We start from the raw sequence: 144,179 nt of genomic DNA on the forward strand, positions 1-144,179 counted from the left end.
AGGGCTACGAAGAAATGCCCGGAGCATAATATGAGCTAACAGTGGAAAACAACGAATGTAGCACTGAGAAAGGGCCATGAAGAGCCACCAGAGTATAGCCATGAATGGCTTAAAAGATAGGTGCGAGGTATCACTCAAGTCTTACGGCCATAAAACAAAGGGGGCCACCAAAAATACCAACACTCCGAAGGGTCCACAAGTAGAGTAATGTATGTTAAAAAGCCACGAAGGGCACCGAATTAATGAAAGTTTGAAACGGCCACGCAGGGCCAAGAACTTGTTTCATCTACCACGCAGGGTAGGAATGAGAGAGAGATGGGTTAAAAATTACGAAGTTAGGCAACCGGGGCAATCCAGAGCCATGTAGGGCTAGGAACTTGTTTCATCATCACTGATCTTGGTTTCAGTGATGGTTAGGTCTAGACTCTCCGGGACCTAATCCAGAGCCCAAAGGGGCGAGTCCTACACACGGGCGTTCACCCAGCACTTGGCCCAAATCTTTCTGATGACGCCCGGTACCTGGTCCTCAAACTGCTTGGATGTGTTGTCAAACCCATTATTGAAAGCCTCGATATGTTCTCCTAAAAAATTCTTACATTTTCGTCTGCCTTCCTGAGCTCCTCCATCACCTTCATAAAGTTAGCATCAGCCTCCTTTCTCTTCTCCTGCTCCAACTCCAACTATCGACCAAGCTGCACGGCTGTGTCCCTGAGCTTGAAGTTTTCTTGTCACTGGGCGTTCTCGGTTGTTAGCCTGGTCACCTTTGCGTCCACCTAATGGGCCCTTGCGCACACTTTAACCATCTTCTGGATAGGTTGAGATAAGGAAGCAACAGTTAAGAATGGACTAGCAAAAATAATAAAGGATGGAGAGAAGAGAAGTATTTTACCCTGATGCCATGAGAAATGGCTGTCCTTTCAAGCCTATCCAGCGATGAATCTTTTTCCATGACCATGTGGGGTGGAGCAGAAGGCATTGGGCCAAAGCAATGGCAATCTCAAGAGAGCCAGTAGAATCTTCAACCAAGACTGGGCGATCACCTAGGAGGAATGCCGGGGCCCAAATAGTGGGAGAGGAAGAGTTGCTTGGGGCCAATTGGGAAGCTGGCAGAGGGGTAGGAGTCCTAGCAGAGGGAGCATTAAGCTCTTAAAATTCACGGAGAGACAATTGATCCTCGTTGTCCTTTCCTCCGAAAGCGTCTTGATGAGATCGCTTGCGACGAGCATCGGTGAAAAGGCCCGAAGGGGGAGAGTTCAAGGTTGTAGCTCGAACGGCAGGCGTAGAGCTCGGAGAAGCAAAGGAAACACGGGATCTGGAATGACCAACCATGGCCTCGAGGTTGAGGCGGCGGGACATGTCTTGGTCGGCGAAGTAGTCGGAGGGAGAGATGTGAGTAACGTGAGGAAAAGGCACCACTATCTTTGATCTGGACTTGGGGGATACCATTGGGAAGGTTGATTTCCCCCTCCTATGCAGCAACCGTGACGACATGGTTACGGCAGTTGCGACGATGATTGTTGGGATGAGAAGGGCTGACCAACTATTGGGTGTAGAGTTCAAGGGTTGGAAAGGGGCGCTGAGTTTGGGCCTCGGGGTGAAGGCTGATTCCCCATGTGTACGTAGGATGGTAGTCGAGCAGGATGTGGGTAGCTTAGCCAAGACTAGTGCCAATCACGCCAGGGATATCGTCGTAATCGAGTGCACGGCGTATATCCAACTGGTGGACCAAAGAACTGGTGGTACTATGATTGTCGTTTATTTTTGGGGGCTGCACGAAAAAGCAAGGTAAAAAACATAAGCAAAACTGTTCAAAATGCAATACAAATGAAAGGAAAATCTGCTCAGGGAACGGCAAAAAAGGGACTCACGAGGATGGCCAAAGGCATGGGGTACGTGCATCCAGAAGGCCTGCCCTCCTCATCCCTCTCCTCTTAGTTGCTAGTAACGATGAGAAAATTATCATTGTCACCCCGGGCAGAATCGGGCGTGTGGGTTACAAGCTTCCTATTCTTGTTACGGGCCTTGAGATATTAAGAGCCCTAGTCAAAACAACATTGTAAATGTGTTGAATGTCCCAGAACGCTAGGTTGGTGCCCAACACATCATTTAGGGCAACAACGTCCATAACGAGACAAAGAAAGTTGATCGTACACTGTAGGGGGGCGAGACAGTATGTGTTTAGGGTTTCGAAAAGCAAAGGATGAAAGGAAGACGAACTCCCACTTCAACTATAGACATGATCGAGAGATGAAGGACTTGGTCATCATGACAGTCCCTGTTAGCATCAACTGGGGCGAGTTAAAAATGAATGTCATCGGGAATGTCGTAGTGTTCCCTGAATTGACGCAACCTTTCAAGAGTATCACAAAGCCTTCTAAAACGACTAGTTTTAATCACCATTGTTTGGGGATTTAGATGCAAACTAGGGCAAAAAAAACCTAGAAGAGACAAAACAAAACCTCAAAAGGCGAATGAAAATACAAAGAGAAGGGACTTACATGAGAAAACTAGGCTCTGGTGAGGCGTTTCCAACAAAAAACCAAACGATCGGACTAAGGAAGGACAGGTTGCAGTCGCAGAAGAGAAAGATGAACAATAATAGTGGTGAGAGAGCTTTTTTGTCTGGGTGTGGAGAGAGAAAGTGAAAAGTTGGCAGTAAGTTTTGAAATGATTATAAGCCAAAAAAGTTGGGTGACGTACTCAGGACGTCCTCCAATAGGCGTTGTTTGGGCTTATTTTGAAAAGGCGAACGTCGTCTCACATTTAATGCAAGACGGGCGTGATGTGCCACGTGGCAAAAGGGGAATCAGTATGTGAATTGAGTCCAAAAGTTTGAATGTTGGAAGCGGCAAAAGCATTCGTATATAAGCCCGACCAAAGTGGTGACCGCGGGGAAGCTTTTAACATTTACTCACTGCCGAGCAGAAGTAATGAGCAAAGCTAGAGAGTAATTGTAGTAGGGTTTTCCCTGGACTAGGGAAAATACACTAGAACAAGTGCGAAGAAAGATACCATGTAGGGGTGCACCACAGAGGATAGAAGCCGACCATGTGGTTAGCACGGGAGCATCGCAAAAGGAGCATTTGAGACAGTGTATATGGCAGCATGGCAGCACCATGTGAGGGTCATAAGGCCGAGCAAGATTGTTAGTGGACTATACTGGGCAATAATGCTCAACATGATTGCCGTGCAAAAGAGCACGATCACATAGTATTAGCCGAGCTAAGCCGACCAACGAGATGGGTGGCAAGATTGGTCCAGAATGTTTTGGAATGAGCTCCTTGCGTGATAAGGACGGGTCCTGCGAGTAAGGGAATAATATACTCTGCCATGAATGGTGCAGATAAAGTTACTATATGGAATGAATTCCATATTTGTGGAGTTTCCTAATGAAAGTAGGACTTCAGCTGGTAAGGGGAAAGAATCCCATAAAGCTAAGTTTCCTATATGGGATAGGAAACTTAGGGCAACGAGGGTGCTTGGAAAGCAAGTCACGAAAAAAAAAAACTATAAATACGGGGTAAACCTAATCGGAAAAGGTACGTTTTGAGCTATAATTCTACTTACTGTCTTCCTTACGAAATTAGGGTTTTAGTACTAATACATACTTTGGCATCGGAGGGCCTTTGCCGACGAGAGGTATAGGTGCGCTCATTGTGTTTGTGCCGCAAGTTTTAGGGTTCCGGCGAAGCTGTCACGTGCGTTGGATCTCAAAGAGTGTAGTTTTACATAAAGCGGATTTTCCCTTTACACTCGGTATGGGCCCAAACTCGATGGATGACTTTATGTCACACTTCGATCAATACTCACCAATCTAAGGTTGTGACGCATGGTAGAGTTTAGGGGTGTCAAACAAGCCGGGACGGCACGACACCTTTAAATGTGGCACAACACGTTTAAATGTGGCACGGCACAGGCACGGTCGTGCCCTGGCACGACAAGACACGGTCTGAGTGAGCATGTGGACGGGCAAGGGCACGGTCTTGGCCGGGCACGGCACGACACGACACGATTTTAATGGGCACGTGGACTGGCATGGGGCACAAAAATGGGCGGGCATAGCACGACATAGCATGGTTTACTCGGGCATGGGCATGACACGGTATTTAAACGGGCACGACATGGCACGACACGGTTCTAGGCCTAGCCAGGCACGGCACGGGTTGACGAGCACGACACGGGCACGGCACGGCACGACACGGTTCTAGCCGGGCACGGGATGGGTTGACGGGGCATGGACACGACACGACATGGTTCTAGCCGGGCACGACACAAGGCACAAGAAAAAAAATATTAAATAATTTGACTTGTGACTCATAAATTTAATGTGATTAATTAACAATAATTTTAATTACAAAACAAGGCATTTTAGTTTCATAATTTATTAAAAATAAGCTTTTAAATTGGAACAACTGACAATAAATAAGGAAAAAAAACAAATTTTAAAGAAAAACCTCTATATGATTCGAACCCAAGTCCTATGGAACTTGTCACACATCACAAACCACTAAGGCTATTACAGAAGTAATGTTTTTACTTGGAACAACTAATAATAAATAAGAAACAAAATTGGTTTTAAGAAAATAATCTTTATGGGGTCCGAACCCAAGTCCTTAGGGACTTGACACACATCTCAAACCACCAAGCCCAACAATTTTGGTATGCTTATAATTGGAACAACTAATATATATTATATAATTCTATTCTAAAAAAACGAGCCTCTTGTACGGTAGCCACACAATTGCAACACAATTACGAGTCTATGACGATCCATACTGTTCATTTTTTTTGTTCTTGGTGTTTTAATCACTCTTGCAAAATTTTGGGTCTATCTGGTTTTGGAAGCCCTTTCATCGGGACGTATATTCATTAATAGGAAATTTTTTATTATGTACGATTAAGTATATAACAATAACCAATTTACTTTATTTTTTGCACGAATGATACAAATCATTCCCACATAAAAGGTAGACGGTTCCGATTTTTAAAAAACTGCTCGGGCGGCCCTCAAGCGGTGCATTTTACGACTTTAATGCCTTTGGAAGCACTGAATGTGTTACGATCACGTGGTTTTCGACATCTGATTATCACCAATTAAAAGGAGAATGATAAATTTGATAAGATCTTAAATCGTAACGGCTTAGATCGAACATTCGAAAAAATGAGTCTGCAGCTATCTTTCAAATCTATACATCCAACTTATCTGGTTCTAAACTAATGTATTCCGCTATAGTCCAATGTACGCTAGCCACACGATTGCGATACAATTATGACGATCCATACCGTTCATTTTGTTGTTCATGGTGTTATAATCACTCTCGCAAACTTTCAAGTCTATCGGGTTTTGAAAGCCCTTTCATCGGGGCGTAGATTCATTAACAGGAAATTTTTTGTTATGTGCAATTAAGTATATAACAATAACCAATTTACTTTATTTTTTGTACGAATGATATAATCACTCCCACATAAAAAGATAGACGGTTCCTATTTTCAAAAAACAACTCGGGCGGCCTTCAAGTGATGCATTACAGGACTTTACGAGAATTTTTCGCTATTTGGTGGCATGGTGCACATAGATTGTGGTGTGACATATGCACACAATCACACCCACATCTGGTATATATAGAAACCGATATGCTACCCTAGCAGCCCACAAGCACAACTCTCTCGTTTCTCTCTCTCTCTCAACATCTCTTTGACTCTCTCATTCTCTCTCACAACATCTCTTTGAGATTGAGTCTTTCTCCACTCTCACTCTCTCTCAAGTCTCAACGGCTCTTTCTCTCTCTCTCTCCCTCTCTCTCTCTCCCAAGTCTCAAACGAAACTAGACGCCTGAGTCTACGCCAGATCTTAGAGTATCTCCAAGACTCCAACAAACACACGTAAGCTCCGGCGAGGTTAAAGACGAGAGTTGATCTACCATTTTTTGGTTTTCAGAAGCCTTGTCGGAGGCTCGTCTGTTTATCCCTTCGCTTGAAGACCTCGCCACGCCCAGCGAGATACAACACCTCGCCAGTCCCAAAACCCTCGCTTGTCCTCTCCAACGATCGTTTATTCCGGCCAGTCACTTCGACGACTCAGATCTCATATACTCTGGTGTAGACACCTCCCAAACGGAGCATCGCCATACAGATGATCCTCTCATGTTCCGTTCCACTTCATAGACCAAGATCGTGGACATTCCCATGGCTAGGAATATCTCCACACGATAGCAGTCATCATCAAAATAGAGTCGCCACTTAGTTTATAAAAACTAGGAAAAACAGATAGAGATTCTGGGTACGAGAGTCAAAAGTACAATAAGAGAAAGGTGTTAGGTGGGTACCCCTCTTTGCCCAGCCGTGAGACTGGCCCATAATCATTGATATGTGATTAGTACTTACTTTATTTTATTCGAAACACGTAATCTGATTATTAGCCTTTAACAATTAATAAGGTGAGCCAGAACAGTATTTGAAACATGCATCAAAATAGAAAATAAGCTGTCCCAGAGAATGGATTCCACGACCAGTGACTAGATGTCACGGCCGAGGGATCCTTCTGGATTGATGGATCGGTCGTGGGAACGATGTCCCAACTAATGTTCTTCCTCACATCAGAATACAAACAATTAATCAGAAATTCAAAATACTTATGATTGAAGTGCAGAGACTAAAATTTAAATCAAACCATAGGCCCCTGGGCATCACCACCTTGATCCCTCAATGCACAATTGCTTCGGATTGAAAGTGATTGGCTGACTTCTTTCTTGAAATCCTAGGGTTTGGATTTGTACTTCGGGGGGTTTGATCGTTAAATCGCGGCTGCATACAAAAGTTTAGGGCTTTTGTAGATAGAGTATAAGAGATAGATTCTACAGAGTATTAGCTCGTGAGAGGGTGTATTGAGTTATTAATTTTGAAACCCTAAGGCCTCTTTATATAGGCATGGGACGACTCACTCCGACCAATCAAATGGCGTGAATCAATAAGGTAGTATAGGGTTAGAAGATCTCTGCTCGAATCTCTTTTCGTAGCCTTGAAGAATCGGAAAAGGCTGCTAGGGTTTTGGTGCGTCGATCAAACGAATGACAGAACATTCCAGAATTCTGGAAAAAGACGATCTGGCGGCCGAGGAATGGATCTAGCGGCCGAGGAATGGATCTCTCAAGGAGATTTTTCAAACATGTTTCACAGGTGAAACAATGAAGTGGAGTTCATGAGATCAATCTTGCGGCCGACAGATATATTTTTCTAGGATGCTGTATTTCTACTTGAAAGGCTATATGGCTCTGAATTGGGTCCTCTAAGTGGCTAAACGTACTCACTAAAAGTCCTAAGGTTTACGAGAAGTCAATCCACAATCACATTATCCATTCATTATCGGGATGGTCCCCAAGGTGGGACTTGAAATAATCGTTAGGTCAAATTGGGGTGTCTACAGCTGCCCCTCTCTGACTGAACTTAGACGGATCGTGAGATATGTCAAGTAAGAGTCAAAGCCGTAAAAACAACTCAATTTGGTCGAACCACTATTCCAAGGGTTTTTGAAAAAGGTTTTAGTTATGGTCGGGCTGAGAGGCTGCCTACGTATTTCACAAAGGAAATTCAGACCAATCATAGTTTAGGGCAATAAAGAAAAGTTCAAAGGGTTGAGGACTGAAGACATACCTTCGTGCTTTAAAAGCCGTAATGCAACGTACCGGGGCTATGCCAGGATCTTGGCGGAGAGTACTTGAAGGAGCACTGAGCTACCGGGGGAGTTTGGCGGAGAGCATCTTCACTATTTTGGGGTAGACCAGTACACAACGGGCGTGTCGATTGCTTTCATGATCATCCTTACTTTGACTGAGGGGAGCTCGGTTGGGTAGCCTATCCTTGTGAATGAGCTAGATCAAATTGATGTAATTGGGGTGGAATCCAAACCATCTTTTGGAGACAATTGGACGCCGGTTTTTGAGATATGGCGGCATGGGACTAGTGACTGGAGAATGGAGCTTGTGGAGCCGGTTGCAAACATAAGGCAAGAGCCTGAGGGTCAGAGCTTGGAGCTTGAAGTGATGGAACCGAGGCGTAGAGTCGGTTGTATGCAGGAATGATCTGTTTCATGAGTGAGAGAGAGATGCAAAACATATATGATGATGGTTAAACATAGTGATAATGGTGATGCAGACTCGATGATGACAAACCATCCTAGATGCCTCCAAGAATAGGGAGGGCGGGATGGCCACAGGGTCCACACAGAGGAGTAAATCTCACCTTGATGGGGAGTTAGTCGCACACTCAAAAAGCGTGCACAACAGTGAAGATATTCTTGATAAAAAGAGGCAAAAAATCGAGGAATTCGCTCATTTGATCAAGAAGCGAGAGGACGAGATTCGAGAGTTAGAATAGATCCGAGAGCACCTTGAGGACTTTGGACTTTCATGAAGAAATTCCAAAGAAGATAGGCGGGCCATGGTGGAGTACAAGAAGGCTCCTTCACGAAGAAGGAGGAGCAGGAGCAGGAGCCCCAGACGCGAGCCGAAGATTTGGTGCCATTAATAAGCCCTTGGCTGTTTGCACAATGGGGGATGGACATCGTGGGTCCACTCCACAAGGCAACAGGAAATCAAAAATTCATGTTGGTAGCAACAGATTATTTCATGAAGTGGATTGAGGCAGAGCCCCTGGCCAAAATCACATAGCCTTTGATAGAAAGGTTCGTCTAAAAGAGTATTATTACTTGGTTTAAGGTCCCCTACTCGTTGATTACAGATAATGGGGAACAATTCTAGAAGAAATTCAAAGTTTTCTGTTACCAGTGTGGGATGAGAAACTATTACTCCACCCCAGCTTACCCTCAAAGCAATGGGCAGACAGAGGCATCTAACAAGACTATCCTTGATAAGATCAAGAAGAGGTTAGATAAGGCAAAGGGGAGTGGCCCGACGAGTTACCGCTGGTCCTATGAGCAAACCGAACAACACCTAGGAGGTCTATGGGAGAGACCCCCTATTCGTTGGCGTATGAGAAAGAGGTTGTTATACCACTGGAGGTTGGTTTGCCGACCAATAGGACCACTTTGGTTAAGAGTGGGGGCAATGACAGAGCCCTAGAGATCGAGTTGGATCTTGCCGAGGAATACAGAGAGAGGGCTCTGGTGCATTTGGCCTCTAATCAAGAGCAACTCATGAAGAGTTACAACAAACATGTGCACCCACGGGCCAGGAGTTTGGTGTTGGGGATCTGGTACTACGAAAGGTGCTCGGTAACACCAAGGTGTAAAACGAGGGCAAGTTAGGGGCAAACTGGGAAGGCCCATATCAAGTGATTAAGATTGTGGGCATAGGGGCTTGTAGATTGGCAGACGTAGACGGGAACCCGGTGCTAAGACCTTGGAATGTCCACAATTTGAGGAAGTTCTTTGTTTAAAAGACTTCAGTTTATTTTCATTTTGTTTTAGGATACATAACGTGATTGTGTGGGGGTTATGAATAAAATTCCCTTATTTTTTATTATTTGTTAGTTGCAAGGGGTATGGGTAACGCCCCCTTGAGTTCAAAGATTATGAATAAAGTTCTTATATGAGTTTTTTTTCCAACTTTTTGATCTTTTCTGTTTCTGAACTTTTTATTTTGGTTTGAATACGGAGCTAGAAACTCGTAGCTGCTTTTTCTTGCTTCGTATTGGGGAGCAAAGAATGGGTATGTGTGAATAGGTATGTTTACCATACCGTATACGAATGTCTACGTACGAGCAAACTTAGTATGCATTTATCCAAGTATGAAAAATCTTGGTACGAGATGCTTCGATTTGCCCAAGAATGACAAATCTTGGGAGCATACGTGAACATGCAAAGTTATCTAAGTATGAATAAACTTGGAGTGCATACATGAACATGCAAATATAGCTAAGTATGAAAACACTTGGGCTTTTGTCTAAGTATCAGAGACTTAGTGGCATATGAGCAAATATTTCCTAATTACGAAACTCTTAGGTGCATACGTGAACATGCAATGTAGTTTAAGTATGATAAAACTTAGGCGTCTATTTTAGTACGGCAACACTTACTGCCAAAAGTTAACCTGGAAGTAAACCTATAGAGAGCAATGACAGGGCCACCAACAGTATTAAAAGCCACGAAGGGCCAAGCAAACAACATCCAGGCCTTGCAAGGCCATGCATTCAAAACCAAGTGTTGTGCCACGAAGGGCCACATACTTGTGTTAACGAAAGTTATGAAAGTACTTGTGCCACGCGGGGCTGAGACCACGGCCACGCAGGGCCTGCAAACAGTTTCAGGAAATGAAATTGTCTTTAGGAACTAGTATCAAACTTACTCATCTACAGTTAGAATAAGAGGAGGAGTAGTCTGAACGAGGGTGTCTTCCACGACAGTGCTCTCGTCATTTGGACCACCACTGGCTTCCTTCTGGACAGGGTTGGTTGCTTTATCATTCCGTTCGACATCAGCACTGTGCTGCTCAGAGACATTGGCATTCAGCTCCTTGTCAAGACTATGCTCCTCCTCCTCAGCAAACTCGTCCGGTGCAGCAATGGTGCTTGGAAGATCATTCTTGGTCCAAAGAGGAGACGACTCCACAATACCAGCTTTTTTAAGGCATGCTGCCTAAGCAACAACCCAGACTTCGTCTTGAATCATGGGCATCTGAATCTTGTAGCTCTCTGTAGCTACATTAATCCCTTCAATGTAGCCCAGTTGCTCTGCAGTCTTGGATTCATTTTTGCTTACCTCGAGTTCCGTGAGGGTTTTGTTGAGACTGTCCTCGGCATCGTCCAACTTGACCTTCAACTCCTCCACAGTACCACTCACCTAGTCTCTCTCTCTTTCAAGCCTAGCAATAGTGCGCAGCATCTTGGCATTCTCACTGGCAAGCTTGGCACGCTGAGGCTCCACTTGGCTCAGTTTTTGGGCCATTGCCACCATTGTTTGCATCGACTGACCAAGCATACAGGTATTAATAAAAGGTATTGGATTCTAAGATAAGAACAACAGAGTGAGGAGACAAACCTTAGCAATGTTAACCATGAAGGAGCTAAGTAACTTGTCAGGGGAGCTTTCAACCTACTTCTGCATATCCTCGGGCAGGAGGAAGGCCTGAGACAGGGCCATAGCAGTGTCCTTGGAGTCCACGTTGTCCCACACACTAACTGGATGGTTTCCTTGTGAGAGTCAAGGAGCCCAGATGGGAATTAAAGCAGAGGATCTACGGGTGTTTAAATTCCCTTCGGATATGACAGCCCCCGTTGAGGTATAATCCAGGCGTGGACGCTTGTCACAGTGACCCTCCGCAACCTCATCTGGAGAGAAGCCTGGAGGAATGTTAGAATGAACATTGGCCCGACGACCATGACCCTAAGAATCCTCGTGGCCACGAACAGTGCCACGTCCCCGGCCGCGTCCGGGAAGGGTAAGTAAGTTGCCGAGGTTGATCAGTTCGTTCATTTCCTTTTCCGGTGATGGAGGAGAGGGAGAATAACCTCTAGAAGATGAGGTGGAAACTTCGTCGGCAAGGCGAATAGGCTTATCAGGAATTGGAAGGGTGCGTGATCGACTGTTTCTTCCTTGAATGGGATTTGGGAGGAAGGGGTTAGGAGCTCTGGATTGTCTATTGCACGGGTACGATGGTCAATGAATCCACAGTATGAGGCCCTATAGCTAAGGAGCACTTGAGCTGCCCTTGCTCGGCCAACAAAATGAGTACCTTTTCCGTTGAAGGCCAATGCTTGGTTGATGTCTATCACATGGACTTATGGGGTTATAATGTCATGGCTCTGGTTGACATTCGTGGCTGCAAAGAGGTGTGCAACAGAATAGGTAGCAAAGCACGAGGACAATTTGGACAAAAAAAGTACGAAACAGATGAAAGGAACTAACGTGGACGCCCAAATCTGTGAGGGGCATGGAAACCTATCACCTGGCCATCCTCATCTCTGGGCTCGAAGTTCCCTGTAATGATAAGGAAATCGTCATCATCCCCTCGACCAGAGTCAGGAAGCTCAAGGATAATTTTTCCCTAGAGTCCCTACTCTTTAGATAATATGTGAGGGCATATCCTTGGTTCTGGAAATACTGTATAAATGGTGGATATCGTGCAGACCTAAGGATGTACCTAGCATTTGATTAATGGCATTTATGCCCATAACAACCCGAAAGAAATTAGCTGAAACCTGCATTGTGGAAAGCCTGTAATGGGCCAGAACCTGGCAAAGCAAAGAAGCTAGAGAAAACCTAACCCCGCCTTCTACGATGGCGACGACGGGGATATTGAGGGTGTCGTTATCAAGACACTCATGGATGACATCCTCAGGAGCAAGTGTAGTGGCTACGTTATCAAAAATCTCATAACAAGATCTAAAATTGGCCATGACCTGAGGGGTATTGCAGTGCCGCCTAAACCTCCCCATTATTGGAAGGTAAGGTTTTTCAGATAAGAATGATGGGGGCGAAGAAACCCTAGAAGAAAGAAAAACCCTAAAATTGAAGAAAACAATAGGGCAAAATGGGCAATGGTGACTAACGGTATGACAATCGGAGTTCCTAAAATGCAAAAAGGAAGGGGCCTCGAGATGGTGAGCAGTGCTCCAATGGCGGGTGTATACAAACCTTCTTTCTGCAGATGGAGTCTAGAGAGAGAATGGAGTTTCAAAAATGGGACGAAATCCCACATATACCCTAAGGAAAGGGGGTGGCGTACGTGAAACGTCACCCCATACGCCATTAGGGCGTCCCGTTCCACGAATAATGTCTATTCGCATTTAATGTGGGCGGTATGAAGTATGCCATGTGTAAAGGTAAGAGCAAGGAAAGCTTGTCCAGCCCAAGCAATGGGATGTTTGGCATGGCTTAATGATGAAAGTTGCACCAATTCCGCGGAATAAAATGAAGGAGCAACATGGACTTGCTCAACTATTAGAAGCTTTGCTTGTCATTTATGATAAAGTAACGAGTAAAGCTTGGGAGCAATTATAGGGAGTTATTCCCGAACAAGCTCAAAGGAGCCCGAACACGTGGTACACGGGACCACGGGATAAGTAAGAAAGGTCAAAACACCGAGGAAGGCGGTGGTCGGCGATAAGGACCAGTGACAAGAGAGGTCACCAAAGGATGCAGCTTGTTCGGCAATGAGCTTGCTAAACAGGGAAAGAACTTGTGGGAAAGCAGCCTTAAATGCTAAGGCGATAGGAATGTTCTAGAAGGTTCCAATACAGTGGTACTATTGTAAAGAAAGAGATCCCGAGAATAATATACCCAATAGGAATGAGATGTTTGGCCAGCCATGGAAAATAGTCCTAAGAAGATTAAAAAAACAAATTCATAAGGAAATGAGAATCCAGAGGATCTAGGGTTTCCTATATGTGATAGGAAACCTAGGGCAAAAAGGATGCTTAGGCAGCTAGCAAACGCATGCCTATATAAACGAGATAAACCTAGAGGAAAAATGTACACAATACATTGTATTCATACTATTCTCCTACTAAAAATTAGGGTTTTCTCCAGTACGTGATACTAACTTAGGCATCAGAGGACCTTTGCCGTGAGAGGCAAAGGTGCGCTCATCCCTTGTATATTTTGCAGATTAGGGTTCTAACGACGAACTAGGGCTCTGGCAAGAGTAGCCGTTACATTTTACGTGCAATTGCAAGCACTATACGATTTTGTCCACTTACAGGCACGAAGCACGATACGATTGAAAAATGGCACGACACGATACGATCAAGTAAATGGGCCAGCACGGCACGACACGATTAAAAAACGGGTTGGCATGGCACGACAAGATTAAAAAATGGGCCAGCTCAGTACGACACGATTAACAAACGGGACAGCACGACATGACACGATTTAAGTAAATGGGCTTGGCTCGGTACGACACGATTGAAAAACGGCACAACACAATTTAAGTAAATGGGCATGGCACGGCACGACACGACTCGATTTAAGTAAACGGGCTGGCACGACACGGCACAAAACACAACTGGCACGAAGCTAAATGGGTCAGGCCGGCACGGCATGATCCGTTTGACACCCCTAGTGGAGTTCAACCTAATTCATTCAATTAGGCCTTCAATTGGAAGTTTTTGCCGTTTTAGGAAATATTTGTGTTGTTAATAACTCTTAGACCGCAATTCCTTATTAGTTGGTTCTTTTTGGCTGAGAGAGTCCTATTTTTCTTTCTTGTTTGCAATTTTAGTATTTTTCCCAATTTTTGGGATTATTCATTTTCTGCCTTTATTTTTAGGATTTTGGGGTTACCCCTTATAAAAGGGGTTGGAAACTACGTTTTATGTAACTTTTTCATCAATAATATTTCAGACTTTGTCTTTCTTTTTGTGGATTCAAGAACTGCTTATGGCTACGAGTATCTATCTCGTTTGAATTAGTATGCTAACTAATCTCTTTGTGAATTCCGATGCATTAGGAAAACTACAGGAAAGCCATCTCCTAATTCATAACTTGAACCACAAGACATCACAAATGGATAGGGGGAGGTGGCACGTGCCACTACCGGTTCAACAAATACAAAAAAAATAAAATTATTACACAAAATAAGATTAAATATAAAAACTTGAAGAATTCTACCCAAATAGCTAGCAACCTAGCATCTTTGGTAGAGTGGTAAAGTGCTTTGTTGTATGGTGCAAGGGACCAGGGTTTGAATTCATTGGCATGCTCTATTTTACACATAACTCTCTCTATTTTTCCTTTGTTCAATAACTCTCTTAAATCATGACAAAACAAGCGGCATTAAAGAAAAGATATTTCCTAATTAATTAAAATAAAATCCTAATTCTTTTAGACCAAGAATCCTAATAAAGGTAGAAATAAAAATCAAACTGAATACAGAAAGTTAATAATTCTAACGTAAATGAAAATATTCCGAGTCAAAATCTTATTCTAAAACAATAAAAATAAAATACAAAACTCTCCATTTTTGTTCTACATTAGTCTCATTTTCTTCAAAAGAGCTCGCCCTCGAGTTCTCATTAGAAACTTGCCACCTTCCCTTCCAAAGAAATAGATATTTGGAATATTTCAACCTCTCGCTTGTCTTCCAAAAATCATTCAAAGAAAAATGTTCATGTAATGATCTTTTCTCTTCATGCTTCAACTTGTTAACAAGATGTACTAGACAAATGTTGGGAATCCATTCAAACTGTTCCACTCCAAGAAAATCTATGAAATCAACATGACCTCTGTCAAACATGCAATCTTGCAATGAATCCATTCTTTGGATGTATGCTTCGTATAGATAGTTGGTCAATCCTCTTGAAGAAAAGAATAATTCTTTCAACACCAACTTACTTCCGCATGTATCACTAGCCAAACTATCTTGCATAACACTAATATTAGTATCAACCAAATCCAATGGACAATTATTTTGGTTCTCAACAACTTGATCACCAACATCGATATCAATTTTTTTATTATCAACCTCAATTTTAGCTTCCTCTTTTTAGCTAATACCAGGGTCAATTTTCTTTTTACAGTCAGCTTCAATGTGCCCATAATGACTACATTCGACATCGACCTCCACTGTTTCTTTGGTGTTCGACTCAACAAATATCACCTCCTCTAATTCAACTTGATCTCCTTCCTCTTCTGGAATCTCGTATCCATCGTAGTAGTTGGAACATGATGAATGTGAGATTGAAAGATCTTTATTGGTTTGTTGACCTTCAAAGCTTGATCAACTCGAACCCAACAGTCTCAGTGATGCATCCCTCGAGTTTTCAATAGCCGCAATGGTATAATTTTTATTACTCGGAAAAGAATAAGACAAGGCAAGATTATCTCGCGACAATCGCTTGGACTCAAGATTTCTTCGATACTCTTTATACAACATTTGACCATGATGCGGTTGAAGAAATCTATCATTCATCAATCGTCTCATCTTCAGCCAAGCCCTCACTGGCTATTTATACTGTCGCCTTCGATTAGATTGCAATTGCTCCCACCATCCAGAAGCACAGCCTTGTAATTTACGAGCCATATATCTAACTTCTTTTTCTCTCGGAATTCCCATATACTCAAGAAACTTGTCAACTTTACAAAACCAATCAATTAAATTCTCGGAAAGACAATACCCATTAAAACTATGAATTATTGGTTGTACCTGAAAGGTTGAAAAGTTGTCATCTGTGCGATAAAACCCTTCAAACCTTGAATGTTGCTTCTTCGACTGATATTCATAATAATCTTCAAATAACTCGTCTTCAGATTCATCCTCACTGTCAAGTTAATAATAAGAATATCCTCCAGAGACGTTTTGGTTAACAAGTTGGTTGTGGGCAAATCCCTCAACGCAGTTTCTATCAACTGTGTGTTTAACAGATTGATCATGGGCAAATCCCTTAATGCGAGTCCTGTTAAATTCTTCCCTATGATCATCATCAATAGGGTTTGTGTATCTTCCATGGACGAATGCCATTGAACCAGGAAAAAGTGTAGCTCTAATACCACTTGACGCAGCGGAATTCACAAAGAGATTAGTTGCTTACTAATCAAAACGAGATCGAACTCGAATCCACGAGCAAACCTTGTGCACAAGGAAAAATAGAGAAAAACTCTGAATATTGTTGATGTAAAAGTTATGTGGGCAGCGTGCCCGAAAAAAGAAGGGCGGATCGATGAGCGCGCTTTCTTTTAGCAGACGAGCGCTCAATTCAGAGTCGCCACTTGGGTTTGAAGGTCCGACACCCAAGGAACCGAACTTGAAACGCTCGCTGTGCTGTTTGATTTGAAAAAGGTGAAGGCACCAGTCCGTCATAACCATATCTAGGTTCGGGAGCTAGGTTACGAGAGGGGAAATGTTTTAAGGCACCCCTCTCGCCCAATCTGGAGATCGGTCTTTACTTAGGCATTTGCAAAAAATGTTTGCGATTTTGTTTGATTAATCAATTTTTTAGCCAATTAGGGCAGGGGAACAATTAAAGGGGATTAAAACTGTAACATGTTTGCAGGATGTGATAGAATAGCATGGATGGCAGTTAGTATAGGATGAGAACAGACTCCTGTGGGAGTTTATACAAACTGGGAGGCCCCTGTTTTGGAGTGACTTGCGCAGGAAGAAACCAGCATGCACTGAACAAGTCATTACACGTTGTTTACTCCTGCGCGCGCAACTCCAAGACACGCGCACGCCGGTGAGCTCAAACCTATAACTCTTATTCTCAAACCCTCTAGGCTCTGGAAGGACCAGTGCACACCTAGGACAAACCACACAGTTTATAAGCAACATAATATATAGTTTAAAGGCTGTAAAAGCCCTACAAATTAATAAAACACCCCATAAACAGCGTGGGGACAAAATAATGGCCTAAAGCCAAGCTACTCGTGCAAGGCCACTCACTGGTCAGAGGCGCTCTGGCGCGCGATGGTGCCACTTTGTCGCGCGAGGGTGCGGCCTGGCGTGCGATGCTCGCGCCTTGGCGCGTCTGAGCCTTTTAACCTGTGTGTGGTTTACACGTTTCTGGGTTCTGGTACATATTCAGAAAGGTCCCAGGGGTATTCCAAGACAGCAAAAATGCAAATTAACTACAAAGCTAACAGTTTTTACTAAGGAAAGCAGTAAACTAGTTTTTTACATGCTTGCAGAGTGATCTATACGTAAATAAATACACAAAACAGTAGGACACCAATCCCCACGCGGTCCATCGCGCGCAACCACGGAGTGTCGCGCGCGAGAGTGGGACCATCGCGCGCTGGTTCGTACCATGACGGTTTTCGAAACCTTGCCAGCTTTAGGACCAGGACTGATATTAATTACCAACCTTGGCCCTGCCAGCCCCCCTTAGGGATCAGAACAGAAACTAGTAGGTATGCTATACCTTTGGTTGAGTTTGAAAGAGATTGAGCGTTGAGGTTTGAAGCTTGTTTGAGGTGTTTGAGTGATTAAGGTGGAAGAACAAGCTATGTTCTTGGATGCTTGTTACTTGGCTATGTAACGAAAGGTGTATTGATTTTCTAACCTTTCAAATTTTGTAACCCTTTAAAAGATGAACAAAGGGAGGTATTTATAGGGAGAGAAGAGGGTGAATCTGGTTGGTGCAAGGAGAGGAGCTCAGCCAGTCCACGAGGTTGGCTGAAGTTTGCTTGGTGGCTAAGCTTCCCAGCTGATAAAGTTGATGGGGACATCTTGGACCATCGTGCGATGGAGTCAGTCTGGCGTGCGATGGTGCACCCTGGCGCGCAATGGTCAACGGTCAAGTTTTGACTATTGACTACCACCTGGCAGTTTGACCATCGCGTGATGGTTTCAGTCCGTCGCGCGATGGTTGCGCCCCGGCGCGCGATGGTTGCGCGTTGGCATGGGATGGTTGCGCCCTGGCGCGCGTGTACCACCTACTCATGCTTTGGTCAACGATCAAGCTTTGACCATTGACCAACACTTGTCAAGTTGATCTACGCACGCGGGCTCTCAACCAACGCGTGCCAATAGGGGTTTTTGGCTCTTTTGAAGTGGCTTAGGCTAGGTTAGGTTCAAGGGCTTTGCAAACACTCAAAGCTCAAACACGCTATCATTCCCGGGGTATTCTTGATCCATTTCATCTTTGGGAATCAAATACCGTAAGTAAACTAATCTGGAAGCCCATATTGGGGTGTCTACAAGTTATAAAAGTTGAATAATTGAATAGGTTATAGCTCTTTTTATAAGACCCTAACCCTAAAAATCCTACTGTAAAAGAAATCTTAAATCATGACAAAACAAGCGGCATTAAAGAAAAAATATTTCCTAATTAATTAAAATAAAATTTTAATTCTTGTAGACCAAGAATCCTAATAAAGGTAGAAATAAAAGTCAAACTGAATACAGAAAGTTAATAATTCTAACGTAAATGAAAATATTCCGAGTCAAAATCTTATTCTAAAATAATAAAAATAAAATACAAAAACTCTCCATTTTTGTTCTACATAAATTTTTTTTCAAAAACCATTTGAGCACATAATTTTGTTTGTAGACTAATGTGGTTCGACTAGGTATTTACGAATATAAAAAAAACTAATACTTTATACAAGTACTGTAAAAAAAGCCCACAACATAACCTAATATACGCTTTCACACTTAATTTTTTTTCATATTTTTTCGCATAACATGTAATTAGATTTTTATTGAACGGTGCCGCTCCTGCGTCAGAATCCTAACTCCGCACCTGCAAATGGACATATCACACTCTTTTCAAGAGTTGTTTATGAACACATTTTCCCACGACATGATAAATGCAGCATGAAACAACTACTTTTTTTTCACCGCATAATGTATCCACATTGTCGTCCTTGTGGAAGTGCAGTGGCCTCTGGCTATCTGTGTAATTCAAACTTCAAAGTAACTAAACCTTCCAAAATCTAAGCTGGGGATGTGGGCAATTAAGTTTAAGAAACAGCGCACCATATACCGTGGAGACAACGTTGCCGAGGCGACCGAGAATGCATGGCCTTAACCCGACACGCACAAAAACACACACGAGAACTGAAACCAACCCATTTATCCCCACAAGAGCTAGCCCTCAAATCCCAAGACCAACTCGGAAACCACTGTTGTCCCGCCGTCTCTGCTCCATACCCAACCCCAATTGAATTACCCACCGCGAAACAACTGGCTGCCAAGAATTCAAGCAACAGTAAAGAGACTCGAGAACGTTTCAATTAAGCTAGCAATGTTACGGATCCAGATGTGTTCGAAACTGTTCTATGCACGTGGAAACCATCCAATACACACTGAGATTCGCATCATCAGCGACAGTGTAGGAGTCAAGGAATTAAGTGTAGAGGGGGCACTTCTTGATCATAACCTTCAAAATATTTACCCAATTTAAGCGCAGTAGTGCTAGTTTCTTATGCCGATCAAAAATAAAAAATGTTAGTTTCTTAAATTATAGAGATGTGTTTCCTACTTTTAACACACAATCTCCACTAATTGAAGAAATTAAAAAGCATAATAAAAAGTCCTAACAACTAAATTATAAATCAAATTCCCAAGCTCTAAGAACACAACTTATATTTGGTAGAGATCATATATAAAAACTAAACAATCTGAAGCCTAATCTTATACTAGTATTAATCGTGTAACAAATAACTATAATTAAGAGAGATGAGGTTATAAAAACACATTAATTAATGGTGTTGCTTTCATTATTTGTAAACATATGAGTGGTTTGTTTGATAATTTTTAAACATAAAAGAGGAACTAGTGTAACTCCGCAGGGACACTACAACAAAAAACACCATTAGTGACACCCTTTGACACCTTTTAGTGACAAAAAATTAGTTTTGACACGGAATATACTCAACGGTGACAAACAATTTTACTTCTTGTCACCGAAAACCTTTGGGTGATTAGGGTAAATAATGAGGAGATTTGGTGACAAAATATTTGTCACTGAAGACAAATTTCGATGACAAGTATAAAGTTGTCACCGAAAGATCCCAATTTTCATGCTCCCGGGCTCTAGCTTATTTAGGCGGGCTGTCAAAAAGTGAAATGAAATTTTTTAGAAGCAAAACGACGTTGTTTTGCTGTCACCAAAACCCAGCTCTAACTTTCCTCTTCTTTTTCCTCTCTCCATGCCAGTCTCCACTTTACTCTTCGGCTTTGCCTCTTGATCTCCATTCCCCAAGCCACTCCCGCAATCCTGCTGAAGACTTCCATCAGCCCACAAACCGGCGGCCGTCGTTTCGATCTGCCCAGGTCTTTTTCTGTCCCTCTCAATATCTCACCCTATCATTCTCTCTCTCGATCACAGAACGCTTATGTATATGTTTGTTCGCGCACTCTCGATCTCTCTCTTGACTTCATCTAACTAAACATTATTTTTTTTATTCTATCTTCACTGAAAATGCAGCACACTTCATCTCTGCCCTCTTCCTTGCTGGCCGGAACTCGCCAGCACCACCACCACACTCTGTGATTTCTGGTATTCCTCCACTCTCCAATCTTCCGATTTCATGGATTTTTTATTTTGCATGTGAGTTTTTAATTTGATTTTGTAGATTTAAAGTTTGAATAGGAAGCTAAGGTATCCTCACGATGGTCAAAATCAAATGTATCTGTTTTATTTGAGATGTTCAATCTCGAAAGGGTTGAAGCTGCTAATTGTATACGATCAAGAATTAATGATAATTGCTCAAAATTCATATTGCTTCTGCTCCCAGATTGATCTGATTCCAACTTTGGTCGAACGGCTGCATGATTGGTTGAGGGCTTCATATGAGCCACATTCTGATGAATCTAATTCAATTATTTGCGCCCTTATTCTAAATGCAACTGAAATTTAATTGAAATTCCAAGTGAAATTTTTTTGTCTTTATTTGAAGTTGAAACTGCCTTCAAATTTTGAAATAGTATTTGTTTTGCGTTATCTAACACTCTAATAGGGGAACCCCCAAAATTTTCAATTTCTAGCTCTTAGCATGCAAAACTATCCTAAAGGTTTACTTGTTTGCACCCCCAAAATTCTCAGTTTCCAGCTAAGTATGGAAAACTATCCGGAAGGTTTATTTGTGTTGCTGTCACCACTTATCCTAAAAGGCTAAGTTATTTGGACGGGTCCAAACAATACATAGTAAGGTCTCCAATACCCTCCCTCACGTGCAATGCGCTGGGAGAAGCAGAGTGCCCAAGAGCCAAGACTAACATATGCAAGTACAGAAAGGGAAATATATGCAAATGTATAGAATTGAAAATAAGTTTTCCCCAACCTGAGCTATGATAGCAATTGTGGGCATGCGTGCCCTTTTCTTCTTTTTGGGAAAAGGATTCCGTTCCCTTCCCAATGAGAGAAAAATGCCAGTTCACGGGAGCGCTTTTTAGCTGGACGTCAAGCGCTCGCGAAAATACAGAGTCGCCACTCGGGTTTGAAGGTCTGACACCCAAGGAACCGTATTTCGAAGCACTTGCCGCGCTGATTTGAAAAAGGTGAAGGAACCAGTCCGTCATAACCATATCTGGGTTCGGGAGCCAAGTTACGAGAGGGGAAGGGTTTTATGGCACCCCTCTCGCCTAATCCAGAGATCGGTCTCTACTTAGGCATTTGTGAAAGATGTTTGTTTGCGATTCTGTTTGATTAATCAATTTTTAGCCATTTAGGGCGGGGAACAATTTAATGGGGATTAAAGCTATAACATGTTTGCAAAATGAGAAAGATAGCATGGATGAGCAATTAGTATAGGATGAAAACAGATTGCTGTGGGAGTTTAAACAAACTGGGAGGCCATTGTTTTGGAATGATGTGCGCAGGAAGAAACCAGTATGCACTAAACAAGTTACTGCATGATGTTCACTCCTGCGCGCACAACTCCAAGACACGCGGGCGCCGGGGAGCTCAAACCCACAGCTCTTATTCTCAAACCCTCTGGGCTCTGGAAGGACCAGTGCACACCCAGGACAAGCCACGTAGTTTATAGGCAGCATAATATACAGTTTAAAGTAGTTTAAAGCCTTACAAATTAATAAAACACCCCATAAACAGTGTGGGGACAAAATAATGGCCTAAAACTAAGCTACCCGTGCAAGGCCACTCACTGGTCAGAGGCAGGCTATCGCGCGACGGAGCCATTCTGGTGCTCGAGGGTGCGCCCTGGCGCTCTGCCGCGCGACGGAGCCAGTCTGGCAAGCGATGGTGCGCCCTGGCGCTGTGTCGTGCGATGGTGCGCCCTGGCACAACCAGACCAGTCTTGGTTTACACATTTCTGGGTTCTGGGACAGGTCCAGAATGATCCCAGGGGTACCTCAAAACAGCAGAAATACAAATTAACTACATACTAGCAGTTTCTAACAAAGGAAAGCAGTAAACTGGTTTTTAACATGCTTAACAGTGATCTATAACATAATAAAGCATAAAACAGTAGGAACCAATCCCCACGCGGACCAGCGAGCACAAACTAGGACAGTCGCACGCGTGAGTGGGTCCGTCGCGCGCTGGTTCATACCACAATGGTTTTGAAACCTTGCCAGCTTTAGGACCAGGACTAGTATTGATTACTAGCCTTGGCCCTGCCAGCCCCCCTCAGGGATCAGAACAGAAAACTGAACAAAGGTAAGCTATACCTTTAGTTTTGAGTTTGAAAGAGTATTTGAGCTTTTGATGTTTGTAGTTGATTGGGGTGTTAGAGGATTGTTGAGTGTGAGAAAATGGGGAAGAATAAGCTATGTTCTTGGATGAGGTGTGAGAATGAAGGATGGTGTGTTTTACCCTTCTTCAAATTTTTTGAACCCTTTAAATGGATGAACAAAGGGGTATTTAAAGGGAAGAATGGTGAATCTGGTTGGTGCCAGGAGAGGAGTTCAGCCAGTCCACGGGGCTGGCTGAAGTTGCATTGGTGGCCAACTGTCCTCCTTCAGAAAGGTTGGTGGTAGGTTGGACCATCGCCCTGGCGCTCTGTCGCGTGATGGAGTGAGTCGGGCACGCGATGGTGCGCCCCGGTGCGGGATGGTTGCGCCCTGGCGCGCATCAGTAGAGTTTTTGATTTTTTGAAGTGGCTTAGGCTAGGTTAGGTTCAAAGGTTTTGCAAACACTCAAAGCTCAAACACGCTATCATTCCCAAGGTGTTCTTGATCCATTTCATCATCGGGGAATCAAAAACAGTAAGTAAACTAATCTAGAAGCCCAGATTAAGGTGTCTACAGCAATGTTTGATCACCGCTTGTTCCAAATCTGTGTGTTTCATCAGGTGTATCCAAATTAAGGTCACCAGTTGTTACATGTCTTTGCCATTTGATTAAAATTAGGTGTTTCTTTTTTGGTACTTTATTTCTGCAATCAACAAAGTATGCTCTGTGATTCTTCAACAGTATGTTATTTGATCATCCCTTGACTAGAGTATGGCTACTTACTTGCTTTTTAACTTGTTTTATGTCTACTGGGATTTATCGAGTGTTTTGGTTTTTTTAATTGGAATGTTTCTGTGGAAGGTTGGAATCGCCAAGCTTTAAACTTTTGGGCATCATCTTTGTCAGATCCATTGGAATACTGTTCACATGTGTGTACCTTCATCCTTTGCATGACCTGCTACTCTAGAAATTTCTACAGAGTATTTCCTCTTTTTGCTTCACATATTCTCTTCAAAGGACACTGGCTACGATAAATCTTGTACTACTTTTGTTGCAAGTCAGTTTTGATGGTAATAGTTGCTCAATGAAAGCTTTCTTGCATTTCCTTATTTTTTTATTTTGGGAATCCTGAACTGATAGGATGTAGTGGGCTCTTGCCCATTGATGTAGAACAGAGTTGGAATAGGGCTAAGTATAATCAAACACAAGAGAAAGGGGTTGTTTTTGGGGCTGTGAACAGTAATACATGAATAGTAATATGTAAGAAGAATAAGAAGAGAAAGGGTTAGAGAAGGATAGGTCTAGGCATCACACCTAGAAAACCCAAGGCATCACACCTAGGGGCTCTGTAGCATCACACCAAAGAAATGATTGCATCACACAATCAAAGAGCTTGAAAACTACTCAAATTTCATTTATTCAATCATTCATGATTTTGCAGTATTTTGTAACTTGTCTACTGCTGGTTCTGTGTGCTGTGTCTGTATTGTTGTTTTATGTTTTTGCAATATTTTGTAACTTGTATACTCTTGGTTCTGAAATTTTTATGATTGCTATTGAGCTGCTTTGAATACTCTGCTACTTTGGATGTGTCTGCTACTGCTTTCAATGCTCTGTTGTTTTCTGTATTGCTGAGCTAACAATTGTTTTATGAAGTGTAACAGTCAATCACTTTTAATTCATTGTATTCACCCATCCTTGGGGGTTGTCCCTTGGAGTGTTTAGGCCTTTTCTAGTGGGTATGTCCTTAGTTCTTTTTGTTATTTGCTATGTGGCTGCTATGGCTGCTGCTGCTACATTACTGATGCAATCCGCTGCAATTTGTTGTTCTGCTGTTCTGTATTTTATGTTTTGGCAGCTGCGATCTGCCATCTGCTATAGCCTCTAATCAAAGTAGATTGGCAGCTTTGTGGTGCTAGTCCCTCTCAAATAGCTGAGTTCTTTTGAGTGAAGTTCCGTGTGTTTGCTACCATGACCCAATCGGTCCATTTGCCTTTTAGCCCTTGGCTTAGATCAATGTAGGAAAGTAGCCTCACAAGTAGGGAAGGAAACCAACCATTGAGAATTAGAGAACACCCTATCAATCCTACTCTTATTATCACCTGAGCCTACTCACTTGTTAGACCATGTAAACCAAAAACCTTTAGCAAGTTGGTCATCATGGAGAATATCAGATAAACATTGGCTTAGAAACAACTTGTTTATTGCATTGACTCTTTTTAGTGAAATTCTTCTTCTTTGTTTGACATCAAAGCTTCTTTTCGTTCTCCTCTTATGCTCACGTGCTATGATCTTTGCTAATAAATGTTTAATTTTAATTCAAGACACCTAATTGTTTCAGCATGTGTAGTGTAATTCTTGCACCTAATTGTTTCATTTTATCATCTTTAGGATTGATTTCAATGCTTTGAAAATCAAAATTTTGGCCTAAATGTTTTTATGAAGGGGAGGCTGAATTATTCTTGACTTTTTAGGTGAAAAAATATGGACAAGAGTTGGATGACAATGAAGAATAGACTGAGCAAAGAGTATCGAGATGGGGTAAATTCATTTGTTGACTTTGCAGTCACAAATTTAGGTTCCGATGATCAAATTCGTTGCCTGTGTTTAAAATACATGAATGTGGAATGCCATTTTAGTATTGTTGTTGCGTTTCACCTTATACAAAATGGGATAGCTCCTTCTTACAAGACTTGGGTCCACCATGGGGAAACTATACCTATGAATCAACAATTTGTGTCGAACGAAAGCTGTTAGCCTAGTGGAGAAAGTGTTGGGGGTGGAGTGGCAACAAATGAACATGAGAATCAAGACGACCTGGAACGCTTAGTTAATACTATGCAGCAGCAATCATGAATGATGAGGAACTAGATGAGTTGCCTGACAATGTTGAGACGGAGAATGTGCACAACTTTGATAAATTAATGAAGGATGCCCATCGAGAGTTATACCCCGGATGCAAGTTTACTGTACTATCATTTGTCATTAAGCTACTTCATGTTAAGGTGTTGAATAAATAGAGTAACAAGTCCTTTGATGCGCTGTTGGGGTTATTGAAGGAACTCCTACCTACAAGTGATCAAGACATTCCGGGCAACATTTATGAAGCAAAGAAGTTCTTACGTGACTTAGGCTTGGGCTATGTGCCCATTCATGAATGTAAGAATGATTGTGCACTTTTTTGGAAGGAGAATGTTGATCTTGAAAAGTGTCTTGTTTGTGAGGAGCCTAGATACAAGCTAAATGATGGCAAGGGAAAAAAGATTTCTCATAAGATCTTGCGATATTTTCCATTGACCCCTAGGTTGCAGAGGTTTTATATGTTGAGCAAATTACTACAACAAATTGTGTTCTTTGCGACCAACTTTTTTACGACTAACAAAATCTGGGTCTCGTTTGCTATGGTACTTGCGACTTAGAGCTTCCTTGGTCGCGAAAAGAAGAAAGTTGTTCTCATGAGTGACCCAATGTGTTGGTCGGTAAATACGAGTCACCTATTCTTTCGCGCCAAACTTTACCGCTGGTGGGAAAACTTTTAGCGACCGAACTCTTATTCATTTAACGACTAGAATGTATTTTGTCACGTAAAAGAGTTGAATGAATAAGTATTGCGACCCGCGTATGACTATTTTGCGACCAAGAAGAAATTGGTTACATTATATCTCTGTATTAAATGTTTGAGCGACTAGGGTGCTCTAGTCGCAAAATATCTCCTATTTAGTGACCAATTGTGAGTCACTAAATGCTATAGCAGAACTTTTTGAGGCTTAATTATTATTTTTGTTTTGTGACTTAAAGTGTGATCCATAACCCATATTTTAAGCACTTATTTTTTAAAAAGATAATTTTGAACTCAAAAATAATGTGTTTATGTAAATAATTTTTCTAGCAATATGGATTTTGTTTGATAGATCTCATTGAGATCTTTTGAGCGGTGCAAAAAAATTAAATTTTTATTTATATTATTTTTAAGTTTGAAAATATGAAATAAATATTTTTTTTAAAAAGGTGTTCTGAAACCGGGCCTTTGGTCTCAAAACATGATTTTCAGCATAGTTGAAGGTAGAAAAGAGTTGTGCAAATGAACAGTTTCGATAATCACATTAGATAAGGAGCCTAAAGACTTAAACAAAATGGTCTGTTTGCACTATGGGGATGAAGATAATCCCTTTTCTTGCAAATTTTTTGTCTCAATCCATATGTTATACTTAGGGCCTGTTCGGCTAAATAAGTCGAGTGGCTTATTTTTTTGTATTTGTTAGTTTTTCGTCAATTTTTTTGGAGATTATTGCATCGTCATGACAAAAGGAATCTAAAAAGTAAAAAATTATGATCGAAATTCAATTTTTTTTGAATGAAGACGAAAAAAATTTGGCTTATTGGCTTACACTACAAGAAATTCGGGATTTGCCAGCACTTTTTCTACCAGCGCTTGCTAAAAGCGCTACAATAGGAGGTATACACCAGCGCTTTTCTCTAGCCGCTATTATAATGAGGCTTTCCCAACGCCCAAAGCAAAAGCGCTGGAATAGGTCGACCAATTCCTAGCGCCCAAGCAAAAGCGTTGGAATAGACCCCCCATTTACTAGCGCCGACTAAAAGCGCTGAAATAAACACCCCCTTTCCTAGCAGCCCAAAAGAAGTGCTGGGATAGACCCTATAAACAAACAAAACTATATCTAATGATACTACTACACCAGATCAAAAAATAAAAATAATATTCCTACATGTTATACATTTTTAATATCATTCGATACGATGATTTAGCAGATCTCAATAAAACAAAACTATTTTAATAGTCGAGGCCGTTGATCATCGTTGTGCTTATTGATTAAATCATTATCATAAAAACTTGGTTTGATCGGGTTTAGAAAGCTCCTTGATTGGGACGCAATTTATTTTTTTGATGATAGTTATCGTCCAATTAAATGTGTAAAGATACCCGATCAACTTAATTCTTGGTACGAATGATAAATTCAAATATATGCAAAAGATAGATGGTTCAGATCAAAATATAAAGACTTTGGCGGGGTCGGGTCTTACAATCTAATACTTTAATGCCTCAGAATGCATCAAATGTTGTCAGATCAAGTGGTCGTCGATATCCAATGATCTTCGTTTTGGGTGACAACGATGAAATTCATGAGACATGAAATCTTAACGGTTTAGATCGCCCACGGTAAAAACTGAGTTGGTAATTGCCCTTTAAATTATATATGTTCAATGTAATTGTTAACGAATTAAATCTTGTGTTGTACTTGAATGTACGGTAGCCATTCGACTGCGACACAGTTACGACGATCCAGACCGTTGCTTTAATTTTCCTTGTTGATTATAGCGTTCTCGTAAAAATTTGACTCGATCGGGTTTGAATAGCTTCTTTATCGAGACACAATTTTGTTAACAAAATGAGTTTGTATGGGCCGATCAAATGTGTAGCGATACTCGATTGACTTCGTTTTTTCAAAGAGTGATGTACTCCATGATATGTAAAAGACGGTTCCGATCGAAAAAAAAGACTCAAGTGGGGGCTAGTATTGCAATGTAATACTTTTATGCCTTGGGATGTATCAAATGTTGTCCGATCGAGCGGTCACCGATATCTGATGATTTTCAATTTTGGTGACAATGATGAAATCAGTAAGACGTGAAATTCTAATGGCTCAGATCGACCGCTATTAAAATATAGTTGGCTCATTAAGTTTGGAATTTGTTTGTATTGCTCAATACAAGGGCACTTAATTATTTTTCCATAATTCTCCAAAAATACTTGAAAAAGTCCGTAGAGTTTGTACAGCCGCCACACCAAAATGCAGTGGCCGGCTACTGCACGCCGTGTGGGGCTCACTTTGGTCTCCGCACAGATGATCCGAGACGTTCAATAAATTTTAGAAAAAAAACCAAATGGGTGATGCAAAAAATCAGCTCTATCCGATATGTATAGGTACTCAAATTAAGCTTCTCATCTTTGGAAAATCGAAAAATGGATAGATTGATTTTCTAGTGTACAGAAAGATGAGAAGCTTGATCCGAGCATCTACAGATCGGACCGAGCTAATTTTTTATATTTTCCACTCAATTTTTTTAAAAAAATTATTGAATAATTCGGATCATCCGTACGAGGTCCGAAGTGGACTTCACACAGTGTGTGATGGCCAGCCACCGCATTTTGGTGCTGGCTGTAGGCTGTAGCGTTGCTGTCCCTAAAATCTATTCGCGCTTTCTCTCGAAAGGGCGCGCTGAAGAGAAATCTCAAATCCCTAAATCCCCAAATCTGTTCGCGCCTCTCTGGAAACAAATGGCTTGCTTCTCTCTCTCTCTCTCTCGCTCTCTTCTGCGGCTGCCTGCAGTTCTTCCTTCTTCCGTCTCCCTCAACGGCCTCCATAGTCCATCCCCACCGGTCCGTGCTCGTCCGTTCCCAACGAAGTTGAGCATGAAACGCTCTCTGGTATTCTCTCACAGGTACGGATCTATCTCTCTCTCTCTCTCTCTCTCTCTCATTTATAGCAGTTTTCCCTTGTCCCTCGTCCAAACCCCATTTGACCCCACCTTCGCAATCGAACCAAACCTCCAAATCCCGAGTCGAAGACCCTACCTCTGTGAATCTCGCCAGCCCAACGGTTTTATAAAAGATTCTGCTCTTCCTATTGCTATGATTGTCGTAGATAGGTGAAGGAAAATGCCCTTTTCTCCCTTCCCCCTTGAGGGTTTATTTATGTGTTATGTAGTATTGAGATGGGGTTTCAGTTGATATAATGGTAAGACTATACATCGTGACATTAAGGAGCTAATACCTGAGAATTCTTGCAACCTAAGAGATGGTGTGTGGTGTTTGTTTTCCTTGTCTGTTTTGTTTGGTTTTGTACTTGTGAATTGGTCTCTCTTGTTTTATTTTTTCATAGCTTTGTGTTTGTAATGGAGGTAGTTAGGGATTGATCTAATTTCCCTAAAAACCTTACTTCTAAGTTCTATCGAACAATTTGCTTGAGGGAACACCCATTCACTTGTTCGATTGTTATTCATTGAGTTTTCTCATAAGATTGTGTGTTAAACCTGTCATGCTGTTGAACTTCCATTTATGAAAGAAAAAAAGGTCTTATTATTTCACTTTCCTGCCTACAAGAGATAATTGTGCCTTAAAAAAGATCATTTCAGAGCAATTTTCTGGGATGATTGATCCTCTTGACGTATTTACGTTCCAAATAACTGTTGAATGTTGATACATACATACCACACATATTTGTTGGTAAAATATTTGCTTCGTAGCTTGGTTATATGCAAATTTAAACATGTTTTTTGTTTCTTGCAGCTGTTGGCTGTTGCAAGGAAAAGTGGTGTGGTGAGTACTTCCCATGGATTTTGATATAACTTTAGACTGCATCTTGATTGAGATTTACTTTTAGCTGTACCCCTTTTAAACTTCATTTGCTTGATTCTGTGGACAGTTGAGGTTCTTAGTCCTCTCACTGGGGATCTTCGAGTTTCCATTACCAACTCTTGCCATACTGATTTACAACATGAGGATGAGACAATCGTTGGATTGCATTTATTCAAAAAATAGATTCTGAAATCATCATTCAGGTAATGATCTTCTATTGGTTTTGCTTTGGCTTGTAAATCATGGAACAGAGACAAAATATTCCCAATTCTAAAAAGCGTGTCCGTAGATGCTATACAAGTCTTTTTTTTTTGTTTTTCTGTCCTCAGACTATGTCACTATGCCTCTGCTCTCTTCTGTATGAAAATGCAATTACTTTCCAATACTGCACAATAATTGTACCCCTTTGACCTCATCCTAGTGGTTGCAATCATACTCAATAAATCACTCATTTTTGCTATCTTATCAGATATAAGATGCCATTTATTGTAGTCATGCTCCTTACTAACATGCACAACAAAAGGACATGCAAGCACGAGGTCTGTTGAAGTTTTTAAATCACCACATGATTCTATCTCCAGTGACTCTCCAACGACATGTAATGTATGTGCTGCTGGAAATATTTTATGTTCAAAGGTGGATGGAAATGAAAACTATGCTTTATTTGGAGGGTGATTGTCCATATATTTAGTTGTTAACCCAAGCTTGATGTGTTTTTAATAAGTGGCAAGACAGATGATAGTTCTTTTGTATTATAACTCAGGAAGGGAGTTGAACTTAATGTGTGGGATGATCTTGACACATGCACTAAAATATGGAATGTGAAATCTGTGAGCTCTTTACACGATAATGGAGGTAGTTAGGGATTGATCTCTGTGGAGATCCCTGTTGTATAGCCAAAGCTATGCCTCTAAGTATAAGTTCTATGCGTGTTTGTGCTTTAATGAAAGTATAGTAATAACAAAAAGAAAAGTTTTGAAATAGAGTTTGAATATGCATTTTGGAAGTTCATGGTAATTAATCTAAAACCAGTGGCCCATTCACTGCCTGATTGTTTTTCCCCTTGAATGACTTCGTTTAAATGATGCTCTACATTTTGGTTCTTTACCACTGTCTTTCCTACCGATACACTCCATTGTTATCAGTTTCTTAAGTTGTAAATGCCATGCTTGTTGTGCAGTTGACTTCTTATGAGTAGGTAGCTAGGCTAGGTAGGTAATTTTTGGAATTTTTGTCTTCCTTCCACAGGAGCTTACATGGAACTCTTCTACCATGCTAGGTGAGGAACTGCTTAATTGATTAGAGGTGAGTAGCTATTTTTTTAGGGTGGCAAACCCCTTCCTTAACCCTGTTTCTACATTTTGTAATTCGAGAAGTAGCTCCGAAAATAGGGCTATCTTGCTTATGTTCTCTTCTTTTTTTTTTTCAAGCTATGTTTTCTTTTTCTTTTTTTCTTTTTTTCAAGCTATGTTTTCTTGTTACAAAGTCCTTTTGAATGTTATGCACTTTGTTCTCCATATCACTACTTCTGAATGCAAGTAAATAGCCGCAAGATTTGTACATTCATACTGGTTTCTCCTTTATTCGGAAGATATGACCATGATTTTGAGGTGAAATTTTACAGAACTTCTTAGACTATTTGTTACTCCATAACTAGCAATTGCTGACTATGAACTTTTTCTTGTAGGGTTGTTCAGTTACAATCCCTCGAAGTTGCTGGGATTGGTCGATCAAGTCAAGTGTCGTGGCTGCAATTGCAATAATTGGTGTGAGGTCAGTAACTATTGCTTAGTCTTTTGGTATGCATATGGGAGTAACAATCCTATGCTACTGTGTGATTACCTAGGCCATAAGAGGAAACATGTATATCTCTTCTAGGCATAACCTCAAATCAATGGGAACTCGATAGCGTCGATGCTTCTCTCTTCTAGGCATAACCTCACTTGACTGTGTTGAAGCTTCTCTCTTCCATGAAATAAGCACTTTAAAAGAACAAGTGGCTATCGTGATGAGGCATGCTGGATTAAAGGTTATTACATTTGTTTCACTTAATGAAATCTGTAATTTGTTACCACTTTAGATAGTGTATAGTTGTATTGTTTAGATGTTTATGCAAATTTTCCATTGCATATCTTAGGTTTGAGACAGTTGCAATGGCCCCCTAGATCAAACTTCTCCACAAGCACAATAAGGATCATCTCACGCAAGTCATGACATCGAATATTCTGATCGAGGTACATTCTTACACTATATAGGAATTGAAATCATAGTGCCCTTGGACGTCTACAGTTGTATCTTTTGCTAAAAATGACATCAAAGATCATCGGCTTGATGCTATCTGATTGGTTAATTACCCATTATCTGCTGTAAGTGTGCTTTAAGTGCATTGGATAACCCATTATCTGCTGAAATTGACTGTATATGCTGAAAATATGAACCCAATAGCTGAAAATGTTGTTTAGAGGCATAAATCATCTTTGTAGGTGCTGAAATTGAACTCTAATGGCTGAAAACTGATCAAATTTGCCTAGAATATATATGGCTGTAAGAATTGGGATTCGAGTTCATATTGTTGGAAACTGAAAATTAGTTGCTAGTGTGTCTAATACGTATTTGGGCGTGTCCAATACGTGGACACGGCGCCAATACATAAATGGGTAAAGCAGTTTATGCTATTTAACGATATTTGTTGAAGTTCCATAGGATTGAGCAAGTTTGTAAAGGGCAGCTGCGAAATCCAGCAAATGGCTGAATATGAAAGGCAAAGAGATGAGCAAATTGCAAAAAACTTGGCAGTATTAAAGGCACTTGGGATAAAGGACTTAGCATAGCTTAAAGGATTAATTAGGACTGTAAGTATTTTTTACCCGGTGTCGTTCTCCCAACCCTAAAACTCTGCCTTATTTACTATTGAAGGTCTCTAAACCCAGGTTAACTGTAAGGGCAAAACTGACAACTACAAGTATGAAATTGAAAATCCCCATGTATTAGACTCCAATTGCAACTTTGCAACTGCGTACTCATCATGTTTAATTTCTTCTTTATTTAGAACAGCCATGTTTAATTTCTTCTATTGTTCTACGTTTGTTGATCAACGACAAAACCCCGTAGAAACAATTGATTGCTCCTGTACTGAATTGAAGCCATCATATTCTTCACTTCCTATTTCCATTCAAGGTCAGATATAAAGTTCATGCATATAAGTATTTGTGTATTAATTGCAGGAGATGTGGAATGACAGATTGAAGAAGAATGAAGAAATATGGATTCAAAAAGAAAGTTCCAGGTATACCCCTCTCCCTCTTTCTCATCTTACTAGCCATTAATAGTTCTACCCATTCTAAAAAAAAAACAACTCATTAGTTCTACCATGAGTGGACTAGGTACACTTTTTGACAAAATACACACGTTTTGTCAAAATTAGGTGGTGGAAGCTATTGTTCATATTTTACGCATTGCGTGTGCCCCAACCGCTATTGAAATTATGGCATTTCTTAGGTAATACGGAGTAATATGACATTGGACTATTGCTGCATTTGAGTTTCTTCAAAAGTGGCTCACTACTTTTATTACCTCGCAAGCCATCTTGTATTTGAACCACGTTTTGAACTTTTGCAGATGGAGTCACTTTTTGGCAGAATGGAGTATGGAGTCACTTTTTGCAGATGTTCATAAGTAGTTTGGACTTGGTTAGAGCTTAATGAAGTCCACTTTTTGCTACTTTATAATGGACTTTACCTAGTATCTATAGTTTTGGATGTGGTGTAACTTAACACATTGGAAAACAAGTAAGTCGTGGGATTTGTTGTTTTTGGGAATGGTTGATTACTGTTTGTTGCTTTTGAGAAACATATATATATTATGTGGTTATTAATGTTGTCAATGATTTTATTGTTAATGGTGTATCTTGTGATTTAGTTACAAAAGATATTTATAGCAGAATTAATTTTGTGACCAATGCAATCCATCGTAAAAAAAAAAGTGCAGCAGAATTAATTTTGTGACCAATGCAATCCATCGTTAAAAAAAAGTGTTGTTGCGACCAAACTCTCTAGTTATCAAACCAATAGTAGATGTGAAGTCCAAGGATCTTTTTTGCGACAAAAGAAAATATATTCCGCGACCAGCTATTGAGTCACCAAAATAGGTTTTTCTGATGTTTAATGGACCCTTTTTGCGACCAAGGCTTGTATTTTGCGACCAGATTTTACTTCTTTTGGCGACCAGCGGTTGGTCACAAAATCAAAACCTTATTGTGACCGGATACATATAGTCGCTTAAGGTGGAGCATATTGCGACCACATCGTAGTTTGGTCAAGAAATACCAAATACGACTGGCTTGTTGCGACTAACTTGGTGACCACACTTTTTGGTCGCTGTATCAATTTGCGACCAAAATGATGACTTTTTGCAACCTTCTTGTTTGTCGCAAACAACATGATTTCTTGTAGTGAAAACTTGCACAGATATAAGGTGGCATAAGGAGAAACGAGTTGATGATGGAGTATTAAGGCATCCGGCTGATGGTAAGGCATGGAAGCACTTTGATCGACATTATCCTGAGTTTGCTCGAGATGCCAAAAATGTAAGGTTAGGACTAGCTACTGATGGATTCAATCCTTTGGTAACATGAGCAACTCCTACAGCTTATGGCCTGTGATTGTCATGCCTTACAACCTTCCTCCTTGGAAATGTATGAAACAACCTTACTCTATAATGTCATTGCTTATTCCTGGACCAATTGCACCAGGGAGAGATATTGATGTTTACTTAAGGCCATTAATTGACCAATTGAAGGAGTTATGGGAACGTAGCTCAGTCACCTATGATGCCTCAAGTGAACAAACTTTTCGAATGCATGTAGCTATTATGTGGACCATCAACGATTTCCATGCATATGGTAATTTGTCCGGGTGGACTACTAAGGATTACTTGGCTTGCCCAATTTGTAACGAACATGCATTATCGCAAAGGTTGAGAAGTAAGTTAGGTTATGTGGGAGCTCACCGATGGTTACCTAAAGACCATCCTTGGCAAAGGAGTCACCTCTTTGATGGTAAGGTGGACCATCGGGAGAGGCCTATGGACTTAACGGGTGAACAAATATTGCAGCAAATGAGTAAGGGGACATACAAGCCATTTGGCAAGCATCCAAGCAACAAAAGGAAAAGAGGAGATCCATTATTAAATTGGACCAAGAAAAGCATTTTTTTTGAGCTTCCTTATTGGGAGAAACTCTTGCTGCGACACAACCACGATGTGATGCATATAGAGAAAAATATATGTGAAGCTTTGCTTGGAATACTATTAAGCATAGATGGGAAGAACAAGGACACAGAAAGAGCATGTCAGGATTTAAAGGATATGAGAATAAGGCTAGAACTACATTTAAAGAGGCGTGTAGATGGGTCCTTTGAAAAGCCCCCAGCATCTTACACTTTATCTCCAGAGGAGAGACGTGGCTTTTTTGAGTTCTTAAAGTCAATTAAGTATCCCAATGGTTATGCTGCAAACATATCAAGATGTGTGAGTACAAAAGGAGATAAGTTAACGGGCTTGAAAAGTCATGATTGTCATGTACTTTTGCAATGACTTCTTCCCATTGGGATGCGTGGCTACCTTTTGAAAGACATATGTATCACCTTAACAGAGTTGGGGAATTTTTTTCAAGAGATATGCTCAAAAACACTGCAAGTTGAGGATTTGGAGAAACTACAAGATCGGATAGTGCTCATATTATGCAAGATGGAAAAGATTTTCCCTCCGGCATTCTTTGATGTCATGGTTCATCTTGCTATTCACTTGCCTCATGAGGCCATGCTCGGAGGGCCAGTGCAATATCGATGGATGTATCCAATTGAAAGGTAATTTTTAGCATAAATTTAAATAGATGATATTAACATAATGGAGGTTTAATAATATGATATTATTTGTTAAACAGGCTTCTTGGTACCTTAAAGGGATTTGTCACCAATCGAGCCTATCCGGAAGGATCCATTTCTGAGACTTACATTGTCAAAGAGTGTCTTACTTTTTGTTCGATGTATCTCGGTAATATGGAAACAGCTTTCAATCGGCCAGAACAAAATGTTGATGGTGGTGACTGTGGAATGGGGTTAGCTATCTTCAACCAAAATGTTCGTCCTCTTGCCAAAATGACGAGGGCAAGTAATGTGACGCAGGAGGAAATAAATAAGGCTCATTGGTTTGTCTTGAATAATAGTCTTGAGTTGGAACAATATCTAGAGTATGTTAATACTTAATTTGGTTTTTAGTCATGGTTATATTTAGCGTTCGATCTTTTTTAACCATCACTTTTATGTATATGTTTGTTAATAGGGAGCACAAAAGTATATTGGCAAATGAAAGTGCATTTGACATCTCCAAGAGACAACAAGAGAAATTTTCAAAGTTGTTTAAAGAATGTGTAAGATACAAACTATATTCTGATACATTAATTAGTTCCATATATCAATATTAATAACATGCTTACCATGCATTGTTCTATAGATGAATCAACTACGAGATGAAGGCTCTCCAGATGCAACCGAGGATTTGTGGTCATTAGCCAATGGTCCACTTGTGAATGTAAATATATATTCAGGTTGCATATCCAATGGTATCCGATTTCACACCAAAGACCGGGATAGTCATCGTAAAAGGCAAAATAGTGGTGTCATGGTGGAAGGGGACCATGAAGGCAAAACAATTGGCTTTTATGGAAACTTGTGCAGAGTATGCGAGCTAAATTATATCTGCGGACGCCGTGTAGTTCTATTCCAATGTGAATGGTTCAATACCAGTAGAAGTAGATTCATTAAAGCCGATGCACATTTCACAAGCATTGATGTAAGAAGTAGATGGTATAAGAATGATCCATTTGTCCTCCCAATTCAAGTGAAGCAAGTCTTCTATGTCAATGATACCAAATTTGGTGACTATTGGAAAGTTGTAGAACGGCTCCAACATCGAGGGATATGGGATATACCTCAGAGGGATGATGGTTTAGAACCCAACGATGCAACTGCTACTGATGTATTCCAACAGGATGAAACCACCAATGCCGTCCCTAATATTGTTGTTGATGATTCAACTGAGGTTCGGTTCACTAGAGATGATGTTGATCCTGAGATTATTCTAAGTAATGTGGTTCTAGAGTCACACAACCGACAAGATATGAGTAGTTTTCCCGAAGAAGATGAAGATGAAGATGAATCAATGGGAGAGCCTAGTGATAATGAGGAAAATGAGTTTGCTATTGAATCTGATTCGGATATAGATCCTGATGTAGAACCTTGATTTAGTTTTTTGTATTATCGTCGTTTTTGCTTCATGAGATTCCAAATTTGGATAGTACCTAGTTAATCAAATTTGGATATTATCATCTATGGATTTAGCTTATCTACCTTTTATCTGCATGTTTGAATATTTATTGAGTGCAACCTGTAGCTTATTATTAGTTGTTTCGGGTTCATTTTGTTTAATTTTTGGAGCTAAAGTGGTTGGAAGTTTGAGTTACCTTTCATTATATGTACAACTGACTCTTCAATTTACTATGTTTTAATGGAATCAAAATATTTTTTCTTATAGGAAAGATGACAAATAACAAGATAAAGTATACCAAGCCCAGGAAGATGGCCCAACAAGTGCTTGACTATGAGAGGAAAAAGCGTGAAAAAATGGAATTGAACCACATGAGAATGGTTGAATTAGGGTATCAGAAGATGGCAAATGCTTTGTTTGGTTCAAATAAGAATTGAAGAGAAAGATCAAAAATATTGAGGAGGCCAAAAAGATGAGGGCCCGGGGTAATTTGTCCGATGAGGATTATCAGCAACCTGAGGATGCACCTGAGGATGAGGACAATGATGATGACACTTTCAGTTATACCGATGATGAAGAATTGGTAAGTCATATTAATTTTATCAGAATTGTATTATGAACTCAATGATTACAAATATGTCGTTAGTTATATTAGTTTTGTATAACATGGTGTCCGATTGATTCTATGAACGCACGAAAAAAGAACGCTATTGCATCCACTCTTCAAACTGATCAGCTGCCTCCTATCAAGTCTACTATGGTTCTTTCCCTTGCCCAAGGTTCAAGGCCTGCCCCAGTTGCAGTCGCTCCTACTCCTACTCCTACTCCTACCCAGGAGTTACCGTTTGAACAAGATGGTTTTTCTACTACACCAAGTTCTTTACCACAGTAGATGGTTAGAGGTATATTTTACAACAAAAAAAGTAGAAAGAAACTAAAATTCTACCATATTATAATTGTAATATTCATACACGGTACTTTTTTTAAACTGTTCAGCTTCTACCTCGAGGCGTGTCCGGGGTGCTAACTGTGGAATTAACACAGAACGCTTAATTGCTAGTGGTAGTGGCAAGAAACTTAATGTAGAGATTCCTTTGGAGGTAGGAACACCCATAGGTGAAAATGCCACAAGGTTCGCCACTTGGCTTGGTATACAAATTAGGATGGCGGCACCATTGAAGAATGTGGAGAAGTGGGATGATATTCCCTTTCATGTTAAAGCGCCCATCTTACAGGCTACATGAGTAAACTTTTCTTTCTGTTATTATTGTAGGGAGGTATTCCCGAGCAGATACATTTAGTTACCGAACACGTGATGTTTGGGAACACGTGGAAAATACGACTGGACTTATCGCCGGGCAGTATGAAGAACAGCGATATGGAACAATGACATGTGAAGTCCTTGGTCCATGCAATCTATTCGGCTGAATAAAGGCCAATGACATGACAAGTCACTGGTGTAAACTATCTGTTCGGCAGATAGGAGACATTTTGATTACGTTTGGACCAAGTCACATGTGAAGTCCCTGGTCTAGGTAGTCTGTTCGGCCATGAGACAGCCGAACAAAGAAGAAGCTCCAATCAAGAGTAGGAGCAGAGGGAATACTCTAGAAGATTCCAAAGTAGTCATGTCCCATAAAGGGATAAAGATCCCAAGAATATAGGATCTGAGAAAGATACCCAACGAGTATGGGATGTTCGGCTCTTAAAGGAAAAGAATCCTAAAAGGACTCTTTTCCATAAATTGATAAAGGAAACGAGACTCCTTGATATCCGGGGTTTCCTATACGAGTTAGGAATCTTATGGCAACAAGGATGCTTGGACAGCAAGCATCCATAAATCTATAAATATGAGGTAAACCTAGAGGTGAAAGGTACGCAATACATTGCATTATTATTACTTTCCTACTGAAAATTAGGGTTGAGTTTTCTGGTACGTGATACTAACAAAGGCATCGGAGGGCCTTTGCCACAGAGGCAAAGGTGCACTCACCCCCTGTCTATTTTGCAGATTAGGGTTCAGACGTCGAGCTAGGGTTCAGGTGAAGAGGCACGAATAAGCCGTTGCAATCCAGTTGATCCGAAGTATCAATTGTTTTCATCCCCCTACAATTGGCGCCGTCTGTGGGAAACGAAAGAATTCCCTTTTGAAATACGACCATGGTGGAAGTAACTCCAGCAACACCACATGAACCAAAAGATGTGTTAGATGGAGGAAGGGACAAATCACCACCTGGGGCTCCGAGAAAGCCCCAGGGTGGGCACAGGAGGAACACGAGTAAGGACCGCCCCCTCACCGTACATCATAACTCCAAAAATAGAGGAGATGGAGAGACGGCTTCGAGATCCACGAGAAGGAGTAAATCCCATCAAAGGGATGAATCGATCGCACACTCCAGGAGTGTGCACCATAGCGACGACGTTCTTGATAGAAAGAGGCAAGAAGTCGAGGAGTATGCTTGTCTGATTAAAAAACGAGAGCATGAGATCAGAGAATTGGAAAGAATTAGGGAGCATCTGGAGGATTCTGGACTGTCTCGAAGAAATTCCAGAGGTAGTAGGTATGCTGTGGTACAATACAGAAAAGCTCCTTCACGAGGAAGAAGGAGCAGAAGCAGGAGCAGAAGTCCTGTTATAGGGCGTCATGAGGCTTCTCCACGAAAAAGGGGAAGAAAAAGTAGAAGCCGAACACCAAAGAGAAGGACTTCCTCACGAAAAGGAGGAGCAGAGACCGAAGTTCTACCCCCGAGGAAGAGGACACGAGAAAGCATCATCGAGACAGGTACGAGAGACCTGATGCTGATTAGGTCAAGGCTTCGGCCCACAAGTCAAAGGAGCAAGAGGATGGGACAGTGACTGCACGAGAAGCAGCACGCAAGGCCCTGAGTAATATTGCAGCCTCCCCCTTTACAAAGAGGCTACAAGAAGCAAGGTTGCCGAGCAGAGTGAAGCACGGTGCATTCGTACTTTACGAGACAAATACGGATCCCGTAGCTCACATACAACATTATCAACAGGCCATGTTTATGCATGAAGGGGATGATTCCATCTTGTGCAAAATGTTTCCCTCCAGTCTTGGCAAAATGGCTTTATCCTGGTTTCATAAACTGGCCCCACGATCCATACGAGGATGGAGGCAGTTGGCTGAGGAATTCACTGCTCGGTTCTTGACGAGCAGAAAGGCCCCGAAGACATTTGAGAGTCTTTCCACCATGAAACAGGAGGAGAACGAGCAAATCAGAGATTACGCAAAAAAGTACTGGGAAACTTTCAACGAGATTGAAAGTTGCAGTGAGGAGTATGCGATTGCTACCTTCGAGACTGGTTTGCCTGTTCGGGGAGAGATGCGCCGATCATTGAATAAACATCCAGTAGCCACATTGGCTAAATTGATGGAACGAATAGAGCAACATGCCAGAATGGAGGATGACATTCTCCGTGAGGATGGCAGGACGGTTGCCGAACAGCCGAAGGCACCTGCCAAAAAAGTGGATAAAACAGAACCTAAGACATACAAAGACAGAAGGGAGTACGGGCAGGCTAAGAAAGAGCCATACAAGGACAAGCAAGCTCTTGACCCCAAGTCCTTCTTTTCTATCACTACGGTTTGGAAGGAGCCAATTTACAGGATTCTTTATCGAATAAAGAATCAGCCATATTTTAAATGGCCCCCAAGTCTAGGCGGAGACAAAGATGCAAAACGTGCTACGAATCAGCACTGCAGTTATCACAAAGATTGGGGCCATATGACTGAGGACTGTGAGATATTCAAGAGGCACCTTGATGATTTGGTCTCTCGGGGCTATCTCAAGGAGTTTATCCAGGAGGACCCTAAAGAGAAAGGGAAGGCTATGGAGTTGGGTTACGAGCAAATCCCTAAAGGCGTGATCCATATGATACATGGGTTGGCTGCACCTGTAGGGAGGTATTCCCGAGCAGGTACATTTAGTTACCGAACACGTGATGTTTAGGAACACGTGGTAAATACGACTAGACTTACCGCCGGGCAGTTCGGTGAACAGTGATATGAGAAGTCATGGCTATAAATAGACTGTTCGGCAGTTAGAGACATTCTGATTACATTGGACCACGTTACATGTGAAGTAGTTGGTCCAAGCAGACTGTTCGGTTATGATACAGCCGAACGGATGTTGTAAAGAACCTAGCACATGATACGAGTGATCACGGGTTGAAAGCAATGCAATCGATATCCGAATAAATGGTACGTAGGACCATAGTTTGAATATAGACAGGACAGTCATCATGCTAAACAAGTGTTCGGCAATATGGACCAGTGACATGAGAAGTCAATGGTCCAGGAAGGTTGTACGGGCTCAAGGACCAGTTACATGTGAAGTAACTGGTCCAAGCCGTCTGTTCGGCCATGAGACGGCCGAACAAAGATGGAGCTCCAATCGAGAGTAGGAGCAGAGGGAATGCTCTGGAAGATTCCAGAATATTCATGTTCCGTAAAGGAATAAGATCCCAAGAATATAGGATCTGAGAAAGATACCCAACAAGTATGGGATGATCGGCTCATAATGGAAAAGAATCCCAAAAAGACTCTTTTCCATAAACTGATAAAGGAAACGAGACTCCTTGATATCCTGGGTTTCCTATATGAGTTAGGAACCCTATGGCAACACGGATGCTTGGCCAGCAAGCATACGCAAATCTATAAATATGAGGTAAACCTAGAGGCAAAAGGTACGCAATATGTTGCATTATTATTGCTTTCCTACTGATAATTAGGGTTGAGTTTTCAAGTACGTGATACTAATAAAGGCATCGGAGGGCCTTTGCCACGAGAGGCAAAGGTGCACTCACCCCCTATCTATTTTGCAGATTAGGGTTCAGACGTCGAGCTAGGGTTCCGGTGAAGAGGCACGAATAAGCCGTTGCAATCCAGCTGATCCGAAGCATCAATTGTTTTCATCCCCCTACAGCACCTTATACGAGGAGTGAGGTGAGGCTGTTGCAAAGATAGGTCAAACACGATCAGCACGTGATGCGATTGGGAAACAAGAGAGGGCGAGAAACTGATGTATGCAATGAGAGCTTGGCATTCAGTGATGATGACTTGGGAGAGGTCCAAATACCCCATAACGATGCATTGGTCGTAACCCTACGAGTTGGGGAATATGACATCGAGAGAATTCTAGTGGACTCGGGGAGTTGTACAGAGGTATTGTACTATGATGCATTCAAAAAGCTGGGCCTGGCCCAATCAGACTTAGAACAGTCAACAACACCTCTTATTGGGTTCGGTGCAGGAGCAGTCTGGCCCCTTGGAAAGGTAACATTACCTGTTCGGGCTGGATCAGTGGTGTTGAGAACAGACTTTTTGGTGGTCGATGTCCCATCTTCCTATAACGCGATTATAGGGAGGACGTGGTTGCACAAAATGAGAGCAGTCTCCTCGACTTATCACCAGATGGTGAAATTCCCAGGTTCAAATGGGATTGAAGTCCTTAAAGGCAACCAGAAGGTGGCACAACAATGTTTGATTTCTATCATCAAACGTGCTCCAAAGGCCCTCCATGTTCATACATTAGAAGTACCAGATCAACCAACCATCGAGGATGTTGGAAGGAGCCCGGCTGAAAAAGTGATTGAAGGATTGGAAAAGATTCAGATCAACGAGACTGATCCTGAAAGATATTTTCTAATTGGGGAATCACTACCAGCAAACGAAAAGGCTGAGTCGATAAGATTTCTAAAGGAGTATATTGATGTTTTTGCATGGGTGCCAGAGGAAATGCCCGGAGTGGATGCAGATGTGATCTGTCATCATTTAAACATTGACCCTCAGCACAAGCCGATCATTCAGAAAAAACGAAGGGCAGCCGTGCAGCATGTAGATGCAGTGATTGAGAAGGTCGATCGATTACTGAAGGCCAGGGCAATACGTGAAGTCTATTACCCCGAGTGGTTATCCAACACTGTTGTGGTAAAAAAGAAGAATGGTAAGTGGCGTGTCTGCGTGGACTTCACAGACCTGAACAAAGCGTGTCCTAAGGACAGTTTTCCTTTACCCAGGATTGACCAACTGGTTGATGCAACCTCTGGTTACGAGCGAATGAGTTTTCTCGATGCATATCGAGGATATCATCAGATTGCTATGTTTGAACTTGATCAAGAGAAGACTTCGTTCATCACACCACGAGGGTTATACTGTTACAGTGTCATGCCGTTTGGGCTGAGGAATGCTGGGACTACATACCAAAGACTTGCAACCATTATGTTCAAGAAGCTCATTGGGAAGACTTTGGAAGTTTACATAGATGATATGGTGGTAAAGAGTCGAGAAAAAGGAGGGCATATTACTGACTTAAAAGAAGTGTTCGAAATCCTGAGGAAGTATAAACTAAAACTCAACGCCTCGAAATGTGCGTTTGGAGTTGGTTCAGGAAAATTCCTGGGCCATTTGGTAACTATGAGAGGGATAGAGGCAAATCCCGATCAGATTGATGCCTTACAGAGACTACAGAGTCCCAAAACTACCAAAGAAGTCCAGAGGCTGACTGGAATGGCAGCGGCACTTAACAGATTCATCAGTAGGTCAAGCGACAAATGCATGCAGACCCTTTTTTCAGCTATTGAAAAAGAGGGAGGGATTTGAATGGGGAGCAGAATGTGAGCAAGCTTTCCAGGACCTAAAGAAGTACCTGGCCGAGCCCCCACTGTTGTCAACTCCACAGCCTGGTGAGTCTTTAATTCTGTACTTAGCTGTTTCCGAGCATGCAGTAAGTGCAGTTCTGTTGAGGGATTTGGGGATCGAGCAAATCCCTATTTATTATGTTAGCAAGACATTGTTGGATGCAGAGACGAGATATCTGCCTTTAGAAAAACTTGTCCTGGCACTTAGGACAGCAACTAGGAAATTGCCACACTACTTCCAAAGCCATAAGGTTGTGATTTATACTGAGTATCCATTAAAATCACTGCTTCGAAAGGCAGATTTCTCGGGAAGGATCTCGACGTGGTCCGTGGAGTTAAGTCAGTATGATCTCGAGTATCAGCCACACACAGCAATTAAAGGCCAGGTGTTGGCTGATTTTGTGGCAGAGTTTTCCCCCACTGTTGCTCCTTTGCCTCCTTCGAGAAAGGAACAGGCAGCTAAGACATCATCCTTGAAGGATCAACCCGTAGCCGAACAAGATCCCAAAGAATGGAAGTTATTCGTTGATGGATCAGCGTGTAATACTGGTTCTGGAATTGGAGTTGTCCTCTTTCCTCCTCAAGGAGTTCTGATTGAACTCTCTGTTCGGCTTGGATTCAGTGCATCGAATAATGTGGCTGAATATGAAGCACTCTTGGCAGGATTGAGAAGTGCGAAGACCCTTAAAGCAGAACGGGTCAGGGTGTATTGTGATTCCCAGCTTGTTGTGAATCAGCTGTCCGGCGAATACGAGACTCGGAATGAAAAGATGGTGGCCTACGTGCAGGCAGCAAAAGACTTGCTTGATACCTTCGAGAGGGTATATATTGAGCAAATAAGTTCTGGACAGAATGCTCATGCAGATTCTTTAGCTTGGTTGGCTGCAGCAGTACCAACAGAGTTCAAAAGAAGGGTGGCAGTAGAATACCTTAAATGAGCCGAGCATTGGGAGGAGTGTAGACTTGGTCTTGGACGTGAACCAAGGACCAAGGACCAAGTTGGATGGACCCAATAATGGAGTTCTTACAAGACGAGATACTCCCTTCTGATAAAAAAGAGGCCCACAAGATAAGAGTCAAATCTGCTAGGTTTTGGCTGTCCCCAGAGGATAAGTTGTATAGGAAATCCTTTACAGGTCCCTATTTGCTATGCGTACATCCTGAGATGGTACAAAAGTTCCTTCATGAAATCCACGAGGGAACATGTGGGAGCCATGCTGGGGGCAGATCTATAGCCCACCGAGCAATTACTCAAGGCTACTGGTGGCCACACATGCAAGAAGATGCAAAGGTGTATGTAAAGATTTGTGAGAAGTGTCAAAAATTCTCACCAATGATTCGAACACTTGCCGAAGATCTGGTGCCTTTGACAAGTCCCTGGCCTTTTGCTCAATGGGGAATGGATATCGTGGGTCCATTGCACAAAGCAACTGGGAATCGAAAATTCCTGCTCGTAGCAACTGATTATTTTACAAAGTGGATTGAGGCAGAACCACTGGCCAAAATCACTGAGCCTATGATAGAAAGGTTCGTGTGGAAAAGCATCATCATTCGCTTTGGGGTTCCTTATTCATTAATCACAGATAATGGATCCCAATTCCAGAAGAAATTCAAGGGTTTTTGTGCCCAATATGGAATAAGAAATTATTATTCCACCCCAGCCTACCCTCAGAGTAATGGGCAAGCAGAGGCGTCTAATAAAACTATCCTTGATGGAGTCAAGAAAAGACTGGACAAAGCTAAGGGAAAGTGGCCTGACGAGTTACCACTGGTCCTGTGGGCTCATCGACCAACGCCTAGGAGGTCTACGGGAGAGACCCCCTATTCATTGGCCTATGGAACAGAGGCTGTCATACCTCTAGAGGTAGGCCTGCCGACCAACAGGACCGTTTTGGTTGAAAGTGGAGGCAATGACAGGGCCCTTCAAATCGAGCTTGACCTAGCCGAGGAGAGGAGAGAAAAAGCCTTGGTACATCTTGCTTCTTACCAAGAACAGCTGATGAAAAGCTACAACAAGCATGTTCACCCTCGAGAATTTGGTGTTGGAGACCTCGTGCTTCGAAGAGTGCTCGGCAACACCAAGGTGGCTAACGAAGGCAAGTTGGGGGCAAATTGGGAAGGTCCGTATCGAGTGACTGAGATTGTAGGCATAGGGGCCTATAAATTGGTAGATTTGGATGGTAATCCAATTCCGAGGCCTTGGAATGTTCATAATCTACGAAAGTTCTTTGTTTAAAAGAAGCATTCAGTTCTGTTTTAGATTTGCACTATGTGATTGTGTGGGAATTACGAATATAATTCCCTTGTTCTATATTTTAGTTGCAAGGGGTACGAATAAACGCCCTCTTGAGTTTTACCGATTATGAATAAATTCACTTTTTTAGTATAATTGTTATGTTCTAATCTAGAATATAGGTATTTGTTTTAAATACGAACTACGAGATTAGTTTCCCTCATTCGTATTGGGGAGCAGGGTATACAGTTCAGTACGTGAAACTGAAACACAAGTATGAAACACTTGTAAGATTTTCAGTACGTGAAACTGAAACACAAGTATCAAACACTTGTAAGATTTTCAGTACGTGAAACTGAAACACAAGTATAAAACACTTGTAAGATTTTCAAAACTTTAAGTACGTGATACTTAGGCATTTTTGCGTGAATACATCCAATACACAAGTGGTTCTAAGTACGTAATACTTAGAAGTTGTGGTATGAGTACGTGAAACTCAACGAATACAAGTACGAGACTCTTGTAAACGTTTATTGGCATGGCTTGACAAACATAACGAGTATATGTTAGCCACATTTGTTCAAGTACGAGAAACTTAAAAACATTAAGTACGTAACACTTAAACACAAGTATGAAACACTTGTGTGATTTTCAAACAGTTAAGTACGTGACACTTAAACACAAGTATGAAACACTTGTGTGATTAAGTATGAGCACACTTATATGCCTTAAAAACCATTCAAGGTGGAACGCTTTTAAGTACGTGAAACTTAAAATTCAGAACAAGATATCATGTGTGAAAGATTTGCTAAAAGTACGAAATACTTATGCAAACAAATGATGCTTAAACAGTATGAAATACTTAGATTGAAAATTGCATACGAACAGATGCAGCAAACATGGAAGCCGAGCAAAACATAAAAGTTATGCCACGAAGGGCCGAATACCTGTTTTAAAATGAAGTATTGATAGTACTGGTACCACGCAGGGTAAAGAAGGCTATGGTCATGCAAGACCAGCCGGATGATTTTAAAAAAAAAAAAAAACTACCTGTTTACTATCTTAATCCAGGTTCTGAACCTCAGGAGGGACATCAGCCTCATCAACAGCAGTAGCAGTTTGTACCTCTGGGATAACAATCTCAGTGGTCACTTCCAGAATAGATGATTGCACAACGTCATTTTGTGCTTCAACTTGTATTTCTTCATCAACATCTGCAAAATCGTCAATCTGTTGATCAACATCGTCTGCTGGAGCTGCAACTTGGCGACTTGGTAGATCATTCTCAACCCATAGGGGAGAATCCTCAGCAACTCCTGCCTTTGTAAGGCACGCTTCCCAGCAAGCAACCCAGATTTGGTCTTGAATATCAGGCATCTGCTCGACATAACTTGATGTTGTGGCGTCAAAGCCCTTCTGATAACCATCTTCAAAGGATGCCTTTTTGGTGCTGTCCATCTCGGCCAAAACTTGATGCAGACTCTCCTCCGTAGTCACAAGCTTGCCCTTTGTCTCAGACAAATCAGCCTTAGCTTTATCTGTCTCTCTCTCTAATCTCGTGACTGTTCGGATCAGCCTAGTGTTGTCATTTAAAAGCCTGATCCTCTCGGCTTCAGCTTCCTGGAATTTTTGGCCCAGTACGACCATGTTTTGGATAAACTATAGCAAATACCAAAACGTGAGTAACTTTTTTCTTAAAAACTTACAAAGATGAAGCTTTAAAAAAGAGAAGTTTTTATTACCTTGATTCCACTAACGAGACCAGTGGACACAAGCCGATCAGGGGGAGACAAAGACTCTTTCTGTAAGTCAACAGGGAGTAGCAACCCTTGGGCCAGAGCAAGTGTTGTCTCCGACGAACTAGCACTATCCCCGACGTGAACGGGACGGTCTCCTCTAGTGAATGGAGGAGTCCATGTCTGAGGAAGTACTTGGGTAGTTGGTGAAATGGGGTGATGTGTTTCGATGTCTGCTTGAGAAGCAGTACCAGTAGGGTCTTCTGATCTAGGCCGTTTGTCTCTGTGAGCATCACTGGCCTCTATGGTAGTCTCCACTTCACGAGATGAAGTGGAACGGCTCGAACCTCCTCTATTACGACGGGGTGCAGGAGGGGCGTTCCCTGTGGAAGCTACCCGACCAGATCCCCGTCCCCGAGAAGAGACGGTGAGAAGAGAGCTGAGGTTTAAAGGCTGACGTGTCATGGTGCTAGAGTTAGGAGAAAATTGAGAATAACCTGAAGAAGATGATTGACTGGTGTCAAGATTCACTACTGGCTGTTCGGGTTGAAGAGGAATGACCTGTCTGGATCTTCGAACTCTAACTCGAGGTAACGGAACTCCTTCGGAAATAGGGATTTCACCCAATTAACCAGCTACAGTTACTCCTGCGTTGGCTCTTGTGCTCCTAGGCTGAGGAGCAGTTGATGTGGAGGCAGCGCTGGTGCTGGGGTGAGCAAGTCTCCTGTCGATAACACCTCTGTACGCAGGATCGTATCCCAGAAGCACGTCAGCGTCACGACCCCGACCAGCTGTTCGGGTACCAGGCACGCCTTTATATTTTAGGACTTTGTTAATATCCTCTGTTTGGATGTTGCTTGGTGTACGTCTGGGACGATGATTAACGTTTTCAGCTGCAAAACTCAAATCGAAAAACCAAATTTAGTACATGGAAAGGCTACGAGAAAGCAGTAAATGAAGAATTGTAAAAGGGTAAAATCAAGAGCATACGTGGATAGCCCCATATGTGGGGGCAATGGAGCCCCAGCACTTGGCCATCTTCCCCTAAAGGCTCGAATGCTCCAGTCACATAGAGGAAGTCGATCTCGTGGTCACAAGCAGAATCTGGCAGATTGAGCACGAAGCGCTTCTCTGCTCTCCTAACTTTGAAGTAGTAAGTATTGTACTCAGGGTTTAGTACTATACTATACCACCATTGGATGTCCCAAATTCCTAAATTGGTCTCTAGAATCTCATTTAGGGCTATATTATCAATCTGAAAACGTTTGTAGAAACTTACATGGGTGTAAGACGGTACCAGCTTAAAATCTGGCAAAGTAATGGATGAAGGGGGAAACGGACCCCGCCTTCGACAATGGACACGATTGGGATACACATTCTATCCCACGATCCAGCGTCCCTATCCGCTCCTAATGGGGCGAGTTCAAGCCCTACGTTTTCAGGAATATTGTATTTTTCTCTAAATGCCGCCATGGCAGCAGGGGTATCACAAAGCTTCCTAAACTTACTGGGTCTAGGAGGGTTGTCATCCGCCATGAGTATATTCAGAAAAGAAGAAAAGATGGAAATGGGTACGAATTGAAACCCTAGAAATGACCCACAAAATCTGAGAATGAGATCTCAGATGGAAACCTAAGAAGAAGAAAGGGAATGAGAGCGAGAATCTTACGAGAATCTTGTGACGATTCCCTGGAGTGCAATCAAGTTTGCAGACGGTGGCAATGGCGGAAAGCTTTAAAGAGAAAAATTGAAAGTTTGAATGTTTTGGATGAAAAAACCAAAAAGAGCCCTTTCAGGGGTTTAAGGGTAAGAGATGGAGACGAAACGTCTCCTCTCACGCCGTTACAGGTAAAAGTAACGGAAAGCAGAAACCGTTCTGATGCCGTTTCATAGAACGTCAGTTCAAAATTAATGCTAGGCATATGAAACGTGCCACGTGGAGTCACTTACCCCGAAATGGTATAATGACAAAGGCGCCAAAAGGCATCAATGAAATATTGAAATTATGACTGCACGGGATCAAAAGAGTTTGGTCTAGATAGAATTCTGTTTCTAAGCATCATATATTGCCCCCGAACAGTGGTAAATACATGAAGCTGGGGAGCAATTGTAGGGAGGTATTCCCGAGCAGATACATTTAGTTACCGAACACGTGATGTTTGGGAACACGTGGAAAATACGACTGGACTTATCGCCGGGAAGCATGAAGAACAGCGATATGGAACAATGACATGTGAAGTCCTTGGTCCATGCAATCTGTTCGGCTGAATAAAGGCCAATGACATGACAATTCACTGGTGTAAACTATCTGTTCGGCAGATAGGAGACATTTTGATTACGTTTGGACCAAGTCACATGTGAAGTCCCTGGTCCAGGTAGTCTGTTCGGCCATGAGACAGCCGAACAAAGAAGAAGCTCCAATCAAGAGTAGGAGCAGAGGGAATACTCTAGAAGATTCCAGAGTAGTCATGTCCCATAAAGGGATAAAGATCCCAAGAATATAGGATCTGAGAAAGATACCCAACGAGTATGGGATGTTCGGCTCTTAAAGGAAAAGAATCCTAAAAGGACTCTTTTCCATAAACTGATAAAGGAAACGAGACTCCTTGATATCCGGGGTTTCCTATACGAGTTAGGAATCCTATGGCAACAAGGATGCTTGGACAGCAAGCATCCATAAATCTATAAATATGAGGTAAACCTAGAGGTGAAAGGTACGCAATACATTGCATTATTATTACTTTCCTACTGAAAATTAGGGTTGAGTTTTCTAGTACGTGATACTAACAAAGGCATCGGAGGGCCTTTGCCACGAGAGGCAAATGTGCACTCACCCCCTGTCTATTTTGCAGATTAGGGTTCAGACGTCGAGCTAGGGTTCAGGCGAAGAGGCACGAATAAGCCGTTGCAATCCAGTTGATCCGAAGTATCAATTGTTTTCATCCCCCTGCAATTATTTTATTGCGAGTTCAATATTTTCCAATATTCCCCCCTGTAATTCTTGGACTTTTAGACATAGCTTATTGTAGGGGGATGAAAACAATTGATGCTTCCTATCAACTGGATTGCAACGGCTTATTCGTGCCTCTTCACCGGAACCCTAGCTCGACGTCTGAACCCTAATCTGCAAAATAGACAGGGGGTGAGTGCACCTTTGCCTCTCGTGGCAAAGGCCCTCCGATGCCTTTATTAGTATCACGTACTAGAAAACTCAGCCCTAATTATCAGTAGGAAAGCAATAATAATGCAATATTGCGTACCTTTCTCCTCTAGGTTTTCCTCATATTTATAGATTTATGGATGCTTGCTGCCCAAGCATCCTTATTGCCATAGGATTCCTAACTCGTATAGGAAACCCAGGATATCAAGGAATCTCGTTTCCTTTATCGGTTTATGGAAAAGAGCCCTTTTAGGATTCTTTTCCTTTAAGAGCCGAACATCCCATACTTGTTGGGTATCTTTCTCAGATCCTATATTCTTGGGATCTTTATCCCTATATGGGACATGACTATTCTGGAATCTTCCAGAGTATTCCCTTTGCTCCTACTCTCGATTGGAGCTCCATCTTTGTTCGGCCGTCTCATGGCCGAACAGACGGCTTGGACCAGTTACTTCACATGTAACTGGTCCTTGAGCCCGTACAACCTTTCTGGACCATTGACTTCTCATGTCACTGGTCCATATTGCCGAACACTTGTTTAGCATGATGACTGCCCTGTCTATATTCAAACTATGGTCCCACGTACCATTTATTCGGATATCAATTGTATTGCTTTCAACCCGTGATCACTCGTATCACGTGCTAGGTTTTTTTACTACATCTGTTCGGCTGTATCATAACCGATCAGTCTGTTTGGACCAACTACTTCACATGTAACTTGGTCCAATGTAATCAGAATGTCTCTAACTGCCGAACAGTCTATTTATAGCCATGACTTCTCATATCACTGGTCCATATCGCTATTTACCGAACTGCCCGGCGGTAGGTCCAGTAGTATTTACCACGTGTTCCCAAACATCACGTGTTCGGTAACTAAATGTATCTGCTCGGGAATACCTCCCTACAATTGCTCCCCAGCTTCATGTATTTACCACTGTTCGGGGGTAATATATGATGCTTAGAAACAGAATTCTATCTAGACCAAACTCTTTTGATCCCGTGCAGTCATAATTTCAATACTTCATTGATGCCTTTTGGCGCCTATGTCATTATACCATTTCGGGGTAATCGACTCCACGTGGCACGTTTTCGTATGCCTAGCATTAACTTTGAACTGACGTTCTATGAAACGGCGTCAGAACGGTTTCTGCTTTCCGTTACTTTTTCCTGTAACGGTGTGAGAGGAGACGTTTCGTCTCCGTCTCTCACCTTTAAACCCCTGAAAGGGCTCCGTCTGGTCTTTTACCCAGAACTCGAACTTTCAGTCTCTCTCTTTCTAAACCTTCTGCCATCACCGCCGTCTGCAAATTCGATTGCATCCCAGGGAATCGTCACCATTGTCTTGTAAGATCCTCGTTCTTACTTCATTTCTTCTGTTTGGGTTCTTTATCTGAGATCTCTATTCTCAAATTCGTGGGTCGTTTTTCTAGGGTTTGAGTTACACCCTTTTTCAGTCTTTCTTCTTTCCTGAGTATACCCATGGCTGACGATGGTGAGAATCCCTTGAGACCCAGTAAATTTAGGAAATTATGTGAAACCCCTACTGCCATGGCGGCATTTAGGAGGGAATATAACGTTCCAGAGAATGTTGGTCTCGAACTCGCCCCCCTGGGCGCAGATAGAGACGGAGGTTCCTGGGATCGAATGTGTATCCCCATTGTTGCCATCGTCGAGGGTGGAGTTCGATTTCCTCTTCACCCACTACTCCGTCAGATCCTAAACTGGTATCGTCTCACCCCCATGCAAGTATCAACAAACGTCTTTAGGCTGATAATGGGTGTAATAGCTTTGAATAGGATTCTGGGGACCCAGTTAGGAATTTGGGATATTCAGTGGTGGTACAGTATTGTACTAAACCCTGACTATAATACCTACTATTTCAAAGTTAGAAGGGCAGAAAAGCGCTTCGTGCTCAATCTGCCAGATTCTGCTCGTGACCACGAGATCGACTTCCTCTATGTGACTGGAGCATTCGAGCCCTTAGGGGAAGATGGCCAAGTGATAGGGCTCCATTGCCCCCACATATGGGGTTATCCACGTATGCTCTTGCGTTTTATCTTTTGCAATTTCTTCATTTACTGCTTTCTCGTAGCTTTCTCATGAACTAAATTGGTTTTTCAATTTGAAACTTGCAGCTGAAAACGTTAACAAACGTCCTAGACGTGAGCCGAGCTACGTCCGAGCAGGGGACATTAACAGGATACTAAAATATACAGGAGAACCAGGAACCCGAACAGCTGGTCGGGGTCGAGACGCTGACATACTGCTGGGATACGATCCTTCGTACAGAGGGGTCATTGATAGAAGACTTGCTCATCCCAGTACCAGTGCTGCATCCACCTCAACTGCTCCTCAAGAACGTATCTCAAGACTTCAAACTGGGGTTACTGTTGCTGGCCAACCTGGTGAAGTTCCCATTTCAGAAGGCGTGCCACTTCCTCGTTTGAGACTCAGAAGATCTACTCGTGGATCAGTCTCTAATCAACAACAACCCGAGCAATTAATTGCAAATCGTGATACCAGCCAGTCTTCTTCTTCTGGTTATTCTCGATCCCCTTGTAACCCAGGTACAATGACCCGTCAACCTTTTAATCTGAGCTCTTTACTTACTGTGTCCGCACGAGGACGTGGTGCTACCAACAGGGTAGCATCAACTGGCGCCCCGCCCCCACAATCACGTCGCAACAGGGGGGGATCAGCAAGATCGTCATCTTCTCCTCGGGGAGAGGAGGGTTCCCTTGATGCTGCTAACGCACATCGGGACAAACGGCCTAGGTCTGATGACCCAGCTGGTTCTGTTCCACAGGCTGATACAGAAACCCATCTCCCCGTGTCACCAACTGCTCAAGTACTCCCCCAGACATGGACTCCTCTTTTTACTAGAGGAGACCGTCTTATTCATGTTGGGGATAGTGCTAGTTCATCTGAGACTGCTCTAGCCTTGGCTCAAGGGTTAATGCTCCCTATTGATTTGCAAAAGGAGTCCCTGTCGTCACCTGATCGGCTGGTGTCTACTGGGCTCGTTAATGGAATTAAGGTACTGTGACTCAACCTTTTCATATAAGTCTTTATGTATATTTCGTATACCACATATCATATATTACTACACTTGTCACTTACCACTCGCTGTTTTTGCCAGTTCATTCAAAAAATGGTAACCATAGGGCAAAAGTACCAAGAAGCTGAGGCCGAACAAATCAGGTTGCTAAATGACAATACTCGACTTCTTCGGACAGTTGCTCGGCTTGAAAGAGAAAGAGACAAAGCCAAGGCGGATTTTAATGGTGCTAAAGGCAAGCTGCAAGTTGCCGAAGAGAGCCTAAACCAGGCTTTATCCGAAATTGATAGCACCAAGAAGGCTTCATATGAAGATGGCTACCAGAAGGGTTATGATGCCACAACTGCCAGTTACGTGGAACAGATGCCAGCTTTACAGGACCAGGTCTGGATTGCCAGCTGGGAAACCTGTCTGACAAAACTAGGGGTTGCTGAGGATTCACCCTTCTGGGTTGACAACGAGCTGCCTAGCACCCGCGTTCAAAACATTGAAGACACTCCAGAGCTAGCAGGTCATCCAGAGGAAGACTTTGAACGGCAAATTGAAGAATTTGCCAATGCTGAGGAAGATATCCCCACGGATGTGGATCCTACTGAAGCTCCTTCTCGGGATGTACCTTCTGAGCCCATCAACTTGGAAGAGAATGTAGTCGAGGGTGGTGCTGATACTGAGATCAACACTGATACTTCAGAGGTCCAGAATGTGGATTGATTTGGTAAGTATAAGAATTGTTTTGGTTGCTGGTCCTGCGTGACCATAAGCATACTTTGGCCCTGTGAGGCACCAGTTCAATTTGAATACTTTGTTAACACAGGTATTTGGCCCTTCGTGGCATAACCTTATGTTTTGCTCGGCGTCCTTTGTTGCTGCAGCTGTTCGTATGCAATTTTTCAATCTAAGTATGTCGTACCGTTTACGTATCATTTGTTTGCATAAGTATTTCGTACTTTTTAGCAAATCTTTCACGCCTGTTAAGTTTCACATACTTAATGTTGTTTAAGTTTCACGTACTTAAAAACATTTGTTTCCCAGTGTCTCGTACTGTTTTAAGTTTAGTACTTTACAAGTGTATTCATACTTGTTAAGTATCACGTATTTAGAACATCACACAAGTGTTTCGTACTTGTGTTTAAGTTTCACGTACTTAACTAAATGTGGCTTACATTTAAGTCAAGCCAAAATAGGTTCTCAAGTATCACGTACTTAAAACACCATATAAGTATCTCGTACTTTGAACGTCCATACAAGTATTTCGTACTTGTATTTGTTAAAAGAAAACACACAAGTATGTTCATACTTGCATTCAAATGTATAAAACTTTTAAGTTTCACATACTCAAAAGGTATACCCTGCTCCCCAATACGAATAAGAAGAACCAAACTCGTAGTTCGTATTTAAATACCACAACAGTTATTCGAAAGAAGTGATTTTATTCATAATCTGTAAAACGCAAGAGGGCGTTACTCGTACCCTTTTAAAAAATAATCAAAACTAGAACAAAGGAATTATATTCGTAATTCCCACACAATCACGTAGTGTAAATCCAAAACAGGATTTAATACTTCTAAACAAAGAACTTTCGTAAATTATGGACATTCCAAGGCCTTGGAATTGGATCACCATCCAAATCTGCCAATCGATAGGCTCCTATGCCTATCGTCTCAGTTACTCTATATGGGCCCTCCCAGTTGGCCCCCAGCTTGCCTTCGTTAGCCACCTTGGTGTTGCCGAGCACTTTTCGTAGCACAAGGTCCCCAACACCAAATTCTCGAGGGTGAACATGCTTGTTGTAGCTTTTCATCAGCTGTTCTTGGTAAGAAGCAAGATGTACCAAGGCTTTTTCTCTCCTCTCCTCGGCAAGGTCAAGCTCGATTTGAAGGGCCCTGTCATTGCCTCCACTTTCAACCAGAGCTGTCCTGTTGGTCGGCAGACCCACTTCCAGAGGTATGACAGCCTCTGTTCCAAATGCCAACGAATAGGGGGTCTCTCCCGTAGACCTCCTAGGCGTTGTTCGGTGAGCCCACAAAACTAACGGTAACTGATCAGGCCATTTTCCCTTTGCTTTGTCCAACCTCTTCTTTATCCCATCTAGGATAGTTTTATTGGATGCCTCTGCTTGCCCATTACTCTGAGGGTAGGCTGGGGTGGAATAAAAATTTCTTATTCCATATTGGGCACAAAAAGTCTTGAATTTCTTCTGAAATTGGGATCCATTGTCTGTAATCAATGAATAAGGGACCCCAAAACGAGTGATGATGCTTTTCCACACGAACCTTTCTATCATAGGCTCAGTGATTTTGGCCAGTGGTTCTGCCTCAATCCACTTTGTAAAATAGTCAGTTGCAACAAGCAGGAATTTTCGATTCCCAGTTGCTTTGTGCAATGGACCCACGATATCCATCCCCCATTGAGCAAAAGGCCAGGGACTTGTTAATGGCACCAGATCTTCGGCAGGTGTTCGAATCATTGGTGAGAACTTTTGACACTTCTCACAAATCTTTACATACACCTTTGCATCTTCTTGCATGTGTGGCCACCAGTAGCCTTGAGTAATTGCTCGGTGGGCAATAGATCTGCCTCCAGCATGGCTCCCACATGTTCCCTCGTGGATTTCATGAAGGAACTTCTGTACCATCTCAGGATGTACACATAGCAAATAGGGACCCGTAAAGGATTTCCTATATAACTTACCCTCTGGGGACAGCCAAAACCTAGCAGATTTGACTCTTATCTTGTGGGCCTCCTTTTTATCAGAGGGGAGTATCTCGTCTCGTAAGAACTCCATTATTGGGTCCATCCAACTTGGTCCTTGGTTCACGTCCAAGACCAAGTCTACACTCGTCCCAATGCTCGGCTCATTGAGGTATTCTACTGCCACCCTTCTTTTAAACTCTGTTGGTACTGCTGCAGCCAACCAAGCTAAAGAATCTGCATGAGCATTCTGTCCAGAACTTATTTGCTCAATATATACCCTCTCGAAGGTATCAAGCAAGTCTTTTGCTGCCTGCACGTAGGCCATCATCTTTTCATTCCGAGTCTCGTACTCGCCGGACAGTTGATTCACAACGAGCTGGGAATCACAATACACCCTGACCCGTTCTGCCTTAAGGGTTTTTGCACTTCTCAATCCTGCCAAGAGTGCTTCATATTCAGCCACATTATTCGATGCACTGAATCCAAGCCGAACAGAGAGTTCAATCAGAACTCCTTGAGGAGGAAAGAGGACAACTCCAATTCCGGAACCAGTATTACACGCTGATCCGTCAACGAATAACTTCCATTCTTTGGGATCCTGTTCGGCTACGGGTTGATCCTTTAATGATTATGTCTTAGCTGCCTGTTCCTTTCTCGTAGGAGGCAAGGGAGCAACAGTCGGGGAAAACTCTGCCACAAAATCAGCCAACACCTGGCCTTTAATTGCTGTGCGTGGCTGATACTCAAGATCATACTGACTTAACTCCACGGACCACGTCGAGATCCTTCCCGAGAAATCTGCCTTTCGAAGCAGTGATTTTAGTGGATACTCAGTATAAACCACAACCTTATGACTTTGGAAGTAGTGTGGCAATTTCCTGGTTGCTGTCCTAAGTGCCAGGACAAGTTTTTCTAAAGGCAGATATCTCGTCTCTGCATCCAACAATGTCTTGCTAACATAATAAATGGGGATTTGTTCGATCCCCAAATCCCTCAACAAGACTGCACTTACTGCATGCTCGGAAACAGCTAAGTACAGAATTAAAGACTCACCAGGCTGTGGAGTTGACAACAGTGGGGGCTCGGCCAGGTACTTCTTCAGGTCCTGGAAAGCTTGTTCACATTCTGCTCCCCATTCAAATCCCTCCCTTTTTTTCAATAACTGAAAGAAGGGTCTGCATTTGTCGCTTGACCTGCTGATGAATCTGTTAAGTGCTGCTGCCATTCCAGTCAGCCTCTGGACTTCCTTGGTAGTTTTGGGATTCTGTAATCTTTGTAAGGCATCAATCTGATCGGGATTTGCCTCTATCCCTCTCAAAGTTACCAAATGACCCAGGAATTTTCCTGAACCAACTCCAAACGCACACTTCGAGGCGTTGAGTTTCAGTTTATACTTCCTCAGGATTTCGAACACTTCCTTCAGATCAGAAATATGCCCTCCTTTTTCTCGACTCTTTACCACCATATCATCTATGTAATCTTCCAAAGTCTTCCCGATGAGCTTTTTGAACATAATGGTTGCAAGTCTCTGGTATGTAGCCCCAGCATTCCTTAGTCCAAAGGGCATAACACTGTAACAGTATAACCCTCGTGGTGTGATGAACGAAGTCTTCTCTTGATCAGGTTCAAACATTGCAATCTGATGATATCCTCGATATGCATCGAGAAAACTCATTCGCTCATAACCAGAGGTTGCATCAACCAATTGGTCAATCCTAGGCAAAGGAAAACTGTCCTTAGGACATGCTTTGTTTAGGTCTGTGAAGTCCACACAGACACGCCACTTCCCATTCTTCTTCTTTACCACAACAGTGTTGGATAACCATTCTGGGTAATAGACCTCACGTATTGCCTTGGCCTCCAATAAACGATCGACCTCTTCGATCACAGCATTTACATGCTGTACGGCTGCCCTTCGTTTCTTCTGAATGATCGGCTTATGCAGAGGATCAATGTTTAAATGGTGACAGATCACATCTGCATCCACCCCAGGCATTTCCTCAGGTACCCATGCAAAAACATCAATATATTCTTTCAGAAATCGTATCGACTCAGCCTTTTCGTTTGCTGGTAATGATTCCCCAATCAAAAAATATCTTTCAGGATCAGTCTCGTTGATCTGAATCTTCTCCAGGCCCTCAAGCACTTTTTCAGCCGGGCTTCTCCCAACATCCTCGATGGTTGGTTGATCTGGTACTTCTAGTGTGTGAACATGGTGGACCTTTGGGGCTGTTTTGATGATGGAGATCAAGCATTGCTGTGCTACCTTCTGGTTTCCTTTAAGGACTTCAATCCCATTTGATCCTGGGAACTTCACCATCTGGTGATAAGTCGAGGCGACTGCTCTCATTTTGTGCAACCAAGTCCTCCCTATAATCGCGTTATAGGAAGATGGGACATCGACCACCAAAAAGTCCGTTCTTAACACCACTGATCCGGCCCGAACAGGTAACGTTACCTTTCCGAGGGGCCAGACTGCTCCTGCACCGAACCCAATTAGAGGTGTTGTAGACTGTTCTAAGTCTGATTGGGCCAGCCCCATCTTTTTGAATGCATCATAGTACAATACCTCTGTACAACTGCCCGAGTCCACTAGAATTCTTTCGATGTCGTATTCCCCAACTCGCAGGGTTACGACCAATGCATCATTGTGGGGTATTTGGACCTCCCCCAAATCATCATCACTGAATGCCATGCTCTCTTTGCATGCATCAGTCTCTCGCCCCCTCTTGTTTCCCGTCCGCATCACGTGCTGATCATGCTTAACTTGCCTTTGAAATAATCTAACCTCACTTCTCGTGTAAGGTGTGGCCAATCCATGTATCATATGGATGACGCCTTTAGGGATCTGCTCGTAACCCAGCTCCATAGCCTTCCCTTTCTCTTTAGGGTCCTCCTGGATAAACTCCTTGAGATAGCCCCGAGAGACCAAATCATCAAGGTGCCTCTTGTACACCTCACAATCCTCGGTCATATGGCCCCAATCTTTGTGATAACTGCAGTGCTGATTCGTAGCACGTTTTGCATCTTTGTCTCCACCTAGACTTGGGGGCCATTTAAAATATGGCTGATTCTTTATTCGATAAAGAATCCTGTATATAGGCTCTTTCCAAACCGTAGTGATAGAAAAGAAGGACTTGGGGTCAGGAGCTTGCTTGTCCTTGTATGCCTCCTTCTTAGCCTGCCCGTACTCCCTTCTGTCTTTGTAAGACTTGGGTTCTGGCTTATCCACCTTTTTGGCAGGTGCCTTCTGCTGTTCGGCAACTGTCCTGCCATCCTCACGGAGTATGTCATCCTCCATTCTGGCGTGTTGCTCTATCCGTTCCATCAATTTAGCCAAGGTGGCTACTGGATGTTTATTCAATGAACGGCGCAGCTCTCCCCGAACAGGCAAACCAGTTTTGAACGTAGCAATTGCGTACTCTTCACTGCAACTTTCAATCTCGTTGAAAGTTTCCCAGTACTTCTTTGCATAATCCCTGATCTGCTCGTTCTCCTCCTGCTTCATGGTGGAAAGACTCTCAAAAGTCTTTGGGGCCTTTCTGCTTGTTAAGAACCGAGCAGTGAATTCCTCCGCCAACTGCCTCCATCCTCGTATGGATCGTGGGGCCAACTTATGAAACCAGGATAAAGCCACCTTGCCCAGACTGGAGGGAAACATCTTGCACAAGATGGAATCATCCCCCTCATGCATAAACATGGCCTGTTGGTAATGCTGTATGTGAGCTACGGGGTCCGTATTCGTCTCGTAAAGTACGAATGCACCGTGCTTCACTCTGCTCGGCAATCTTGCTTCTTGTAGCCTCTTTGTAAAGGGAGAGGCTGCAATATTACTCAGGGCCTTGCGTGCTGCTTCTCGTGCAGTCACTGTCCCATCCTCTTGCTCCTTTGACTTATGGGCCGAAGCCTTGACCCAATCAGCATCAGGTCTCTCGTACCTGTCTCGATGATGCTTTCTCGTGTCTTCTTCCTCGGGGGTAGAACCCCGGTCTCTGCTCCTTCTTTTTCGTGACGAAGTCCTCCTCTCTGGTGTTCGGCTTCTACTTTTTCTTCCCCTTTTTCGTGGAGAAGCTTCATGACGCCCTATGACAGGACTTCTGCTCCTTCTTCCTCGTGAAGGATCTTTTCTGTATTGTACCATAGCATACCTACTGCCTCTAGAATTTCTTCGAGACAGGCCAGAATCCTCCGGATGATCCCTAATTCTTTCCAATTCTCTGATCTCATGCTCTCGTTTTTTAATCAGACGAGCATACTCCTCGACTTCTTGCCTCTTTCTGTCAAGAACGTCGTCGCTATGGTGCACACTCCTGGAGTGTGCAATCGACTCATCCCTTTGATGGGATTTACTCCTTCTCGTGGATCTCGAAGCCGTCTCTCCATCTCCTCTATTTCTGGAGTTATGATGCACGGTAAGGGGGCGGTCCTTACTCGTGTTCCTCCCGTGCCCACCCTGGGGCTTTCTCGGAGCCCCAGGTGGTGATTTGTCCCTTCCTTCATCTAACACATCTTTTGGTTCATGTGGTGTTGCTGGAGTTACTTCCACCATGATCGTATTTCAAAAGGGAATTCTTTCGTTTCCCACAGACGGCGCCAATTGTAGGGGGATGAAAACAATTAATGCTTCCTATCAACTGGATTGCAACGGCTTATTCGTGCCTCTTCACCGGAACCCTAGCTCGACGTCTGAACCCTAATCTGCAAAATAGACAGGGGGTGAGTGCACCTTTGCCTCTCGTGGCAAAGGCCCTCCGATGCCTTTGTTAGTATCACGTACTAGAAAACTCAGCCCTAATTATCAGTAGGAAAGCAATAATAATGCAATATTGCGTACCTTTCTCCTCTAGGTTTTCCTCATATTTATAGATTTATGGATGCTTGCTGCCCAAGCATCCTTATTGCCATAGGATTCCTAACTCGTATAGGAAACCCAGGATATCAAGGAATCTCGTTTCCTTTATCGGTTTATGGAAAAGAGCCCTTTTAGGATTCTTTTCCTTTAAGAGCCGAACATCCCATACTTGTTGGGTATCTTGCTCAGATCCTATATTCTTGGGATCTTTATCCCTATATGGGACATGACTATTCTGGAATCTTCCAGAGTATTCCCTTTGCTCCTACTCTCGATTGGAGCTCCATCTTTGTTCGGCCGTCTCATGGCCGAACAGACGGCTTGGACCAGTTACTTCACATGTAACTGGTCCTTGAGCCCGTACAACCTTTCTGGACCATTGACTTCTCATGTCACTGGTCCATATTGCCGAACACTTGTTTAGCATGATGACTGCCCTGTCTATATTCAAACTATGGTCCCACGTACCATTTATTCGGATATCAATTGTATTGCTTTCAACCCGTGATCACTCGTATCACGTGCTAGGTTTTTTTACTACATCTGTTCGGCTGTATCATAACCGATCAGTCTGTTTGGACCAACTACTTCACATGTAACTTGGTCCAATGTAATCAGAATGTCTCTAACTGCCGAACAGTCTATTTATAGCCATGACTTCTCATATCACTGGTCCATATCGCTGTTTACCGAACTGCCCAGCGGTAGGTCCAGTAGTATTTACCACGTGTTCCCAAACATCACGTGTTCGGTAACTAAATGTATCTGCTCGGGAATACCTCCCTACAATTGCTCCCCAGCTTCATGTATTTACCACTGTTCGGGGGTAATATATGATGCTTAGAAACAGAATTCTATCTAGACCAAACTCTTTTGATCCCGTGCAGTCATAATTTCAATACTTCATTGATGCCTTTTGGCGCCTATGTCATTATACCATTTCGGGGTAATCGACTCCACGTGGCACGTTTTCGTATGCCTAGCATTAACTTTGAACTGACGTTCTATGAAACGGCGTCAGAACGGTTTCTGCTTTCCGTTACTTTTTCCTGTAACGGTGTGAGAGGAGACGTTTCGTCTCCGTCTCTCACCTTTAAACCCCTGAAAGGGCTCCGTCTGGTCTTTTACCCAGAACTCGAACTTTCAGTCTCTCTCTTTCTAAACCTTCTGCCATCACCGCCGTCTGCAAATTCGATTGCATCCCAGGGAATCGTCACCATTGTCTTGTAAGATCCTCGTTCTTACTTCATTTCTTCTGTTTGGGTTCTTTATCTGAGATCTCTATTCTCAAATTCGTGGGTCGTTTTTCTAGGGTTTGAGTTACACCCTTTTTCAGTCTTTCTTCTTTCCTGAGTATACCCATGGCTGACGATGGTGAGAATCCCTTGAGACCCAGTAAATTTAGGAAATTATGTGAAACCCCTACTGCCATGGCGGCATTTAGGAGGGAATATAACGTTCCAGAGAATGTTGGTCTCGAACTCGCCCCCCTGGGCGCAGATAGAGACGGAGGTTCCTGGGATCGAATGTGTATCCCCATTGTTGCCATCGTCGAGGGTGGAGTTCGATTTCCTCTTCACCCACTACTCCGTCAGATCCTAAACTGGTATCGTCTCACCCCCATGCAAGTATCAACAAACGTCTTTAGGCTGATAATGGGTGTAATAGCTTTGAATAGGATTCTGGGGACCCAGTTAGGAATTTGGGATATTCAGTGGTGGTACAGTATTGTACTAAACCCTGACTATAATACCTACTATTTCAAAGTTAGAAGGGCAGAAAAGCGCTTCGTGCTCAATCTGCCAGATTCTGCTCGTGACCACGAGATCGACTTCCTCTATGTGACTGGAGCATTCGAGCCCTTAGGGGAAGATGGCCAAGTGATAGGGCTCCATTGCCCCCACATATGGGGTTATCCACGTATGCTCTTGCGTTTTATCTTTTGCAATTTCTTCATTTACTGCTTTCTCGTAGCTTTCTCATGAACTAAATTGGTTTTTCAATTTGAAACTTGCAGCTGAAAACGTTAACAAACGTCCTAGACGTGAGCCGAGCTACGTCCGAGCAGGGGACATTAACAGGATACTAAAATATACAGGAGAACCAGGAACCCGAACAGCTGGTCGGGGTCGAGACGCTGACATACTGCTGGGATACGATCCTTCGTACAGAGGGGTCATTGATAGAAGACTTGCTCATCCCAGTACCAGTGCTGCATCCACCTCAACTGCTCCTCAAGAACGTATCTCAAGACTTCAAACTGGGGTTACTGTTGCTGGCCAACCTGGTGAAGTTCCCATTTCAGAAGGCGTGCCACTTCCTCGTTTGAGACTCAGAAGATCTACTCGTGGATCAGTCTCTAATCAACAACAACCCGAGCAATTAATTGCAAATCGTGATACCAGCCAGTCTTCTTCTTCTGGTTATTCTCGATCCCCTTGTAACCCAGGTACAATGACCCGTCAACCTTTTAATCTGAGCTCTTTACTTACTGTGTCCGCACGAGGACGTGGTGCTACCAACAGGGTAGCATCAACTGGCGCCCCGCCCCCACAATCACGTCGCAACAGGGGGGGATCAGCAAGATCGTCATCTTCTCCTCGGGGAGAGGAGGGTTCCCTTGATGCTGCTAACGCACATCGGGACAAACGGCCTAGGTCTGATGACCCAGCTGGTTCTGTTCCACAGGCTGATACAGAAACCCATCTCCCCGTGTCACCAACTGCTCAAGTACTCCCCCAGACATGGACTCCTCTTTTTACTAGAGGAGACCGTCTTATTCATGTTGGGGATAGTGCTAGTTCATCTGAGACTGCTCTAGCCTTGGCTCAAGGGTTAATGCTCCCTGTTGATTTGCAAAAGGAGTCCCTGTCGTCACCTGATCGGCTGGTGTCTACTGGGCTCGTTAATGGAATTAAGGTACTGTGACTCAACCTTTTCATATAAGTCTTTATGTATATTTCGTATACCACATATCATATATTACTACACTTGTCACTTACCACTCGCTGTTTTTGCCAGTTCATTCAAAAAATGGTAACCATAGGGCAAAAGTACCAAGAAGCTGAGGCCGAACAAATCAGGTTGCTAAATGACAATACTCGACTTCTTCGGACAGTTGCTCGGCTTGAAAGAGAAAGAGACAAAGCCAAGGCGGATTTTAATGGTGCTAAAGGCAAGCTGCAAGTTGCCGAAGAGAGCCTAAACCAGGCTTTATCCGAAATTGATAGCACCAAGAAGGCTTCATATGAAGATGGCTACCAGAAGGGTTATGATGCCACAACTGCCAGTTACGTGGAACAGATGCCAGCTTTACAGGACCAGGTCTGGATTGCCAGCTGGGAAACCTGTCTGACAAAACTAGGGGTTGCTGAGGATTCACCCTTCTGGGTTGACAACGAGCTGCCTAGCACCCGCGTTCAAAACATTGAAGACACTCCAGAGCTAGCAGGTCATCCAGAGGAAGACTTTGAACGGCAAATTGAAGAATTTGCCAATGCTGAGGAAGATATCCCCACGGATGTGGATCCTACTGAAGCTCCTGCTCGGGATGTACCTTCTGAGCCCATCAACTTGGAAGAGAATGTAGTCGAGGGTGGTGCTGATACTGAGATCAACACTGATACTTCAGAGGTCCAGAATGTGGATTGATTTGGTAAGTATAAGAATTGTTTTGGTTGCTGGTCCTGCGTGACCATAAGCATACTTTGGCCCTGTGAGGCACCAGTTCAATTTGAATACTTTGTTAACACAGGTATTTGGCCCTTCGTGGCATAACCTTATGTTTTGCTCGGCGTCCTTTGTTGCTGCAGCTGTTCGTATGCAATTTTTCAATCTAAGTATGTCGTACCGTTTACGTATCATTTGTTTGCATAAGTATTTCGTACTTTTTAGCAAATCTTTCACGCCTGTTAAGTTTCACATACTTAATGTTGTTTAAGTTTCACGTACTTAAAAACATTTGTTTCCCAGTGTCTCGTACTGTTTTAAGTTTAGTACTTTACAAGTGTATTCATACTTGTTAAGTATCACGTATTTAGAACATCACACAAGTGTTTCGTACTTGTGTTTAAGTTTCACGTACTTAACTAAATGTGGCTTACATTTAAGTCAAGCCAAAATAGGTTCTCAAGTATCACGTACTTAAAACACCATATAAGTATCTCGTACTTTGAACGTCCATACAAGTATTTCGTACTTGTATTTGTTAAAAGAAAACACACAAGTATGTTCATACTTGCATTCAAATGTATAAAACTTTTAAGTTTCACATACTCAAAAGGTATACCCTGCTCCCCAATACGAATAAGAAGAACCAAACTCGTAGTTCGTATTTAAATACCACAACAGTTATTCGAAAGAAGTGATTTTATTCATAATCTGTAAAACGCAAGAGGGCGTTACTCGTACCCTTTTAAAAAATAATCAAAACTAGAACAAAGGAATTATATTCGTAATTCCCACACAATCACGTAGTGTAAATCCAAAACAGGATTTAATACTTCTAAACAAAGAACTTTCGTAAATTATGGACATTCCAAGGCCTTGGAATTGGATCACCATCCAAATCTGCCAATCGATAGGCTCCTATGCCTATCGTCTCAGTTACTCTATATGGGCCCTCCCAGTTGGCCCCCAGCTTGCCTTCGTTAGCCACCTTGGTGTTGCCGAGCACTTTTCGTAGCACAAGGTCCCCAACACCAAATTCTCGAGGGTGAACATGCTTGTTGTAGCTTTTCATCAGCTGTTCTTGGTAAGAAGCAAGATGTACCAAGGCTTTTTCTCTCCTCTCCTCGGCAAGGTCAAGCTCGATTTGAAGGGCCCTGTCATTGCCTCCACTTTCAACCAGAGCTGTCCTGTTGGTCGGCAGACCCACTTCCAGAGGTATGACAGCCTCTGTTCCAAATGCCAACGAATAGGGGGTCTCTCCCGTAGACCTCCTAGGCGTTGTTCGGTGAGCCCACAAAACTAACGGTAACTGATCAGGCCATTTTCCCTTTGCTTTGTCCAACCTCTTCTTTATCCCATCTAGGATAGTTTTATTGGATGCCTCTGCTTGCCCATTACTCTGAGGGTAGGCTGGGGTGGAATAAAAATTTCTTATTCCATATTGGGCACAAAAAGTCTTGAATTTCTTCTGAAATTGGGATCCATTGTCTGTAATCAATGAATAAGGGACCCCAAAACGAGTGATGATGCTTTTCCACACGAACCTTTCTATCATAGGCTCAGTGATTTTGGCCAGTGGTTCTGCCTCAATCCACTTTGTAAAATAGTCAGTTGCAACAAGCAGGAATTTTCGATTCCCAGTTGCTTTGTGCAATGGACCCACGATATCCATCCCCCATTGAGCAAAAGGCCAGGGACTTGTTAATGGCACCAGATCTTCGGCAGGTGTTCGAATCATTGGTGAGAACTTTTGACACTTCTCACAAATCTTTACATACACCTTTGCATCTTCTTGCATGTGTGGCCACCAGTAGCCTTGAGTAATTGCTCGGTGGGCAATAGATCTGCCTCCAGCATGGCTCCCACATGTTCCCTCGTGGATTTCATGAAGGAACTTCTGTACCATCTCAGGATGTACACATAGCAAATAGGGACCCGTAAAGGATTTCCTATATAACTTACCCTCTGGGGACAGCCAAAACCTAGCAGATTTGACTCTTATCTTGTGGGCCTCCTTTTTATCAGAGGGGAGTATCTCGTCTCGTAAGAACTCCATTATTGGGTCCATCCAACTTGGTCCTTGGTTCACGTCCAAGACCAAGTCTACACTCGTCCCAATGCTCGGCTCATTGAGGTATTCTACTGCCACCCTTCTTTTAAACTCTGTTGGTACTGCTGCAGCCAACCAAGCTAAAGAATCTGCATGAGCATTCTGTCCAGAACTTATTTGCTCAATATATACCCTCTCGAAGGTATCAAGCAAGTCTTTTGCTGCCTGCACGTAGGCCATCATCTTTTCATTCCGAGTCTCGTACTCGCCGGACAGTTGATTCACAACGAGCTGGGAATCACAATACACCCTGACCCGTTCTGCCTTAAGGGTTTTTGCACTTCTCAATCCTGCCAAGAGTGCTTCATATTCAGCCACATTATTCGATGCACTGAATCCAAGCCGAACAGAGAGTTCAATCAGAACTCCTTGAGGAGGAAAGAGGACAACTCCAATTCCGGAACCAGTATTACACGCTGATCCGTCAACGAATAACTTCCATTCTTTGGGATCCTGTTCGGCTACGGGTTGATCCTTTAATGATTATGTCTTAGCTGCCTGTTCCTTTCTCGTAGGAGGCAAGGGAGCAACAGTCGGGGAAAACTCTGCCACAAAATCAGCCAACACCTGGCCTTTAATTGCTGTGCGTGGCTGATACTCAAGATCATACTGACTTAACTCCACGGACCACGTCGAGATCCTTCCCGAGAAATCTGCCTTTCGAAGCAGTGATTTTAGTGGATACTCAGTATAAACCACAACCTTATGACTTTGGAAGTAGTGTGGCAATTTCCTGGTTGCTGTCCTAAGTGCCAGGACAAGTTTTTCTAAAGGCAGATATCTCGTCTCTGCATCCAACAATGTCTTGCTAACATAATAAATGGGGATTTGTTCGATCCCCAAATCCCTCAACAAGACTGCACTTACTGCATGCTCGGAAACAGCTAAGTACAGAATTAAAGACTCACCAGGCTGTGGAGTTGACAACAGTGGGGGCTCGGCCAGGTACTTCTTCAGGTCCTGGAAAGCTTGTTCACATTCTGCTCCCCATTCAAATCCCTCCCTTTTTTTCAATAACTGAAAGAAGGGTCTGCATTTGTCGCTTGACCTGCTGATGAATCTGTTAAGTGCTGCTGCCATTCCAGTCAGCCTCTGGACTTCCTTGGTAGTTTTGGGATTCTGTAATCTTTGTAAGGCATCAATCTGATCGGGATTTGCCTCTATCCCTCTCAAAGTTACCAAATGACCCAGGAATTTTCCTGAACCAACTCCAAACGCACACTTCGAGGCGTTGAGTTTCAGTTTATACTTCCTCAGGATTTCGAACACTTCCTTCAGATCAGAAATATGCCCTCCTTTTTCTCGACTCTTTACCACCATATCATCTATGTAATCTTCCAAAGTCTTCCCGATGAGCTTTTTGAACATAATGGTTGCAAGTCTCTGGTATGTAGCCCCAGCATTCCTTAGTCCAAAGGGCATAACACTGTAACAGTATAACCCTCGTGGTGTGATGAACGAAGTCTTCTCTTGATCAGGTTCAAACATTGCAATCTGATGATATCCTCGATATGCATCGAGAAAACTCATTCGCTCATAACCAGAGGTTGCATCAACCAATTGGTCAATCCTAGGCAAAGGAAAACTGTCCTTAGGACATGCTTTGTTTAGGTCTGTGAAGTCCACACAGACACGCCACTTCCCATTCTTCTTCTTTACCACAACAGTGTTGGATAACCATTCTGGGTAATAGACCTCACGTATTGCCTTGGCCTCCAATAAACGATCGACCTCTTCGATCACAGCATTTACATGCTGTACGGCTGCCCTTCGTTTCTTCTGAATGATCGGCTTATGCAGAGGATCAATGTTTAAATGGTGACAGATCACATCTGCATCCACCCCAGGCATTTCCTCAGGTACCCATGCAAAAACATCAATATATTCTTTCAGAAATCGTATCGACTCAGCCTTTTCGTTTGCTGGTAATGATTCCCCAATCAAAAAATATCTTTCAGGATCAGTCTCGTTGATCTGAATCTTCTCCAGGCCCTCAAGCACTTTTTCAGCCGGGCTTCTCCCAACATCCTCGATGGTTGGTTGATCTGGTACTTCTAGTGTGTGAACATGGTGGACCTTTGGGGCTGTTTTGATGATGGAGATCAAGCATTGCTGTGCTACCTTCTGGTTTCCTTTAAGGACTTCAATCCCATTTGATCCTGGGAACTTCACCATCTGGTGATAAGTCGAGGCGACTGCTCTCATTTTGTGCAACCAAGTCCTCCCTATAATCGCGTTATAGGAAGATGGGACATCGACCACCAAAAAGTCCGTTCTTAACACCACTGATCCGGCCCGAACAGGTAACGTTACCTTTCCGAGGGGCCAGACTGCTCCTGCACCGAACCCAATTAGAGGTGTTGTAGACTGTTCTAAGTCTGATTGGGCCAGCCCCATCTTTTTGAATGCATCATAGTACAATACCTCTGTACAACTGCCCGAGTCCACTAGAATTCTTTCGATGTCGTATTCCCCAACTCGCAGGGTTACGACCAATGCATCATTGTGGGGTATTTGGACCTCCCCCAAATCATCATCACTGAATGCCATGCTCTCTTTGCATGCATCAGTCTCTCGCCCCCTCTTGTTTCCCGTCCGCATCACGTGCTGATCATGCTTAACTTGCCTTTGAAATAATCTAACCTCACTTCTCGTGTAAGGTGTGGCCAATCCATGTATCATATGGATGACGCCTTTAGGGATCTGCTCGTAACCCAGCTCCATAGCCTTCCCTTTCTCTTTAGGGTCCTCCTGGATAAACTCCTTGAGATAGCCCCGAGAGACCAAATCATCAAGGTGCCTCTTGTACACCTCACAATCCTCGGTCATATGGCCCCAATCTTTGTGATAACTGCAGTGCTGATTCGTAGCACGTTTTGCATCTTTGTCTCCACCTAGACTTGGGGGCCATTTAAAATATGGCTGATTCTTTATTCGATAAAGAATCCTGTATATAGGCTCTTTCCAAACCGTAGTGATAGAAAAGAAGGACTTGGGGTCAGGAGCTTGCTTGTCCTTGTATGCCTCCTTCTTAGCCTGCCCGTACTCCCTTCTGTCTTTGTAAGACTTGGGTTCTGGCTTATCCACCTTTTTGGCAGGTGCCTTCTGCTGTTCGGCAACTGTCCTGCCATCCTCACGGAGTATGTCATCCTCCATTCTGGCGTGTTGCTCTATCCGTTCCATCAATTTAGCCAAGGTGGCTACTGGATGTTTATTCAATGAACGGCGCAGCTCTCCCCGAACAGGCAAACCAGTTTTGAACGTAGCAATTGCGTACTCTTCACTGCAACTTTCAATCTCGTTGAAAGTTTCCCAGTACTTCTTTGCATAATCCCTGATCTGCTCGTTCTCCTCCTGCTTCATGGTGGAAAGACTCTCAAAAGTCTTTGGGGCCTTTCTGCTTGTTAAGAACCGAGCAGTGAATTCCTCCGCCAACTGCCTCCATCCTCGTATGGATCGTGGGGCCAACTTATGAAACCAGGATAAAGCCACCTTGCCCAGACTGGAGGGAAACATCTTGCACAAGATGGAATCATCCCCCTCATGCATAAACATGGCCTGTTGGTAATGCTGTATGTGAGCTACGGGGTCCGTATTCGTCTCGTAAAGTACGAATGCACCGTGCTTCACTCTGCTCGGCAATCTTGCTTCTTGTAGCCTCTTTGTAAAGGGAGAGGCTGCAATATTACTCAGGGCCTTGCGTGCTGCTTCTCGTGCAGTCACTGTCCCATCCTCTTGCTCCTTTGACTTATGGGCCGAAGCCTTGACCCAATCAGCATCAGGTCTCTCGTACCTGTCTCGATGATGCTTTCTCGTGTCTTCTTCCTCGGGGGTAGAACCCCGGTCTCTGCTCCTTCTTTTTCGTGACGAAGTCCTCCTCTCTGGTGTTCGGCTTCTACTTTTTCTTCCCCTTTTTCGTGGAGAAGCTTCATGACGCCCTATGACAGGACTTCTGCTCCTTCTTCCTCGTGAAGGATCTTTTCTGTATTGTACCATAGCATACCTACTGCCTCTAGAATTTCTTCGAGACAGGCCAGAATCCTCCGGATGATCCCTAATTCTTTCCAATTCTCTGATCTCATGCTCTCGTTTTTTAATCAGACGAGCATACTCCTCGACTTCTTGCCTCTTTCTGTCAAGAACGTCGTCGCTATGGTGCACACTCCTGGAGTGTGCAATCGACTCATCCCTTTGATGGGATTTACTCCTTCTCGTGGATCTCGAAGCCGTCTCTCCATCTCCTCTATTTCTGGAGTTATGATGCACGGTAAGGGGGCGGTCCTTACTCGTGTTCCTCCCGTGCCCACCCTGGGGCTTTCTCGGAGCCCCAGGTGGTGATTTGTCCCTTCCTTCATCTAACACATCTTTTGGTTCATGTGGTGTTGCTGGAGTTACTTCCACCATGATCGTATTTCAAAAGGGAATTCTTTCGTTTCCCACAGACGGCGCCAATTGTAGGGGGATGAAAACAATTAATGCTTCCTATCAACTGGATTGCAACGGCTTATTCGTGCCTCTTCACCGGAACCCTAGCTCGACGTCTGAACCCTAATCTGCAAAATAGACAGGGGGTGAGTGCACCTTTGCCTCTCGTGGCAAAGGCCCTCCGATGCCTTTGTTAGTATCACGTACTAGAAAACTCAGCCCTAATTATCAGTAGGAAAGCAATAATAATGCAATATTGCGTACCTTTCTCCTCTAGGTTTTCCTCATATTTATAGATTTATGGATGCTTGCTGCCCAAGCATCCTTATTGCCATAGGATTCCTAACTCGTATAGGAAACCCAGGATATCAAGGAATCTCGTTTCCTTTATCGGTTTATGGAAAAGAGCCCTTTTAGGATTCTTTTCCTTTAAGAGCCGAACATCCCATACTTGTTGGGTATCTTGCTCAGATCCTATATTCTTGGGATCTTTATCCCTATATGGGACATGACTATTCTGGAATCTTCCAGAGTATTCCCTTTGCTCCTACTCTCGATTGGAGCTCCATCTTTGTTCGGCCGTCTCATGGCCGAACAGACGGCTTGGACCAGTTACTTCACATGTAACTGGTCCTTGAGCCCGTACAACCTTTCTGGACCATTGACTTCTCATGTCACTGGTCCATATTGCCGAACACTTGTTTAGCATGATGACTGCCCTGTCTATATTCAAACTATGGTCCCACGTACCATTTATTCGGATATCAATTGTATTGCTTTCAACCCGTGATCACTCGTATCACGTGCTAGGTTTTTTTACTACATCTGTTCGGCTGTATCATAACCGATCAGTCTGTTTGGACCAACTACTTCACATGTAACTTGGTCCAATGTAATCAGAATGTCTCTAACTGCCGAACAGTCTATTTATAGCCATGACTTCTCATATCACTGGTCCATATCGCTGTTTACCGAACTGCCCGGCGGTAGGTCCAGTAGTATTTACCACGTGTTCGCAAACATCACGTGTTCGGTAACTAAATGTATCTGCTCGGGAATACCTCCCTACACTTATCAATCAAGAACATTAAAAGAAACAAGTGAGAATAAAAGATATACATGGCTTATCAATCTAACTCCTTTTTGCTTATACTAAAGTTCTGTAATATATGAATGACTGCAGGATAAATTTAACATAGTGGGATATGATGAGAAAGAGCATGTGAGGCATGGCATCGACCGCAAGTGCAAAAAATTGTATAAAACCTGGCGTCACATTATGAAGGACCACTATGAAGCATTAGTGGAAGCTGGTAAGGATCCATATGTCAATCCATATAAAGGAGTTAGTAGTGAAGATTGGGCATGGATGATTGGTAACATCTGGACTAATAAAGATAAAGAGGTAAAATTCAATTTCCAGATTTGCATCACTTATCTGCTACTGCATCACTTATTACTTATCTTGTTGTTGCTGTTGTTATCCCATGGCTGCAGTTGGTTCATATAGTTGCTGCTGTTCTATTATTGTTTTTTGTTATGGCTATAGGTTTGGCTCACTAGGATGGTGTATGCTAAGGCTGTAAGCTGCTGAATCCTATGGCTGCTGCTGCTGTTCTGTTGTGTGCCATATAACAGCTCTGTTCTGCTGTTTTGTTCTGCTATTTGACAGCTCTGTTTTGTTCTATTCTGTTCTGCTGTTTTGGTCCGGCTCTGTTCTATTCTGTTGCTGCTGTTATCCCATGGCTGTAATGGCAGCAGTTAGCTGCTGATCTGTTCTGTTTTGTTGCAAAACTAAACTATTCTGTAACTATGGCAACTGAACTGTTCAGTTGCTGCTGTCTTTGCTCTGCTATTTAGGTATTGGTACTAAAAAGGAAGAAAGCTCGATCAAAGGTACCTTTCAACCATACTATGGGGTCACAATCTTTCGCATCTGCTATGGCAGCTCAAACACATAAGCGTGGGGGTTAACGTCCCCACATTGCAGATTTTTACAATTCAACCCATTATAATCAAAAGAAGAAGAAATGGGTAGCTTCGATATGGGAGCAACTACATGTAAGCATTGTAATAGAAATTGCATCCCACACTTTATTTTTTTTATTTCATGAAATTTATTCAATCCATATTTCCTTTGCTATTAGCTACTACTTGAGGCATGCCAGAAAGAGGATGAGGCACGTTGCCAAGAGGTTGATGCGCTTGGGTTACCAATCACCATGCCACAAGAGGAGATGCCGATAGAAGTTTTTGGTAAGAAGTTTTATGTGAAGGAATATGGTGTTAGTTTGAAGTCATCGTCATCGAAGCGGTCTAGTGGTCAATCATATGAAGAGGTGGGAGTTCTGAAGAATGAAGTTGAGACACTCAAGGATGTGTGCAAACAACAAAACGATCAGGTTGAGACTTTGAAGGACTTGTGCAAACGCAAAAGGAGACAATCCAAACGCAACAGGAGAAAATAAATGCATGCATATGATGAAAAGTTTGTGCGCTTCGAGGCTGTTATGTCTGCTTATATGCATGGAAATCCTATTGGGGCGGGCTCTAATTGTCAGTAAGTAACTTTCGCTTCATTAGCTCTCAATCTTGGATTTATATATTTATAAGATTTCTTCAAAAGTAAACTTCTTGATCCATATCAAGTTTCAGAAAGTCTGAACATCGTGTGATATGACTTTTGCGACAAAAAATGATGACTGCAGTTTGCTTGAAATTTTGTTTCTTGATACAGCACGGTGATATTAGATATAGCTTGTTAACGGTTGTCTGTATCTTGGTAAATTCATAGGGCTTGAATTGAGGCCGTGACAGCTTACTTGCAAGCTGAAATGCATATAAATTCTAGCAACCATTGTGAGTATATCAATGCCTTAATTACCTTATTCACGAGCTACTTGCTTAAATCCAACTAGCAAATGTAGAAGTCACCAAAGCGTGTGTACCTCTGTACACGGATTAAAGCCTTCAAGGATATAATATAAGATAAAGGTTGGATAATATACCCACACTTGACCTTTGGCACACATATAATATAAGATAAAGGCTGGATAAGTTCTTTTAACTTGTGCAACTCCAGAGACAACACTATAAGTTAACAATTCCACACATTTGGCAAGGTTTTTTGGTTTTTTTTTTTTTTTTGATCCAACATTTGGCAAAAATACACCTTGTCATCTGGAAACAGTGATTTCACAGGATGCATATATTGGAAGTTTTAACTATATATGTAAATGTTATGCAATAAAGTCCATCTTATTTTGCCCATATAACATGGCTGGGGAACTCTTTCTGTAGTATGACCAGTTTAATGGCTTTAGCTTTCTTTCTTTCTTTCATGTGTTTTATTATAGCTTGAATAGGTTGAACATTTTGGATTTGAAGGAATAGAAGGGGGATGAGAAAAGTTCCCGAGCATCACCTTTATCCCTTTTCGTTATCCATAATAACAGTCGATTGGAAATTCAGAATCTGATCAGATTGTTATGTGATGAACAAAACTTCTTTTGCTTTGAGAGATCCAGGTTCAGTATTTTCCAACACATAACATGTAGTTCTTGCACTCTTACACTAGAAGCGATTTCAACCTTTAAACCTCATTTTAAGTAGTTAGAACTTCAATTCCTGCACTTGAACATCCAGTTTTTGCCTCCATTTTTTGGGTAGTTTCTCATTTGTAAACTTGAAGTTAGGTTTTGGTTCCTCCCATTACTGGCCTTGTTGTTGTTCAGATGGGAAGAAGGCCCAAAATGACACTCAACATAGTTAAGGGCATCAATTTCCCTAGGAGTAGGGGAGTTTTTCACCCCACAGAGAGAGAGAGAGAGAGAGAGAGAGAGAGAGAGAGAATCAATCTGCTATGGCATATGACATTGTACCTTTCAAGTTTCAACCTTAAGGAGGAGCCCTTCACTTCCCGGAAAATTATCGATCATATACAACTTCTTTGGTAGGAACATTGAGATAATTTTGTTCAATCTCAGAAGTAACTAGCTTAAGAAACATGTTATGTAGGTTCACAGGTAATGCCAGAGTACATACACTTCCACGAAGTGATTTATGTGGTTTAATTGAATTTGTTTTTTACGTACAATCTAATTATCGTGCTTTTTGGAATTAGGCTTTAAAAGTGTGATAAAGCTTGAATTAATGTTGTTCATGTGTCGGACACGTGTCTGGAGCGTGTCTATGTCTTACACGTTTCCGACACTGACACTTTGATTCTGGCAAAGTTTTGCGGCTACGTAGGTTGCATATCATCGATATTATTAGGGCTGTCCACCAACCCGGTCCGCCCAACAACCCGACCCGACCCGACCGGAAATACAGCTAACGGACGGTTCCGATCGGGTTTTCGGGTCGGGTTCGGGCCCAAAATCGAAGATTTCCTATGCTGTCGGTCGGGTGTCGGATACACCTGATTATTTCCCTAACCCGACCGACCCGACCGAGGCTTTCGTATAAAACGAAAAAAAATCCTAACAGTCCAGCTGTTCTCCACTTCTTCGTCGCATCTCCTCCTATTTTTAGTCCTAAATTCCCAAAAGCACAAGCAGCGCCTGAACTCCTCCCTCTTTCCCTCTCCCGTCTCTCTCTCTCTCTCTCTCTCTCTCTCTCTCTCTCTATGCAACACACGACTAGCACCGACGGTTGCAGACTTGTAGCTCTCATTCATCACCAGCTTCATGATCTTCGACCTCGGACAACGACGAAGCCTCGAAACCCATTTCTTTGTATTTTCGTAGGTAATTTTTCCTTGATTTCGTTTATTATGTAACTGATTTCATTTGTAATCAGTGAATAAGTTCTGTTTTATCTCTGTATTCTGTAATAAAATGTTCAAATCTCATCTCTTTTTCTCTGTAATCGATTGTATGGACACGATCTCTCTCTCTCTCTACTGCGATCTATTTAGGTTTGAATCTTTGCAACCAGCTCCAACCAAACCCGACCAACCCGACCGAACCCGACAAATTCAATCCGAGTGCATTTCGGTCGGAACCCGATGAGAATTTCGGTCGGGCTCGGGTGACTATTTCCCCAATCCGACTATGGTCGGGTCGGGTCCGACCCGATCCGAACCCGACCAAATCCGACCAATGGACAGCCCTAGATATTATGTAGAATGACATCAAAATCTGGGTTGGATAGCTCACTTAGTCACTCATGAGTCATGCCATAATTCATCATATAACAACTTGGAGCAAAATCTCTTTCTTTTTCAAAACCTTTCGTAGGCTTGACATTGTTAAATATATAATTACTTTCCTTTTTTTTTTGCAATTTTGTACAGGTAAGTAAGGAGATGGAGTTTCTTTTTGGAAGCTAATCAAGATGGAGTTGTAGTTATTTTTGGAAGCTAACCAAAATGGAGTTGAAGACTTTTTAGTAGTTATTTTTGGAAGCTAACTAAGATGGAGTTGAAGACTTTTTGGTAGTTAAATAGAACACTTGTTCTGAGTTCCTTTTGGATATGGACGTTTTATAGTTTCGGTAATATTATTACGTTTGAAGTTGTTATTGTTGGAGGATGAATGTTTTGAAAGGTTTTGAAGTTGGATGATGAATGTTGACTTAATGAATATTTGATTTGAATGATATTTTGCTTCTTCGCAATTTAAGTTTTGCTAAGTTGAATTATAAGATACAAATGGAATAATTATAAGCAGGTGAAAAGAATATATGGAATAAATTGTATTGCTGCTAATGTCCTATTTTTGGTGACAAAAAAGATTGTCACTGTTATGTGTCTGCTACTACAATAGGTTATTGGTGACACACAACCAGTTGTCATGGTTGGTACTTTTAGTGACAACCTTTGTCACAGAATAATCTCTCTTCTGTGACAACATAGTGCTGTCATTGTTATTGTCTGTGACATAATCACCTTTGTCACGAAAAATCTCTCTTTCGTGACACCATATTGTTGTCACTGTTACTTTCGGTGACAAGTGTGTCATGAAAAATTTGTCTTCGGTGACACCAAATTCTTGTCACCGTTGATAACATTCTGTGACAACTACACAATTTTGTCACCATTGACTTTCAGTGTCATGGATACAATGACACTTCTTCTTATGTCACCAAAGATAATAGGTGACAAAATTTGGACGTTTGGTGACATTTTTGCATGTCACCGATGGTGTTTTTTGTTGTGGTGGGAATAAAATGAAAGATAATATCATCTGAAGGGATAATAGCGAAAATGTCCAAAGATTCAGGGGTCACATAACCTCCCTAGTCCTATGCTCCCTCAGTCCCTAATCTGCAACTAAAGCCATATCGATATGTTTTTTCATCTCAACAAAAATCAGCATTGTTACTCGTAGTTAATGAGGTTTGAATTATTGTCAAATGTATTGGAGTACATAGTGTCTACCACTCCACTCGCTACAGATGTATCTATATTTACTCCCATCAAGAAAGGAGCCTGCTCCAAATTAATTAAAATGAGACCTGTCAATTTTTAAATCTACAAGAAAAGAAAAACTATCAAAAAACCGAAATGTGTAAAATGGTAAGAAACTAGCAAAATGCAAACTGAAATTTACTCTTAAGTATTAAGTACAATGATAAGATTTAACTTTTATTTTTCGTTGTAATAGAGTGTCTCGAGCAAGTTTGTGCCCAATTCAGATGATGGCCAAACTAATCCCATTGTTGGGGATGCAGACAACTTTCAGCAACGGAGTTCGGCAATAGAGATCCACGACCCGCGCAAAGGGTTCTACGGAAGGGTTTCCGTGGCAAGTGGTCCGCGATAGGAGGGGTCACGCGGTAGGGGGTGTCCCACGGCGGGGTCTCGCTCCTAGGAGGAGCTCGCAGCCAAGAGAGGTCTCACAGATTAAGTCAGTTGGAGGGTTCCAACTGTATTCATTTATTTCTTGATGCCGTATAGAAAGAATTCTAGAGAGAGAGAGTGCAAGCGAAAACTTTTCTCCGAGAGAAAAGATAAGACTTATAATCTTTAGTTTTCTACATAGTGGACTGGTGTGGCTCCCGGAGACGTAGGCAGTTGCCGAACCTCGTATATCAGTGTGTTCTATCTTTTTTTTGTTCCACTTTCTCTTCCTTTTTTCTGTGGTTTGCTTTTTGTGACGATAGTTTCCTAAGATGTTGAGTGATTGTTCTATGTGAGTCCGAGCGCGAGGCTCTGATTCCTAACAACTGGTATTAGAGCCGCAGGTTGTGGTAAAGGTGTTCAATAGTTTTCCGATTGAAACTTTTGGGCAGTCCGGATTTCCGCGGGAGCTATGGGTTCAGAAGATGGAAAATCGAAGATCGAGAAGTTCGATGGATTGGACTTTGCTTTCTGGAAGAAGTAGATAGAGGACTATCTGTATCAGAAAGATCTTTACCGGTTGCAGCTGGGTAAAGAAGAAGGAAAGGAAAAAGAAGGGGAGATTGACGCTGAATCGGAGGTTCTTGACCGGAAGGCGATGGGTTTGATCCGGTTATCACTCTCTAAGTCAGTCGCGCACAATATGCTGAAAGAAAAAACCTTGTCCGACGTGATGGATGCTCTCGCAGAGATGTATGAACATCGTTCGCGGCAAACAAGGTGCACTTGATGAAGAAGTTCAACTTTGAGATGCCTGAAGGAGGTTTGTTTATGGAAGCATCTCAGCGAGTTCAATACAATAGTAGACCAGTTTATGAAGCCTTATTGATCCTTTCTAAGTTGCCAGAGAGCTGGCATGGTACGGTTACTACAATCAGTAATTCAGCTGGGAAGGAAAAGCTCAAACTGAATGATTTAGTCAGTTTGATTCTGACTGAGGAAGTTAGAAGGAAATCGCTCAAAGGAGCGTCGGGCTCTAGCAGTTCAGGCTTAGCTCTGAGTTTTGAACAAAAGGGTAGAGGCCAGACCAGGGGTGGTCAGAACCAGAACAAGAGCCGGTCGAAGTCCCGCGGCACGACACAAGTCCATGGAATCAAAGGTGAATGTTGGAACTATGGCCAGGCGGGTCACATGTCTTCAATCTGTAAAGCTCCAAAGAGGAATAATGGTGGGTAGAAGGCCCACATTGTGCATGATGCACTTATCCTTTCAATGGATAGTATCGCGGAGTCATGGGTGGTTGACTCGGGTGCCTCATTCCACGCGACTGCTAGCAAGGGGGTTCTGAAGAACAACGTAGCAGGCGACTTTGGGCAAGTATCCTTAGGCGATGATGAGCCATGTAGTATAGTGGGAATGGGTGATGTGCAATGAAAAATCCTAGATCGCCTAGGTATATAGATTTGCTATGTTTTATCTCTATAATTAATTAACCCATCAACTGAAAATTAAATCAATCTCATCAATGGAAAGCAAACAAATCAAGAATGCCAGGATATACGTGGAAAATCCTAAACGGGAAAAAATTCCACGGGAAGGAAATCATGCACTATAACTCATTGCTCGGTTACAAACAAACCTATACTTACAACCTAGAATCTCTCTCGATTGACCAAGGTTGATTGCCGAATCACTCGTTCACCGCACCTAGTGCTTGACCACTGCTGCCTTGAATTGCTCAAGCCTTTCGAGATACTTCCAAAATCCATCGGAAGAACAAATCACTCAATAGAATCAAACTTTGAAAAGAACTCTTGGAGTTATTTTGAAAGTCTGATGATCAATGAATCATATGTTTACTCCAAAAGACAAACTAAAATCTCCCTTAGGTATTTCTCAGTTTTGGAGCAAGGGAGGAACTGCACTCATATATTCGGTAATCTCGAAATCCCAAGTGAGCCGCATATATATAGATGGATAAAATCTGTCAAGTTGCTCGAGCACTGCTTAAAGCTTTTCTGAAGTTGCTCGAGCACTGTTTCTGATAATCATTTTCATGATTCTGCACCCTTGATTTCTTGATCCCCTTTCCTTATTGAACTGATATATGCAAGAAATTCTCTTGATACAATTCCCTTGATTCCTTCCATTTCCATCTTGCCATACACACATGATTTCACCATCCCATATTGCCTTGACAATCTTTCCTTTTCTTGATATTGATTTTATTTCATGCTAGTTTCCTAAACAGTCTCTACCACACTCAATTACATAATATTTTTGATTTCCTTCCACTTCCTAAACAAACACTCTAATAAATAAATTACAACGCGATAAATGGGGATACAAATCAATGTGTTTTTGTCATGGGATTTGCCAAATAAAAAAGTGACCTTACAATCTCCCCCTTTGGCATTTCCATGACAAAACATACATAACAACCAATCCCTTAACAGATTGATCACAACTTGTGAAGCTGCATTAATAAACATTGAAAAGTCAGTCAATCTGTTAAATTACTCCCCCTTTTTGTCACAAAATGACAAAGATAGAGTACACAAGAATATCCCAAATCAAGAAAGCCCCCAATAAATAGAGAACCCAAATTAAGCCATAGTGGAATAAAAAAGATTTAAACCAGACTGATATGCCATGTGAAGGAAGTCTCGAAAACAGTACGATAGTAACATATGCCAAAAATCAAATTAGAGCACATAGAAACTTGCTAAGCTCCATCGAGCCCGAAAACATATGCAGAAATAAAACTAATTGCTACACTAGCCACCCACCAACGCATGGTAAAAATGCAAATATATATTTATATGAAGGACATGCACGTGTTGTACTAGTAAAAATGGGACTTATGTAGAATAACTTATAAATGAGGTGAGTCCAAAATGAGGATGATCCAGTCGGTGGTCTATATATCCAAAAAGAAATCAATTGTAGTATAGGAAAGCTCTAGTAACTGCCGAGTATGAAAGAGACACTACGTTAGAGCTCAAAACAAAACGGAAATTATATAGGACTAAAGATACTCTATTTGTTAAAAAAAATCCGGGTAAGACAAACACAAGGATCCCAGAGATGAATGGTCAACCATGAGAATCAATGAATGACACTACAATTTTTGAAATGCATGAGTGAACTTGTATGTATTCCAAACATAAATAAATCTGGAATTAAGTACAACATACAATATGAGACTATGACAATAGTAGGTGTGTGACACGTCAGAAATATTAAGACCACCATCATCGGATACAAAATTTTTCGTGTTCCATGAGAATGGCAATCACCCTTCCTCCCACGAAGTCAAACCAGGCATGATGACACGAATGACATCCCAAGGCTTAGAAATAACTCCCCCTCATCGATTAAATACTCCCCCTCAACCAATGAGTATTTTGTCATATCAATTTTTATTGATGCATCTAAGCAAATACGTGTGTTTTTATATTTTTACCCCACTGCTGTTTGACATGAATATTTGGAATAAGAGTACCTCATACCCAATCCCCGATTACTAAGCGAGTGGTCCAACACAGAAGCCTTCACAAAGTCTATCCATTTTGTGACACGAACACTCAGAGGGAGAGTACCTCACCCCAATTGTCCTGTACTCGATAAACGCTCGGATAAGCATTAAGATCTCACAAATAGACTTTTGTCTTCTTATATATTTTTGTTCTTTTTCTTTTTTTTAAAAAAAACCAAGTGAACACCGTATCCAACCAAGATGCCAAAAGGTCAATCACCGAGGAAACAAAATGAGACATTCCAATGGACATGAGAACCAACTATCCAATCTGAATAATCTCTCTAATCCTGACGTGTAAATATGGCGATCATAGAGTCATAAGGCATGATGCAACTAATGTCCAAATATAGCGCATGAGTGGAGATCAACAAGAAGTACGCATGCATTTGAGAAAAAAAATGTGCATTTATGTGAAACCCATGGCTGACTACTCACTCCAAAAATATGCTTAGCCCAAAAATATTTGTTGATTATTAAGTTTTCAAAAACAAATAATATATGAATGATTTTGAATTTTCTTTATAAATCATGAATTAAGCAGGGAAGCAAATAAAAAAAGAATTAAAGTAATAAAACTAAATAAATGACTCAACCCGTAACTCTAGGAACATTATAAGCAATGCAAATCAACCTAGACTACAGAAACAAGACCAGGCCTCAAAAGGCAAGGTCTACACCTCCAGATGAGTCTATGTCATCTGGAGAGTTGGTCGACAAATCCGCTCGACGTCTCAAGTCCGACTTCCTCACCCATATAGATGAGTCTATGTCATCTGGAGAGTTGGTCGACAAATCCGCTCGACGTCTCAAGTCCGACTTCCTCACCCATATATGTCTAGTCTTGATTTTCTCAACTTTTTCAACAGTTTTACACAAATGATTAAGATTTACAATCGTATTCTTTTCATGTGAAGTCATCCTATATCTAGGCTGTTGCATTCTATCAAAACCATAACCAAAACGATGATACTTACCCCCATTTTTACTAACATGTTGATAATGGGGTAGATCATTGGGGTACCCATGAAGTTGAAAGCAATTAGGTCGAATGTGACCCTTTACACCACAAAAATGACATGTTGGCATATGCGTGTCATAACCATGAAAATATGCTAAGTGTCTGTGTGAAGAATTTGACACATGCAACTTCCTACAATGAGGTCTATGGTGGCCTTTAACACCACAATGATGACAAATAGGAATAAACTTAAATAAATTTACCTCACCACGCGTGGTGGTGGAATTCTTCATTGTTGTCGCTTGCCTTTTTGCGTTTCCAGAAATATGCTTTTTAGACATGCTAGAGTCATTTTTTCACCTCAATGGTTGACTTGGATTTATTTGCCTCTGAAGGATTGGGTGCACTTCTAATTGGCTTGACAAAGACAATCTTTCCTCCGACTTTTGAAGATGATGCATCCTCTACATAACCAAGCCCTTCTTTGTTTGAAGTCGCCTTCTGAACACTCAACACATCTTTAAGGGCTTGCGAACCTTTATTCAATTTGTCGAATGTAGCATTGGCATGGTCAAGTTCACTTTGCAGCTTGACCATTTTTGATTCCATGAGCATTTTATTTTCCACACACACATGCATTTCATCTTGAAGAATTAGGAGTTTTCTTTTAAGATCATCACACTCCTTGTTAAGTAACTTATTCTTCTCGTCTAGTTCTCTTGCATGAACTTGAGATGTAAAAATATCTCTAGCATAATCCCCGTTGATTTTTTCAGCTGCCCTCAATTTTTCGATCAACTTAACATTCATTTTATTGACCTTGATACTTCTTGAATATAAATTATTGTACTCAGCCTTCAAGGTCTCCAAATCACGAATAGTCTCTTCTTCTAACTCAATATCACTAGACTCGGAATCCTCGTATGAGTACAATGAAGCAACAAAAGCCATATAATTCTCCTTGTCTTTATTATTATAGTCCCCTTTTTCTGATTCACTGTCTCCCCACGTTTTCACCTTATATGCCTGTTTTTGCTTCTTGACATTGTTGCCATGTTCACAAATTTGGTTCTAGAAAAAACTTTTAAATTTTTTCATATACACAGTCATAGCTTCCGTGTCATATTCATCACTGTTGTCTAGATCATTTAACTCATTGTGTTACTCATAAATCCAATAGGTTTTTCCGTTTTCACTTTCTGATGATCAAATTTCATTCTATCAAGTACTAGAGGGCGGTTCGTACTCAACTCCATAGCAAATCAAGGATCCGCTTAGAAACCCAACGATTCCAATATAAGCGACCCGCTCTGATACCAATTGAAAAATCCTAGATCGCCTAGGTATATAGATTTGCTACGTTTTTATCTCTTTAATTGATTAACCCACCAATTGAAAATTAAATCTATCTCATCAATGGAAAGCAAACAAATAAAGAACGCCAGGATATACGTGGAAAATCCTAAACGGGAAAAAATCCCACGGGAAGGAAATCATGCACTATAACTCATTGCTTGGTTACAAACAAACCTATACTTACAACCTAGAATCGCTCTCGGTTGACCAAGGTTGATTGCCGAATCACTCGTTCACCGCACCTAGTGCTTGACCGCCGCTGCCTTGGATTGCTCAAGCCTTTCGAGATACTTCCAGAATCCACCGGAAGAACAAATCACTCAATAGAATCAGAGTTTGAAAAGAACTCTTGGAGTTATTCTGAAAGTCTAATGATCAATGAATCATATATTTACTCTAAGAGACAAACTAAAATCTCCCTTAGGTTCTGAAAGTCTAATGATCAATGAATCATATATTTACTCTAAGAGACAAACTAAAATCTCCCTTAGGCATTTCTCAGTTTTGGAGCAAGGCAGGAACTGCACTCATATATTCGGTAATCTCGAAATCCCAAGTGAGCCGCATATATATAGATGGATAAAATCTGTCAAGTTGCTCGAGCACTGCTTAAAGCTTTTCTGGAGTTGCTCGAGCACTATTTCTGATAATCATTTTCATGATTCTGCACCCTTGATTTCTTGATCCCCTTTCCTTAGTGAACTGATATATGCACGAAATTCTCTTGATACAATTCCCTTGATTCCTTCCATTTCCATCTTGGCATATATAGACTCGTGAATTATTATATTTTCTTAATTGTTTAAATATGTGAAATATTGAATTTTAAGGTTGTATTGATGTTTGGAAGTGTTGGTAGCAAGTGGGGTTTAATTCGGTGACCGTTGCAAAAAAATTTATTTTCTGTCCATCTTGAACTGGTACTGGCTTTTGCCCAGTACCCGTACATAATGTCCAAAAGTTGTGTTTTTGGCATTTTGAAGGTTCATGAACTGGTACTGGCTACATACTGCATTTTTCTGCAATTTTCAGCATGCTTTTTGGACTTTTATAAATGCCCCCCCCCCCCCCCCCGGTGGCATTTTTCACTCCCAAACCCACGAAACACACCTGGAAACACCCCCTCTCACCTACCCAACTCCAATCTCACCCAAGATCCTTGATTTCAACCTCAAATCTCCAAGATCCAAGGGTTTTCTTCCTCCAAATCACAAGATTCTTGCATTTGGTGAACCAATGGTGAGTTTATGTTCTTGTTCTCATTCCTTGATTCTTACCCACGTTTTTCTCTCTCTCCTCTCGATTATTTGTTGATCTTTGCTTGTTATTCATGTTTTTGGGCTTTATTTGCTCTAGATCTTGTATCCAAGCTTGGGTGAAGCTTGTTTTTGGAGGGTTCAAGCCTATTGCTCTCGGTAGGCCTAGGATTTTGCTCAAAACCCATCTAGATAGGGATTTCTCTCTCTCTCTCTCTCTCTCTCTCTCTCTCTCTACATATTTTGCGGTGACTATGTGTGACTTAGGTATTCATTTGCTATATATGGTCGGATGGAAAGCTTTATGGCTTGAGGATTGCTTATTCTTTGAAAGTAGTATTGTGGCTTGAATTTCGTGGTTCATGAGCTATGTGTGTGACGTATTTGATAGTGTTTGTTCTTGTGTGGAATGAGCTTACGGTATCGGTGATGGTTGTGATGAAAGGGTGGTTGTCGACGTGAAGTGGTTGTGGAGCATATTGTGTCGCGAGGGTGGAAACACAATTTCGCAAGGGGTGGAGCATATTGTGTCGCGAGGGGTGGAAACACAATCTCGCAAGGGGTGGAGGTTAGTTGGAAGAAGTATGTGTGTATGCGTGTGTATGCGTGTGTGTAAATGTATAAGAGAATGTTATGATTTTCTTAAAGGGTGTTGACGTACGTTCGTTTGGTTTCAACATCAAATTTTATTAGTAGTAATCATGCTCATCATCCCATTGCATATAGATTTTGTAGAGAATTTCCTACTGGGCTAGTGTAGCTCAGCAAAATCCTTCTTTTCAGGTTCGAACGCAGGGTGATAGGTCGCACGACATGGTGTATTTGGAAACGAAGACTTTTGGAACTAACATGACCTAGTTACTCATTCATCTTTGTAATTAACTTTCTTTGATAAAGATGGATTTGTAACTATTCATTTGAGAATCTCCTTTTGATTAAACAGTTTATAAATTATCAACTCGTTCGTATTCGTACTTAAGCTTATTTTGTGGCCGGTGTGCCAATGTTGTAATTTATGAAACTTGGGGACTTGGTTTGTAAATTAAATAGGTGGGAATTTCTTTTGGGTATTATTTATCTTATGCGAGAATCTTTCTTTGAAATGGTTTATTTATTTATGTTGAAAATCAAGGGCGTGACACCATACACACATGATTTCACCATCCCATATTGCCTTGACAATCTTTCCTTTTCCTTATATTGATTTTATTTCATGCTAGTTTCCTAAACAGTCTCTACCACACTCAATTACATAATATTTTTGATTTCCTTCCACTTCCTAAACAGACACTCTAATAAATAAATTACAATGCGATAAATGGGGATACAAATCAATGTGTTTTTGTCATAGGATTTGCCAAATAAAAATGTGACCTTACAGTGCAGTTTGAAACACAGGGGTTTAAATAGTGTTTAAAGGATGCCAGACACGTCTCGCAGGTGAAGAGGAATCTTGTTTCAATTGGGCAATTGGGAGCAGTGGGATATACCTCAACATTCATAGGAGACGAATGGAAGGTCTCCAACGGTACCATGGTCGTAGCGCACGGAAAGAAGGTCGGTACTCTCTATTTGACTTCAAATGGGAGTCGTACACTTGGTATCGTAGAGGGACTCGCGGCGGTCCCGCGAGGGGATAGGGATTGTCCCATGGGGGCAGTCCCATGGAAGGACAGAGATGGTAGGCTCGCGAATGGTCCACAGTCGGAAAGCCAAGTGAGTTCAAGTCTGTGGCATGACAAGTTGGGACACATGAGCGAGAAAGGAATGAAGGTTCGGCAGACACGCGGGAAGCTGCCAGTTGGGTCAGTCGATTTTGACATGTATGAAGACTGTATCTTCGGCAAGTAGAGGCGGGTTAGTTTCCAGATAAGTGGCATACCTCCCAAGCTAAGCAAGCTGAAGCTTGTTCATACTAATGTATAGGGTCCCGCACCAGTGCATTCTCTTAGCGGGTCGAGGTACTTTGTGATCAATCACGGAAAGTATGGGTCTACTTCATGAAACACAAGTCAGAGGTATCTGAATTTCCATGAAGTGGAAAGCCAGAGTACAGAACGAGACAGACTTGAAGGTGAAGTGTCTGAGGTCAAACAATGGAAGAGAGTATGAACTGGGAGAGTACAAGAGAACCTGTGCTCTATTTGGGATCTGTTTAGAGAAGACTCTTCTAAGAACTCCACAACAGAATGGCATCGCGGAGTGGATGAACATGACTCTGACAGAGCGCGCGCGGAGCATACGGATACATGCTGGGTTGCCCAAGCGGTTTTGGGCAAACGCGATCAGTATAGCAGCATACTTGATCAATTATGGGCCATTAGTTCAATTGAACTTTGGGATATCGGAGGAGGTTTAGAGTGATAAAGAGGTAAATCTCTCACACTTGAAGGTTTTCGGTTGTGTTGCTTATGTCCACCTCAGTGACAAAAGTCAAAGACAAGCTAGATGTTAAGTCACTAAAGTGCACGTTCATTGGGTATGGCAGCGATGAGTTTGGTTATTGTCTCTGGGGTGAGAAAAATTGGAAGATAATTAGAAGCCGGGATGTCATATTCAATGAGTCGGTGTTGTACAAGGATAAGGATAGCAAACAATGCAGTGGGAGTTCTACTGAGAGCCGCGAAGATTCTGTGGGAGAGCGTCCCACAGAGGGTCCCGCGGGAGTGGTCCTGCGAGATGATGGACTTGAGTACTTTGGTTTGGAGGATCTTCCAGAAAGTAGTAGGGATGAGTCAAGATCTGACCAGATGGATGAGGCAGTCTCGTGGACAGAGGCAGTCCTGCAGACAAAGGCAGTCTCGTAGACACAGTCTGGGATAGTTCCAGAGACAAGGTCGAGCACACCAGCTGTTGCGGTAAGGAGATCAACCAGGATACCCAAACCTAATCCGAAATACCTTTCGTCGCTGGATTATTTACTTTGACAGATAGCGGGGAACCGTCTTGCTATGACAAGGCTTTACAGGTCGGAGACGCTGTGAAGTGGGGACGTGCTATAAAGGAGGAGATTGATTCTCTTCACTCGAATGTGACTTGGAAGTTGGCGAAGCTTCTCGTGGGGAAGAAGGCGCTACAAAACAAGTGGGTATACCGCATCAAGTAGAAGAACGACGGCAACAAGAGGTTTAAGGCTAGATTGGTTGTGAAAGGCTTCAAACAGAAAGAAGGGGTTGATTTCACGGAGATTTTTTCCCCAGTTGTGAAGCTAACCACAATCAGAGTAGTATTGAGTTTGGTGGCTACAAAAAACCTCTACCTTGAGCAGTTGGATGTCAAAACTGCATTTCTTCTTGGTGACTTGAATGAAGAAATCTACATGAAGCAGCTTGTTGGCTTCATTGAGAAGTGCAAGTAAGAGATGGTGTGCACACTCAAGAAAAGTTTGTATGGGTTGAAACAGGCTCCTAGATAGTGGTACTAGAAGTTTGACAGTTTCATGCAGTGCAGTGACTACACGAGGTGCCACACGGATCACTGTTGCTACCTTAAACTGTAACGCCCCTGAATTTTGGTCAATAAAAATTTCGTTCAATATTTGAATTTTATTTAAATTACTTATTTTTACTTCCAGTAATCCGTCGTATTTAGATTCTAGTCCTTCGGGGCCAATCGAATTAGATTCCAACCGACTACTTGGAGGAACCGAGCAACCAAACTCACCTAGTTGCTAGATGAACCTTTTGAACCTCTTGAACATTTTCCATTACCCATTGGTCCATAGTTGCTAGGGTAATTTTTTTGTCCATTGGACAATAAGATTTTCATTATAATATTTGACTAAAAGTACATATAGTCTTTTCAAAAATCTTATTTTAAAGATAAAAAGTACTTGTACTTCTTTTATCCATTGGTCTTTACCCGCTAGGGAAATTATTATCCATTGGGTAATAGCCCAAATCTTCCTAACTAAGTACAAGGTTTTATTTAAATAATCAAGATTTGGATTCCCATGAACTTTTATGCATTAAACTATTGGGGTATATCTAAACTCTAGATTTTCCAAAGTACTTTATTAAATAAATGGTACTTGTACTTTATTATTATTTTAATGGAGAGAATCCTAGCCTTTTACTTTATTGGGGTACTTAGTACCACACATATATTTAAATATAGGGCTTTTGTCATATGCTTTAAAGAACAACCTTGGTTATTTTACTATAAAAGTTCCCTAGTAACTACTGTCCATTGGACAATAAAAGTTAGGAGATTTATTTCCCAATGGGTAAAAGGGTTAGTCTTTCATATAGCACATGGGTTTATTAAACTAGTCTTTTTCTTAAACCCCATGTGATGAAGTACATATTGTTTTATTATAAAAGTACTTAGTAGCCTTTAAGGCCTAAGATTCTCCTAAGTACTCTTTTATTATTTTATATTGGGGTTTTGTACCCAATTGGATTAGTTTAATGGGGAGTTGAACTACGTAGAGTACATTAGTACACTAGTTTATTAATTTAATCAAACATGTGCCTAAATTGTAATTCTTTATTGGGTATTTGATTTTATAAGTCTTGTACTTTGTACTTATATATATATATATATATATATATATATAAGTGTACTTGTGAGAGAGAGAGAGAGAGAGAGAGAAATTGCCGAGAGAGAGAGGGAGAGGAAGCCGAGAGAGAGAAAGGGAAGGAGAGAGAGAGAGAGAGGAGGGAAGAAAGAAGAAAGGTTGGTTGTACCATGCTTGATCTTCCATTGTCCTTTCAAATCCTTGGGAAATATTCTTCCTAGCCTAAAACTACCTCTCCATTGTCCTTCTATTATTGTTTAAAACCAAATCTTGTACCATTGTCTCCTTTCCTTCCAATAAATCTTCCAAAGATCAAATCCAAGGACTACCCTAGCCATGCAAACCTAGGATCTTGACCTTGATCTTCCATAAAAGCTTGATTTTATGGAATAAAAAAATGAGTTGTAGAGAGAGAAAGGGGGGCCGGCCAAGAGAGGAGGGAGGGGAGTCTTTGCCTATAAATAGGACCCCATTCCAAGCTTTGAACTCACACCTTCAACCATTGCTCCAACTTCTCTCTAGAATTCCTTTGTTCTTTCTTTGTTCTTCATGTTCTTGAGTTGTTCTTGAGTTCTTCAAGAAACTCATCCAAAGCCGCCACTAAATCGCCACCCGACCACCCTTCGATCCATAAAGTAGAGTAGTGTTAGTTAAGTAGAAGTTTCGAGAGAAACCATTCTCTTTCGAAGCTCCCGAAGGCATACCGTAAGAAGTTACTTTGTCCGACCGCCGACGTACCGTCCGTAAGCCGTTACTACCGCCTAGAAGAACAGTAAGGAAATCCTTACTTACTTCCTATTTACTTACTTACTCAAGTATAACGTTGTTGTTTTGAATTGCTAAGAAAGAACAGTAGATTCTCCCTATCTACTACTTCTATGTATATGTAGAATACCTCTACTCACTTCCCTAAGTATAGGTAGATTATCCTTAACGGATTCGAAAGATAGAACTTATCGTTTGTTTAGAAGTATTTGTAATTTGATCTTTAAGATGATTATAAGCATGCATATATGAATTGCTTGTATTACTTGTGGTGTGATAAAGCATAAGTGATTTCACTCCAAGGGCGTCCGTACATGTGGCGTTGTGCTTTGAATAAGCATAAGTGATACACTCCAAGGGCGTCCGTACATGTGGCGTTATGCTTCAAGTATTGATTGAGCATGATTAACAATATAGAGTTGGATGATCTTGCTAGTTTAGTTTCAAGAATACAATGAATGATTTATGATTTCATATGTAAAAAGTCCTACCGCGGAGTCTATGCATGAAAACGTGACACAAAAATCGAAAAAGTAGAAACATGACACCTAGGGTGTGGATAATGATGAGATGTGTTTTGAAACCGCAATGTGGCCGGACTTGGTAGCCCATTGTGTGTATGGAAACCCGCGATGTGGCCGGAATTGGTAGCCCATCGTGTGGATTGGGAAAACCGCAACGTGGCCGGACTTGGTAGCGCATCGTGTGGATTGTGAAAACCGCAACGTGGCCGGACTTGGTAGCCCGTTGTGTGTATGAAAACTCGTAATGTGGCCGGACTTGGTAACCCATCGTGTGGATTGTGAAAACCGCAACGTGGTCGGACTTGGTAGCCCGTTGTGTGTATGAAAACTCGTAATGTGGCCGGACTTGGTAGCCCATTGCATGGATTGTGAAAACCACAATGTGGCCGGACTTGGTAGCCCATTGTGAAGATTGCCAATGCGGCCGGACGTGGTAGCCTCATTGGTAATATGACTTGGTTATCCGCGGAGAGGAGCCAATGCAAGTTTTGTGTGCCAGTGGGAACCCAGTGCGGCGGAACCATTGTGAGGATACTCGTTAACCCGGTGCAGCGGAACCGAGGTTGGGTGTGTTAAACAAATGATTTTGGGTATTGATGATTTGGTTTATGAGAAACGGAAAATGGAGACACGGTCTACGATGAGTTGCGTAGGAGAAACTCGGAGAATCTTGGACACCAACGATAGTTATATAGCGATTGCGGATGTGTTATTGATATTGTCTTTTGTAGCTGTGTATACACGTATCATGTGGAAATCGATGTTTTATTATAACCTGTTGTTTGTAAGTTATGGGTTAGTGGGTATGGGATTGTTCTGCTGAGCTTTTGTAGCTCACAGTGTTCCCTTTTGGTGACCCTGACATATTATATTGGTGGCGACGCCGGTATAATGTGTCAAACCTTGTAGATGAACAGGGTGAACTTTACACCTTGGAGGCCTTTGGAGCCAAAGAGCTAGCCCGAATGGAGGAGGAAGCGGAGCAGTAGTTAAGAACCCTAGTTCCCTCCTTGTTTGTTTTAAAGTACTCTTATGAGAATTATGATGTAATAAGAGCCAGACTCCATTTAGTTTTATCAATAAAATGTCTTTTAACGTACCCAAAATTCGGGGCGTTACATAAATGATGTAAGTTTAGCTACATAGTCTTGATACTCTACGTGGATGATATGCTTGTAGCAGGGTCCTATTTACGTGAGATAAACAGGTTGAAGAAACAATTGGCAGCAGAGTTCGCCATAAAAGATCTCGGTGCAGCGAAGCAGATACTTGGGATGAGGATCAGTAGGGACAAAACTCAAGGGGTTTGAAGTTGAGTCAAGCTGAGTATATTAAACGGGTTTTTGGAAAGGTTCAATATGCAGAAAACAAAGGCAGTTGGGGCACCTCTGGGAAGTCAGTTTAGACTTTTTGACATGGATTCTCTGAAGACAGATGCAGAGAAGGGGCACATGGCCAAGGTACCGTATGCCTCGACCATTGGCAGCCTAATGTACGCGATGGTCTACACGCGGTCAGACATTGCCCACGCGGTGGGAGTTATGAGCAGGTTTACGAGCAATCCAGGGAAGCAGCATTGGGAAGCCGTGAAATGGATATTGAGGTATCTCCGCGGGTCCGCAGATGTAACTCTGTGTTTTGGGAGAGCAGATTTGGTGGTGAGAGGATATGTGGATGCAAACTTTGCAGGTGATCATGATACAAGGCGAAGCACCACAAGATATGTCTACACTTTGAGATCAATAGCGGTGAGTTGCGTCTTGTGTCTGTAGAAGTTGGTAACTTTGTCCACAACAGAAGTTGAGTACGTAGCAGTCACTGAGGCCACTAAGGAGATGATTTGGTTGAAGGCTTTTCTGGGTGAGTTGGGTTTGAAGCAGGAGAACAATTTTCTTTTCTGTGACAACCAGAGTGCTATACACTTTGCCAAAAATCCTGTGTTTCACGCCAGAATGAAGCACATCGATTTGAGGTACCATTTCATCCGCTCGCTTTTGGAAGAAGGGGAACTGTTACTAGAGAAGATTTTGGGGAGCCAAAATCCCGCAGACATGTTGACAAAGTTGGTCACCATTGAGAAACTGAAACTGTGCTCAACTTCAGTTGGCCTTCGCGAGTAAGGAGTTGGAGGACCGGAGTCACACTAGGAGGGGTGAAGTTCACTACGTCCACTATTAATTAAGGTTGTTGATGAATGGTTTGTTTCAGTTATCTTTAAGTGTGAGATTGTTGGGGATGTAGACAACTTTCAGCAATGGAGTTCAGCAACAGAGATTCGAGACCCGCACAAAGGGTTCCGTGAAAGGGTTTCCACGACAGATGGTCCGCGATAGGAGGGGTCTCGCGGTAGGAGGGGTCATGCGGTAGTAGGGTCCCGTGGTAGAGGGTGTCCCGCGGCAGGGTCTCGCTCCAAGGAGGGGCTCGTGGCCAGGACAGGTCTCATGGACTAAGTCAATTGGATTGTTCCAGCTGTCACTTATGGTTGCCTATAAATATCAGTTGTTGTATTCATTTATTTCTTGATGTCGTACAGAGAGAATTCTAAAGAGAGAGTGCAAGAAAAAAAAAATTCAGAGAGAAAATAGAAGACTTGTAATCTTTAGTTTTCTTCATAGTGGACTGGTGTGACTCCTGGGGACGTTGGCAGTTGCCGAATCTCATATATCTGTGTGTTCTGTCTTTTTTTTGTTCCTCTTTCTCTTCCTTTTTTTTGTGGTTTGCTTTCTGTAATTAATGATAGTATCCCAAGATCTTGAGAGGTTCGTGAGTTCGAGCGCGAGGCTCCAATTTCCCAACACCCTTACAACCCTTCTCACAACCGTGTGTGAAAATGAGGTGACCCCAAGACAAACCCAACATATTATATCCAAGCACAAAACATTTGCAGTGATGGTTAATAATGGAATAGTAATATTTTAATTGAAATAAGAATGTTGAGATGGATGAGTTATAAAACTTTATGAGATAGAATTACAAATGAAAATCTTTGCTTGAATGATTGTCTATATGTGTAGACACCCCAATTTGGCCCAACAATTATTTCAAATCCCACCTTAGGGACCATCTTAATGATGAATAGATACAGTGATAGCTGATTGACTTCTCGTGAACCTTAGAACTTTTGGTGAGTACTGTTAGCCACTTAGAGGACCCAATTCAGAGCCAAATAACCTTTCAGACAGAAATACAACATCCTAGGAAAATACATCTATCAGCCGCAAGGTCGATTCCTTGGCCACCAGATCCATTCATCGGCCGCCAGATCGTCTTTTTCCAAAATTCTGGAATGTTCTGTCAGTTGTTTGATCGACACACCAAAACCCTAGCAGCCTTTTTCCAATTCTTTATGGCTACGAAAGCATATTCAATCAGAGATCTTGTTACCCTAAACTACCTTATTGATTCACGCAATTTGATTGGCCAGAGTGAGTCACCAATTGCCTATATAAAGAGGCCTTAAGGTTCCGAAATTAACATTCAATTCCTCCATCTCATAGCTCCAAGCTCTATAGAAATTATCTTTCATATCCTCTCTACAAAAGCCCTAAACCTTTATGAGCAGCCACATCCTAAGTGATAAAACCCCAAAGTACAACCCCTAATCCTAGGGTTTCGAGAAGAAGATAAGTCAATCACCCTTAATCCGAAGCAATCAAGCACTGAGGGATCAAGGTGGTAAGGCCCAGTGGCCTATGGTTTGATTCGTCTTCTATTTTTAAACTTTAATCGTAGTATTTTAATTCCTTATTAACTCTTTGTTCTGGTGTGAGGAAGAATATCATATGGGGAATCAATCCTTCAGCCGATACATCGATCCAGTGTGATTCCTTGATCGTGACATCAATTCACCAGCCGAGGGATTTATTTGTTGGGACATATTTGTTTTCTACTTATTCTGATGCATGCTTTCAATTATCGTAATGGCTCACCTTATCAACTGTTAAAGGCTAAAAACTAGACTATGTGTTAGAATTAAATAATGCAAATATACATTGTATGTCAAACGATTATGGGCCAGTCTCACGACTGGACAAAGAGGGGTGCCTAACACTTTCCTCTTATTGTACTCTTGGCTCCTGTATCCAAAATCCCTATCTATTTTTCCTAGTTTTAATAAACTAGGTGACGACTCTATTTTGATGATAACCGTTATCTTGTGGCGATGTTCTTAACCATGGGAATATCCACGATCCTGGTTTATGAAGTGGAACCAAACAAGCATGATCAATTTGTATGGCGATGCCCTGTTTGGGAGGTGTCTACAGTTTTTGGCGACTCTGCTTAGGATTTGAGAGCCATTACCAGAAAGTTCAACATGGAATTAATATTTGCTTTATTTAATTCTTTTTTATATGCATCGAGCAGGCAACCCGCATTGAGTTCACCTAATATCCTGACAAGTCACGGGCTATGTTAGGGGTTCCAGCAAACTCCTAACAGAGCACCCTTTGAGACTACCCGAAACCTTGCATATTGTAGAAAGCCATAGAACTCTTTCCAAACTAGGACAAGAAATCCCAAGCAGGTTAGGACTATGTGTTGCATTATATCTCAAACTCTTGTTTGATTCAATGATTATCACTCTGTAGAAGATGAATTTCATGCTCATTTTATTGAGAGTTTGTGATGAAGTCTATCTCTCTTGAGATGAAGAAAAGTCCTTGCATAACTCTATCTCTCTTTGAGATAAATTTTGACTTGTGAGAGATTGCCACAGTCCTCAACTGTTTGGAGTTCTTAAAAAAAAAAAGTCTTCTTTTTCCTCTAGAATTTATAAATATCTTTCTTTATTTTTTCTTAATCCTTACTAGGATCTTTCCAAAAAAAAGAAAAAAAAAGAATCTTTCCTTTTTTTAGATTTCATTCATTTCTCTCTTCCTTACTAGGATCTTTTCTATAAAAAAAAAAAAAAAAAAAAGAGAGTCTTTCATTTTTCCTCTAGGTTTTACAAATTTCTTTCTTAATTTTTTTTTATATTTTCACCAGCATCTTTAAAGAGAGAGAGAGAGAAAGGAAAAGGAAAAGTGGGGGTTTTGTCAATTTTGTATCTTGCATGACACATTATATGTATGATCTCTTGATCAAATAATTGTTGCATGATTGTCTGTTGTATTACATTGATCACATAACTTCACAGTATGTTGTTCAAACACTTGGTTGCATGCATGGTAAATGGGTCATCATATTAGGAGCAACTTGCATTTTAGGGGCAATAGGCATAGGTGCACTGCACGATTACTTGATTCTGGACATCTCAACCTGAGCGTATCTAAGTTCTTGCTCTTCCTAAATTTTGGGTTTGGTCTAATTAGTTGTGACAACGATGGCTGACAAGAAGATTGAAGCTCTGGCCGCCAAAGTTAATGTATTGGCTGACTCAATGGCTGCACTAACCACCATTGTTCACAGTTTGCGAAGAAGTCCTCCACAAGCTCCACCTCCACATCCCCCTGCTAGTTGGATGGAGAAGCAGTTCAAGCAGAAATTCATTTTGGCAAGAAAAGACAAGGAAGAACAATGATGAACCTGCAGCCTCAACATATGGAACAAGTCGAGGGAGAAATCACCCAACCAAAAAGAAGCATTCCCAACCATACCATTGTCACCGATGCCAGCAGTGCCATATTTCCACTAAATACATCCCAACACACCCCTGCTCACCAAAACCCCACTTCCAGAAATCCCAAATGTCATGCACTCTACCATCGCCGAAATCTTAACTCATCCCCATCTTAAGCTCTCGCTACTCTGATCGAACAAGGACTCCTCAAACCTTTAGAAACTCAGTCGCCCCGCCCACCATTTGGCCCAAACTATGATCCTACCAAGCACTGTGCCTACCATCAGATTTCTGGGCATGAAACTGATCATTACATCCAATTGCAATGTGATATCCAAAAACTCATTGATCAATGGGGTGTTTTGATCCGGCCAAGTTGAATGTTTGAGCGGCAACAGCCAAGTCTGTCATGTCTTAGTTTGAGTGTTGAGTCAATGCTTTTAGCTTCTTTTTACAATCTGAGTCTCGAGTTTGTTCTCCTTTAGGAGTTTGACTCTTGAGTTTACTTTCTCTTGAAATTAAAGTCATTTTTATTATCATGGTTTTTGACCAACTCTTTGCACTCAACATGAAAATGTGAAACTCTCCCGGAATATGAATCTCCTTAGACATGAACTACGAATGGCTTGATTCTCTTTAGAGATACGTAGGCACCTTAGGGTCGGCCACTGTAGGGAGGTATTCCCGAGCAGATACATTTAGTTACCAAACACGTGATGTTTGGGAACTCGTGGTAAATACGACTGGACTTATCGCCGAGCAGTTCGGTGAACAGCGATATGGACCAGTGTTATGAGAAGTCATGGCTATAAATAGACTGTTCGGTTATGATACAGCCGAACAGATGATGTAAAGAACCTAGCATGTGATACGAGTAATCACGGGTTGAAAGCAATGCAATCGATATCCGAATAAATGGTACGTGAGACCATAGTTTGAATATAGACAGGACAGTACGGGCTCAAGGACCGGTTACATGTGAGGTAATTGGTCCAAGCCGTCTGTTCGGCCATGAGACAGCCGAACAGAGAAGGAGCTCCAATTAAGAGTAGGAGCAGAGGGAATACTCTAGAAGATTCCAGAGTAGTCATGTCCCATAAAGGGATAAAGATCCCAAGAATATAGGATCTGAGAAAGATACCCAACGAGTATGGGATGTTCGGCTCTTAAAGGAAAAGAATCATAAAAGGACTCTTTTCCATAAACTGATAAAGGAAATGAGACTCCTTGATATCCTGGGTTTCCTATACGAGTTAGGAATCCTATGGCAATAAGGATGCTTGAACAGCAAGCATCCGTAAATCTATAAATATGAGGTAAACCTAGAGGTAAAAGGTACGTAATACGTTGCATTATTATTGCTTTCCTACTGATAATTAGGGCTGAGTTTTCTAGTACGTGATACTAACAAAGGCATCGGAGGGCCTTTGCCACGAGAGGCAAAGGTGCACTCACCCCCTGTCTATTTTGCAGATAAGGGTTCAGACGTCGAGCTAGGGTTCCGGTGAAGAGGCACGAATAAGCCGTTGCAATCCAGTTGATCCGAAGCGTCAATTGTTTTCATCCCCCTACAATTGGCGCCGTCTGTGGGAAACGAAAGAATTCCCTTTTGAAATACGACCATGGTGGAAGTAACTCCAGCAACACCACATGAACCAAAAGATGTGTTAGATGAAGGAAGGGACAAATCACCACCCGGGGCTCCGAGAAAGCCCCAGGGTGGGCACAGAAGGAACACGAGTAAGGACCGCCCCTTTACCGTGCATCATAACTCCAAAAATAGAGGAGATGGAGAGACGGCTTCAAGATCCACGAGAAGGAGTAAATCCCATCAAAGGGATGAATCAATCGCGCACTCCAGGAGTGTGCACCATAGTGACGACGTTCTTGATAGGAAGAGGCAAGAAGTCGAGGAATATGCTCGTCTAATTAAAAAACGAGAGCATGAGATCAGAGAATTGGAAAGAATTAGGGAGCATCCGGAGGATTCTGGCCTGTTTCGAGGAAATTCTAGAGGCAGTAGGTATGCTATGGTACAATACAGAAAAGATCCTTCACGAGGAAGAAGGAGCAGAAGTCCTGTTAGAAGGCGTCACGAAGCTTCTCCACGAAAAAAGGGAAGAACAAGTAGAAGCCGAACACCGGAGAGAAAGACTTCTTCACGAAAAAGGAGGAGCAGAGACCGGAGTTCTACCCCCGAGGAAGAGGACACGAGAAAGCATCATCGAGACAGGTACGAGAGACCTGATGCTGATTGGGTCAAGGCTTCGGCCCACAAGTCAAAGGAGCAAGAGGATGGGACAGTGACCGCACGAGAAGCAGCACGCAAGGCCCTGAGTAATATTGCAGCCTCTCCCTTTACAAAGAGGCTGCAAGAAGCAAAGTTGCCGAGCAGAGTGAAGCACGGTGCGTTCGTACTTTACGAGACAAATACGGATCCCGTAGCTCACATACAGCATTACCAACAGGCCATGTTTATGCATGAGGGGGATGATTCCATCTTGTGCAAGATGTTTCCCTCCAGTCTTGGCAAGGTGGCTTTATCTTGGTTTCATAAGTTGGCCCCACGATCCATACGAGGATGGAGGCAGTTGGCAGAAGAATTCACTGCTCGGTTCTTAACGAGCAGAAAGGCCCCAAAGACTTTTGAGAGTCTTTCCACCATGAAGCAGGAGGAGAACGAGCAGATCAGGGATTATGCAAAGAAGTACTGGGAAACTTTTAACGAAATTGAAAGTTGCAGTGAAGAGTATGCAATTGCTACGTTCAAAACTGGTCTGCCTGTTCGGGGAGAGCTGCGCCGTTCATTGAATAAACATCCAGTAGCCACCTTGGCTAAATTGATGGAACGGATAGAGCAACATGCCAGAATGGAGGATGACATACTCCGTGAGGATGGCAGGACGGTTGCCGAACAGCAGAAGGCACCTGCCAAAAAGGTGGATAAGCCTGAACCCAAGTCTTACAAAGACAGAAGGGAGTACGGGCAGGCTAAGAAAGAGCCATACAAGGACAAGCAAGCTCCTCACCCCAAGTCCTTCTTCTCTATCACTACGGTTTGGAAGGAGCCAATATACAGGATTCTTTATCGAATAAAGAATCAGCCATATTTCAAATGGCCCCCAAGTCTAGGCGGAGACAAAGATGCAAAGCGTGCTACGAATCAGCACTGCAGTTATCACAAAGATTGGGGCCATATGACCGAGGATTGTGAGGTATACAAGAGGCACCTTGATGATTTGGTCTCTCGGGGCTATCTCAAAGAGTTTATCCAGGAGGACCCTAAAGAGAAAGGGAAGGCCATGGAACTGGGTTACGAGCAACACCCTAAAGGCGTGATCCATATGATACATGGGTTGGCTGCACCTTATACGAGGAGTGAGGTGAGGCTGTTGCAAAGACAGGTCAAGCATGATCAGCACGTGATGCGGTTGGGAAACAAGAGAGGGCGAGAGACTAATGCATGCAACGAGAGCATGGCATTCAGTGACGATGATTTGGCGGAGGTCCAAATACCCCACAATGATGCGTTGGTCGTAACCCTACGAGTTGGGGAATACGACATCGAAAGAATTCTAGTGGACTCGGGGAGCTGTACAGAGGTGTTGTACTATGATGCATTCAAGAAGCTGGGCCTGGCCCAATCAGACTTAGAACAATCAACAACACCTCTAATTGGGTTCGGTGCAGGAGCAGTTTGGCCCCTAGGAAAGGTGACTTTACCTGTTCGGGCTGGATCTGTGGTGTTAAAGACAGACTTTTTGGTAGTCGATGTCCCATCTTCCTATAACGCGATTATAGGGAGGACATGGTTGCACAAAATGAGAGCAGTCTCCTCGACATATCACCAGATGGTGAAATTTCCAGGATCAAATGGGATTGAAGTCCTTAAAGGAAACCAGAAGGTAGCACAGCAATGCTTGATTTCCATCATCAAAACAACCCCAAAGGTCCACCATGTTCTCACACTAGAAGTACCAGATCAACCAACCATCGAGGATGTTGGGAGAAGCCCGGCTGAAAAAGTGGTTGAGGGCCTGGAGAAGATTCAGATCAACGAGATTGATCCTGAAAGATATTTTTTGATTGGGAAATCATTATCAGCAAACGAAAAAGCTGAGTCAATAAGATTTCTAAAGGAATATATTGATGTTTTTGCATGGGTGCCAGAGGAAATGCCCGGGGTGGATGCAGACGTGATCTGTCATCATTTAAACATTGACCCTCAACACAAGCCGATCATTCAGAAAAAACGAAGGGCTGCCGCGCAGCATGTAGATGCAGTGATTGAAGAGGTCGATCGTTTATTGGAGGCCAAGGCAATACGTGAAGTCTATTACCCAGAGTGGTTATCCAACACTGTTGTGGTAAAGAAGAAGAACGGAAAGTGGCGTGTCTGCGTGGACTTCACAGACTTGAACAAAGCATGTCCTAAGGACAGTTTTCCTTTGCCTAGGATTGACCAATTGGTTGATGCAACCTCTGGCTACGAGCGAATGAGTTTTCTCGATGCATATCGAGGATATCATCAGATTGCTATGTTTGAACCTGATCAAGAGAAGACTTCGTTCATCACACCACGAGGGTTATACTGTTACAGTGTCATGCCGTTTGGGCTGAGGAATGCTGGGGCTACATACCAAAGACTTGCAACCATTATGTTCAAGAAGCTCATCGGGAAGACTTTGGAAGTTTACATAGATGATATGGTGGTAAAGAGTCGAGAAAAGGGAGGGCATATTTCTGATCTAAAGGAAGTGTTCGAAATCCTGAGGAAGTATAAATTAAAGCTCAACGCCTCGAAGTGTGCGTTTGGAGTTGGTTCAGGAAAATTCCTGGGCCATTTGGTAACTTTGAGAGGGATAGAAGCAAATCCCGATCAGATTGATGCCTTACAAAGACTACAGAGTCCCAAGACTACCAAGGAAGTCCAGAGACTGGCTGGAATGGCAGCAGCACTTAACAGATTCATCAGCAGGTCAAGTGACAAATGCAGACCCTTTTTTCAGTTATTGAAAAAAAAGGAGGGATTTGAATGGGGAACAGAATGTGAACAAGCTTTCCAGGACCTGAAGAAGTACCTGGCCGAGCCCCCACTGTTGTCAACTCCACAGCCTGGTGAGTCTTTAATTCTGTACTTAGCTGTTTCCGAGCATGCAGTAAGTGCAGTCTTGTTGAGGGATTTGGGGATCGAACAAATCCCCATCTATTATGTTAGCAAGACATTGTTGGATGCAGAGACGAGATATCTGCCTCTAGAAAAACTTGTCCTGGCACTTAGGACAGCAACCAGGAAATTGCCACACTACTTCCAAAGCCATAAGGTTATGGTTTATACTGAGTATCCATTAAAATCACTGCTTCGAAAAGCAGATTTCTCGGGAAGGATCTCGACGTGGTCCGTGGAGTTAAGTCAGTATGATCTCGAGTATCAGCCACGCACAGCAATTAAAGGCCAGGTGTTGGCTGATTTTGTGGCAGAGTTTTCCCCCACTGTTGCTCCTTTGCCTCCTACGAGAAAGGAACAGGCAGCTAAGACATCATCCTTGAAGGATCAACCCGTAGCCGAACAGGATCCCAAAGAATGGAAGTTATTCGTTGATGGATCAGCGTGTAATACTGGTTCTGGAATTGGAGTTGTCCTCTTTCCTCCTCAAGGAGTTCTGATTGAACTCTCTATTCGGCTTGGATTCAGTGCATCGAATAATGTGGCTGAATATGAAGCACTCTTAGCTGGATTGAGAAGTGCAAAGACCCTTAAAGCCGAACGGGTCAGGGTGTATTGTGATTCCCAGCTTGTTGTTAATCAACTGTCCGGCGAGTACGAGACTCGGAATGAAAAGATGGTAGCCTACGTGCAGGCAGCAAAAGACTTGCTTGATACCTTCGAGAGGGTATATATTGAGCAAATAAGTTCTGGACAGAATGCTCATGCAGATTCTTTAGCTTGGTTGGCTGCAGCAGTACCAACAGAGTTTAAAAGAAGGGTGGCAGTAGAATACCTCAGTGAGCCGAGCATTGGGAGGAGTGTAGACTTGGTCTTGGACGTGAACCAAGGACCAAGTTGGATGGACCCGATAATGGAGTTCTTACGAGACGAGATACTCCCTTCTGATAAAAAGGAGGCCCACAAGATAAGAGTCAAATCTGCTAGGTTTTGGCTGTCCCCAGAGGGTAAGTTGTATAGGAAATCCTTTACGGGTCCCTATTTGCTATGCGTACATCCTGAGATGGTACAGAAGTTCCTTCATGAAATCCACGAGGGAACATGTGGGAGCCATGCTGGAGGCAGATCTATTGCCCACCGAGCAATTACTCAAGGCTACTGGTGGCCACACATGCAAGAAGATGCAAAGGTGTATGTAAAGATTTGTGAGAAGTGTCAAAAGTTCTCACCAATGATTCGAACACCCGCCGAAGATCTGGTGCCATTAACAAGTCCCTGGCCTTTTGCTCAATGGGGGATGGATATCGTGGGTCCATTGCACAAAGCAACTGGGAATCGAAAATTCCTGCTTGTTGCAACTGACTATTTTACAAAGTGGATTGAGGCAGAACCACTGGCCAAAATCACTGAGCCTATGATAGAAAGGTTCGTGTGGAAAAACATCATCACTCGTTTTGGGGTCCCTTATTCATTGATTACAGACAATGGATCCCAATTCCAGAAGAAATTCAAGGCTTTTTGTGCCCAATATGGAATAAGAAATTTTTATTCCACCCCAGCCTACCCTCAGAGTAATGGGCAAGCAGAGGCGTCTAATAAAACTATCCTAGATGGGATAAAGAAGAGGTTGGACAAAGCAAAGGGAAAATGGCCTGATGAGTTACCGTTAGTTTTGTGGGCTCACCGAACAACGCCCAGGAGGTCTACGGGAGAGACCCCCTATTCGTTGGCATTTGGAACAGAGGCTGTCATACCTCTGGAAGTGGGTCTGCCGACCAACAGGACAGCTTTGGTTGAAAGTGGAGGCAATGATAGGGCCCTTGAAATCGAGCTTGATCTTGCCGAGGAGAAGCGAGAAAAGGCCTTGGTACATCATGCTTCTTACCAAGAACAGCTGATGAAAAGCTACAACAAACATGTTCATCCTAGAGAATTTGGTGTTGGGGACCTTGTGCTACGAAAAGTGCTCGGCAACACCAAGGTGGCAAATGAAGGCAAGCTGGGGGCCAACTGGGAAGGCCCGTATAGAGTAACTGAGATTGTGGGCATCGGAGCCTATAGACTGGCAGATCTGGATGGTGATCCAATTCCGAGGCCTTGGAATGTTCATAATTTACGAAAGTTCTTTGTTTAGAAGTATTAAATTCTGTTTTGGATTTACACTACGTGATTGTGTGGGAATTACGAATATAATTTCTTTGTTCTAGTTTTGATTGTTTTTGCAAAGGGTACGAGTAACGCCCTCTTGCGTTTTACAGATTATGAATACAATCACTTCTTTCGAAAAACTGTTGTGGTATTTAAATACGAACTACGAGTTTGGTTCTCTTTATTCGTATTGGGGAGCAGGGTATACCTTTTGAGTATGTGAAACTTAAAAGCATTATACATTTTTAAGTACGTGACACTTAACGAATACAAGTACGAAACACTTGTATAGAATTTCAAGTATGTGAAACTTGGGTATACATTTGAACACAAGTATGAAAACACTTGTATGTTTACTTTTAAACAAATACAAGTACGAAATACTTGTATGGACGTTCAAAGTACGAGATACTTATATGGTGTTTTAAGTACGTGATACTTGAGAACCTATATTGGCTTGACTTAAATGTAAGCCACATTTAGTTCAGTACGTGAAACTGAAACACAAGTACGAGACACTTGTGTGATGTTCTAAATACGTGATACTTAACAAGTATGAATACACTTGTAAAGTACTTAAAACAGTACGAGACACTGGGAAACAAATGTTTTGAAGTACGTGACACTTAAACAAATTTAAGTATGTGAAACTTAACAGGCGTGAAAGATTTGCTAAAAAGTACGAAATACTTATGCAAACAAATGATACGACATACTTAGATTGAAACATTGCATACGAACAGCTGCAACAACAAAGGATGCCGAGCAAAACATAAGGTTATGCCACGAAGGGCCAAATACCTGTGTTAAACAAAGTATTCAAACTGAACAGGTGCCTCACAGGGCCAAAGTAAGCTTATGGTCACGCAGGACCAGCAACCAAAACAATTCTTATACTTACCAAATCAATCCACATTCTGGACCTCAGGAGTGTTAGTGTTGATGTCAGTATCGGCACCATCTTCGACTACATTTTCTTCCAGGTTAATAGGCTCAACAGGTACATCCCGAGCAGGAGCTTCAGTAGGGACCACATCCGTGGGGATATCTTCCTCAGCATTAGCAAATTCTTCAATTTGCTGTTCAAAGTCTTCCTCTGGATGTTCTGTTGGCTCTGGAATGTCCTCGATGTTCTGAACACGGGTGCTAGGCAGCTCGTTCTCAACCCAGAAGGGTGAATCCTCAGCAACCCCTAGTTTTGTAAGACAGGTTTCCCAGCTGGCAATCCAGACCTGGTCCTGTAAAGCTGGCATCTGTTCCACGTAACTGGCGGTTGTGGCATCATAACCCTTCTGGTAGCCATCTTCATATGAAGCCTTCTTGGTGCTGTCAATTTCAGATAAAGCTTGATTTAGGCTCTCTTCGGCAACTTGCAGCTTGCCTTTAGCACCATTAAAATCTGCCTTGGCTTTGTCTCTTTCTCTTTCAAGCCGAGCAACTGTCCGAAGAAGTCGAGTGTTGTCATTTAGCAACCTGATTTGTTCGGCCTCAGCTTCTTGGTACTTTTGCCCCATGGTTACCATTTTTTGAATAAACTGGCAAAAACAGCGAGTGGTGAGTGACAAGTGTAGCAGTATATGATATATGGTATACGAAATATACATGAAGACTTATATGAAAAGATTGAGTCACATTACCTTAATTCCATTAACAAGACCAGTAGACACCAGCCGATCAGGAGACGACAGAGACTCCTTTTGCAAATCAACAGGGAGCATTAAACCTTGGGCCAAGGCTAGAGCAGTCTCAGATGAACTAGCACTATCCCCAACATGGACAAGACGGTCTCCCCTAGTAAAAGAAGGAGTCCTTGTCTAGGGGAGTACTTGAGCAGTTGGTGACACAGGGAGATGGGTTTCTGTATCAGCCTGTGGGACAGAATCAGCTGGGTCATCAGACCTCGGCCGTTTGTCCCGATGTGCGTTAGCAGCATCAAGGGAGCCCTCCTCCCCCCGAGGAGAAGATGATGATCTTGCTGATCCCCCCCTATTGCGACGAGGTTGTGGGGGCGGAGCGCCAGATGATGCTACCCTGTTGGTAGCACCTCGTCCTCGTGCGGGCACAGTAAGTAAGGAGCTGAGATTAAGAGGTTGACGGGTCATTGTACCTGGGTTACAAGGGGATCGAGAATAACCAGAAGAAGAAGACTGGCTGGTATCACGATATGCAATCAGCTGCTCGGATTGTTGTTGATTAGAGACTGATCCACGAGAAGATCTTCTGAGTCTCAAACGAGGAAGTGGCACGCCTTCTGAAATGGGAACTTCACCAGGTAGGCCAGCAACAGTAACCCCAGTTTGAAGTCTTGAGATACGTTCTTGAGGGGCAGTTGAGGTGGATGCAGCACTGGTACTGGGATGAGCAAGTCTTCTATCAATGACCCCTCTGTACGAAGGATCGTATCCCAGCAGTATATCAGCGTCTCGACCCCGACCAGCTGTTCGGGTTCCTGGTTCTCCTGTATACTTTAGTATCCTGTTAATGTCCCCTGCTCGGATGTAGCTCGGCTCACGTCTAGGACGTTTGTTAACGTTTTCAGCTGCAAGTTTCAAGTTGAAAAACCAATTTAGTTCATGAGAAAGCTACGAGAAAGCAGTAAATGAAGAAATTGCAAAAGATAAAAAGCAAGAGCATACGTGGATAACCCCATATGTGGGGGCAATGGAGCCCTATCACTTGGCCATCTTCCCCTAAGGGCTCGAATGCTCCAGTCACATAGAGGAAGTCGATCTCGTGGTCACGAGCAGAATCTGGCAGATTGAGCACGAAGCGCTTTTCTGCCCTTCTAACTTTGAAATAGTAGGTATTATAGTCAGGGTTTAGTACAATACTGTACCACCACTGAATATCCCAAATTCCTAACTGGGTCCCCAGAATCCTATTCAAAGCTATTACACCCATTATCAGCCTAAAGACGTTTGTTGATACTTGCATGGGGGTGAGACGATACCAGTTTAGGATCTGACGGAGTAGTGGGTGAAGAGGAAATCGAACTCCACCTTCGACGATGGCAACAATGGGGATACACATTCGATCCCAGGAACCTCCGTCTCTATCTGCGCCCAGGGGGGCGAGTTCGAGACCAACGTTCTCTGGAACGTTATATTCCCTCCTAAATGCCGCCATGGCAGTAGGGGTCTCACATAATTTCCTAAATTTACTGGGTCTCAAAGGATTCTCACCATCGTCAGCCATGGGTATACTCAGGAAAGAAGAAAGACTGAAAAAGGGTGTAATTGAAACCCTAGAAAAACGACCCACGAATCTGAGAGTGAGATCTCAGAGGGAAGCCTAAGAAGACGAAATGGAGTAAGAACGAGAATCTTACAAGAATAATGTGACGATTCCCTTGAATGCAATTGAATTTGCAGGTGGCGGCAATGGCGGATAGCGGGATGCTTTCGCCTGGTTTCTAGAGAGAGAAAGAGTGCGTGTAAGTCTTTGGTAAAAACCCAAAGAGAGCTCTATCAGGGGTTAAGGGGTGAGAGACGGAGACGAAACGTCTCCTCTCACACCGTTACAGGAAAAGTAACGGAAAGCAGAAACCGTTCTGACGCCGTTTCATAGAACGTCAGTTCGAAGTTAATGCTAGGCATACGAAAACGTGCCACGTGGAGTCGTTTTACCCCGAAATGATATAATGACATAGGCGCCAAAAGGCATCAATGAAGTATTGAAATTATGACTGCACGGGATCAAAAGAGTTTGGTCTAGATAGAATTCTGTTTCTAAGCGTCATATATTACCCCCGAACAGTGGTAAATACATGAAGCTGGGGAGCAATTGTAGGGAGGTATTCCCGAGCAGATACATTTAGTTACCAAACACGTGATGTTTGGGAACTCGTGGTAAATACGACTGGACTTATCGCCGAGCAGTTCGGTGAACAGCGATATGGACCAGTGTTATGAGAAGTCATGGCTATAAATAGACTGTTCGGTTATGATACAGCCGAACAGATGATGTAAAGAACCTAGCATGTGATACGAGTAATCACGGGTTGAAAGCAATGCAATCGATATCCGAATAAATGGTACGTGAGACCATAGTTTGAATATAGACAGGACAGTACGGGCTCAAGGACCGGTTACATGTGAGGTAATTGGTCCAAGCCGTCTGTTCGGCCATGAGACAGCCGAACAGAGAAGGAGCTCCAATTAAGAGTAGGAGCAGAGGGAATACTCTAGAAGATTCCAGAGTAGTCATGTCCCATAAAGGGATAAAGATCCCAAGAATATAGGATCTGAGAAAGATACCCAACGAGTATGGGATGTTCGGCTCTTAAAGGAAAAGAATCATAAAAGGACTCTTTTCCATAAACTGATAAAGGAAATGAGACTCCTTGATATCCTGGGTTTCCTATACGAGTTAGGAATCCTATGGCAATAAGGATGCTTGAACAGCAAGCATCCGTAAATCTATAAATATGAGGTAAACCTAGAGGTAAAAGGTACGTAATACGTTGCATTATTATTGCTTTCCTACTGATAATTAGGGCTGAGTTTTCTAGTACGTGATACTAACAAAGGCATCGGAGGGCCTTTGCCACGAGAGGCAAAGGTGCACTCACCCCCTGTCTATTTTGCAGATAAGGGTTCAGACGTCGAGCTAGGGTTCCGGTGAAGAGGCACGAATAAGCCGTTGCAATCCAGTTGATCCGAAGCGTCAATTGTTTTCATCCCCCTACAGCCACATTTTTGAAAATGTTTTCTCTTGTGCTAATTTGCTGCCATGGAATACTCATGATAACATTAAGTGTTGAAAACAATCCTCAAGGGTTTCAAAGTAATCTCATGATATCGCTTGAAACACATCATAAATCACTCGAGTTGTCAGATGCAAAGAATGAGTTATGACCCATATCATTCATGTTGAATTGAGGGGGAGCTGAAAACATTTGCGTGCTCTCATGGAGCCGCTCATAGGAGAAACATGTTGTTGAAGATAGAAAGGAAAAAAATGAGCTCGCTAGAGTGAAAACCCTCAAGGGCAGTCTAGGCAAAAGCTAGAGCAAAAAAAAATAAAAAAATCTAGCCATGTCTCCATACACCCATTTTGAGTCTCAAGACTTGTCCACGATTTTGAAGAACCACTTGGTAAAACATCAAAGCCTCTTAATCTCTTGGTTAGGATTCTAGTTGCTCTATCGCGTGATTCAAAATGAAGAAAGGCCATCATTTCTCTATCCAAACACTTATCCCTTGCTAGCCACATTGAACCTCTGAATAGTTTCTTTTAAATAAAGCCTGCTAGACAGCCATCCCCCATACTGGGATAGATTAAAAAGCAATGAGAGATGACTACAAAATGAAAAGTAAGCATCCCATCGCACAAGGGGGTTTTGAAAGAATAAAAGAAAAACATCGTCCCTTCCAATCTAAAATCAGGGGGCATTTTGAAGAAACATCTCTCTCTCATACAAAATAGAGCGATTAGATGGCTGCTAGCTTTTGGAACCCAAGCATGAGTAGAAAATAGGTTTGAGCCATTATATCCCTTCCTTTTTTAAGCCAACACCCTAACCTACAATATGGTCCATAATAAAGTCCTATCGGATTGAAGAACACGACTTAGCAACAAGGTCCTAGATACTAGGGGCATAACCAATGTGGAAGGTATGGACAAGGAAAAGTGGTATGAAGCAAAGGGGCACAACTGCATTTCCCTTTTTAGAAGCACACAATCTCCCATGAGGCGCGCAGTGGTCATTTATCAATCCAACTCAAAGTATTCAATTCATCCTGAAGTAGTAAACTCACTGGGGTCATGGGTTCGTGGAACAGTTTTGCATCTCTTGACGACTGAGTGGTTTGAATGTGAATCATGTAGGTAAAATGATGTGGTTTTGAAATCCTGAAGGAGAAATTTTCAAAATTGATTTTATCCTAAGTATTTTTGACACAGCAATACAAGCACAATTACTTATTTGCAAACTTTCACGGAGATAAGATGGGTTTTCCATTTCATGATGAGTGTAGCTAGAAGGTCCATTGGCCATACAGTGTGCTAGCAGCATTGCTAGAGTGTTGCAATCTTTCAAGTCTCTTAGATCTCATCGTCTTCTTTGTCATAGTCATTTGGCTAGTATAGAGTTTGTTGCCATCTTATGGTATAGGAGAAGCACTAGCTTGAGTACGCAAAAGTTCAAATGTTCCAAAACACTTGTTTGCATATCGCCACAAGCACATGGTTGCTTGATGTGTAGTTTAAGCAGTTGCATTGGCCTTTTAGCCCACACAGTTGATTTGTCTATATGAGCACCTCACTGTTTAATCTTATCTAGACATTTTATGGGCCTCTTTGGCCCACGCATTTGATTCGCTTTTATGTCTTTGTGGTTGTTGTGGTTATTTGGTCTTGCATTAGTCTCTTGATCTAATACTTGATTTTTGTCTTCACTACTACATGTTGCTTGTATTATGAATGTGTTTGATTATCTATTAGTGTGACGCCTCTTGGCTCTGAAGAGGAAAAAAAATAGGCTCTATCTCTTCATACATTAGGTCTCTCGACCATTATGCCTCTTGGCATTGCATCTCTCGATGTATTAGGTCTCTCGACCACTATGCCTCTTGGCATTGCATCTCTCCATGTATTAGGCCTCTTGGCATTGCATCTCTCCATGTATTAGGTCTCTCGACCACTATTCCTCTTGGCATTACATCTCTCGATGTATTAGGTCTCTTGACCTATACACCTCTCGGTGTTGTGTCCCTTGACGCCTGAGTCTCTTGACCTATATGCCTCATGGACTTGCATCTCTTGATATGTTGTGTCTCTCGACATGTTGTGCCTCTTGGCCCCTAAATGATGTGGTATTGTGGTGTACTATGTCTCTTGACATATTTTGCCCCTTAGCATCTTTTAATGTGGTATGACCTATTTTACTCTAAGCATTCCATTAACCGAATAATGTGCACATGCCTCTTACACCGTTGTGTCTTGAAAAATGTAGCTTGCAGTGGTTGATGTCTTTGTTGGATGTCATTTGACATAAACTAATCACATGTCCTAGGATTTGAAGCATGAGGTGTAATAAAATAAGTGTTACAATCTAAATTCCAAATAGAGTGCGTAGAAGTCAAAATTACGTCTCTTGTCTTGTATGCCTCATGGCGTTGTATCTCTTGATGCATTATGATGATGTTTGTGAGTCAGTAGACTTATTATGCCTGAGCATTCCCTTGAATTTAACCTAGTGCTACACTCAGAGGATTCACTAGTTGAGTGCATGTTGCTATCAAATACATACCATGTTTTGCATCTATTTCTCACTCTTGAAACAGGTCATCCCTACATACAACCGGCTCTACGCCTCAGTTCTATCACTTCAAAGCTCCAAGCTCCAGCCCTTGCCTTATGATCGATACTAGTTCCACGCCTCGGTTCTATCACTTCAAAACTCCAAGCTCCGACCCTCAGGCTCTCGCCTCTTATGATTGATGCCGGCTCTATGCCTCGGTTCTATCACTTCAAGCTCCTCAGGCTCTTGCCTCATGACTATAACCGGTTTCGCACCTCGGTTCTGTCACCTCAAGCTCCATGCTCTAGTTACTGGCCTTGTGCACCTATATCTCAAAATGGCATCCGATCGTCTCCAGAAGATGGTTTGGATTCCACCCCAAATTACATCAATTCCATCAAGCTCATTCACAAGAATAGGCTACCCTACTGAGCTCCCCTTAGTCAAAGTAAGGATGATCATGAAAAGCAATTGACTCACCTGATGTGAACTGATCAACCCCAAAATACTAAGGATGCTCTCCACAAAAATTCCCCCGGCAGCTTCGCGCTCCTTCAACTACTCTCCGCCAAGGTACGTCTTCTGTTCTCTACCCTCTGAACTTTTATTTTTCTTTACTACTCTGAACCATGGTTGATCTGAATTTCCCTGGTGGAATACGCAGGCAGCCTCCCGGTCCGACAATAACAAAAACCTTTTTCAAAAAACCCTTTGGAATAGTGGTTGGAGCAAATTGAGTTGCTTTGACAGCTTTGACTCTTACTTAAACATGTCTCGCTATCTGTCTAAGTTCAGTCAAAGAGGGGCATCTGGAGACACCCCAATTTGGCCTAACGATTATTTCAAGTCCCACCTTGGGGACCATCCCGATGATTAATGAATACAATGATTGCTGATTGACTTCTAGTGAACCTTAGGACTTTTGGTGAATACTTTTAGCCACTTAGAGGACCCAATTCAGAGTCAAATAGCCTTTTAGACAAAAATACAGCATCCTAAGAAAATACATCTATCAGCCGTAAAATCGATTCCTCGGCCACCAGATCCATTCTTCAGCCGCCAGATCCATTCCTCGGCCGCCAAATCTATTCCTCGGCCGCCAGATCGTCTTTTTTCAGAATTTTGGAATATTCTGTCAGTCGTTTGATCGATGCACCAAAACCTTAGCAGCATTTTTTCAATTCTTTAGGGCTACGAAAGCAGATTCAATCAGAGATCTTGTTATCCTAAACTACGTTATTGATTCACGCCATTTGATTGGCCGGAGTGAGTCACCATTTGCCTATATAAAGAGGCCTTAGGATTTTGAAATCAACATTCAATTCCTCCATCTCATAGCTCCAAGCTCTGTAGAAATTATCTTTCATATTCTCTCTGCAAAAGCCCTAAACCTTTGTGAGCAGCCGCATCCCAATCGATCAAACCCCAAAGTGCAAACCCTAATCCAAGGGTTTCGAGAAGAAGATCAATCAATCACCCTCAATCTGAAGCAATCAAGCACTGAGGGATCAAGGTGGTGAGGCCCCCCAGGGGCCTATGGTTTGATTCATCTTCTATTTTTATACTTTAATCGTAGTATTTTAATTCTTGATTAACTCTTTGTTCTGGTGTGAGGAAGAACAATGGCTAGGGAATCAATCATTCAACCAAATTCATCGATCCAATGGGATTCCTCAGCCCTGACATCAATTCACCGGCCGAGTGATCTATTTGCTGAGGCATATTGGTTTTCTGCTTATTCTGATCTATGCTTTCAATTATCGTAATGGCTCACCTTATCAACTATTAAAGACTAAAAACCAGATTAAGTGTTGGAATTAAATAAAGCAAATATACTGTAACGCCCCGAATTTTGGGTACGTTAAATAAGTAATTTTATTGAAAAAGAAACTGAGTCAGGCTCTTTATTACAACAAAACTTAAAAGAAGTACTTTTATTACAAACGGAAGGGAACTAAGGTTCCTAACTACTGCTCTGCTTGTTCTTCCATTCGGGCTAGCTCTTCGGCTCCAAAGGCTTCCAAGGTGTAAAGTTCACCCTGTTCATCTATTAAGTCTGACATATTATACCAGTGTCGCCACCAATATAATAGGCCAGGGTCACCGAAAAGGCAACACCGTGAGCTTAAACGCTTAATAGATTAATCCAAACCCTCTAACTCTTAACTTACAACGATACAACACATAGTCACAGAATTCCTCATAGCATGCTTATCTAGCCAATTTAACTAACAACGACAACACATTCGTATATGATAAACAATCAACGTTGGTGTCCAAGATTTGTGGGTTTCTCCTACGTGACTCCTTGTAGACCGTGTCAACATTTTCCACATTTCATAAACGTATCACATTTTCAAAAACTCGTTTTTAACACACCCAACCTCGGTTCCGCCGTTCCGGTCTCCCGAGTATCCTTACAATGGTTCTGCCGTCTCGGGTTCCCATTGGCACACATTGCATTGGCTTTGTAACGCGGATAACCAAGCCACACACCCAACCTCGGTTCCGCCGTTCCGATCTCCCGAGTATCCTCACAATGGTTCCGCCGTCCCAGGTTCCCATTGGCACACAAAACACACACCACACAATGGGCTACTACGTCCGGCCACATTGCGGTTTCCAAAATATTTCACAATTTTCAAAACACGCCCTTTCATAAACCACACCCTAGGTGTCATGTTTCTACTTTCTCGATTTCCGTGTCTCATTTCTCATGCATAGACTCCGCGGTGGAATAACACGGAAGAATAAACCAAGAGGAGGAATAACACGGAAGCAGAACATCGTGATACCGGCACCGTCCAGGCTAAAAGCAAATGTGCTGCTTACGCCACTTCGGTTATCGTATCACGTTGTTCACCCCGAGTCATTCCAAACTGATGGTCAATTTCTCGATCAAACACTGGCTGAATACTTAACTTATTTTAGCATCTTTTGGGGGACGACGCTTCCTAGATGAGGATACACCCTAAAATTCCGAGGATCAAGGCAACCTCTTAAATATTCCATCGTTTTTCAAAAACCAAAGTCGATGATGGTGATGGTGATGCACGCATTTTCCAAAGAATTATGCATAAACCTCATAAAATATAAGCTGGGACCACATCTGAGCACAGTTTTTGCTTTGCTATCAGTGCTGAGCAATTGGGCCAAAGAAGAAGAATGTCATACCCTCCTGGACCAGACCCTTGGGACAGAGATTAGAGTGACTCCAACTTCAGGCGGACCCCGCCGGTGCATCGGATCCAAGGGGGGAAATGGACCTGCTAATCGGAAACCTCAACCCAAACGAAGGCAATCCAAGCCCAAATCCAAATCTACATCCCAATCCTAATCCAAACCCGAAACCGAACCAGGAAATCCCAAATAGAGAAATGAGGCAAATCACGCAAGCTATTCAGCGTCTGGGTGAACGTACTGACAACCAAATCGCCCAACTCATGATGATTATAACCGGGGTTGCCCGACGACTTCCAAACCCAAATCCAAATCCAAATCCAAATCCAAACCCTAATCCAAATCCAAATCCAAATCCAAATCCTGATCTAAATCCGAACCTAATCCCTAATCCAAATCCGAACCCTAATCTAAACCTGAATCCCAACCCAGAGCAGCCGACCCTCGAAGCGAAAGCCCCACAGAATACCGAGATGGCAGCGGTCTTGGCAAAGATCACCCAGTTAGAACAATCTGTCGCGAGAAATGAGAAGATTGCCTCGACAGGTTTTGACATCAACAAGCTTTGCCTTTTTCCCAACACAAAGCTCCCGGAGAAGTTCAAACCAATCGACTTTGCCAAATTCAACGGGACTGGGGATCCGAAAGCGCATTTGACTGGGTACATCAAAGCACTGTCTATGTGGGGAGTAGAAAGGGATGCCATGGCCCAGATGTTCTCCCAGACCTTGGTGGGACATGCTCTTTACTGGTTCACTTCGTTGGATGAAAGGAAGAAACGCTCGTGGGAAGACATATGTGCGGCTTTCGTGGCGCAATATGATTACAACATCCAACTGGCGGTTACCACTTGGGAACTCGAATCTACAAAGATGGAAGCTAAGGAAACCTTCGCAGACTTTGTAAAAAGGTGGAGATCTAAGGCGGCACAGATGAAGGATAGGCCCACTGATAGAGATCAAATCCGGATGATTGTCCGGAATCTTCAGCCCAACCTTGCAAGGCACATGGTGATGGCCCAGGCATGCTCTGATTTTAAAACATTCTTCGATACAGGCTTGGCTGTCGAAGAAGCAGTTTAACTGGGAATCCTCGACAAACCCGAACCTCCTCCCAAAGCCAAGAAGGTCTACTCTGGTAACAGCAGCACGCTGTTCGAAAACTCCAGTTACACCCAACTCCCAAACACCTCCTCAAACACGGCCCAAGCCGAACCCGTCAACCAGATTATAACCCAAACCAGTCAGCCTCGATCCCAACCCCGTGTGTTCGCCCAATTTTCAGCACGTCTCTCTGCGGTGTTTGAAAAGTTGGTCGAAAGTGATCTCCTTAAACCGCTTGCTCCTACCCCACTGCCACAAAAACTCCCTGCCTCTCACAATCCCAACGCCTTCTGCGCCTATCACCAAAATCCTGGCCACCTAACCGACAACTGCTTCCGCCTACGTCACGCCATTCAAGACCTCATAGACAACAAGACCATTCCTATGCCTCACCAAAAGCCCAATACCGTCTCCGACCCACTCCCAAAACATTCAAATGCCCGCACAAACCACATTTCCCTAAGCCACCCCTTCAACCCAAGCCTTCACATCATCCCTATCACCGAACCCAACCAATTGTCGAGATTCCGGCCGAGGATGCTATCTGTGCACTTGAAACGGTAGAGTGGGATTTCCAAAGAAGGTGGGAGGACCTAGCAGGTGACTTCCTTGCGGTGGAACAACGAGCCATTGTCAGCGGAGTGTGGCCCATATCAGTTAATGCTCAGCAGGTCGAAGAATTGGAACATGGTGAGTGGAGGCAAGTCTGGGATGAGATGATGGTTGACCCATTTGATGCATATTCCCTGTTTGCTCTATTCTTGGTGCCTGAACCAGTCGAGGAGTTTGACGAATGGGACCCAGAACCCGGTGGGTGGCTTGGGCTAGACGATTCAGACCCTCTTGACGAAACATCTTTGGTATACTTGTTCTGGGAGTAGGAAGAGGGACAGGGCCCTGATCTGATGAACCCCCGCTTATTCTCCAGGCTCTCTGCTTCAGCCATAATCAATATCGCTAGGGATTCTGACTCCCTCGCCCGTACCTTGGATCATGTCTTCTGTCCGCAGGAGTACATCATTAATGAATTCTTCCCACAACCAGTTGTTGAGATCCCTGACGAACCCCATATCTGTGTGCTGGATCCTGAAGACCTTTGGGGTAGGGCTGAAATGGTGAACGTATGGGTCAATGGTGAAGAGCTAACTGTCAACAAGGCTATGTTGGATGAAGGCTCTCTGCAAGTCAACAACGGCAGCAACGACAACTTCTGGAACTCTTTAGAATAAGAGAACATATGGAATACCCTGGAGATGGAACTCTTGAATGACACCCTGGAGAAGACAAGGCTCGACAAGGGAAAATGCAAAGCCAATACCGATCTCTCCGACTTCTGGGAGGGTCTTCGATGGGAGTCCGCCCCCATGGCAGTCAGTAATCTTGCCAGAAGCGGTAGGGTATACCAGCCCGCCAACCTCCAGCAAGGAAGCTCGTCCCGAACGGCACCACCCCAACAGAGTAACCCTCGCATCCCCGAGAATCCCGCCAACCCTACCCCTGTCTCACCAGCTCCACAAAATAACTCCTCAAACTCCGATAACCTACCACATCAACCTAACCCACCCACCCGCCTTAATCCATTCGTCAGCTCAAATCCAAATGCCTCTCACCACCAAAACTCAAACACCAATACCGACCCCATCATCCAGCAACTTCATGAAACCCCTGCCCGCATGTCCATGTGGGGAGTGTTGGCAGCTTTCCGCGTGCATCGCCGAAGGCTTGTCAACTCTCTCTCCAAGCTTGAGGTCCCTTCCGATTTAGCCCCAGAAGCCCTCATCGCCCTCATAACCCCAAACCTTGCCCAACACACCTTGTCCTTCACCGAGAAAGACCTCCCACCTGAAGGAACCGATCACAATAAGCCTCTCCACGTGACCATGAAATGCCTGGGAAAGTGGGTCCCCGCGATACTCATAGACAATGGTTCGGCCATCAACGTGTGCCCTCTCCGCACCGCTTACTGCCTGGGCCTTAAAAATAAGGACTTTGCGCCATCGACTCTGGGCGTCCGTGCTTATGATAACACGCGGCGTGATGTCCTGGGAACAATCAACCTGGAACTGACAACTGGGAAGTTCAAGACCACCATGGAATTCTGTGTACTAGAAATACCTGCTTCGTTCAATCTCTTGCTGGGGAGGCCATGGCTGCACCGTTCTGACGTTATGGGGGTACCCTCTACGCTGCATCAGAAACTCATCCTAGGATTGGATTTTGGGACTCTTATCATCCACGGGGGTTCTGGTATTCGTCCACACTCCGAAGATAATTCCCCGCTGCTGGAAATCATGCACGGAGAAAAAGGATGTGGCCATGGGGGGGTTTGCTGTCATGACCTCAAAGGTTTGCACCATTCGGGCTGAAGATGGTTTCTTGGTGAGTTCCGTGGCATTGGAAATCATGAAGCGAATGAATTACCAGCCAGGCAAGGGCTTGGGGCTCTATGAGCAAGGAGTCTCCGAATTCCCTCATTTCCCTGGGAGCAATGAACGCTTTGGCCTGGGTTACGAGTTCAAGAAGAGTGATCCAGAGAAAAGGTGGCGCAACCGCGCCTGAGCTCATGCAGTCGGAAAGAATCAGAAGGAAGAGGAAGCACCGTATCGAGGAGAACCCGAGCCCTTCATTGATCTTGAGACAAAAGTGAAATACCCTGGGTTTGAAATCTTCGCCAATGACACTTGGGAAGATGAGGAAGAGGTGACTAAGATGGAAGAATTGTCCGAAGCACTGGATTGGCTTGAAGCCTTTGGTTTGGGTAGTCTCCAATCTCTGTTCGAAGGTGAGGAACCGGAGGGTATGATAGAAGACGCAGCTATGCTTGTGCTGGGAGGCGAAGATGAATTGGAAGACCCTTCCAAGCTCATTATGGACGCCGTAGATGCTTATGAAAACTGCACTTTCGTTCCATTTGTAACGCGCACTCACGACACTAGCACCGAAGCCGAGTCTGAGTCTAATACCGACTTTTCGTCTAGTAGTGAGTCGGAGTTTGTGCCTATCGGCCCTCCTCGTCGTAGCTTTTACCTCGAGTTCGAATCAACTGCTGTATTCCCTCCCTCCGAGGAGCCTATCAATGAAATGAACGATGCCTTTGCTTACTTGCTGGATTTTGAAATAAATTGTTTGGATCCCGACGATGAAGGAATAGATTTCGATGGGGACATCCCCAAGGAAATCCGTTCCCTCATCGAGCGTGAAAATGAAAGGCATGCTCAGCCTCTAAAAGAAGAAGTAATCTCGATAAACTTGGGTGATGAGGAGAACCCTCGATTGGTTCAGGTCGGTTCCGGGCTGTCTCCAGATGAGCTCCAAGAGCTCACCGATTCACTAAAAGAATTTAAAGAAGTCTTTGCTTGGTCCCATGCAGACATGCCCGGAATCGACCCAGAAATCGTCGAGCACAGGATCCCTCTCTATCCCGATGCAAAACCCGTTAAACAAAAGCTGAGAAGAATGCGACCCGATTGGGTGTTAAAAATAAAAGAGGAACTAATGAAGCAAATCGACGCTGGTTTTCTAATCGTAACAGAATACCCCACTTGGGTCGCAAACATTGTGCCTGTCCCCAAAAAGGATGGAAGAATCAGAGTGTGTGTCGATTTTAGAGATCTGAACAAAGCAAGCCCTAAAGATGACTTTCCATTGCCACACATAGACATACTCGTTGATAACACTGCAAGGCATGCTTTACTATCCTTCATGGACGGTTTCTCGGGATACAATCAGATTCTCTTGGCTCCGGAAGACAGGGAAAAGACTACGTTCATCACTGAGTGGGGAACCTACTGTTATCGGGTTATGCCGTTTGGGTTGAAAAATGCCGGTCCTACATATCAGAGGGGTGCTACGACACTGCTGCACGACATGATCCATAAGGAAGTCGAGGAGTACGTCGATGATATGATAGTAAAGGGGAAGGAGCAGAAAGATCACCTCCCAGCACTGAGAAAGTTCCTCGAGAGAATTCAGAAACACAAGATGCGCCTTAATCCACATAAGTGCACATTCGGAGTCACTGTTGGGAAAATGCTTGGGTTCATGATCACAACCCAAGGGATTGAGGTAGGCCCTTCTAAAATCAAAGCCATTCTTGAGATGGAGCCACCTCAATCAGAGAAAGAGGTCCGATGTTTCTTGGGAAAAATCCAATTCATCAGTCAATTCATCGCCAAGTTGACTTCAACTTGTGAACCATTATTTCGACTACTCAAGAAAGATGTAAAGTTCGAGTGGAATGAGAAGTGTCAGAAAGCTTTCGAAGCAGTGCGGACTTATCTCCAGAACCCTCTGATCCTGATGCTGCCTACACCAGGAAAACCTTTGATCCTATACTTGTCCGTCACGCCCTCATCAATGGGGTGCATGCTGGCACAGGAAGGAGAAGATGGGGTTGAAAGGGCGATTTACTACTTGAGCAAGAAGATGGTAAGGTGCGAGGAGCGATACACTTCACTGGAAAAGACATGTTGGGCACTTGTATGGGCCACAAAGAAGCTAAGACACTACATGCTTGCTTGCTCGGTGATACTGATCTCTCGGATGGATCCTCTCAAGTATCTATTCGAGAAGCCAGCACTTACCGGTAAGCTAGCGCGCTGGTTGCTCTTGTTGGCAAAATTCGAAATCAAGTATGTCACTCGCAAGTCAGTGAAAGGGAGAGCAATGGCAGAGTTCTTGGCAGATCGTCCGATCGAAGGGCCAGAGCACACAGAATTTCGATTTCCGGATGAAGATGTGATGTCAACGGTCAATGAAACGTGGATGTTGTACTTCGATGGAGCCACAAATCGGAAAGGATTCGGGATTGGCATACTGCTGGTCTCGCCTGAGGGGTCGCATATTCCCCTCGCATTCAAGTTGAACTTCGAAGTTACGAACAACGAAGCTGAGTACAAAGCGTGTATTGTAGGAATGGAAGCCGCGTTGGAGATTGGTGTCAAGGTGCTAGAAGTCGTCGGAGACTCCAACCTGGTCGTATCGCAAGCAAATGGAGAATGGAAGGTCAGAGACGAGAAAATGAAGCCGTATCATCAACAACTCGATGAACTTCTCCTGAATTTTCAAAGGGTAACCTTAACGCATGTACCAAGGATGAAGAACCGCTTCGCAGAGGCCCTGGCCACTTTGGCATCCATGCTGGAACTTCCAATTGGGGTGAAGCTGAGGCCTATCATGATTGAGCAGAGGGAAAAACATGTGTACGACTATGTCATGAACATCGACGAACCGGACGATGGACTCCCTTGGTTCTACGATATTCGGAACTACGTTGAAAAGGGGGAGTTCCCTGTCGATTCAACTAAGAAAGATCAGATCGCACTGCAACGACTCGCGTCTCAATACATCATCTGTGGAGGACAATTGTACCGGCGATCTCCTTGCGGAGTTCACAAGTTGTGTGTTCACGGGGACAACGTCAGAGTAGTAATGGAAGAAGTCCACGAGGGAGTTTGTGGACCTCATATGAATGGGATGATGCTAGCTAAGAAGGTGTTAAGGCTAGGCTACTATTGGTCTACCATGGAGACAGATTGCATCGAGTACGTACGCCGATGCCACAAGTGCCAGACTCATGCCAACCTTATCCATGTCCCGCCCTCGGAGTTACACTCGATGGTAACGCCATGGCCATTCTCCGCTTAGGGCATTGATGTCATTGGAAAAATCACGCCTGCAGCTTCTAACGGTCACAGGTTCATCTTGGTGGCAGTCGATTACTTCACTAAGTGGGTTGAAGCAGCTTCATACAAAACTTTGACGACGGTTCAAGTGGCTCACTTCATTAGGCAAAACATCATTTATCGGTATGGGGTCCCTCAAGCATTCGTATCTGATAACGGTGTTCATTTCAAGGGAAAAATTTTGGAACTCTTTGAGGAATTCAAGATCCAAGTACATCATTCAACCACTTATCGGCCACAAACGAACGGGGCAGTCGAAGCAGCAAACAAGACTTTCAAGGCGATTCTGGAAAAGACCACTCAGTCAGCAAGAAATTGGCACGAACAGCTACCACTAGCTTTGTGGGGATACCGAACGTCTATCTGTACACCGACAGGGGCAACACCCTACTCTTTGGTGTACGGTATGGAAGCCGTTCTCCCTATCGAGCTAGAAGTGCCTTCTTTGAGGGTCATGGCGGAATGCGGAGTGGACGAAGCTGAATGGATCAGCGGAAGATTCGAAGAACTCATGTTGTTTGATGAAAGAAGGCTGCATGCGCTGTACCACATTCAGGACTATCAGCGAAGAATCGCCCGGGCATTCAACAAAAAGGTGAAGTCGAGGGACCTACAGGAAGGGGACATGGTAGTCAAGGAAATCCGCGCGCCAATTTTTGACTTACGAGGGAAGTTCCGACCTAAATGGGCAGGGCCCTACATCATCAAGACTATCCTCTCTGGAGGAGCAGCTTCAATCGTCGACCTTGATGGCAACGAATTTGCGAATCTTGTCAATTTGGATCAACTCAAATGTTATTATCCCTGAGATAGCTCGCTGGGCCGAAAACCGCAAGGCCGGGCGGTTCCAGGCAAAAGTTAGAGCAAGCCTGCTAGGTTGAAAACCCGAAAGGGCGACCTTGGCAAAAGTTAAGGCAAATAATTAAAGAAAAGCTCGCTAGACCGAAAACCCGAAAGGGCGGTACTAGGCAAAATTTAGAGCGCAAAAGGAGAGTGTCAATACCCGAGTGAACCCGTAGCCTGAACTACATGCGGGCCTGATTCTCTTTTACAAGGGATACGTAGGCAATCTCATCCTGAGATTCGGTCCTAATTCCTAAGTATCGAAATCCGATCCCAAATCAAGTCCAAATTGACAAATCCAAAGCACTTTTCAGAGTTGCACGTGATAAAATAAACCGAAAGGGGGAAACCCATAATCAGTCGATTTTATTCAGATTACTTCTTTATTACAAGCTGAGCATGAAAATGAAAAAGCACGAAACCAAAGCACACTTTCTATTTCAAAATCTGGCAAAAGTAAGCAGTCAACCCATCCTTGCTTTCACATCTCTCCTTAACCATTTCCGGTACCTTCCGGTCGAAGCAATGGAAAACAGTGGGTTGCTTGGCTCAGTCCTGCGGGTCCCCCACGACCGAGTGTAACTCCGAAGGCTCGGAATGTTGAAAGGAGGGAGACGAAGCACTTCAGAACTCGGCTGCGGCACCTTCTGGCTAAGTCCGAGCTGACGAAGAACACGGAAGGGTGAGTAGAAGGAGAAGCCTGTCAAGCCAGCCAAAAACACATGTGTCGAGCCCATGTTGCCAACAGTCATAGCAGGAAGCCTCAGCCAATGGCACCGCCAAGCAATGTCATCCTCCTCTGCAGAAGCAAGGAAATTAGCCCAATCGTCTTCACTCCCATACATCACTTGAAAGGGACGGTTCCATCCGCTTGCACGATACCACCAATCATTGGCTGGCGGAGTCAACAGACTTAATTTGTCGCAAAGCCACATCTGTCAAAAAGAGAGAAAACAAGTAAGGAGCCAGATAAAACCTGAACCGAGTGTCGAGGTAAAATGAATGAGAGAAATAGAAAAAGGAGAGTTGAGTGAGGTCCCTGACCTGCAGCAACAGTGGACTACCACCGAAAACCCTTGTGCGACCAGCATAGACAGCATCTAACCCCATCAAGGTTTTAGCAAGAACCAATGGCGCAACATCCTTGCGAGCCTCAATCTGAGCAGCAACCGCCACCAGCGAGGAATTGGGCTGACCGATGGACGGAACCAACAAAAAGGCCGCCAGGAGGCAAATGCAACAGGCCATCATCCTACGACCCTGGTGCTCGAAATCCGTCAAATCACCAGGTGGGCTAAACCTCTCGTACAACTGCACGATGTTAATGGCATTACCCCGAGTAAGAAACTCAACAACGTTGCCACTGACGCCCAGTTTTACCTTCAGAATATTCTTCATGCTCTCCCTGATCATAAGAACAACCGGCTCAGCAGAGTCATGGCTTCCGAGATAAGCATGAAACTCCTCGACGGTGGGGCACAGTTCTTGAGAACCGAAGCGAAAGACATGCACCTCTGGATCCCAGAAGTGCGCCGCCGCATGCAGCAAGACGGGATGAATTGCAACCTCTCGGAGATATCTTAGGGCGTGAAGCCGATGCCCTCGGAAGTTCAGCCAGTCGATGCCCTCAAGACTGTCCAACCAAGGGCGAAGTAAGGCTTGGTTTAGCATGGTGATGGAAATGATGGATTTTTGAAGGGAAATGATGAAATGAAGTGTGGATGGCTTACCAAAGGAGAGCCTAGTATTTATAGAAGCTTAAAGTGGGCAACACCACTTCCCCACCAACCTTGAAACTCATCAAATTCATCATTTTCAAAATCTTTTCAAAATTCAAACTTTGGAAACTTGGAAAATATTGGGAAAACCACAAGTCAAGCCTTGGGAAGCCATTCTGTTCTGGGGAAGCAGCTAATACGAAACCATTCAGGTACATTGAAAAAGTGCGAGCAGAAGAAAACAACAAAGGACAGCCAACAAGTGGCATTGGGAAACAGCAAGGGGCAGTCCATGACAGAAGTCCCGAGCACTCGGGAGTGGGGTCCCAAGCGCTCGAGACTACTCTCGAGCGCTCGAGGGTTTTGCTGTTTTGCAGCAGATTCTAATTCCCCCATTTTGGCTTCCATGCAACATCGAAAGTTTGACAATGCCCAGCAATTGCCTGAGGGATACAGCAGTTCTGTCCGTGTGTTTTTCCAAATATTCAAGGGCGTTACGTGTAAAATCATAAGTTTTCCCAAAATTTTCACTCCTTGGGAATGTCGGAATCTGTATCAAGGGCATTTGGTCGAATCAAGCAACACGCTCGAGCCATGACGGGTCTCAATGACTGTTTGACGCACTCCAAAAATGTATCAGCACTCTCGATTCAAACTTTCATCATTCGGTCGTACCAAAACCATCATTTTAAATGCAAGTGTCGATCGTCAAAAATATTTTGGTAATTCTCCCGGTCCCGTCGAGTCACAGCACTCATTATCAACCGTGCAGCGCACTCGGTTACGATCAAAAGCCCTTAAATCTAAATTTCATTGCTCGAAAATTCACCGTTTGGTGTCGATGTCAAGCTTTATCCCTCACTTTGAGAGTATCGGTCGAAATTCACATACTCTTTATGTTCTTTCCAAGCTAGACGAACATATTTCATAAAACATAATTTTGTAACGGCAGTGCAAACGAATAAAAGAACAAAGTGCGAATTCTCATAAATGAACATGGTGTTTACAATGAGCGAAGAAGGAAGTACAAAAAAAAAACTGGGGCAAACACGCGCCCAAATCCTAACTACCGGGGCACGCAGGCCCGAACAAAACTGAGGCTCGCAGGCCCAAAATCTACAACTACGCTGACACGCAGGCCTACGTACAAGGTAAAGCTAGAAAAGCAAAAACTCGAGGCTCAGATCCGTCGAATTCTCTTCTGTCGTGGTCGCGCGGACTCAGAACTCTCGGGCTCGTCATCACCATCGTCGTCAGGAGAACCAGAAGCAGTGCTCGAGTCCGACGTCCCCAGGACACGTGACTCAGAGGACTCCTCTATCCCCTCCTCTGTCTCCTCCTCTGACTCCTCCGGCTCCACGCGAGCTGGTCTCCGCTGAGACGCCTCCCAAGGCAAAACCTCGAACCGTCCCGCGCCTACAGCAGGCCGTGGCGCACGTCCTGCACCCCGACCTCGTGTGCTGGCAGGAACAGGAGGGCTCGTGGTACCCCGCGGATGCGTCCTAGCTGAACGTCGTGGCTGCACCTGCATATCACAAACATGTTCTCATTTTGTGCATATTCGAAAGTAACTTTGCTCAAATCGAAATATAGAATATGTGTGCATGTCATACCTGAGTGGCAGAAGGAGGAGCAGTCGCAGGGGCAGGTCTCGTCTGAAGGACCCTCCCTTTAGCGCAGTCCTTCAAGAGGTGGCGCATCCCCACCATCAGCATCACGGCCTGCTCAGCCCACTCTCGTGGTACCTACAGAATAATCCAAGATTCAGAATATACAAGCAGGGAATGATCAACATACAAAGCAAACGGAAATGTTGTTTGAACCTGAGCAGGAAACCGCATCGGTGGCTGTGGGAGACGTGGCACGTCGATCACCCCCCGTGCGCCCGACGAACTCGTCACGCCTATGGTCCATTTCAGCGTCGGCAACCCCGGTGGTGCTAAAGTCTCCGCGGTCCCTGGGACCTTCGTACTCCCCTCTCCCCTACCTCCATTACCTGCACCTCGCCCACCAACAGGGGCTCTAGCACCTCGTCCTTGACCTCGTGCAGAGCGACCGCCGCGGCTCGAAGCTCCGCTCTCGTCCCTCCAAGCTCCCACTCCAGCTACTCGTCTCTCGAACTCCTCCTCCACCCCCAGGCTCCTCGCCAAGTACCGATCAGCATAAGCGGCGTAGTCCAAAGAGCGTCGAATGTGCCTCTCCAGATCCGTGTCCGGCGCGGTGAACAGCTCAAGCTCAGCGTGAGTATAGGAGTTAGTCCTTTGCACGCGTGGAGGAAGCAGCCCGGGAACCACGAACGCTAGAAGACCAAATGATTGTCAAGTCACTCGATCCCTCAGGTACCACTGCCAGCCCAAAGGGCACTCCAGCAAGACCCTGCTCCGTGTCACCTCCCGACTCCTCGGAAGGAAGTCAGCCTCCATCCCCGCCCACCGGTCCCAGTGAACCTGCAATTCAAATTTTGGGATCCATTCATAAGTCTACTCTCTGAAAAATTTGATAAAAGAAAAGCAAGAGATGTCGATCGTACCACAACCCCTGTCAGGTTATCCAGCCAGCGCCGGAAAGTCATCACCTCCCCTCGTCGCTCCTTCACTCTTCGGTATGCCTTACCCCAGGCTAAGCCGCGTGGAAGTAGGTTCGGGTCCGTACAAGTGTTCTCGGGTGGGAACATCCCGAGAACCTCGTAAGCCCAAAGCTGCAAGTTTCATAATGCAAGTCGAATCAATCTCAAATGCAAAATTCAAGTCAAAAGGCAATCGGAAGCAATTCAAAAGCAGTAATTCAAATCATACCTCAAACACCCGCCAATAACCTCCAACCGTGTCTCCAACCCCGCGAGAAGCAGCTCCAAGGAGACAATAGAGTGTGCACAGAGTAGCACCTCCCCAGTCGAAGTGTCCCGCCTGCCCCAAGTCGACCAAGCCCGCTAGATAGCACAGGTGCACCCGGCTACGCCTGTTCGGGAACAGAGAAGCCCCGAACAAGTATAGCAGGTACGCCCGGGCCATCTGGGCCGCCTCCTCGTCGGTCGCAGGCTCGTGGTCCTAGTACTCCATGAACTGCCCGTAAGCTGCCATCCCCCCGCTGTGGCGTGGCACTCGCTCGAGGAACCACCTCAGAGCCGCGTCGTCCAGCACCAGGCTCGAGTCGTAAGGGATCGGGTCTCCGCCAACCCTGAGCCCTATGATCGCCACGAAGTCGAGCGGCGTCACCGTCATCTCCCCGAACTGGAAGTGGAAGGTATTGGTGGTGTCCCACCACCTCTCCGACAGCGCTGTAAGCACAGCCCGGTCCACCCTCACCACCGTCAGCAGCTGTACGAAGGGTCCAAACCCTGCTGCCTCCACCAGTACTCGCACCCTCTCAGGCAAAGCCCTGAAGTGCGCCAGTGAGCTGGCTGAGCCCCCGTGGCCGTACACGTCCGTCGTGCGCTATTTCAACAAAGCAAGAAATAGCATCAAATCTCAAGCGGGAAATAAAATTTGAAGTAATTAGCGAAATTCAGGAAAGGATAGTGATCGAAAACTCACCGTGACCCATCCCGAAGAGATGTGTGAAGCTCGGTCCCGAAGAAGCATCTCCTCAGGGTAGTCAGCGTAGCCGAGGACGTAAGCCATCATCCCCACAGGCTCGAAGAGGTGTAGTCGAGCAGCGTACGTAGCCGGAATGAACTCGGGCCGCTCCCTCACCAAGTAGGCCTGCCGCTCCTCCAGGTAGGCTTTCGCCTCGTCTACCGCGGTAACCCGCACCTCAGCAGCCGCCCCGGCATCCACCCTATCCCCTCCCAACTCCTCCACCTCCGGCACGACCACCTTCGGAGTGCCCGAGCCCGCTCCGCTAAGCAAAGCCCCTAAAAGCGACGCCGAAGCCCGGTCCTCAGGCGTACTTGCGTCCCTCAACACCGCCGCAACCACGGAGTTGAGACCAAGTGCGTCCAAGACACCTCGAGGCTCCGCGCCCTCTAGGAAGTCCCCGTCCGCGAAGGGAACAGGGCGTGAGGACCCGATCCCGCTATCCCCACTCCTCGGCTCCAGCACCGGCGTCTCGCTGAACTGTCCGACAACGACCTCCTCACCACCAAGGTCAGCTATTCCCCCGTCGCTCGCCCCCTCGGAGCCACAAGCAACTCCTCCACGGTAGGGGTGAGAGGCCTGCCCGAACCTCCATCCCTGCTACCGGAGCCCCCTGCTACTGTCATCTCTGCACCACCACCGACAGCGGCTGCCACTCCCTGGTCATCAACAGCCGTCACCACCGTGGCGTCGGCCGTGGCATCCCCGCCGCGGGGCTCCACCCCTGCGCCGCCACCGTTCCCCCCGGTTGCCACCACCATGGCACCGGCGGTGACCTCCTGACCGATGACCCTTGTCCCTTCGCCGCTGCCGACTGCCCCGTCTTCGTTCCCCCGCCCCATACCAAGATCGAGAGTCGAGAGAGTGAGAGCAGTCAAGAGAATGAGAGCAGTCGTCGGTCTGGTTCTCAAGCGCTCGAGAACCAGGGTCTTAACCCCCAAATCAAAAGAGGAAGATGAAGGGTCGGTGGACCCCAGCGACGGTCCCGAGCGCTCGACACCACTCCCAAGCGCTCGGGAGTGGGTCACCAGTGCTTGACTCTTTTCGTTGCTTGTCTTAAGCTCATACATTTCTAATGATCATTGTCCTTCAATAATTTTTACAAAATCAATCTCAGTCCTGTTTAAATCCAAGCCGAGACAGAGCAATCGATGGCGGATTTCGTTTCGTGATCTATTCTGGATCATCCTCATTTGCCCAAAAAAGTTCTGCTTAGAGGTCGATAAAAGTTTTCTAAATTCTACAATCGTCGATTTGTTCGCAAGAAGTTTTACCCAACGAGTGATACTTCTTTCATCATTTTGTCCACCGAACAGAGTAACGGATGGGCCCCATTTCTTGCCTCTATCTTTGTCGAAGCATTTGGCGATCTCTTTCCAATGCATGCATCACACGTGTTTGCATTTGCCCCAAAGAACTACGCTGGTCTGATCCCTACAAACGGGGTACGTAGGCAGTCTGAAAAGACACGACCCTGTGCATTGAGTGCTTGTATGCTTTTTATTTGCATTTGATTCGTAAATTGAGGATTCGATTTGGCTCGAATTGGGTTGTCTCAATCTTTGGGCGACACTCGCATCCAAACATGGTGCCGAGTGCCGTCCAAAGAGGGGCAACTGTAGACACCCCAATTTGGACTTGTCGAATTTCCTTAATTTGTGGCCCTGAGGCTCCCCGATGATGAATATGGATCAGAACAAGCCATGTGCCAATTGAGACGTTGCTCCTTGAAAGAAATGGCCAAAATCAATCCCAAGCGCTCTGAAGCAGTCCCAAGCGCTCAAAACTATTTTCCAAAAACCACTGGCCTGGCTCACTCTTAAGCGCTCGAGAGTGAAGTCCCAAGCGCTCGAAACAACTCCTGAGCGCTCGAGACCTCTCCCAGTGCCCAATGGGGGAAAAAGATTCCCACTATCCATGCAAGCCATCATTGCACCGGCTGAGGTGAGTCAACACTCAACCTCAGTTAGAGAAGAGATCAGCTGAAGATTTCTTTCTTTAAAAAAGGGATTTATTTCAAAAATCACTTGATTTTCAAAACCATGGGTTATATCCCCTATATATATACCATGTCTTGTAGCTGAAAGGGGCATAAAAATTTTCTCTCTCTAAACTCTTCTTCTTCCCTCTTTCTTGTTCAAAGGAAAAGGTCTCAAAAACAAAACTTCTTGCCCTACTTCAAAGGTCTTTTTTTCAAAATCATCAAAGAACAGAAAAGGGGGCAAGAAATCCAGGGCATTCTCAGTTTCTGGTCTTTCACAACTATCCAAGGAGCAAAGTGTCAAATAAAGGTAGAAACATTTCTATCCTTGGTTCAAATCAAGAGGTTGTTCTCCCTTCTGAGGGGGGTTTCTTAGCCTATCCCAGTCCTTAATACTGGTGCATGGTTGGGAGACCTTAGTGAAAAAAGCAAGAGCAAATAGTCCGCGAATGATGTTTTCTCAAAATCTCTACTAGAAACACTCTGGAGTGCTCCAGAGTGGTCCTGAGCGCTCGGGACTGTTTCCAGTCCCATGCATGGTATTTTGGTAAGCAGTAGGCTGGGATGAGATGCACTCTCAAACAAAATGGTTTTATTCTGGTATGCAGACACATAAGATCATTTTTCCTGAAGCACAAATGTTCCTTACAAATTTCAAGTAAGAACAAAGTTTTCCTAAGTTAAAAACAAGATCTTCTCTTGTTAAAAACTCAGATAAAGATGTTTTTATGATGATGTAGTGCCATTTTTCCATTCGAGAGTAGGCTGGCATGCAGCTCACTCCCAAGTGCTCGGATCCATTCCGAAGCGCTCAGGAGTGCATGCGTGCTATTGCGTTTCATTTTCCAAGCCTTTTGTGTTTTCCGAGCTTCTGCATGCATAGATGTGCACATTTGCTCTTTTAAAATTGTAGATCCATTCGTGTAATGGCAAGGATACATGACTTGAAAACTTGAGGTCCCATCTTAGTTTTTCAAGTCCTCTGCTGAGCCAGTGGTCTGTGTGATAGTATTTGATTTTGCAGTCTTCACATTATATTATGTCAGTACTAACAGAAAGCGCAGGTGAGGGTTCAGACACTCCCAAGTGCTCAAGAGTGCTCTTGAGCGCTCAAGAGTGAAGCTAGTGAGCAGTATTTCATTTCTTGCTATCTTGCTGTCTTTCATCGCATAATCACCCCCCCTATACATGTGCACCAGTATACACCGTTATTTGGCATCCTATTTTCGACTAACAAACTCTGCAGGATTTGGTCAGTAACACTCCCAAGCGCTCGAGAGGACTCTCAAGCGCTCGAGAGTTGGTCCAGTAGCAGTTTATACTGCTTTGCCATCATGCATGTGTCCATCATCATTTCACCACTCCTTGTACACAAGCACTGGCATACACCTTCTATTTGCCATACCTGTGGATACCTGCTACATGTTTAATGAAACAAAATCCATTTGAAAAATCCCACAAACGTTTAATAGAGACCGACATCGCGTCGGGCGACAGGGGGTGCCGTAAAACCCTTCCCCCCTCGTAACATGGCTTCCGAACCCCCGAATGATCTCTGGTTTTCAATTCAAATCAATCAATTTTCAAATCAAAAAAAAAAAAACGGTTTCTCGGGTGGCGAACCATAAATCCGGGTGGCGACTCTTCAAATTTTTCAAATCGATTCGATGGAACGGTATGTGTTTTTCGGACCGCCCCGATCTCACCCGGGGCTGTGGTAGCCAACACATAGTACTTTGTTCAAATCTTTCAAAAATCCTTTTAATATAAAGAATTGGGTTTCTATGATCCAATGGATAATAGTTCCCCTAACATTTATCGTCCAAAGGATAAAGAATAAAACCAAAACAATAAAAGAAAATAATTAAACAATTTCTAGTCTAAAGTTGAAAAGGTTCAAAAGGTTCAAGATGGGCAAAACGGTCCATCTTTGGTTAAGGAAAAGTAACTAGGTGATTTCCTAGTTTGGTTTCTTCAACAAGCCGGTTAGAAGCTAACTAGACTTGCTAAGTAAGACTTAAAAGTCAAGAAACGATCCTTGAGGGGCTAAAGTGTAATTATGATCAACTACCGGAAAAATAAAAGAAAATCAAAGCAATCAAGCAAATTAAATAATAACTTGAATAATAAATAACTTTTTATTTATTAAAATTCAAAGTTATTACAACCTATCCCCCTTAAACAATTTCGTCCTTGAAATTAGGTGCACGCTCGGATTCGAACAGGTGAGGGTAATTCATCATCATGGTTTCTTCCCTTTCCCATGTGGTCCCTCCAACTCCTCGGTGCTTCCACAAAACTCGTACCAACTTGATGGTCTTGTTTCGGATCACCTTCTCATTTCGGTCTTGAATCTCTATCGGTTCCTCTTCGTATGTCGCGTCTTCTTCAATAGCGATGTCTTCCCAATTGAGAACATGGGTGGGTAAGGCTAGATACTTGCGAAGCATTAGGAAAATGTTCGAATATCTTCCAGGGTCTGAATAGCGGTCCAACAACATGTTGCTTGATAGCTGTTGTTGTAGGCAAACTCCACCAACGGCAAATGTTGCTCCCAATTTCCAAAGAAATCCAAGGTGTAGGCTCTCAGCATATCTTCCAGGGTCTGAATAGTCCTCTCTGTTTGTCCGTCTGTTTGTGGGTGAAAGGCCGTGCTAAGCCTCACGTCCGTTCCCAATGCTTTCTGCAATCCCTTCCAAAAGTGTGATACAAAACATGGGTCTCTGTCAGATACTATCGAGATTGGTACTCCATGGAGGCGTACGATTTCTCAAATGTACAACATGCTTAGTTGCTCCACGTTTTCTGTCATCTTGACAGGCAGAAAGTGTGCAGACTTGGTGAGTCGATCTACGATCACCCAGATGGCTGTGTTGGACTTGGCAGATCTTGGCAGTCCCGTCACGAAATCCATCGAGATGTGCTCCCACTTCCAGGTCAGTATTGGTAAAGGTTGAAGATCTCCTCCAGGTTTCTGATGCTCGGCCTTGACTTGTTGACACACCAAACAGGTAGATACGAATTGTGCTACATCCTTCTTCATTCCTTCCCACCAGTACGTTCTTCGCAAGTCGTGATACATCTTTATACCGCCAGGGTGAACTGCGAAGTTCGAATGGTGAGCTACTCGGAGTACGTCTTCTCGAAGGGTTCCAACATCAGGCACGAACACTTTTCCTTTGAATCTCAGGCTGTTATTCTCCTCGATAGTCCATCCTGGCACCGCCTTTCCTTCTCGGATTCGATGCCGGACGAACTCACAATTTTGCTCAAAGGTTTGGGCTAGCAAGATTTCCTGATGAAGTGCTGGCTCTGTAACTAGAGCGTACAGTCGGCGTTTCCGCTCTCTGATGATGATCGCAGGTTGAACTCGTTAAGGGTGTCCACCATCTCCCATTCCTTGATGGCAGTCTTGACCTTCTGTGCTCTGTCCTTTCGACTCAGAGCGTCGATTACCACATTGGCCTTACCGGGGTGATACTGGAGCGTAAACTTGTAGTCCTCCAAGTACTCCATCCATCGACGTTGCCTCAAGTTCAACTCCTTCTGAGTGAAAAGATACTTGAGACTTTTGTGGTCGGTAAAAACTTCGAATTGTTCTCCCCACAGATAGTAACGCCAAGATTTGAGGGCGAACACTACTGCGGCCAATTCTAGGTCATGGGTAGGATAATTCTTCTCGTGTGGTCGAAGTTGTCGAGATCCGTAGGCTACGACCTTCCCATTCTGCATCAGCACGCATCCCAAACCATCTCTCGAAGTGTCGCAATAAACAGTATAATCTACCCCTTGCTCAGGGATGATAAGTACTGGTGCGTTGGTCAGTCTCTTCATCAATTCTTAGAAAGATTTCTCACAGGCTTCATTCCAATCCAGCTTCACTCCTTTCTGAGTCAACTTGGTCATAGGCTTGGCCAAGGTTGAGAAGTCCGGGATGAATCTTCTGTAATACCCAGCCAATCCTAGGAAACTCCCGATTTCGAACACTAAGGTTGGCTGTTTCCAGTTCAGCACTGCTTCGACCTTACCTTCGTCCACTGCAATCCCTTCCTTGGATACTACATGTCCCAAGAACTTAACCACTTCTAGCCAAAACTCGCATTTACTTGCCTTGGCATAAAGTTGGTTATCTCGAAGTACTTGTAGTGCTATCCGAAGGTGCTCTTCGTGCTCCTCCTTGTCTAAGTAGGGTTGAAAGATCTTGTTCATGAGACACATGAATACTGCCGGAGCATTGGTCAGCCCAAATGGCATCACTACAAACTCGTAGTGGCCGTATCTGGTGCGAAAAGCTGTCTTGGCAATATCCTCGTCTCGAATCCGTAATTGATGATAGCCTGATCGGAGATCGATTTTAGAGAAGCAGGTTGCTCCCCTTAATTGATCAAAAAGGTCATCGATCCTAGGCAACGGATATCGATTCTTGATTGTGACTTGATTCAACTTCCTATAGTCGATACACAATCGCAGCGTCCCTTCTTTCTTCTTCACGAACAGAGCAGGCGCTCCCCACGGTGAAGTACTCGGCCTGATAAATCCCTTGTCCAACAGCTCCTGTAACTGGGTCTTGAGCTCTTTTAGTTCGGCTGGGGCCATTCGGTATGGCGCCATCGAGATTGGTGCCGTTCCTAGTTGAAGTTCTATGGAGAAGTCTATCTCCCTTGGAGGTGGTAAGCCAGGAAGTTCCTCAGGGAAAACATCGGCGTATTCGCACACGATGTGAGGTAATCCTAACTCCATCCTGTCAGTTTCTTCCATTTGGAGACTAGCTAGCCATCCAAATAGTTGATTCTGCCACCTAAATCTTTTCGTTGTTGAACTTGCTGCTTCTCTGTCCCCCTTAAAACGGAAACGAGTTCCCTTCGGAGTGTAGGCCGTCACTGTCTTCTGATGACAGTCTATGACTGCTCGGTGAGCCGATAGCCAGTCCATGCCTAGAATTACATCGAAATCCACCATGTCGATCATTCTGAGATCGCAGGTCAGGCGCAGGTTGGCTACTTCTTACTCGCACCCTCTACACACTAGATTAACTGATATGCTCCCCCCCATTGGTGATACTACTTTTGTACTTTTGCTAAGGGGTTCCGTTTCTAGTGCTAAGGCAGTTACGCAAGTAGTAGATATGAATGAATGCGATGGTCCAGAATCAAATAAAGCTTGTACACAGGTGCTATACAATAATAGTGTACCTTGGATCACAGAGGGATCCTGCTCCTACTCCTCAGTCTGTAGGGTAAAGATACGCCCTCCAGTGCCTTGTTGGGTTCCAACGAGCTGTTTTCCCTTGTTTTGCCCGTTCTGCTGCTGCGGTGGGCCTCCAGGGTTTTGCTTCACAAAGCTAGCTTGCCCGGACTGTTAAGTCTTCTAATTCCCAAAGCTCCCATTCCTCTCTTTCTGGGGCTGGGGGCACTCACGCCTGTAGTGACCCATTGCCTGGCAGTTGAAGCACTAGACCGTTGCTCTGTTCTGGCTGCCCCTCTGCGGTTCACCATGCCCGGATGCAGTGGTCCTCTAGGGTTGGTTGTTTTGCGCTGGGGTGAAAGGCTTGGTTGGGTAGGGTCCGCGGTTGTTGTTGGGTGGCTGGGTTCGAATTGGCCCGCCAGTGTTGCCCGTTGTCTTCCTCCATCGAGTTTTGAAGTCAGCCTCCTCGCTTTCCAGGCGGAGGGCACACTGAACCACACCATTGTAGGTGGTAAAGGCTTGTGCCACTACGGCCCTTCGAGCGGTAGTCAGCCCCCACTCAAATCTTCTCGCCTTCCTATCTTCGGTTTCTACAGCGGTTGGGGCGTAACGGGATAGCTCTTCAAATTTGGCCGCGTACTGGGTCACAGTCATCGTCCCTTGTTTCAGGTTCATAAATTCCTGCTCCTTGGCTAGGCGAAGGGGTGTAGGGAAGTATTTGTCGAGGAATAAAGTTTCAAACTCGGCAAATGTCATGGTGGTTATGGCATGGGTGGCCTCCATTAACTCCCACCAGTAACGGGCTTCTCCCTTCAGCTGGTAAGTGGCTAAGGCCACACGGTCTCCATTCCGGGTGATCTCCAAGGTGTCCAGGATCACCTTGGTTTCTTTCAGCCAGGCTTCAGCCATGGTAGGGTTAGGATCTCCGTTGAAGGTCGGGGGTCGACGTTTGCAGAACTCGTTCATTGCCCGGGTTCGGGTCATTGGTCCATCATCGTGATTTTGGTTATGGCAGTTAGCGTTCAAGGCAGTTACAAGTGCTTGCATGATTTGGGCTAGGTCGGGGTTGGGATTAGGGTTAGAGGAGTCACCGGTCTAATATCCTATTCCGCTGCGTCGGTTCACCATCTACGAGTGGAAATTGAAAGGGGGAGGTTTAGTCTACCGAATCGATTTCCCTTTTGTAAAGGGCACTTCCTACTAAGGGTCAAATAGTATGCAACGGTACTCTTTTAAAAATAAAGCATGTTTTTCATAGATAAGAACATCATACAACATAAGCAAAATTCTCCATAGATAAGCAGAAATATACAATCTTAGGCATAGAGTTCTACTATAAGGCAAGTATAGACACGAGATTTTTCCTAACACAAGTTGAAAATGATCCTAATCTTAACATCCTACATCCCGAAGGATTACAACGGTTACAAGACTTATTCCAGGTGCGCCTAAGTAGTATCATTGGCCTTCACAGATCCTTTGGGGTCTCGTCCTCCTCGAGATTCTCTTCACCCTATAGGTTTTCCTCCTCGGTCACCTCATTGGCGTCCTTATTACCATCGACTTCTTCCTCTTTAACTCTAGCCTCAAAGTTCTCCATCAGGGGTAAGACATCGAAATACTCATGGAAAGCAGACAGGATCGGAAACATTCCCGAAAACCAGGGGTCCTCCTCCACGGGAATAGGGGTATTCTGCTGCACCCTCATGAAATCTCATTTTTCTGCGAGTATAGCAGCAATGAAGTCGGGATTCTCCACTAGTTGAGTTGTCATAGCTTCTATGGCGTCCTTGAGTTGGTGAGCTCCAACCAATAGGTTAACTAGGTGGTTCATCTACAAGGAAAGGTTTCAACCTCAATTAGTAACAGAGTTTCATTAACTCCAAAGAAAACTCTTGAGTTTCTAAGTCCCACATTTGATCCTTGATTTAAGTCATCATCCAATTGTTCGGGAATTCCCAACTTGGCCGTACTGCCAATTTCCATGCCTTGCTTCAATCCAAAGATTGTTTTGACAGAATTCCACCCAATTTGGGACGGTAAACTTAAACTCAATTCATGTTTGTGTAACGGTCAAACTTATCTCGTGGTTCTACCCATTCTACCCATGGCAGAGGTTTTGAACCTAAAGCTCTGATACCAAGTTGTAACACCCCGAATTTTGGGTACGTTAAATAAGTAATTTTATTGAAAAAGAAACTGAGTCAGGCTCTTTATTACAACAAAACTTAAAAGAAGTACTTTTATTACAAACGGAAGGGAACTAAGGTTCCTAACTACTGCTCTGCTTGTTCTTCCAATCGGGCTAGCTCTTCGGCTCCAAAGGCCTCCAAGGTGTAAAGTTCACCCTGTTCATCTATGAAGTCTGACATATTATACCAGTGTCGCCACCAATATAATAGGCCAGGTTCACCGAAAAGGCAACACCGTGAGCTTAAACGCTCAATAGATTAATCCAAACCCTCTAACCCTTAACTTACAACGATACAACACATAGTCACAGAATTCCTCATAGCATGCTTATCTAGCCAATTTAACTAACAACGACAACACATTCGTTTATGATAAACAATCAACGTTGGTGTCCAAGATTTGTGGGTTTCTCCTACGTGACTCCTTGTAGACCGTGTCAACATTTTCCACATTTCATAAACGTATCACCTTTTCAAAAACTCGTTTTTAACAAACCCAACCTCGGTTCCGCCGTTCCGGTCTCCCGAGTATCCTCACAATGGTTCCGCCGTCCCAGGTTCCCATTGGCACACATTGCATTGGCTCCGTAATGCGGATAACCAAGCCACACACCCAACCTCGGTTCCGCCGTTCCGGTCTCCTGAGTATCCTCACAATGGTTCCGCCGTCCTAGGTTCCCATTGGCACACAAAACACACAACACACAATGGGCTACTACGTCCGGCCACATTGCGGTTTCCAAAACATTTCACACTTTTCAAAACACGCCCTTTCATAAATCACACCCTAGGTGTCATGTTTCTACTTTCTCCATTTCTGTGTCTCGTTTCTCATGCATAGACTCCGCGGTGGAACTTTTCACATACGATATCATTCATTGTAATATGCAATCTAACAAGATCATTCATTTTAAACTACTTGACATGCTTGAATCACTTAATAACGAACATCATGCGTTTCATACGTTTCCAACAAAAGATAACATTATCTACTTTAAATGAAATGATTAAAGTTACTTCCTAATGAACTTATATTTTGGTACAAGACTATATTTAGGAAAGTAGGTAAGGATAACTACCGTTCTTCTTGGCGGTGGTCGGCTACGAAGATTTGGTTGTCGGTTTTGGATTTCGGCGGTGTAACGGCGTCGGTTTGCTTCGAAAGGAAGAGAGATGATCTTTTCTCTTCCTAGAAACAGCTTTCTAACTTAACTAAGCTACTTTAAAAGATCTAAAGGTGGTTTTGGAAGTGGTTTGGTGGTTTCTCTTAAGAACACAAGAAAACAAGAACTTTGGAAGCAAGAACTCTTGGAATTTCTAGAGAGAAGTAAGAGCAATGGTTGAAGGTGTGAGTTCAAAGCTTGGAGTGGCCTTCTATTTATAGGCAAACTCTCCCTCTCTCTCTCCTTTGGCCGGCCCCTCTCTCTCTCTCTCTAAGTCTCATTTTTCTTTCACATGTCAAGGTTGATTGAAAGGTTGGAGGCTAATTGGTAGACTTGCATGGCTAGGTTAGTCCTTGGATGGGACTATGGAAGATATGGAGATAGTATTTGTACAAGATTTTGGTGTTTAAATATCAATTCAAGGACAAAAAGTGGTAGATATGGAAGATATTCATCTCCAAAGTTGAAAGGATGAAAGATATCAAGGTACAAGTCCCATCCTCCTTCTTCTTCCTTCTTCCTTCCCTCTCTCTCTCTCTCTCCCTCTCTCTCCCTCTCTCTCTCGGCCTCTCTCCTCTCTCTCTCTCGGCCTCTCTCTCCTCTCCTCTCTCTCGGCCTCTCTCTCATCTCTCTCTCTCTCTTGTACTAGCTATATACATATATATGTATTACCATGTGCAAGATAACAAATAAAATAATTGATACTTTTTGTACTAAAGATCAAAGAAGTTTAAAAGACTAAGATTTTCTCAATAAACAAATAAATGGGTACAAGTGTACTAAGGCAATTTACATCATCCAAGTACTTATATAAATATATACATATGTACTAATGTACTCTAGGGTTAAAAGGGTCAAAATTTTCCCTTTAAACTAATACAAAAGGTACTAGTACTTTAATTAATATAATAATGTACTTTGTACTCCCGGGAATCTTAATAAAAGATTAGTTTAATAGGACTAGTACTTGGTTGGCAAGATTACCCTATGGACCAATGGATAATAAATCCCCTAATGGTTAATGACCAAGGGATAATAAAGGACGAGTACTTTAAATAATAAATTAAGTCTTATAAAAAGACTACATGTCCTTTGATAATACACATGTGTATAAATATACATGTATTTAACAAATATAATAATGGAAAGGCTAATGTCCAATGGGTAAAAATTACCCTAACGGTTATTGTCCAATGGATCATAGTTACTAGGGTACTTTTATTAGTAAGATAATCAAAAAAAGTACTTTCAAGTTTATTTTTAAAAGATCATAGTACTCTGTTCAAATCTTTCAAAAATCCTTTTAATATAAAGAATTGGGTTTCTATTATCCAATGGATAATAGTTCCCCTAACATTTATCGTCCAAAGGATAAAGAATAAAACCAAAACAATAAAAGAAAATAATTAAACAATTTCTAGTCTAAAGTTGAAAAGGTTCAAAAGGTTCAAGATGGGCAAAATGGTCCATCTTTGGTTAGGGAAAAGTAACTAGGTGATTTCCTAGCTTGGTTTCTTCAACAAGCCGGTTAGAAGCTAACTAGATTTGCTAAGTAGGACTTAAAAGTCAAGAAACGATCCTTGAGGGGCTAAAGTGTAATTATGATCAACTACCGGAAAAATAAAAGAAAATCAAAGCAATCAAGCAAATTAAATAATAACTTGAATAATAAATAACTTTTTATTTATTAAAATTCAGAGTTATTACATATACATTATAATATTATATGTCGAACGATTATGGGTTAGTCTCACGATTGGACAAAGAAAGATGCCTAACACTTTCCACTTATTGTACTTTTGGCTCCCGTACTTGGAATCTCTATCTATTTTTCCTAGTTTTAATAAACTAGGCGGCAACTCTATTTTGATTATAACCGTTATCGTATGGCGATGTTCCTAGCTAGCTATGCAAATATCCACGATCTTGGTTTATAAAGTGGAACCAAACAAACATGATCAATCTGTGTGGCAATGCCCTGTTTAGGAGGTGTCTACAATATGCAAAAAAAAAAAAAAAACATGATTGTTCTGTTCAATGTTCATTAATATCATCTCACTCCCCAACACTCATTTTTGCTTCGTGCTCTCCGCACTGGTTCTGCTTCGGTTCTAACGTCGATCTGTATCTCAAAAATCTTCCAAACGAAACCTATAAATTAACAATGGAGTGTACTTAACCGGGCTCTAGGAAATGCGGAGAAACGGGCTTTATGGCGGCGCAAGCTGGGAGTTTGTCTACGTGGCAGTCATGTTGCACATGGGATTGCGCCACGTGGCATATAGACCGTTATCGGCGGTTAGGACATCCTCCCCTTGTCCCTTACTCCAACAACACTAAGACATGGTCCAGCTATCTGTCCCCTTTTGGGAAAAACAAAAAAAATTAGTGCTTTGATAAAACATCACAGGCCAATTAATGCTAATTGGGATTCACACTTAACTGCCAACTGCTTGTTTCCTATTGTCAGATAAAAACACCAATGTAATATAAAAAATTAATGTGGACAACTATGAGCTCGATCGGATGGCATGTGATTGTCGGGCATGGGATGCCGACTTTGTTGTGATGACCTTATGATAGGATTTTTCCGTTGTGAAGTCCTTTCATGTTAGAATCCTTTTTAATTGTGTAACTCCTTTTAATGGTTAATAAATTCTTTTTGTCAATGAATGATTTTTGCCACCTATGAATGAATCAAATTCTAAATACAAAACATATTGCATGCAAGAATTGCTTAGGTACGTACTTACGTATCTGGGTATATATACCTAAAATGGTTTTTGTTTTTATAATGAGAATGAAGATAAACCTAAAATGTTGAGCCTCAACAGTTGCCCTATATATAGATATATAGTTTTGTAACTTTGTGTTTGACTAAATAGACTGAATAAGTCGGGAGATCTCACAATGTGTTAATCATCGAGTATGATGGAGCACTGCTATGTTCGGGAAATTCGGTTGATGAGGTGTGAGGCAAACAAGAGTGCGGATATCCTAGCTAAGAATGCGTTCAATTTGAGTTTTATGTATTGAGTGAACCTCCTGTTTTTATTCTGCATGCAATGAAGTGTTTTGGCTCAATTTCGGAGTTGTTTGAATTTTATGCTCTGGCGGAAATCCATCCTGCCCGGGCAAAAGTCAAGTTTGGCCCGGGCAAAAAGTTTTCCGCCTGGGTGGCCCGTGCTATCGGCGATCTGCCTTGCTCTTTGAAATTTTCGCCCGGCCGGGTAAAAATCAATCCCACCCGGACTGCTGAAAACAGTCCTCGCTCTCTGAAGTTTTCACCCAAGTGGCCCTCAATTTCGCCCAAGCGGTCGGGCGCGGAACAAAACACTATTTAAGCTGTTTTTAGGGTTTTCAGTTTATGGTATTGTATTCACAATAGCTTTTTCTATGAGAGGCAAGAGAGAAACTCAGAGAGATCTCATCTATGGTCTTTTGGGCATCCGTTTACTTTCGTATAGTGAACTCCTCGATCGTGTAATTGCCCATGGAGTAGGTATTCGTTACCGAACGACATATATCTCGGTGTTCTCTCTCTCTCTCTCTCTCTCTCTCTCTCTCTCTCTCTTTTGTGGTTTGTTCAATTACATAGCAAATAATTACGTCTGTTTCTGTGTTTGTTAATGTCGGACCGTTTTTCCACCATCTCTTCTAAAACCAATTGGTGTTAGCGAAGGCTTCAATTAAGTCTTTTATGGTATAGACATCGCAGCCGCAAGTCTATTTTTAAAGCGGTCACAAGGAGTAAAATTGTATAACCAAATCCATGGGGGCACTCCGAGCCCAACAATCCTTCCCTCACGATGACGCTTCTGCGACTCGAACCTATGCCTTCCTGGCTTTGATACTACTTGTTGGACCGCTTTTCCACCATCTATCCTAAAACCAATTGGTATTAGCGACGGTTTCAATTAAGTCTTTTATGACATTCGACATCGCACCCGCAAGTTTGTTTTTAGAGCGGTTGTAGGGAGTAGCATTGTGTAACTAAATCCATGGGAACACTCCCAGCCCAATAGTTAACTCTTTCGCACAATAAATTGGTATCAGAGCACTAGGTTTTCAATCTAGGGTTTGCTTTCTAGTGATTTTTTGCTTTGTTATTGAAGAACAATCCGATAAATCTCTTTTTTGGTAAAACTTTGAAAGGTGCTGAATCCTCCAAAACTGAATCGAGTTATCGGCCTGGGGAAAAAACATAGGGGAGTTGGAAAAGACAAAGGATCGAAGAAGCATACCAAAAATGCAGATTTTGTCAGACGCCCGAAACCCTGGTGAGCCAGAAACCCTCGTGAGCTGTCGCTGTGGCCTTTCGCCCTTTTGCCTTCTAGAGAGGAGGAGGAGGAGGAGGAGGGTTTATTAACATATAACAAAGAATTCTATACGTGGATGAATGAAAAGGATGTACAAAAGAAGAATATCAGCATTATATTGCTCGTCAATGAAATATACAGCCATTATTATGTTGGATTAGATAGAAGGATCGGCATAAGAACCATGCATCAGGCACATAAACTAGTTCCTATTTAGATTTTTAAATGATAAATTTCAGTATATAGTGTGTCGCATAACCAAGCAGAAGTTTTGACCGATGATTTGTGATCCAGGACCTCACGAATTAAGTAGAACAAAAAAATGGAAATGGATGTTTGGCATGCTTGTCATGTCCTCTATACACCGCTAACTACCATCCATGTGCATGCAAAGATAATCCATTACTCTATCCGTGTCAATTTATTTGTCTACTTTTAGATTTTTGCGTGTCTCATTGATTGTCAATTTGACTTGTCGATGAATTAAATTTTTGCCCTCAGTCTTTGAAATAAAGTTATTTTTCCGAAAAGTTGAAGAATAAATGTTTCAAAATTGAATATTTCTAGGTATTGTGTTCTATAGACAAGTTGAATGTTCAAAATTAGACACACAAAATAAAGCAATGGGAGTAATTGTAGGGGGATGAAAACAATTGGTGGTTAGAACTGCACCAATTGCAACGGCTGCTCTTGCCTCTTACACTGGAACCCTACTTCGTTGCCGGAACCCTAATCTGCAAAACAGACAAGGAGTGAGCGCACCCTTGCCTCTCATGGCAAAGGCCCTCGGATGCCTAAGTTAGTATCACGTACTAGTAATAGAACCTTAATTATCAGTAGGAAAACAATATGAATGCAACATCTTTCGTACCTTTTACTTCTAGGTTTACCTCAAATTTATAGATTCTTGGATACTTGTTGCCCAAGTATCCGTGTTGCCCTAGGTTTCCTACCTCATATAGGAAATCAGAATATCATGGATTCTCTTTCCTTTATCTGTCCATTACCTTAGTTCATTAAGGACTCTTTTCCATAGCTGGCCGAACATTCCACTCTCATTGGGTATCTATTCTAGATCCTATATTCTC

At 43.3% G+C, this 144,179-nt stretch overlaps 2 protein-coding genes across 6 annotated transcripts; both read left to right on the top strand.

Annotated features, from left to right (window-relative positions):
* The first annotated feature begins 20,605 nt into the window (after window positions 1-20,605).
* Window positions 20,606-75,277, top strand: LOC131335693 (uncharacterized). 5 transcript variants are annotated; one of them, XR_009202582.1, is made up of 8 exons: window positions 20,620-20,669; window positions 20,824-20,895; window positions 37,999-38,633; window positions 38,728-38,975; window positions 73,512-73,733; window positions 74,189-74,389; window positions 74,476-74,888; window positions 75,123-75,277. XR_009202582.1 is itself a non-coding variant. In XM_058371171.1 (5 exons), exons 3-5 carry the CDS (start codon window positions 38,204-38,206, stop codon window positions 73,889-73,891), a joined length of 399 nt encoding a protein of 132 aa, XP_058227154.1. In that variant the 5' UTR covers window positions 20,606-20,669; window positions 20,824-20,895; window positions 37,999-38,203; the 3' UTR covers window positions 73,892-74,051. The 5 variants fall into 5 exon arrangements, 1 of the variants encoding a protein (XP_058227154.1); XR_009202588.1 differs by lacking the exon at window positions 37,999-38,633 and having other exon boundaries at window positions 20,655-20,669; window positions 75,123-75,276; XR_009202589.1 differs by lacking the exons at window positions 37,999-38,633; window positions 38,728-38,975 and having other exon boundaries at window positions 20,655-20,669.
* LOC131335683 (uncharacterized) lies at window positions 36,010-37,966 on the top strand. The gene is made up of 4 exons (XM_058371158.1): window positions 36,010-36,272; window positions 36,350-36,655; window positions 36,748-36,835; window positions 36,919-37,966. The coding sequence occupies exons 1-4, from the start codon at window positions 36,016-36,018 to the stop codon at window positions 37,705-37,707; spliced, it is 1,440 nt and encodes a 479-aa protein (XP_058227141.1). The 5' UTR covers window positions 36,010-36,015; the 3' UTR covers window positions 37,708-37,966.
* Window positions 75,278-144,179: the final 68,902 nt, after the last annotated feature.

Source organism: Rhododendron vialii, chromosome 1a, assembly GCF_030253575.1.
Source record: "Rhododendron vialii isolate Sample 1 chromosome 1a, ASM3025357v1".
NCBI classification, from domain to species: Eukaryota; Viridiplantae; Streptophyta; class Magnoliopsida; order Ericales; family Ericaceae; genus Rhododendron; species Rhododendron vialii.

Excerpts from the sequence above, each read along its gene's own strand:
- LOC131335683 (XM_058371158.1), top strand. The coding sequence starts at position 36,016 with ATGCGTGGCTACCTTTTGAAAGACATATGTATCACCTTAACAGAGTTG. Across the intron at positions 36,656-36,747 it reads GAGTTGGAACAATATCTAGA|GGAGCACAAAAGTATATTGG; the intron begins GTATGTTAATAC and ends GTTTGTTAATAG. Across the intron at positions 36,836-36,918 it reads CAAAGTTGTTTAAAGAATGT|ATGAATCAACTACGAGATGA; the intron begins GTAAGATACAAA and ends ATTGTTCTATAG.
- LOC131335693 (XM_058371171.1), top strand. The coding sequence starts at position 38,204 with ATGAGGGCCCGGGGTAATTTGTCCGATGAGGATTATCAGCAACCTGAG. Across the intron at positions 38,315-73,511 it reads ATACCGATGATGAAGAATTG|GATAAATTTAACATAGTGGG; the intron begins GTAAGTCATATT and ends GAATGACTGCAG. Across the intron at positions 73,734-73,825 it reads GGACTAATAAAGATAAAGAG|TTGGTTCATATAGTTGCTGC; the intron begins GTAAAATTCAAT and ends CCATGGCTGCAG.